At 41.7% G+C, this 119,576-nt stretch overlaps 1 protein-coding gene across 2 annotated transcripts; it reads right to left on the bottom strand.

Annotated features, from left to right (window-relative positions):
• Nucleotides 1-14,885: 14,885 nt before the first annotated feature.
• On the bottom strand, nucleotides 14,886-96,588 carry BEAN1 (brain expressed associated with NEDD4 1). 2 transcript variants are annotated; one of them, XR_008912398.1, is made up of 5 exons: nucleotides 95,701-96,512; nucleotides 77,076-77,210; nucleotides 23,896-24,108; nucleotides 21,288-21,453; nucleotides 15,194-15,332 (listed from the first exon to the last, which is right to left on the bottom strand). XR_008912398.1 is itself a non-coding variant. In XM_056799987.1 (4 exons), the coding sequence occupies exons 1-4, from the start codon at nucleotides 95,858-95,860 to the stop codon at nucleotides 15,187-15,189; spliced, it is 654 nt and encodes a 217-aa protein (XP_056655965.1). In that variant the 5' UTR covers nucleotides 95,861-96,588; the 3' UTR covers nucleotides 14,886-15,186. The 2 variants fall into 2 exon arrangements, 1 of the variants encoding a protein (XP_056655965.1); XM_056799987.1 differs by lacking the exon at nucleotides 21,288-21,453 and having other exon boundaries at nucleotides 14,886-15,332; nucleotides 95,701-96,588.
• Between the last annotated feature and the right edge of the window lie 22,988 nt (nucleotides 96,589-119,576).

Raw genomic sequence — 119,576 nt, 5'->3', positions numbered from 1 at the left:
TTCTCTCACTCTCTACACTCTTCCTACCCTACCTCCCGTCTCCCAGACTGCTTCTTCCTGCTCCCTAGAACCCCATCCATGATCCCCCTCCATCAGGATGTCTTCCTTGATGAAGGGGGAAAAAAGGACTTCTTTGCTTTCCCTTTAATAGATTCTTTGTCAGGATGACAGCCATTGGTAATGATAATTGTGTAGACCAAGTCATGTGATTCAGACTAAAAATCTTTCCTGTGGCTCCCTGTTGCCTTCCACGTTGAGTTCTGACTTTTCTTCCAGCACCAGGGGTTCTCTAGTCATTCGCTGTTCTCTTTGTAACCATTATCATACTCTCCCTCTCCAGGCAGTTTATGACCCAGCTAAAATGGAGAACTCTCTCTCCCTTGCACTCTCCCCATGCTTTTGATAAGACTTTTATGCTGTCAGGAACAATTGTTCTACTTTTTCTTTGACTATGGAATTTATTTTTGTTGTTAGTTGTTTCAGGTGTGTCCAATGCTTTGTTGTCCCATTTGGTTTTTCTGGCAAAGATATAGGAGTGGTTTGCCATTTCCTTCTCCAGCTCATTTGACAGATGAGGAAACTGAGGTCAACAGGGTTAAGTGACCAGTGCAGGGTCAACCAGCTAATAAGTATAACTAACTCAGGCAGATGAGTCTACCTGACTCCCATCCTGGCACTCCATCCACAGCACCATCTATCTGAATTTCTACCCATTCTTTAAATCTCAAATCCTTCCTCCTCCAGGAAGCCTCCCCTCATTCTTCCTCCTCTTCTCCCTTTCCTGGGGCTCCACAGCCCTTTGTTTGTACCTCTTTAAAGTATTTGTCAAGTAAAACTGTGAATTATAGTGGTTTAGGGTTGAAGCTTTTCATCACGGTAAGAGTGTGAGCTGCATGAGGGCAGGGAATGCTCTTTTCCCTAAATGATGCCTCTCCTTCTGAGTTTAGTGCAGTATTCTACAAATGGGGGTTGCTTACTACTGTCTGTTGAATGAATGAACGAATGAATGCCCAAGTCATAAAGCAACTCAATAGCAGTTATTATTCACATTTATGTCCTGATTCCCCAGGCATCTAGGTTTAAATCTGGCTGCAAATCCTAGCTATGTGACCTTGAACAAGTCACTTCACCCTGTTTACCTCCTCATTTCAAAAATGAGATAGAAAAGGAAATGGCAAACCACTGGGGTGTCATTGCAAAGAAAACCCCAAATGGGATCATGAAGAGTCAAACGTGATTGAAAAATGACTGAACAATTGGACTTGATTCCCAAGCTCTAGTACTATGCACTTGTCCCTGAGTGTCAGAGAAGGGGGCAGGAGAAAGATGAGGAATGGTCTGTTGGTCTGAGCAACAGGGAGACTCAACAAGGAGTCACACTGTGGAGATGAGTAAAATGATGCCTAGAGAAAGGTGACTTACTCAAGGTCATACAGTCAGTACATGGAAGAGTTGGGATAAGAGCAGATTTCTCTGTGTGTGTGTGTGAGAGAGAAAAAGAGAGAGAGAGATAGAGATAGATAGATAGATAGATAGATAGATAGATAGATAGAGAGAGAGAGAGAGAGAGAGAGAGAGAGAGAGAGAACTAGGGGGTGGGTTTGTATCTCTAGGAGAGGGTGACCCTCTTTCCCTTGGGAGTCCACTTGCAAAGATTAGGGGCATGGTGACTCCACGATCTACAAAATCCATGTGAAATTCCCTTCATCCCAGAGAAGTTGGGCCCTGGCAGGGTCTTTGATGATTCTTTCCCCAGTAGAGCAAGCCTGGGGCAGATCCAGCTGGGAGGGGAGCACTGTCTCCTATTCCTTTTGTGGGGGAAGGAAGGGAGATGATAACTCTTCCTAGTTATTTATTCATTCATTTATTTATTTTTAATAACTGTTAGTTTCTGTCTTAGAATCAATATTGTGTATTGCTTCCAAGGCAGAAGAGCAGTAAGGGCTAGGCAATGGGGGTCAAGTGACTTTCCCCCTAGGAAGTGCCTGAGTCCAGATTTGAACCCAGGACTTCTTGCCTCTAGGTCTGACTCTCAATCCACTGAGCTACCCAGATGCCCCCTCTTCCTAGTTATTTTAAAAATAAGTCATGTGCCTTCTTTTGGAAAAGGTTGAGTCTCAGTTTCTCTGTTCATAAAATGGAGATCATAATCATCCTTGTAATATGTCTTTACAGGATTGTTGTGAAAATGGTACTTGGGAAATCTTGAAATTTTATATATATGAATTATAAAATAAAACATTTATATTTGTGTATGTATATAAATATATACACACAGACATTTATATACTTGTACCATCGAGGCTATTTTCTTTTGGAGAAACTGAACATTCAGACAATTCATGGGCTTTGATCTAGGTTACGCAACCAGTAAGATGAAAAGTTAGATTCAAAGGATTTCAATGGTCCCTTCCAGTCCAAGTCTTTTGCAAGGCTGGGACTCAGTTTCTTTCCTTTGCTGTTATTGTTTAGGCTTTTCTGCCTCTTCATGATCCAATTTGGGGTTTTCTTGGCAGAGTTACTGGAGTGGTTTGACATTTCCTTCTCCAGCACATTTTACAGATGAGGAAACTGAGGCAAACAGGATGAAGTGACTTGCCCGGGGTCAAACAACTGTAGTCATTTTTCAGTTGTTTCTGATTTTTCATGACCTCAATTGGAGTTCTCTTGGCAGAGATACCAGAGTTGTTTGTCATTTCTTTTTCTAGCTCATTTGACAGATAGGAAAACTAAGGCACATAGGGCTTTCATAACTGGCTCAGGTCATAGCTAGTAACACAGCTAGAAAGTGTCTGGGGCTGGGTCTGAACTCAGGTCCTCCTGAGTCCAGACTTGAATCTCCATCCACTATACCACCTAACTTCCTCTTTCCTTTACATTATACCAAATTTTCTGGATTTGTGGTTAGGCAGATCTGGGTTCAACTATCTATCCCTGTCATTCATTAACTGCATGACCTTAGGTAAGTCACTTTCCTCATAACATCTTAGCTTCTTCATCTGTCAAAAGAAGAACTTGGACACTTCCAAGCTGTGTGACCCTGGGCAAATCACTTAGCCCTATTTACCCAGCTCTCGCTCTTCTGTCCTAGAATTGTCACTAGGACAGAAAGTGTGTATTTTTTTAAAATAAGGAATTGGATTAGATCTATGTTGGTGAAGCACAGGTGCTGGCACATGCCAGAGGGGGCTGCTCCCTTCCCCTTCTCCATGCATACCTTAGGACATTTCTCACATCACCTGCCCTTCTGCCCAACAGCCCAAAGGGAGTGCTGCTTTCCTCCTCTGTCTGGAGTAAGATGGGAAGTTCACATGCCACGTGATGGCAGTTTGGGCACTCAGTCTCTATCAGTCTCTAAAGGGTTCACCATCACTGGATTAGATGAATATCAAAGTCCTTTCTACTCGAGATGCTTGGATGTGGGGACTGTTCCCACAATTCCTCTTATTCTGAGGTGGCTGACTTCTTTTGGAAGCAAAGCATTCAAGGACTAATGGTAAGGACAGGGTTAACATCTTCCTCTGAAGCAGTTCCCTTGGCACCAGGAAAAAGGTGACTGGGGATAACAGGTCTGAGTACCAGGGAAAAACAATCCGGATCTGGCTTTATCCCTTTCTGAGGGATTGAATATAAGTTGGGTTTGTTGCTAAGGAAACCTAAGAGCGAGTAACCTTCAGTCAATCCTGAAGAATGACCTTGAGTGGAGGGGGGAGTTATTGGGCCTGAGACTGAAAGTTGGGACAACTTCTGGCCTTCAAGATCAAGGTCCAGAGCTGAAAACACAGTATGTATCTTTGATGAAAATGTTATTTTTGGCTTCATAAATCATTCAAAAGTCATATTTTCAGAGAGAGTCAGAAAAACAAAACATTGATTGGAAGACTTAGGTTTGGGTCCTGGATCTGACTCTATGACTAGTTGTTTAGCTCTGGGAAAATCCCCCAGCCTCTTGGTTTTCAGTCAAGGGGCTCAACAAGATGATATCTTTTTTTTAAGTCCCTCCTTACCTTCTGTCTGAGTATCAATTGTAAGACAAAAGAGTGACAAGGAACAGGCAATTGGGATTAAATGACTTGTCCAGGGTCACACAGCTAGGAAGTGTCTCAGGCCAGATTGGAACCCAGGTCCTCCAGACTCCAGGCCTGGCACTCTATGCACTGTACCACTTAGCTGTACAATACATGCTTTGTGAATTGAATTTAAATCTAGTTACCATATATACCATCTGCCTCTCTCCATTTGTGCCCCAGAGGAGCCTGGGGAACAAACGATGCTTCAAAAATTCTGCCAATTAAGCCCAAGGAGAACTTGGCATCCTTAAGCGAGAGAGAGGCTGAGGGGCTTGTGTGACATGATGGCTTCGTTAGGACCATCTGCTCTGAGTGTGAGACCTTTGAGCCTTACCAGTTTTCACTGCACATTTCTTCCACCAGTCTTGGCACCATACTCATCAATTACCACCATCGTTCAAGGGGACCACCATATACAGTTTCCTGAGGAATAGCCCAGGATAAATAGGACTCCATTTGCACCCTCATAGAGTTCACAGCTGAATTAATAACCTCCATTTCTGAAATATTTTAAGGGCTAAAAAGTACTTTCTTCCTTTTTATAAAACCTTTATCTTCTGACTTAGAATTGTTGCTAAGCATCAATTCAAAGGCAGAAGAGCAGTGAGGCCTGGGCAACTGAGGTTAAGAGATTTACCTAGGGTCACATAGCTAGGAAATGTCTGAGGTCAGATTTGACCCCAGGATCTTCTGACTCCAGGCTTGGTGCTCTATCTACTGTGCAACTGGATGCCCCACAAAATATTTTCCTCACAACTTCTCTGGCCATTAGGGCAAGGATTACTTCTCCATTTTATTGGTGGAAAAACTGAGGCTCAAAGAGAAGAAAGAAGAATTTCTTTTGGTCTCAGTTTACCTATTTGTAAAGTTAAGGGAATAGACTAGATGATTTTTTTGTTAAAAAAATTTTAAACCCTTACCTCCCATCTTAGAATCAATACTATGTATTGGTTCTAAAACAGAAGAGCAGTAAAGACTAGGCAATGGGAGTTACGTGACTTACCCAGAGTCTCACAGCTGGGAAGCATCTGAGTCCAGATTTGAACCCAGGACCTCCTGTCCCTAACTTGAACACAAGTCCTTTGATTTCTCAGTCCTCTGCTCTTGTGCTTCAACACAGGACATACCCACATGTGCATGAGACCCTGCAGACCAACATTCTACTCAGAACTCCCAGAAACTAGGACTAGAGACAGAGCAGTTGCAGAAAATAGTTGGTGAATCCAGGTAGAGTGAGACTACTTTCCTCTATTGATCAAGAGAGCCCAGGGGTCCTATCTAGTTATTTCTGGGGTGGACCCAGGGAGCCAGTGGTCCCTTTTCCTTTGGGCTTCCTTGTTTCCTGCCTATTCCTGCTACTGGAGCTGGTGCTACTGCTGTGGAGAAGATTTCATCTGAGCTGTTACTGGGAATGCTGCTTGACCCAAAGGAGGGCTCTTGGTTGTGATATTTCTCTGGGCCCTGTTGTCTTCGCCCTTACAAATCCCTCTCTAACTTTAATTACTCTTTTAATTAGTTAGTTTAGGGTAATTTTAGAAAGTTTATGAGTTTAATATCTGTGGTGGGGTTAGAAGTAAGGTAGTCCCTGATTCCCTTCCCTTCCCTTCCCTTCCCTCTTCATTTTAGTTAAATAAACTTTTATTTTCTATATGGAACTTGCTTAACCCTTCCTTTTAACCCTCCCCATAATAATACATACATAGTAGGCACTTTATAGACGCTCCTTCCCTCCCCTCTCCTGATAACTCTATGGACACAGTTATGAGTAAATGCACTGTAGACTAACTAGTATGCAAAGAGCTAGGTGAGGTTCCAGGAGGGGGAGATCATTTCCAAGGTGAGGATCAGGAAAGCTTTCCTGGAATTGAGCCTGGAAGGGATTTGGGATGGAGGGCAGGTTGGGATGTGAGAAGGGTTAATGTTTGGTCTGTGCCCATGGTTAGTGGAAGATTGCAGTCAGTTAGGCAGCCAACTAGCATTTAGATAATGTAGACTACATATTAGGCACTGTGCTAAGAGATGATGATACAAAGAAAGACAAAAAAGAGTCCCTATCCTGGAGGAGCTCACCGGCTAATGAGGGAGGCAACATGCAGACAGGACAAAATGGAGGGAATATCACAAGGAGGCACTAGGTAAGCTTAAAGAGAACAAGGGAAGGCTTCCCATAGAAGGTGGGATTTGAAGGAAGCCAGGGAAATTGGGGGTGGGGGTGCAGAGGTGAGGAGAGCGAGCATTCCAGACATGGCAGACAGTCAATGAAAATGCCTGAAGTTGGGAGATGGAGTGTTTCCAAGGAGACCAGCAATATGAAGTTATAGAAAGCTCATTGGATTTAGCATCAAATATCTGGGTTTGAGATGATGCTTAGTCATTTATTAGCCATGCGAATAAGTCATTCCCCTTCTCTTATCCTCATTTGGATCATCTGTAAAATGGGAATAATAATATTTTCACTAGTTATCTTGCTTTTGAGGCAAGAATATGATAAATACTTAAATGGCATCGGTATCATTATTGCCATCTGTCATGTATTTAGCATCCTGTGGGTGTGTGGGACAGCATTTGGTACCCTAGGAAGGTCGTTCCAAGATGACTCAAAACAAAGACCCTATTGATGGTGGCACTTAGACAACTTGGCTTTTTTATTTTTTAAAAATCCCTTATCTTCTGCCTTAAGGTAGAACAGTGGTAAGGGCTAGGCATTGGGGGTTGAGTGACTTGCCCAGGGTCACACAGATAGGAAGTATCTAAGGTCAGATTTCAACCCAGGACCTCTTGTCTCTGGGCCTGATTCTCAATCCACTGAGCCACCCAGCTGTCCCCTAACTTGGTTTGTTTAGAAAAACTTTTAGCTGTGTTGGTGAATGAATGAATTTTTCTTCTTTCCTTTACTCAGGACCTACTATGTGCAAAGTAGTGGATCAGGCTCTGGAGACACAGAGATTAAAAAAATGGCAGCTTCTGACCTTAAGAGGTAACATTATGGGGGGCATCTGGGGGGGGGGCTCAGTGTATAGAGAGCCAGGCTTTGAGATGGAAGGTCCTGGGTTCAAATTTGACCTCAGACACTTCCCAGCTGTATGACCCTGGGCAAGTCACTAAACCCCCATTGCCTAGCCCTTACTGCTCTTCTGCCTTGGGACCAATCACACTATTGATTCTAAGATGGAAGGTAAGGGTTTTTTTTTTTTTAAGTGACATTCTATTAGAGTGGGCACCATTGGGTAGTAGATAAAGTCCTGGATGTAGAGTCAGAAAGACCTGGGTTTGAATTTTATTTCATATTTGCTAAGTAACTCTGGGCAAGTTACTTAGTTTCCCCAGTTATAAAATAGGAATGGCAATAGCACCTACCTGCCAGGGTTGTTGTGAGGATCAAAATGAGGACATATATGGAAAGTGCTCTCTGACATTCTTGAAATTCTTGTATTGATTTGTATACATTTTGTGTGTATTTATATTTATGTGTATTGCATTTGTGGGTACATTCTTCTCCCTGGTAGAATTTGTAATCTTTCCGAGGATAAGGACAGGACCTGTGATCTCCCTGGCCTATGGCAGGGGTTCTTAAAATATGGTCTGGAGGGGGCAGCTGGGTAGCTCAGTGGATTGAGAGCCAGTCCTAGAGACAGGAGGTTCTAGGTTCAAATCTGGCCTCAGACACTTCCCAGCTGTGTGACCCTGGGCAAGTCACTTGACCCCCATTGCCTACCCTTACCACTCTTCTGCCTTGGAGCCAAAACACAGTATTGACTCCAAGATGGAAGGTAAGGGTTTAAAAAAAATATGGTCTGGAGATAGTGGGGTCTCCCTTTAAGGGGGTCCTAAAGGTCAAGACTATTTTCATAATAATACTAAAATATCTTAAATTACAACACAGTAAATATCAATACACACAACCCATATAAAATAAAGTTTCTTTGGGTCTTTCATTTTCAAGCAAGTAAGAGGGTCCTGAGAACATAAAGGTCCAGAACTTCTAGTTCAGGCAATTAACGAGGCAGGTAGGGAGTGTAGAAGATGGAGGCTAGATCTGGAATTGGGAAGACTTGAATTCAAATCCTGTCTAGCTGTATGACCTGGGGAAAGTCACTTAGCCACAACAAATCTCAAATTCTTCATACATAAAATGAGGGAGTTGGACTTGATGGCTTCTAAGGCCCCTTCCAGCTTTAAATTTATGATTTAGATTTAAATTAAATTGAGGGCAGCTAAATTTGGCACAGTGGATAAGGTGCGGGGCCTTGAGTTAGAAGAGTTCAAATTAGCTTCAGATACTTACTAGCTGTGTGAACTTGGGCAAGTCACTTAACTCTGTTTGCCTTAGTTTCCTCATCTGGAAAAATGAGCTGGAGAAGGAAATGGCAAACCACTTCAATATTTTTACCAAGAAAACCTCGGATGGGGTCAAGAAGTCAGATAGAACTGAAAGTTCTTTTTACAGATGAGGAAATGGAGGCAAACAGGCTTAAGTGACTTGCCCAGGCTAGCTAGTCAGTGTCTGAGGTCAGATTGGAGCTCAGGAATTTGAGTCTATCTGACTCTACGCCTGGCACTCTATTATGCCACCTAATTGCTCCCTGACATATATTAGGTGATCAATAAATATTTGTTGATTGATAAATTGGACTCAGTCTGAGAATTACCTCAGGTCTGTTCAGCCAATAAAGAGATGCATATAGGTAGTCAGAAGCTATTCAATGACCTAGAAAGGGAGAACTTAGTGTTTAAAGGGATTAATTAACCTCCCAAATGAAGGCCAAATCTAAAACCCAACAGTTCTATTTGAGCAGGTTGGCGGAAAACCAGAGTGGTTTCCCCAAGAGGCAGACTCAGGGAGGGGACGTAAGGAATTCAAGACAAGGGCTCTTAGCTCTTCCTGGTGTATGAAAAATACGTCCCCCCCCACCCCCCCGCCCATCCTAAGGTGAAATGAGAACCTATTTCCTAAGAGATTGAGATGGAGAGAAGTTATTGGAACACTTAGCATCTCCATGGCCCTTGGTAAGGCTTTTCCCAGCAGTTTTGTGGTGATTAATCAGTAAAGCCAGCCTGAGACCTAGAAAGATGGCCACATTATCATTGCTATTTTCCCGGGGAGTGAAGAGAGCCACAGAGGTTAAGTGGTTGGCCTCACAGCAATGGTGCTCCAATCTCAGAGCCATAAGCTGCAATTGAAAAGGGCTCTAGTCTCTTTCTCTCCTTTAAGAACAATGTTTTGCATGTAGTGGGTAATTAATAAATGTTGCTTTTCTTCTTTCTTTCCTTCCTTCTTTCTTTTCTCCTTCATTTAAAAAAACTTCCTCTTTCTCTCCTTCCTCTTTCTTTCTTTCTTTCTTTCTTTCTTTCTTTCTTTCTTTCTTTCTTTCTTTCTTTCTTTCTTTCTTTCTTTCTTTCTTTCTTTCTTTCTTTCTTTCTTTCTTTCTTTCTTTCTTTCTTTCTTTCTTTCTTTCTTTCTTTCTTCTTTCTTCTTTCTTTCTTTCTTTCTTTCTTTTCTTCCTTCCTTCCTTCCTTCCTTCCTTCCTTCCTTCCTTCCTTCCTTCCTTCCTTCCTTCCTTCCTTCCTTCCTTCCTTCCTTTCTTTCTTTCTTTCTTTCTTTCTTTCTTTCTTTCTTTCTTTCTTTCTTTCTTTCTTTCTTTCTTTCTTTCTTTCTTTCTTTCTTTCTTTCTTTCTTTCTTTCTTTTCCTTTCTCCTTCAATCCCTCCCTCAACCCCTCCTTTCCTCCCCCCCGCCCCCGTCTCTCCTTATCTTCCTTCCTAAATGTTTGCTAGACTGAATGAAGGGCCAAGATATACCGCCTAGACCAGCTGAGTCTTGAGGATGTTTCCTTGTGGGATATTGTGCTGTTCAAGCAACCTGGGGTGGAAAAAAATTCCCAGAAGGGACTTAGGTAATTTGTATTCTGGTGTTGGCTTTGTCATTAACTAGCTGGAATTCACTTTCCCTTCGTAGGTCTCAGTCACTTCCTCTATAAAACATGGCATTTGATAAAACATGGCATTTGATTAAATAGTTTCCCTAAAGTCCCTCCTGTGTCAAACAGTCTATGTTCTAAGATTTCTTCTTGTTTTAGCAATCTATGTCCTGATGGATGTGGTGGGTCATGTCTACAATTCCTGCTACCGGGAAGACAGGCTACTGGATTGCTTGAGCATGAGGAGTTCTGAGTTGGAGGCTAAGCAGACTGAGTGTTCTTGTTATGTTTGGTACAATATGGGGAATTCCTGGAATGGGGAGGGGGACACCACAGTGTCTGAAGGGTGAACTATGGGAAGTTGTTAATTTGAGAGCATATCAAAGATTCCAAGCTGAACAGCAATGGGACTGGATGAGTGAGTAGCTGTGTACTTCCTGCCAGAGTGAGATAGGGAAACCAAGTTTCAACCTCACCCCTACCAAGAGTCAACCATTCGGGGTAGCTAGGTGGCTCAGTGGATTGAGAGCCAGGCCTGGAGTTGGGAGGTCCTGGGTTCAAATCTGGTCTCAGATATTTCCTAGCTGCATGACTCCGGGCGCTGTATTATTTAACCCTCAATGCCTAACTCTTACAGCTCTTCTGATTTGGAATCAACACACAGTATTGATTCTAAGAAAGAAGGTAAGGGCTTAAAAAAAAGTCATCCATTCTACATACAATATTCTAATATTCTATGTTCTCAAGTTCCCTCCAGTTTTAACATTCATGTTCTAGAGTCCATTCCAGTTTTGGCATTCTTTGTTCTAGAACATTTTTTTGTTAGAACATTTCATATTCTAAGATTCTGACTTTAACATTCTATGATCAGGAGAAAGGAGAAAAAGGAAATTTATGACTTTGTGGTATTGTTGTTGAATGAATGGGACAAGGGAAGGGAAAGGTCTGAATTGTGGGAAGGGTAGAGAGAGAAACTCCTAACAAGGTCCTTAGGGGCACTTGGTGATATGGGGCCTCTTGTCGGGCTCATAGATTACCCACTAGCCTGCGGTTTACAAGTGTCTTAGAGCAGAGGAACCTATCCAAAGGAATGGGACCAGAATATTTCTTGTCTGACTAAGCTTACTAGAAGCTGTGAAGGGCAGAGATACATCAGCTTGTCTCCATTCCCTTCAGACCTGTCATCTTGCAGAATACCTCACATGAAATCAATGTGACAGGCAGTGCGGAGGCTCTCAGATGCATGAGGGAATCATCAGACACTGGGGAGAGGTGCTGGTGACCTCTTCAGGGCTGTCAGGATGCATTGAGCAAATATCACTTTGGGGTGGTACAATCCTGGAGCCCCTCAGGACCCTGATCAAACCAGAGGGCTCTGATGCCCAATTCCTTCTAATCCAGTGTGGAAAGCAATTTCAAAGAGCATCCTAACTTCTCTGGCAAGCAGTTTTAGGAAAATGCACACAAAAGGGATCTAGTCCAGTCCCTGTCCCTGTGTGACCTTGGACAAGTGACCTCCCTTTTTTGGGTCTCAGTATCCTCCTATTGAGAAGGTTTGACTTAATACCTACTGTCTAAAGTCTTCCCTGGCTCTGACATGCTATTCCTCTACTTTCTAATCTCTTAGTATTGAGCTCTTAGGACACTTGGGGTAGGGGGAAGGCAGAAAATAGGAAAGAGAAGTAACAAAATGAAGAGCTCCATAATTCTACCAGTTTTATGGTGGATTTAAGCCCTCATATCCATTACTCCAGGATTCGAATGTTAGAGATCACCCAGGTCCACACTTTCACTTTATAGATAAGAACCCTCAGACACAGGGAAAGCAATTTATTTAAGATCAATCAGTTAAAATTGTAGAGGCTGGAATTCAAACCCAGGCCTCTTGATTCCTAGTTTAGTGTGCTTCCCATGGTACCGCACTACCTCCTGGTCAATGCCTAGGTTGGGAAGGAATACATATTATCTGACACCTTGGGAAAGGTCGGCTAACTTGATTCAATCTCCTGGAGCAGCACCTGTTCCTCCACTTGGAGGCTGTCTAAATGACAAAAAGAGATCACTGGAGCCAGAGAACCTGTGTTCTAGTCCTGCCTCTATCACGTATAACTCAATTTCCTTATCTGTGTGGCTTTGCGGAAGTTGTTTCATCTCCATGGGTCTCATTAGTCTCATCTGTCAAATGAGAGCAGCAATAACACCTACTGTATGGAGTTGTGAGGACTGAATAAGATAATGGATATGAGGCTTTTTGTAAACACATATCCATGTGAGATAGCTAGTCAGAGGGTCATAGAAAGGAAATTTATTACTTTGTGTTTCTGTCATTGAATGAATGGGATAGGGCAGTGATGGTGAACCTATGGTATGAGTGCCAATGATGGCACATAGAGTGCTGTCTATGGGCACGCAGCCACCTGCCTCCTCAGTTCATTACTAGAAAGGCAGAGGGACTCTGACAGAGTTTCTCTCCTCCCTCTCTACCCCTCTCTTCTTCCCAGAAGCCAATGTGAGCACATGGGGGTAAGGTAGGCAGCTTACAGGCAGCAGAGCTGGAGGGGAGCAGAGCAGAGCACTTGGACCACTCTCGTCCCCCTCTCTATACTCGCTGAGGACATTCCTCACTTCCCCTACACCTCTGCCCAGCAGCCCAATAGGAGCACTTTCTTCCTCCCCATGTGGGGTATGGGGGGTGGTTGGGTGTGCCCAGCCTTCAGTGGCAGGGAGGGGCACAGCATAAGGTGGGGGGGAGATGATTGGCAGGGCACTTTATCTCTAAAAGGTTTGCCATCACTGGAATAGAGGAAGGGAAGCTTTAAAAATAGAAGGGACCTTGGAAGTCATCAAGTCTGACCACCTAATTTTATATATGGGGAAACTGAGACACAGCATATAAGTCAAGGAGCATTTATTAAACACTTACTATATGCTAGGATCTCTGCTTAGTGCTTGAGATAAAAAAGAGCCCCCAAAACAGGGGGTCCTGTTCTAATGAGGGAGACACAAACAAACAGCTCAGAAGGAGATAGTCAAGAGAAGGAAGGCACTAACTTTTTTTTAAACCTTTACTTTCTGTCTTAGACTCTATAACTAAGTATTGGTTCCAAGGCAGAAGAGTGGGGTTAGGCAATCAGGGGTAAGTGATTTGCCCAGGGTCACATAACTAGGAAGTATCTGAAGCCAGATTTGAATACAGGATTTCCCCCCTCTCCGGGCTTGGCCATCTATCCACTGAACCACCTACTTGCCTTGGAAAGCACTAACATTAAGGAGGACCTAGAAAACCTTTTTGTGGAGGCGAGATTGAAGCAAGCCAGGAATGCCAGGAGGCAGAGGTGAGGAGGGAGAAAATTCCAGGCATGGGGGACAGACAAGAAAAATGTCTGGAAATGGGAGATGGGAATATCTTGAATGTGGAACAGCAAGAGGCCAATAATGTCAATGGTAAGAATACACCATTTGCTTCTTTACATATTTAAGACATGCTATGACTAGAAAGATAGGGGTGGACTGGGCTATGAAGGACTTTATAAGTCAAACATAAGATTAAAAAATAATTAATTTATTTTAGAATATCTTTCCATGGTTACATGATTTATCAAACATAAGATTTTTGATTTGATTTTAGGGGTAATACGGAGCCATGAGAGTTTAGGGACTGCTATTTTTCAGGCCCCAAAGGAACCAAAACCTGAACCAGGTCTCTTGCCTCTGTGCAGGATGCTGTTTCTCCTAGAAACAGTCCATTCTGAACCAGCCTAATCTTCTTGGGTTGAGAAATCTGCTATAGTCAATTCCTAATTCCCTCTCCTGCTTTTTCCTGTGGCCACAGTTTAGCTTTCAACCATGGGGAGTGTGTTTTCTAGGGTTCAGTCACAGAGGAAACAGAATATACAAAAAGAGAAATGATATACCAGGGAAGGTCATTAGATGTGCAGATAAAAGCAATTTACTCAGTTCCAGACTGAGTGGCACCTAAGCTTTCTAATCTAATCCTTAAATTAAATTCCCCAGGCTTAGTATGGTTTATGCTCTTTCCTAGGCCTGAAACCCTAAGCCAGGACACTGGGCTCCTTCACGACTCCAGATGAGGATGGTGCCTCTCTCCCCTGCTCCCTTTAAACACCCTACCACTGCTCTGAACATTCACCCATCTGGGTTCAATGGACCAAGTTTATTGGCTCATCTTTCCAATCAGAGGCTCAATCTCAGCCAGTTAGGAAATCACCAGATGGTATGAGGGGCTGAGGGGGGTTTACACTTCCCGTTTCCATGGCACCATGTTTCTGACCCATTCTTCCCTCAATCAAGGGGAAAAAATGACAAGCAACTAGTACAGGCAGTAGTCCCGTCTCCTCAGAAAAATCAGAATTATTCAACCCAGTGCTTAGCTCAGAACTGGAACTCTTTCTAGAACAGAGAAACTGTGGTTCAGTGAAAAGGACACTGAACCTGGTGTCACTGAGGCTGAGTTCGAAACCTGACTCTGCCATTTACTAGTGCCATTTACAATTTGACCTTGCATGAGCTGCCTAACCTCTCTGAGTCTAGGCTGCACAATGAGGCTCCTTCCAGGTCTAAATCTATGGTTTTATGAACACCTTCTACTGCTGGAAGGAGAACAATGCTAGTGAATAGAAAACTGGCCCAGGCACTGGAGACTGGGTTCCTAGTCCTAGTCTTTACCTTGCCACTATAAATCAATTCAATATCTTTCTTTCTTTCTTTCTTTCTTTCTTTCTTTCTTTCTTTCTTTCTTTCTTTCTTTCTTTCTTTCTTTCTTTCTTCCTTCCTTCCTTCCTTCCTTCCTTCCTTCTTCCTCCTTCCTTCCTTCCTTCCTTCCTTCCTTCCTTCCTTCCTTCCTTCCTTCCTTTCCTTCCTTCCTTCCTTCCCTCCCTCGGTTTTCTCACCTGTAAAAGGGGCTAACACATTTGTGCTATTTATACCTTATAGTCTTATTATTAGGCTAAATGAGGACGTGGAAATATCTGATAAGTTTATTTATTTCATAAAACTTAAATGGAAAGCTCTGAAAACAGAAGACCTGTGTTTGAATCCTACCATTGCTATTTATTACTGACTTAATGAGCCTTACTTTCCTCATCCATAAAATGAGGGCATTTGGACTAACTTAAAATTCTCTGATGAAATTATCTCTAAATTCAGTGATTCTTTGATTCTAAGATCTTTGAGAATTTCTTACCCTGGAGGTGAGTCTGGATACAACACATTGACTTGGGACAATGTCTCCATGTAGGCACCAAAGTCGAAGGCGGGAGGAAACTCCTCAATGCAGGTGGATCTCAGCTCTCCAACAGAGCCTCCATAGGAGAAGCCATCTGGAGCTAGAAAAGAAAGGTTAAGCACTCATTTCCTGCATCCAGGAAAAGGATTGGTTTGAGGGAGAAGCAACAGCAGACCATGGTGGATATGTCTAATGAGGGCAGTTGTGGGAAGAAAACTAGTCTTGATGCCTGTCATTGACTTATGACTTTAAACCAGCTGTTTCACTATTCTAAATCTCTTTTTTCACCTGTAAAAACAGGAACAATGCCATATGTGCCATTCAACTCATAGAACTCTCATGAGGAAAGTCTGTTATGAGCTTTAAAGCCTATGGAATACAAATAGTTATTATCATTATTATTATTTAGCAAAAATCTGAGCTGAACAGGGTTAGAGTAGCCACATTTTGGGGAAAAATCATAAAAACGAATCAATTTTCTCCTGTAGATTATTTTTTGTGAGCATTATTTGCGACATATATTGGAGTATGTGGACAGATATTTATTTTTCCCTCCATGTGCTTTTTAATTGCTTCTCTCAAGGCTTTAATGGAAACATCTGAATATTTGCCTTGAGAAAAAGAATGGGGAAGGTCAACTAGCATTCCAGAGCTGATCTGAATTGCTTTTTTTGGGGATCAGATCCATTTGAGTGTTATTTGTCTTCTCTATTGCATGAAGAATAGAGAATTTGGCTCTTTTCTTAAAATTTTTCCTGCCCGTCCCTCCTTTGGTCATTCCTACTCCACAATCTAGCTCCTTCTAGGAAGGTACACATGTAAGTTTCCCTGAGGGTTTTTAGGAGATCTTGGAGCATCATGGTCCTAGGGATCTCACATTCACTGCTGCAGGTGATATTTGGCTTCCATTTCTTTATTTGTAAAATAAGGGGAGGAGGGGAAGGAAAGGGAGAAATTGTTAGATTCTTTCTTTGTTTTTTGTTTCTTTTTCTTTCCTTCCTTCCTCTTCCTTCCTCTCTTCCTCTCTTCCTTCCTTCCTTTCTTCCTTCTTCCTTCCTTCCTTCCTTCCTTCCTTCCTTCCTTCCTTCCTTCCTTCCTTCCTTCCTTCCTTTCCTTCCTTTCTTCTTTCTTTCTTTCTTCTTTCTTTCTTTCTTTCTTTCTTTCTTTCTTTCTTCTTCTTTCTTTCTTTCTTTCTTCTTTCTTTCTTTCTCTTCTTTCTTTTCTTTCTTTCTTTCTTTCTTTCTTTCTTTCTTTCTCCCTTATCTTTTGCTCTTAGAATCAATACTAAATATCAGTTTCAAGGCAGAAGAGTGGGAAGCACCAGGTACTTGTGGTTAAGTGACTTGCCCAAGATCACATAGCTAGGAAGTATCTGAATTCAGATTTGAATCCAGGACTTCCTGGCTCTCTATCCACTGAGCCACTTAGCTGCTTCTATTCTAAAGTATTTTCTAGCCTCTGAAATTAAGATCCTTCCACATCTTACCTTGTACATTTGAAGGCTCTTTCTATGTCTAACATTCAATTAAAAATACTATCCTGAGGTTCTTTTTACTACTGATATTTTGTGTTGTCATAGCCTTTTTTTGGCTCTAACCTTCTGTGCTTTACGGTCCCTATTTGTTGTTTTTATTCAGCTGTTTCAGACACCTTTGCAGAGGTACTGGAGTGGTTTGTCATTTTTGTCTCCAGCTTATTTTACATTTGAGGAATTGAGGCAAACAGAGTTAGGTGACTTGCCCAGACTCACACAGCTAGTAAGTGTCTGAGGCCAGATATGAATTCATGAAGCTGAATCTTCCTGATTCCAAGCCTGGCAGTCTATCTCCTGTGCCACCTAGCTGCCCCCTTTGGTCTTTAACATCTCTGATATACTCTGTTCCAAAGTCATTCCAGCTCTAGCAGTCTACAATCTAAGATCTCTCAGCTTTCACTTTCCATGAATACTCTGTGACTGTGTGGCATGGAAGTTGAGTTCCATTCAGTAGAATCATGGTCTCGTGGCCCTTGAATGAGTAACTCCATTATTCTTTCTCGGAATCAGTAACCTCTGGGTGGCACTAAAGTCACCTATCTTGGCTTATTTCATTTTGATTCAGTCAGTTTCTCTGGTAGAAGATCTTGACAAACATCATGTTTGTCATTTTTTTAGAGCACAAGTAGCATGCCGTTACATTCTGGCACCACAATTTGGGTAGCCTTTCTCCAGATGATTGGCACTGATTTTGTTTCTAGTTCTTTGCCACCATTAAAAGTGCTACTATGGGGGCAGCTGGGTGGCTCAGTGGATTGAGAGTCAGGCCTAGAGATGGGAGGTCCTAGGTTCAAATCTGGCCTCAGATACTTCCCAGCTGTGTGACCCTGGGCAAGTCACTTAACCCCCATTGCCTAGCCCTTACCACTCTTCTACCTGTATTGACTCCAAGAAGGAAGGTAAGGGTTTAAAAAAAAAAGTGCTACTATAGGGGCATCTGGGTGGCTTAGTGGATAAAGTGCTAGGCCTGGAGTCCGGAAGACCTGGGTTCAAATTGGGCACTTCCTAGCTGTGTGACCCTGGACAAGTCACTTAACTCCCATTGCCTATCCCTTACCACTCTTCAGCCTTGGAATCACTAGTATCTAGAAACACTAGTATCTAATTCTAATCTAAGTAAACCTAAGTAATACTTAGTATCTAATTCTAAAACAGAAGGTATGGGGCTTAAAAAAAGTCCTGCTATAAAAATGTTGGTGTCTATAGTCTTTCCTTTTGTCGCGATCTCCTTGATATGTATGCCTAGAAGTAGGATCTCTGGGGCAAAAGGCATGGATAATTTAGTGACATTATTTGTATGATTCCAAACTGCTTTGTAGCATGGTTGCACAAGTTCATAGTTCCACCAATTTTACAGGAGTGTGGCCCAATGTTTTGATCCCAACACCACCTCCATCTTTGGAAAGGTTGATCTGAACCCAGTGGGGGAGATGCTGCAGTTGGTTGAGGAAACCAAGCCCATCTTGAAATAAAATTTAAAGTGAAGGAACCTAGCTTAACAGAAACTGCAGAGTCAAGGCCACTAGGATCTAGACTCACAAAATCTTAGAGAGGGACATTTAAAATGATCTATTTCGACTTTTTCAATTTACAGGTGAGAAAACTGAGTTGGCTCAGTGGATAGAGTGAATGTTGGACCTGGAGCCAGGGAGATCTGCATTAAAATTCAGCCTCATACACTTCCTAGTTATGTGCCCCATGGCAATTTACTTAACCTCTGTTTGCCTCAGTTCCCTCGTCTGTAAAATGGGGATAATATTAGCACTGACCTCCCAAGGTAATTTTGAGGATCCAATGAGATACAACTTGTAAAGCACTGGGCATAGTGCCTGGCACATAGTAGGTATTGTAGAAAAGGTAGCTATTATCATTGATGGTTATAGTAAAGCATAGCAAGGTTGAGATTTGAACTGAAGTCTTCTGACTTCCAGCCCAGTATTCTTTCTGCTATGTCACACTGATTCCCAGCACATAGCCACATACTAGGTCTGCCTCCATCCTTTGTGTGTGAGTTCCTCTTGTGCTCAGTGAGTCCAGCATCCTCTTCTACTCACCCCTGTAGAGCACCAGGACTTTTATTGTAGGGGAGGCTGGCCAAAGGATCAAAGACTGATTTACTAGTATGCTGAGGCTGCCGCCCAGAAGGTCAGGCCCTCCAGAGGTGAGGCAGGGAAAGAAGACGGGGCAGGAAATCTGTCTTCCTGAGCTGCGGACTCAGCAAGGATCATGCCACAATGCCTAGAGCCTCCTCCCTCTCCCCTTCTGGCATAAAGAGCCTTCTTTTGCCTTGAGGCATTGCACAGAGTGACTCATATTAATCGTGATAATAATAACTCCCAATTATATAGGACTTCAAAGCAATTTGGGCACATTATCTCATTTAGCTGTGTAACCATGGGCAAGTCCTAGAGAAGGACATGGCAAAAGACTCCAGGATCTATGCCAAGAAAACCCCAAAAGGGGTCATAAAGAGTTAAACATGACTGAAAATGACTAAATAACAACAATGATGACATCAAGTAGAGCATTGGACCTGAAGTCAGGAAGAATTGAATTCAAATTATGCTTCAGACTTTTATTAGTTGTGCGATTCTGGGCAAGTTAGCCTCTTTCAACCTCAATTTTCTTATCTGTAAAATGGGCAGAATAATCATATCTAGCTCCTAGGGTTATTGTGAAGATCAAATGAGATTATATTATATATCTAAGCATATTTAAGCTTTGAAGCAATATAAATGTTGGCTATTTTTAAAATAATCTTTTTGAGTCTGTTTTCCCATATAAAATTATTATAATACTTGTCCTACTTACCTAATAAGCCATGAGAAAAGCCCTTAGTAATACCCCGATAGTAATATAGATATGGTAACTTTTATTATTATTAATCCTTATAGACTGTGAACTTTAGATTACTCCACCCTACTTAGTCTAACAAAATCAGGAATGTCTACACCCATACTTAAGGATTAAGTATCTAGGAGGATGGCCTATGATAGACATGTGCTAGCAAATGACAAATCAGAAACAGTTGAAAGACCCTTGGGCTGTCCTAAGTCAAGCTTAAGCTACCATTGGTACAGGTGAGACACAGGAAAGATATAAAACCATTTATATATTTCGCATCACTTCCTCTCCCTGGGCTCTTTTGCAGCAGAGAGGTGGCTGGAGGCAGCATGTTGAGCCCTTCGGTATCTTGGTGTGGTGGCTGCTATTGTCCAGGTTTAGTGGTGAGTTTTCCATACCATACTGGAGGAAGCCTAGTAATCTAGTTCAGGTGAGGCATCTTCTCTGAACTCTCTTGGAGTTTAGGCTGATTTTTCTTCCTTTACCTCCCAAACACTATTCCCTTAGAAGCCTCAAATCTTCTTCAGAAACCTTGTGGCAGAGGACTTTGAGCTCCCCCTGGCACAGGCCAGGAGGGTGAAATCCTATACCCTTTCCTTCTCTCTTCTCCTTGATCTCTTCCCTCTATATTGATTAAACCACCATAGATTTCCAAACTGACTTGGGTATTTTATTTGGGATATCCCCTGGCGACCAAAAATCAAACTTGGATTAGGTCACGACCCTAAATTATCCTTACAAGACACATAGGGTAGGTGGTATCAACAGCAACTTAATTTTACAGATAGGGAAACTGAGGCTCAGAAAGATTCATAGGATCACAGAATCATAGATTTAGAGGTAGATGGGATCTTAGAGGCCACTGAGTCTAACTCCCTCATTGTTGACAGGGAAACTAATAAATAAGGGTTGAGAATGGTTCATTGATTTTCCAAGGAACCCAAACTAGAAAGTATTTGAGTCAGTTTTGGAACTCATATCTACCTGTCTCCTGGGCAGTTAGTTGGTGCAGTAAATAGAGTTCTGGGTGAGGAGTCAGGAAGACTCATCTTCTTGAGTTCAAATCCAACTTTAGATACTTAATAGTTGTGTGACTCTGGGCAAGCCACTTACCTTGTTTGCCTCAGTTTCCTCATCTATAAAATGAGTTGGAGAATGAAGGGGCAATCCACCAGTGTCTTTGCCAAGAAAACTCCAAGTGGGGTCACAACAAGTTGGACAGATGTTACTAAAAAACAACTAGCAACAGGAAGCGACAACTTCCTGTCTCCACTGATCCACTTAGCTGCCTCCAAGTTAAGTGGCTTGCCCACGGATGCATAACTAGTAAATGACACAAAGACCTGACATCAGGTTCTTCCTCAGGCCTTATTCCCTGGTTGCATCCCTCATCAAAGACAGTGTCAATCCCGCCATGACCACCATAACCTTCTTGGGCTGCTGGGTTGCATGTTATCTGCAGGAACATTTCCTAATCTGTCTCTTTTCGTGTTCCCTCAAGTCTCAGGCTGAGTCGCTTTTTTACAGTCTTTTTTATCTTGTCCATGTCCTGATTTTTTCCGCTTGATCCAAATTGTCTCTGCCAGGGCAGCCAATCTGATATGGCACATGCCAACTTATCTCCCTGACACCGTGGTATCCTGCCTCTTCTCTGCATGTCTAAACCCTTGTACTCACACGATTTAGTGAAGGTGAATGATTACAAATCAGAGCACGTTTTAAAGCGGAGGGAGGTCCAAAGACCATCAAATCCAACGACAGACGAGGCTTAGAGATGGGGCAATGACTTGGCCAAGGTCATTCAATGACTTGGTGGCAGAACTGGGATTCAAGTCCAGGTGTCCTGCCAGAGTTCCAAATGGAAATGAATTGGATTAACTCAAAAGAAATATCTATAAAGTGACTGTACTGGGAAGGGGAGCTGGGGTTGATCTTGGGATGCAAAGATGAAAAATTATAGTTCAAGAGGGGCTAGAGACCACGTAGACACAGAGAGACATCCCTTGAGGGGACCTCAGAGGCTACCTAGTCCAAATCCTTCATTTTATGTAAAATATCAAAGGGAATAAGTCTATAATAATAAGTCTACACAGTCTATAACTTGCTAAGCACTTAAAAAAAAACAAATATTTTCTCATATTATCCTCATAGCAAATCTGGAAACAGATTTTACAGATAGGGAAACTGAGGCTCAGAAAGATCTGTAAAATCTAAGGAAACAGAAGCCTGGAAAAATTCAGTTTGTTGCTCAAGGTCACATAGGTAATAAATGACAAAGGTAGGATTTGAATCCAGGTCCTTTGACTCCAAATCCAAATTTTTCATGTACCATGAAGCCTTCTGTAGATATTTCCAATTTACATTATTCATTATTTTTATTAGACGTAAGGCCTCATAGCTGTGTGATCCTGGGTAAATAATTTAACTCTGACTGCCTAGTTCTTGTTGTTTTTCTGTCTTAGAATTGCTACCAACAGGAAAGGGCAGTTAGGTTGCTCAGTGGATAGAGATCTTGGGTTCAAATCTAGCCCCAGACACTTCCTAGCTGTGTGACTCTGGGCAAGTCACTTAACCTCCATTGCTTAGACCTTATCGCTTTTCTGCCTTGGTTTGAAGATAGAAAGTAAGGGTTTAATGAAAAGAAGTAAGTCATGATGCTTTCATCAGAGGGACTACCACATGGACACATTTGAAAAGCCCAGATTCCTGGGGTTAAAGGGGAAAACTCTGAAGTTAATGTGCAACCTGGGTTACAAAAAAGCTTTAATTTCTAAAGGGACCAATTCTTACTTAAGTAATATACATTATTAAAAGAAGCATAAATAGAAATGCAAGGAATAAATATGATTTATCCTCCCTCATTTTATAGTCAATAAAACTGAGTTAAATGACTTATCCAGGGTCACACAGCTAGTGACGAGCTAAATGTGAACTCAAGTCTTCTTGACTCTAGACTCCAAGGTTCTCTACAATGAGTTAGCTAGTGGTTGCTGAGTGCTAAGGGGTCCTGGGAAAGTACTGTGAGATAGCCAGAGAGGGATAAATCATTTTCCACATGGGAAAATCAAAGAAGGCTTCATGGGAGAAGTGGCCCCTATCTCTTTCAACTGGCACTGGCCTTTTGTCCTCACATTAGATGGCTCAGTGGATATAGTGGTGAGCCTAGAGTCAGAACAGACCTGAATTTAGATTTGGCCTCTGATGCTATTATTATTAATAATAATAATTAATAAAATCAATAAAATTATTAGCTATGTGACCCTGTACAAGCTACTTAACCTTTGTCTGCCTTGGTTTCCCCAATTATAAAATGGGGATACAAATAGCCTCTACCTCCCATGGTTGTTGAAAGGATCCAATGAGATAATATTTGTAAAAGCACTTAGCACAGAGTCTGGCACATAGTAGGTGCTAAACAAATGGTCATTTCTTTCCTGCTTAGCTATCCATAGTTAGAATTGGTCCTAGGGGGATAGTAAAAATCAATGACTCTATGTACTGCGTTTCCATGTTTTTGGTGGGGAAATAGTAAGTCACACTGGAACTTTGAGGAATACCATTTCAGGGTAATCTGGACACAAATAGAAGCCTCTCCCATCAACTGGTCCAGTGACTTAAGACCTGGAGAGGACACTAGGATGCTCAGGGTAGAAAGAACATTGGACTTATGGGTAGAAAACCTAAATTTAAGTCCTAGGTCTACCATTATGTTATAAGAATTTGGGCAAGTCATATTCCCTCTCTAGGTGTCAGTTTCCCTATCTGATGAAGACATTTTTCTAGATCTGCAGTGTCATGGCGGCCAGCAACACTACCCAATGTGGGCACTACTATTCTAGATTACTGAAAAGCCTTCCAATTCTAACATTCAATTCCCACCCCCTATTTAAAAAACAAACAAACAACTTTACCTTTGGTCTCAGAATCTACTTTGAGTGTCAGTTTCAAGGCAGAAGAGTGGTAAGGACTAGGAAATTGGGGTTAAGTGACTTGCCCAGGGTCACACAGCTGGGAAGTATCTAAGGTCAGATTTGAACCCAGGACCTCCCATCTCCAGGCCTAGCTCTTTATCCACTGAGCCAGTTAGTTGCCCTAAACACTAACAATCTAAATTCCATGTTCTAACATTCTAGTTTTAGAAAGTCTCTTCTGACTATAATTTTTGGATTTCACTTATTGGTCACTGGAGTAACCTCTGGCTGCTCTTCCACCAAGCTTTTGAGGCCAAGTGTGGGCATCCAGGGATCCAGACTGGCCTAGAGAGGAGGGGGCATTTCTCTCTCACCATAGGTGGGGTCCCGTCTCAGGTGTGGGTGGTTCCGGAGTCGCCCATCCTTCCTCAGGCTGCCCACAATGATGGTCACACAGGATAGAAATAGCACCAGGCCGATGACCACCCCAGCCACCAGCAGAGGAGACACCAGCAGGCTGGGGTCACCAGTGCTCTCGGTGAAGACTGGGTACTCGTTGATGGGGCCGCTCTGGTTGGAGTGAATTTCTGTTGGCAGGGAAGACGAGGGGGAAAAACAACCAAGATACAATAGATGAGTACAATTTGTAGTAAAGGGAGTCAATTCTACCTTAGTGATGCCTCATGAATCCATCATATTTCCTTTATTCTTATAACCTTAATCCTAGCCCTTATCATCGCTCATCCTAATCCTAAGAGCAGTTCACATTTATTTGTTGCTTCAAAGTTTACAAAGTGGTTTCCCTGCAATAACTACAAAAGAAAGGCAGCACAATTATCTCCATTTCAAAGAATAGAAAACTGAGGATAAGAGGTCAATAACTTGCAGCTAGGTGATGCAGTGTCTGGCCTGGAGTCAGGAAGACCAAGTTTGCCTCAGTTTCCTCATCTATAAAATAAGCTGGAGAAAGAAATGGCAAACCATTCCAGTATCTTTGCCAAGAAATCCCCAGATGGGGGTCACAAAGGGTTGGAAATGACCTAACATGCTTATACAGCTAGTATGTGTAAGAAGAAGAAGATAAGAAATAAATTTGAGATCCATACAGGGAAAAGAGTTTGCCCAAGGTCACCCATATAGTAAGCGGCAGAGTTAGAACTCTAACCCAAGGGTCAGCTAGGTAGCACAGTGGACAGAGTCAGGTGCTTCTCGAGGTGTGATCTGAGGCTAAAGGAAGAGAAATGACTCAGGGTCACAGTGAGCTCACAGCTCAGAGATGGGATAGACTTGAGGGGAACGATGGATTTGGAGGCTATTAAAATATTCCAAGAAAGAGGTTCTTCATGGCTATTCTGCTTTTTTGTCTTCCCCTCTGTCTCTGTCCTTCTCTCTCATCTCTCTCCCTTTCCCTTTGTCTTATCTCTCTCTCCATCTCTCTCTCTCTCCATCTCTCTCTCTCCATCTCTCTCTCTGTCTCTCTGTCTCTGTCTCTGTCTCTCTCTGTCTCTGTCTCTCTCTCTGTCTCTGTCTGTCTCTCTCTCTCTCTCTCTCTCTCTCTCTCTCTCTCTCTCTCTCTCTCTCTCTCTCTCTCTCTCTCTCTCTCTCCCTGCCCCGTCCCTCCCCATTTCTTTCCTTTGTCTCTCCATCATCATGTTTCTCTCTCACGTTTATCTTTCTTCCTTTCCCTTCTCTCCCTCTTCTCCTCCCCTTCCTCTGTCCCTTCTCCCGTCTCTCTGTCTCTGTGAGTTTCTGTCTCTCATATTAAGCACAAAGTAACTCACAGGGTCTTTGCCTTTTGAGGAGAGGAGGTGCAAAGGGAGATGAAGGTCCTGAGACTTCCTTTTCCCCAAGTGGCTCTGTGGGAGAGCATTTCTAGGCTTTCTGAGACAGCTTGGATTCCTCGTTTGCTAACAAGGGCCGCCAAATTGGAAAGCTGCCCTAAGTCACTCTCATGGGCTAGGAAGAGGAGTAATTACCGAAGTTAGCCTGGTAACCTGGTGGTGAGTGGGGATGGAGGAGAGAGGACAGTGGTCCATCCTGGGGCAAAATCTTCCTCTAGCTTCAAACTCTCCTGCCCTCTCTGTGGCTTGGCCAGCCAGAGCAGTCTGGGCACTTCCACCCATTCTCCGAGGCCCACTGGGGAGCTAGGGCAGGAAAAGGTGACCTCATTAACCAGAACCACTTAGCATCTGAAACTCATCCAAGAGTCTAGCCTTGCTTCTCTTGCTAAATTCTGAATCCCTGCAGGCCACAGCACTTCTCACTTCCTGAATGAATCACAGACTAAGACTTTAGAGATGAAAGGAATCTGAGAAGGTTGAGCATTACAGCTGGAAGGAACCCTAGAACAGAGAATGTCAGAACCCAGAATATCTAAGCTGGGAAGGACCTGAGGACACTGAATGTTAGAATTATGAGAATTTGGGTCAGGGATTAGAATTAGTTAGGGTTCTCAGAGATCATCTAGCCCAATCCAATCATCCTACCCAAGAGGAAACTGAGGCAGTGATTTCTCTCTCATATCACCTTGAGAAGCTAAGATTTAGAAAGCATTAGGGGAGCTTCCCAACCTGCTCTGAAGAAGAAATCTGCTTTGGTTCCTCATGAAAAGATGGTTTGCTTGCACAGGGATGCCCCTAAAGGGTTTATTTCTTTCGGGTAGGTTAAAAATGGCCCTTACAAACTTTTGCCTTTGCTCTTATTTGATTAGCAAACTCTTTTGCTGTAGGGAGCAGAAAAGGCAAACTCTGGATCTGAGACACTGGAGGATTCCTGAATCTCACCAGGTTGAGTATAATTGAGCCCAGGGGCTGGGCTCTTCCCCGGGCAACCTTGGCATCTTGTCTGAACTACATGGGGAAGGCTGCTCAATTGAATTTGTACACTGTCAACTTGTGTATCTGCATTCAAATGCCTAATAAGATGATCTTTTAAAAAACTGTTATTATCCAGGCATTATTCTCAGTCAATTTTCTTGGATTGCTGAGACCTGACTCATAGATTAGTGATTATACTGTTCTTTGATTACATGGTTTCTTGACTCAAAAAATCTCCAATGGCTCCCCTTGGGCAACTGAATAAAGTACAGATGGATGCTTCCCTTACTGTTCTCCACAATCTGGCTCCTATTGTTTACCAGTCTGACCTTATTGCAGAAGGTACTTGCTCTTCTGGTTCAAATCTGGCCTCAGGAATTTGCTAGTTGGGTGATCTTGGTCAAGATACCCAAATTTTCTGGGTTTTCATTATCTCTTCAGTAAAAATGGGGGAGTTGAATTTCTAGTTGTTGTTGTTATTGTTGAGTCGTTTCAGTCATGTCTGCCTTTTTTTTTTAATCTTTGCCTTCTGTCTTAGAATCCATATTGTGTATTGGTTCCAAGGTAGAAGAGATACTCGATCCACTGAGCCACCAGCCTGCCCCTCCATGTCTGCCTCCTCATGACCTCATTTGGGGTTTTCTTGGCAAAGACACTGGAGTGATCTGCCATTCCCTTTTCCAGTTCATTTGACAGATGAAGAACCAGAGGCAAACAGGGTGAAAGTGATTTTGCCCAGGGTCACACAGTTAGGAAGTATCCAAGGCTGGATTTGAACTCAGGTCTTTCTGAATCCATGCCTAGCTCTATCTACTACACCACCTTGGATTTAATGGCCTCTAAAATCCATTCCAGCTTAACACTATGATCTGATGATTTCATACTACCAGCTTCATGGATTCTTCTTCTCTGCTCTTGCCTAGCTTTCTCCCTTTTCCTTATCTCTTCTCACAAATCTTTGTCTATTATTGAACTTCCTTCAAGACCTACCTTAGAGGCCACTTCTTCCATGAAGTCACTTTGATCACAATTTCTTCTCCTCTTCCTCCCCACCCCCAGTTACTCTCTCCTTCCCCAAAATTCTCAGAGTTATTTCCCAGAGCTCTCCTTTGCTCACTCCTCCCCTTCATCCAGTTCTTCATCTAAATTCCTGGATAGTAGGGATTGTTTTATTTTTGTCTTTGTATTTCCAGTGCGGGAATCTCAGTAGGTGTTTAATAAATCCTAATTGGTGAACTGGTTGATACTCATTGCCACCATCTTGTGCCTGTTGGACTCTGAGAGCAACACCTCTGTAAGCTCTCCCTTTGTATCTCTGGCACCTAAAGTATGAATGTGCATAGAGTAGATTCTTAAATATATTTATTAGGTATCAAGTGATAATATTTGTACAGCCCAGTGGAATTGCTTTTGGCTCTGAGAGTAGGGATGGAAGAGGAGAGGAAAAGAAAATGAATCATGGAAAAATGGGGAAATATTTAACAATAAATATCTAAAATGAAAACAAGTCTATTATTTATATTTTTGTTTAAATATATTTTTATTTAATTTATTTAAATATATAATGTAATATCTTTTTATCGAAATGAATGAAATTATTTATATTTCTATTATATATTTAAATACATCTATACCAGTATATGTATATATAAATATATTTATTTATATAATGGCAAAGGCTTCGACAGGCCGGCCAAACCTTGTGAGGGTAGCCATCGGGTTGTCGACCCATGGTGAACCAGGGCTTTGCTCACCCAGCATGTGAAGACTGCTTCGGCTGAACAGACGGAAGAAACCAATAAGAAGGTTCAACGGCTGAGAGGGCGACGCAGCAAAGCACTGTGGAGTGCTCAGGGCATGTTGGAGCACAAAGGACAACACGGCCATCCAATGCAGCTGAGGAAGCCTCCAGATGTAACAATTTTTCGTGCCACTGGACCCAGGCTTCCAACACCGAGAGAGTGGGACTGTCTCTGTGCATCGACTTTTCCACTTAAATCTCCTTCATGCACAAGTATCTTTGTGCACACTCATTTATATAAAATATAAAAATATTTATATATAAATATAAATTTATTCATACATACTATAAAATGGATAAATATATTTATTTGTATATAAACATAAAATATATAATATATATTTATAAATTTATATTAGTGGTAGTCTCTCAGTGATCGAGAATGACGATTGTCTTTGTGCAGTTTCATCTACGGTGTACCCTCATGTGGCTTTGAAGTCCAAAGGCTGAGGCGCACAGTTTGTGGCACGTGGGGCATGGGACGCCCGTTATTATGGGAGGGGCGGTTGTGGCCTGGTGTCGGCTCACGCGCAGCAGCAAGACATCGACGTTGCTCATCTTCAAAGGTGGTGGCTGCATGGTTAATGTGGGTTCACCAGCTGCTTCTGTCAGAGGCAGCGAGTTCTAGTTGCTTTGATGTGATGCCAGCCCACTTCAAGTTGGACTTTAGCTGATCCTTGAATCTTTTCTTTGGTCGGCCTTGTTTCCTAGTCCAGCTGACAGTTCACCATAGAATACCTGTCTTGGTATTCGCTGTGGGTCCATGCAGATGACGTGTCCAGACCATCGTAGCTGGGTTTGGAGGACCAGGACTTCGATGCTGGTGGAGTTGGCTCTGCCGAGGACTTCCTGGTTAGTGATTCGGTCCTGCCATCGGATCCTCATGATTGACCGGAGGGAGCGTTGGTGGAATTGCTCCAGCTGTTTCATGTGCTTCCGGTACAGTGTCCATGTCTCACAACCATACAGGAGCAAGCTGAGGACCACTGCGTTGTACACTTTGAGCTTCGTCGCAGTGCTTACACCGCTGTGTTGGAGGACTTTGCAGCACAGCCGCCCGAGTGCCTGGCTGGCCTTTTGGATCCTGGCATTAATCTCGTGGTCTAGGGACCCATCGTTGGCGATGGTGCTGCCCAGGTACTTGAAAGTGTTGACGTTAGAAAGCTGTGTGCCGTCGACTGTAATGCACGGATGGTTCGTTGGCCTCCCTGGTGCAGGTTGGAACAGCACCTCTGTTTGCTGAGGCTGATAGTCAGGCCAAACAGTTTTGTTGTGGTGGAGAACCTGTCCACAATGGTTTGAAGATGATTTTCTTGGTGGGCCATGAGAGCACAGTCATCTGCGAAGAGAGCTTCCAGGATGAGTCTCTCTGTTGTCTTTGTTTTTGCAGTCAGGTGGCAAAGGTCGAATAGTGAGCCATCCAGTCGGTATTTGATGTAGACGCCCAGGTCTAGATCCATCACAGCATGCCGTAATACTTGGGTGAAAAATAGGTTGAATAGTACCGGAGCGAGGACACAGCCTTGTTTCACGCCATTGGACATGTTGAAGCAATGAGAAGTCTCTCCACCAGATAGGACTTCCCCTGTCATGTCGACATGAAAGAGCTGGATCAGTTTGATGAATTTTACTGGGCAACCGAGCTTGCTGAGGATCACCCACAATGCATCCCTGTTCATTGTTAGGTCTATGAAGACAATGTAGAGACTCAGGTTCTGCTCAAGGCATTTTTCCTGCATTTGCCTCACTGTGAAGACCATGTCGATGGTGCTGCGATCTGGTCGGAAGCTGCACTGTGATTCAGGCAGGTTCTGCTCTGAAACAGATGACAGGAGTCTGTTGAGTATAACATGGGCGAGGATCTTTCCAGCAGTGGAGCGTAGTGAGATGCCCCTGTAGTTGTCACAGGCTGCTCGTGAGCCTTTGTTCTTGTACAGGGCTACGGTGGAGGCATCTCTGAGTTCTGGGGGCATGTCTTCCTCTTCCCATATGCTGGTCAGCACTATGTGGAATGCCTGGAGCATCTTTCCATTTAAGGCCTTGTACACCTCGGTTGGGATCCCGTCTTTACTGGGTGCCTTGCCTGCACTAATTTGTTTAATGGGGGTAAATTTATATTATATATTACTAATAATATATAATATACAATAGCTAGAATATATAACATAATATACAATATAATAATATATTAATATATGGTATATAAATATCTACTTATAAAATAAACTTATTTATATGTAAATAATATATTTATATATTCATGTAAATATAAAAGTATAAATATATTTATTTATACATAAATATAAAATATATATTTGTTTATATATAAATATAAAATATGTTTATTTATATGAACTATAATACATACTAACTTGAATTGCATTAATGCCTGGTCCACTTCTGTCAAGAAACAGAGAAATAATTGGAAGTCTTTGCTATCCAAACAATAATAGGAGTTTGGTCTCCTTGGCATTTGGAAGAAAAAGCTGTGTGCTGCTTCCACTCCTATTCCTCTCCCCACATCCTCTGTCCCACACAGAGTGGGTCAGAATGCTGGAGGCGGCCTGGAGGTTTGCTCACATTTGTCTAAGTGACAAGGCCCATGAATCCTTTCAAGCCTTGCAGCTGCCTGAGACTGGGCTTTTCTCTGAAAAATCAATACCCTCTATGGATTTTTCTCCGTCTTTCCTTGGTTTCTCCCCATGCATACCGTCTCTCCTCCCTTTGGTCCCTGGTTATGAAGCAACAACACAGTGAACCTTGCAGCTCAGTGACCTGTATTAAGAGCAGCCAACTGCAAAGCTCCAGCCTTATACTGTGGGGAATCTCTAGCTTTATCTCTTTGTCTACCATTTTAATTGGCTTTGGCCAACTGAAACAAACAAGACGTGTATGAGTCTAACATTGTATGAATCTACAAGGGCCTGAGTTTTCATTTCTCCCCCACTTCCCTAGTTAAGCCACGCTCATTATACTGGCCGGACTTCCACTGGTGTTAGAATGGACTGAAGAACGAAGAATGGTCAGAACCAGACGGGACCAGAGAACCCAGAATATTGGGATATAATGAAAGATGAGTGTGAGGAACTAGTCATGGGTGGTGAGGTGGCACAGTGCTTGGGCTAGAGTCAAGATGACTCATCTTCCCGAGTTCAAATCTGACCTCAGATACTTCCTGGCTCTGTGACCCTGAGCAAGAGACCTAACCCTGTTTGCTTCAATTTTGTCATCTGTAAAATGAGCCGGAGAAGGAAATGGCAAACTACTCCAGTGTCTCTGCCAAGAAAACTCCAAATGGGTCATGAAGAGTTTGAGAGGACTGAAACGATTGAACAACAAAATGAAAGATGAGTATGGTGAGGAAGAAGGAACGAATGAGGGACTCATAGGAGCTGGGTTGGAATTCTAGATACATGAATGTAGGCAAGCCTCTCCAGATCTCAAATCCTCATCTGTAAGTGAAGAGTTTGTCCAGTCTTTGTTTGTTTGTTTGTTTTTGTTTTTTGTTTTACCTTCTGTCTTAGAATTGATACCATGTATTGGTTCCAAGACAGAAGAGTGGTAAGGACTAGTCAATGGGGGTCAAGTGACTTGCTGTCCAGGGTCATGCAGCTAGGAAATATCTGAGGTTGGATTTGAACTCAGAACCTCCCATCTCCAGGCCTGACTCTCTAAGTTGTCCCATACATAGTCTTTAAGGTACTCCCCAGTTCAAAACCCTGTGATTGTATCCCTTTCCACAATTGATCCTCATTTCTGGATGAGCCTCCTCCACTTCTTAGATGGCTCATTTGCCACCTCCAGCAGCAAAGCCTTCCCAGGTATCCCACCTGCTCATGCCTTCTTTTCTCAGCTCCCTCTACATTGGTGTTTCTCTTATATGTATGGAGTTATGGATATATTATCTCTCTTTCTGTTTTAATATTTTATTTTCTCTAATTAAATGCAAAAACAATTTTTAACATTCATTTTTTAAAAAATTTGAGTTCCAAATTATCCACTCTCCCTCCCCTCCTCTCTCATTGAGAAGGCAAGTGGCTTTGTACAGGTTATTTATGGGCAGTCATACAAAACACATTTCCATCAGTACATATATATGATAAGCTCCTTGAAGGCAGGGGTTGTTTCTGCCTTTTCCTTGTATTCCCAGTGCCCCAATGACAGCTCATGTTCAGTCCTTTCTAGGCATATCTGACTCTTCATGAACCCAAAGATACTTAAGTGGTTGGCCATTTCCTTCTCTAGCTCATTTGACAGATGAAGAAACTGAGGCCAGCTGAGTTAAGTGACTTGCCCAGAGTCACACAGCTAAGGTCAAATGTGAACACCTAACTCTGGGCTAGACTCTATCCACTGTGCCACCTAGCTGCGCCAGGGAGAGTGCTTATATTTAATAATTGAATTTAGCAATTGTTTAATGAATACTTATTGATTGATTGAATGCTACAGATGAGGGAGAATTGTTTGAAGATCATCCAGTCCAATCTCATTATGGTACTGATGAGGAAATAGGACCTAGAGATAAAGTGACTTGTCACACATTCCATCCAATTACAAAAATATTATTTTTATAATCTTTATTTTTCATCTTTTTTTAACCCCTTACCTTTCTGTCTTAGATCAATACTGTGTATTGGTTCCAAGGCAGAAGAGCAGTAAAGGCTAGGCAATGGGGTAAGTGACTTGCCCAGGGTCACCTAGCTAGGAAGTGTCTGAGGCCAGATTGGAACCGAGGACCTTCCATCTCTAGGTATGGCTCTCTATCCACTGAGTCACCCAGCTGCCCCTTATTTTCTGTCTTAGAATCAATACTAAATTTTGGTTCTAAGGCAGAAGAGTGGTAAGGGCTAGGCAAGTGACTTGCTCAGGGTCACAGAGCAAATAAATGACTGTTTACTTATCATCTTTGTGCAAGGTGCTATTCTGAGTAGTAAGGCTAGGAAATTCAAAAAGCCCTAAAAGATCTCTGGCCCCCAGGAGCTTACACCCTAATACAAACACAGAGCAGCAAATACAAGTTAATAAATAGGAGAAAAGGAAAACTAATAACTTGGGGGTGGGGATCAAGGAAGGCTTTTGGAGGAGGAGGCAACATCTGAACTGAGCTTAGGAGGCGAAGGATTCTAAGAGGTAAAGGTGAGGAGGGATGGCATTCCAGACAGGGGGCATAGCAAAGGGGTCAAGCAGGAGATGAATGTTGAGTTCAGGGGGTAGCTAATACTCCAGCCTGGCTGGAACCATGCAGGAGTTGTTAAAATAGACTGGAACCAAAATGTGGAGATACTGAGGCAAGAGGTTCCATTGGAAACTTTTTAGCTGGAGAATGACTCTGTGCTTTAGGAAGATACTTGGATCCATTGTGTGGAGGTTGGATTGGGGAGGGATGGGAAGCAAGAACAATTTGGAGGTTAGGATAATGGTTCAGGGCAGCTAGGTGGTGCAATGGATAGAGCACTGGAATCAGGAAGACTCATCTTCATGAGTTCAAATACGACCTCTGATATTTACTAGCTGTGTAACCCTGGACAAACAGTTCACCTTGGTTGTCTCAGTTTACTCATCTGTAAAATGAGCTGGAGAAGGAAATGGCAAACCACTCCAGGATCTCAGCTGTGTGACCCTGGACAAGTCACTTCACCTTGTTTGTCTCAGTTTACTCATCTGTAAAATAGCTGGAGAAGGAAACGGCAAACCACTCCAGTGTCTTTGCTAAGAAAACCCCAAATGGAGTCATGAAGAGTCAGACACAACTGAATTGACTAAACAATAACAACAAAAGCTTAAAATGATACCAAGAGATGATGAAGACCTAAATTAAGGTGCTGGACTATATGAAAAGAGAGAAAAGGATTGATAAAGGGATTTTTTTCCCATTTTGAATGCTTTATTGATACTCTATATGTTACTTCCCAATGATTAATCCAACTTTGCTGTCCCCCCATGACTTCCCTCCTTCCATAGAGACCTCCTTTGTAATAATTAAGGAAAACCAGGCAAACCAGGCAAAGAAATCAATACATCAGCCATGTCTGAAAAATGTTCCCTTATTCCTTGCCTGTAGTTGACCATATCCATGCCTTAAGACAAGAGGTTTTATTGATGTGAGAAGTGCAGAGACAGAACTGACGAGACTTCACTGTCATTTGGATATGGCAGGTTATGGGAGGGGGACAGAGAAGATTCAAGGCTGATTCCAAAGTTATGAATCTGGGGCTCTCCTTGACAGAAATTGGGCAGTGAGGGTGAGGGGCAAATTTATGGATGTAGGGCTCAGTAGAAAGGACATGGGAGGGGAAAGCTGGGTGGCTCAGTGGATGGAGAGCCAGACCTGGAGATGGGAGGTCATGGGTTCATTTATGGATTCAGATACTTCCTAGCAAGTCACTTAACCCCCATTGCATAGCCCTTACTGCTCTTCTGCCTTGGAACCAATACTTAGTATTGATTCTAAGGCAGAATGTAAGGGTTTGATGGTTCCAAACTGCCCTCAGAAACTTCCTATGTGTGTGACCCTGGGCAAGTCACTTCATCCCCTTTGCCTAGCCTTTACCACTCTTCTGTCTTGGAACTGATCTTTAGCATTGATTCTAAGAAGGAAGGTAAGGGTTTGGGGGAAAAAGAAAGAAAGGGCATTGGATTTGGGAGTTTGGAAGACTTGGATTCATGTCCTGTCTCAGATATGAACTGGCTATGTGACCCAGGGCAAGTCGTTTAATCTATCAGGTTCTTTATCTGTAAACGAGGGGTCTCTCAGGTACCCTTCCAACTCTTTCTGATCCTAGGATGAAATGCTTTTTGGTGTGTCGAGTTTGAGATGCCAGTGGGGCATTTTATCGGCAGAATCGGCATTAGAACCAAGACCCACGTCTATGGCGTGCAACCTTGATGATAACCTTGAGGAACCGAAACAAGGCAAAAAGGGGGGGTGGGTCCCCCCGAGATCTCTAACTCTGCCTCTCCTTTATCGTTCCTGCCAGTTATCAGATAATGACTTTTCTCTTCTTGCTCTGACATCCTTATTATAAAGGCAGGATGGATCAGATTGGCTCACCGGCTGCCTGCAAATTGAGAATGTCAGAGGCTCGCATGAGGGCCGAGAGAATAAATCTTTCCAGCTGCTGTGGCTTGAGGGCATTATACTGACGCCACACCAGGCCTGGCAGGGGCTGTTTCAAATTAAGAGGAAAAATCTTCCAATTTTCCAACCCGAGGTCCATTTTATCAACAAGATAAATATGACTGCGGTAAAACAATATAGTGAGAAATCTCCCCCTGCTCCTGCAGTACCATGCCTTCCCCCCACACCGGCAGAGTTCAGATGGACCTTACGTACAGAAGTCTGGTGGCTGTCTCTCTCCCAGGAGATCAAGGGTTGTACATATGGGAAAGGGGCCCCAGGCTGCCATTGGTTTAAAAAAAAATGAAGCATCAATTTGAAGAAAAGGATTGATCACTGAAACAGGGAATTTACCAGAGCCCATTGGAAATTATAATTTAGGTTTAACAATTGTAGATCCTTCTACAATGTAGCTAGAAAAAGACTGCCTTCTTCCCTTGGGTTAATTCATCTTAAAGCGAGAAATCAGAAAGAATTGGGGGAAAGAATCAAAGAACGGTCTCTTTCTTTGTCAGTCCATGTATAAACCAGAAGGTGAAGACTGCCTTACTTGCACAAACTTATTTTTATGTCACTTTCCTTATATTGCTATTTAGGAGTGGGAGAAGAGAGGAAAGAAAGAACAAGGTATTTGGGGATCAGAGGATTTGAATTTGAATTCCAGTTAGAGGGTACAGTGGATAGAGTGCCAGGACTGAAGTTGGGTTGAGTTCAAATCTGGCCTCAGATACTTAATAGCTGTGTGACGCCAGGAGAGTCATTTGGCCTTTATTTGCCTCATCTGTAAAATGGGGATAAGAGCAACTCCCTCCCAGAGTTTGTTGTGATGATCAAATGAGATCATAACTGAAGAGTGCTTAACAATACCTGGCACAAAATGTTTCTCAATTGTGTCTCACTCTTTATGATCCTATTTAGGGTTTTTCTTGGCAAAGATACTGGAGTGGTTTGCTATTTCCTTCTCCAGTTAATTTTACAGATGAGGAAACTGAGGCAAACAGGGTTAGGGGACTTGCCCAGGGTCACATAGCTAGTAAGTGTCTGAGGCTAGATTTTAATTCAGCAAGATGAGTCTTCCTGACTCCAGGCTTGACACTCTATCCATTGAGTTACCTACTGGGCACACAGTAAATCCGATATAAACAGTTTATTATTATTTCTATGACTACTATTTAATACCTTTGGGGTCTTGGGTAGATGATTTCTCCTCCTTGAACTTCACTTTTATTATTTGTCCAATGAAGGGATTGAGGAAGAAATTCCAAGGTCTCTCCCAGCTCTGATATCCTATGTTTTATGTTCTAATTCCTCCTAGCTCTGACACACTAAAGTTTTCTACTCCTTTCAGCTCTATAATCCCATGATCCATTGGCTAAACATGCAGTCTGGGAACCCAGATTAAATCCATTTATGGTCAGATTCTCCCTTCTGTTCCCTTTTCTCTGTCCATGTGGTGACCACTCTCAATAAAGCCTTATCTTTTCTCTCCTGGACCATTGCAATAGCCCCTTGGTCCCCCTTCTTGTTTTTCTTTTCAACAACTCATCTTACCCACAGTAGGTCTGACTGTGTCACTACCTTGCTCTAAAATGCTTAATGGTGATTTTTCCTCTCTAGGATTGTACCTCAGCCTGGAATAACAAGCCATGGATTCCATTTTCTAATCTGCCACCTACCTTTGTGGATTTAGTTCACATTATTTCCCTCCACATATTCCATATTCTGCTCCTGCTGGACTAATATCTATTTCTTTAATACAACATTTTATCTCTTATCTCTGTCCTTTTTGCAGATTGCTCTATGGACCTGGAATGCCCTTCATCCTTCCCCTCTCTCTTAGTATCACTAGTTTCTTCTAAGAGTTCATCTAAGTGCCAATTCCTACCCAAAAAACCTTGACTCTGCAGTGATAATTACTTTTATCCCCCTCAAATTAGTCTCTCTCTCTCTCTCTCTCTCTCTCTCTCTCTCTCTCTCTCTCTCTCTCTCTCTCTGTCTGTCTCTCTCTGTCTGATATCTAGCTATCTGTCTGTCTTATCCATCTGTCTGTCTTGTTTGTTCGTCCATCTATCTATCTATCTATCTATCTATCTATCTATCTATCTATCTATCTATCTATCTGTCTGTCTGTCTGTCTGTCTGTCTGTCTGTCTGTCTGTCTGTCTGCCTGTCTGCCTGTCTGTCTGTCTATCTACCCATTCATTTGTTGATAGCTATCATTTATTTCTCTCTCCATTCATTTATTGGTATCCATCATCGATCTCTCCATCTATTTGTTAGCATCTATCATTTCTTTCTTTCTCTCTGTCCATGTACTGGTATCTAACATCTTTCTCTTTCTCTCTCTTATTTGGTTCTCACAACTTTGGGAGGTAGGTGCTATTATTGTTTCTACTTTATATTTGAGGAAACTGAGGCAGGTAGAGGTTAAGTGATTTGCCCAGGGTGCCTAAAACTGAGTGCTTAATAAATATTCATTGACTTGAACCAGATTCCAAGAGGTCATAAATAATCTAGTCCAACCCTTTCAATGAACATAGGCGGAAACAAGGACATAAAGGGAAGTGACCTGCCCAAGGTAACAGAGAAAAGTATCAAAAGCAGACTAGAATACTCAGGTGTCCTGATTTCTCATCTGGGACTCTTTCCCATACATCATTCACACACCCAACACCAGAAACAAGCACCACAATAATAATGACAATTCTCTCCCCAATAATTAGTAGTAGTAAAAGTTCCTTTTCCTATGGTCCTTAGAAGTTTGTGAAGTGGCTCCTTCACCAGAACCCTGTAAGAGCAGCAGTGCAAATATTCTCCTCATTTTACAGATGAGGAAACTGAGTCTAAGGGAAAGAAAATGACTTACCCATGGTGATACAACTAGTCTGTGAATGAGCCAGGACTGGAATGAAGGTCTCCAGACTCTTTAATCAGAGTCCTTTCCATTACATTGTGTTGCTTTTCTTAACCTTTATTTAGTCCATCAGACCATTAATAATCAATACCGTGTGCCTGTTACATGCTCAGCACAGTATCAAATGAAAGACACCATCTCCTCTCCTGGGAGAAAAGGGGTGGATGTGGGAGCTGCACAGCAATGATTGACAAAGCATTGAGTTCCATGAATATCTGGAGTGTGAGGCCATTGGACCTGGATGGGGCAGGAGCTGGGTAGAGTGGGGATAAGAGAGACCCAGGTTTGAATCTTGGCTCTGACACCAGCTGTGTGACCCTGAATATTTCATATCGCCTCTCTAACTGATTCCATTTTCACCTTTTGCAAAATGGAGAAAATACTTCTATTCAAAAATCATAAAATAGAATGTTAGTGATGGAAGAGATGAGACAGACAGACAGACAGACAGAAAGACAGAGAGAAGAGAGACAGAGACAAAGAAGAAAGGCAGAGAGAGAGAGAGGCAGAGAGACAGAGAGAGAGGATCCAGTCCAACCCCTTCACTTAACAGATGCGATCACTGAAGTCCATAGGTGGAAAGTGACAGGATGATGCTTTCTAACCCTTAAACCACATTATTATTATTATAACTTCTGATATCTGTCATCATAATCTTTTTTGTCATGATTCTCCTTCTCCGTGGGTTCGGTTGGTAGACAACCGAATATACATATATGGTGTTTCTGATTTCTCTTCCAGGGACTTGGGAGGATGGAGATGGATAGCCCACTTCCTCTCTCTCTAGGAGATCCTAGCTGTGCAATAACAGAACCAAAGCCCAAGGCACTGGAATGTATTCACTGAGGCCACTTGTCCAAAGTATTGTCAAGCACATTAGTTCCAGCCTCCTCTCCCCTGATAAATCTGGCAGCCAGCAACTTTTCTCTAACTCTCCTGTGCCCAACCAAGATAATATAACCGGAGGAGGGCAGGGAGTGCCCTGTCTTTGCTATGCCACCACCCCCTCCGCCTACAGTTCTGAAAAAAGCCACCATTACTCACCAGAGACCCAACTTTGGTGAATAGAACAGGTTTTGGAGAATAGGGGCTGAGAGGCGGGCATCCCCCCTAGGGCTGGACCAATTGGGGAGGGACAAAGCTTGGGTTATTAGTGGTCACAGAAGGGAGCAGCCAACTAGACCTGCAGGGGTAATAAAGAGATTCAGAGGGTGTGTGTGTGTGGGCTCTGTGTGACCTTGAGCAAGTCCTATCCTCTGTCCTGGGTGGGTTTCTTCACCTGCAAAATCAGGATATTTTAGAAGAGATTTCTTGTAGAGAGCAATTAGACAGGATGGTACCTTTCTGTCTCAAAATTCTATAATTCTGTTAAGATGAGCTATTCTATAAAGGGCATCCCCAAGTCTCAGGGCCACTTTAAGCTATTAAAGCTTCAACAAATATTTATTTGGTTCCATTATTTAAACTACTTTGAAACCTAAAGGGCTAGTTGGTACAGTAGAGTGCTGGGGCTGGAGTCAAGAAAATCTGAGTTAGGGGGCAGCTGGATTGCTCAGTGGATTAAGTCAGGCCCAGAGATAAGAGGTCTTGGGTTCAAAACTGGCCTCAGACACTTCTTAGCTGTGTGACCCTGGGCAAGTCACTTAACCCCCATTGCCTAGCCCTTACTGCTCTTCTGTGTTGGAACCAATACACAGTATTGATTCTAAGATGGAAGGTAAGAGTTAAAAAAATCTAAATTAAAATCTTGCCTCAGTCATTTAACAGCTGTGTGATGCTGGGCAAGTCACTTCATCCTGTTTGCCTCAGTTTACTCATCTGTAAAATGAGCCAGAGAAGGAAATGTTAACCCCCTCCAGTATCTTTGCCAAAAAAATCCCAAATGGGGTCAGGAAGAGTCAGGCATGACTGAAATGACTGAACAACAACAACGAAAGCTTAAAATGGCACCAAGACTTTGGGACACCATGCATTCTAATGTCTTTTTGTGTTTTAACTTTCTGAATTCTGAGGACTCATTTGAGTTCCAAGTTTCTATAGCCTGACATCCTTTCCCATTTGGACATTCCGGGTTTGGGGGCTCTTTGGTGTTTCTCGGTTTCTTCTAGCACTAACATTCTATAAATGGTGATTCTGGGATTCATGATTCATCATAGGGAATAGCAGAGAAGTCGAAGATATTTACAGAGTTTCTTGTGAGGTTAGTGGTCTATGGCCACCTAATAGAACCATGGCCAAATGAGAGGGAAAGGAGAGCAGAGCATGTTCCCTTAAGAAGTTCCAATCCTCTTCTTTTAATAACTATTGGTATCATTTTATATGTTATCTATTTTATATGTGGGCTGCTAACTGGCTAGGTCTGGTGTTAGGAAGACCTGAGCTCAAATCTAGACTCAGACACTTCCTACCTCTGTGACCTTGGACAAGTCACTTTACCCTATTTACCTCAGTTTCTTCATCTGTAGAAGGAGTGGCAAACCACTTTAGTATCTCTACCAAGATAATCTCAAATGGGGTTACCGAGAGTTAGAAGCAACTGAAAAATAACTGACAAACAATAATAGAGGGGAAGGGACAGATGGGAGAGATGCTTTGGAGTTAGAGTTGACAAGACTTGGCAACTGAATGGATCTAGAAGGCAAGGAAGCAGAAAGAGGCAAGAAGGAATTCGAGGTTGTAAAGCACCAGTGCTTAGAAGGACAGTAACACCATAGTCTGAAATAGGGATGCTAGGAAGAAGGACAGGTATGATTTTTCAGATAAAATCTCTGATGAAACAAAACATTCTGTTATGACTAACATTTTGAGAAATGTACAGCTGGGTCTGTCCATCTTTATCTAACAGATTGTCATCTACTTCTTCCCTAACTCCCCTCCCCGCCAAATTTTATTTTAGTTGATGGCACTGTTACCCTCCCAGCCACCTTAGCTAGAAACCTTAGGGTCGCCTTTGGGCTCCTCCCTCCTTTCCTCTTCATTTCCAGCAGGTACTGAATCTGGTTCCTTCCCCGTATCTCTCAAATTCAGCTTTTTTATAATCTTCTTCTAGCCCAGGTTATCTCTTGCCTGGATTTCAGAAATACTCTCCTACCTCATCTCTTTGCTTCAAGTCCTTCCTTTTCTAACCTATCCTCAACTTGTCAGATCATTTTCCTCAGGCATAGATTGAATTGTTTCTCCTTGGTTCAAAACTCTTCAATAGTATCCCACTGTCTACTAAATAAGGTTCAAATTCAGTCTGGCATTCAAGGCCAATCAGTCAAACACAAACTTATCTTTCTAGCCTTGTTTTGAGCTTTTCCACTTCATGCCAAATTGGATCACTTCATCTTATCCTGTTTTTTTTTTTTTGTCTCCAGACAAAACCCTCCCTCCCTTTCACTAATGTCTAGAAGGGAATTCTCTCTGTACCTGATGAAATTCCCTTCCCCCAAATATAGCTTAGAACTCCTCCATGCAACCCCCTGGCACTCCTTCCCTTCCCTTTTGTATCCCCAAAGTTGAAAGTGATCTCTTGACTCTAATATGTGACCAATTTATATTCTAGTTATCATGTCTTACTTACCTCCCCTACTATACTTTGATCTTCAATAAGATAGGTATTATGGTTTATTTATCTTTGAATTTCATTCAGAATCAAACATATGACTCTGCACACAGCAGGTGCTTAATAATTGTACATTGAATGGACTGGCTTGGACATTACCAATGACAGGAGTTCATTGCTTCATGAAGTATTCTAATATAGCTCTCACTGTTAGGAAATTTTTCCTTTTATGTCACTGGGCTAAAATCTCACCCTTTGCAATAACTTTTGTCTGTTGCTAGGTCTGACTTCTGGAACAAAGTAGAAAAAGTTAAATTTCTCCTGTAGATACTGTTTGGTTATCAAAATTCAAGAAAGGAGGCAACAGAAAAACCCATGGCTTCAGATTTCTTTACACCAATTCTCAAAGATCAGGAAAGAGACATTATGAATAATAATAATAGTAACTTGCATTCATATAATGATTTAAAATTTACAACTTGATTTACAAATATGATCTCATTTGATTTTCATAACAATTACCAGAGGTATTATTATCCTAATTTTATAGATGAGGAAACTGAGGCAGACAGAGGTTATGTGACTGATTCAGGTCTTATTGCTAAGTCATTTTAGTGCTGTCTAACTCTTTGTGACCCCATTTGGAGTCTTCTTGGCAAAGATACTAAAATAGTTTGCTTTTCCTTCCCAAGCTCATTTTACAGCTGAGGAAACTGAGGCTAACATGGTTATATGACTTGCCCAGGGTTGCATAGCGAGTAAGTATCTGAGGCCAGATTTGAACTCAAGAAGGTGAGTCTTTCTGCTTCCAAGACCTGTCCTCTCTCCACTCTGCCACTTGGTTGCCCCTGTCCAGAGTCACTTACCTAGTGAATGGCTGAGGCTGGATCTGAAGTCAAGTCTTCTCGACTCTGGAACTAGCACCTTATTCATTTCGCCACCTACCTGAAATGGTGAACTAGAGGTCCTAATTCTAGGAGGCAAATTTTATGTAAAAAATTTCCTAGTTTACTAAATAATCAACAATAAACTGGAGTGGGGGCTCAGAACTAATTATTTAATGATAAATATTGGGATTTGAGTGATTAAATAGGAAAATCTCCAAAAATCTCCTTTGATTGTCTTAGAACCCAGAATGAATATGAATAAGAAAAATGAACTAGTAGCAGAGAGAGAGATAACTTCATTTAGGTTGTATGGTTTATATATAAAACTTGGGTTACACAACGCTCTCCTGGCTCTTACCCTTCCAAGCACTCCATCTCAATCATCCTATGTCAACATCCCCTAACAGTGGGTGTACCCCCAAGGCAAGGCTCTATCCTGAGTCCTGTGCTTTTCTTTCTCCCAATGACCTCATCAATTCCCATGGGTTCAATTATCCTCTCTATGCTGATGACTCACAGATACATTTTTTTTAGCCCCAATCTCTCTCCCTCTCCCCCCAGCCCTGTATTATCAATGGCTTCTGGGACATTTCAAAGAGGATGTCCTGGAGGCAGCTCAAACTCAATAGCCCAAACTCTCCTTTTTCTAAATCCACTCCCCTTTGGAGCTTTCCTGGTTCTGTTAAAGGCTGTAGTCTCCCAGGTTAGTCATCTTGATTTTATTCTTGACTCCTTATTTTCCCTTCTCTCTCATAGCCTAGCTGTTGCCAAATTTCTTTTGCCATTTCTTTCTCTACAACTTCTCTTGCGTCTGACCCTTTCCCCTCCATTTATATAGCTCCATCTTGGTCCAGACCCTCATTGTCTCTTGCTTAGACTTTTGTACTGGCCTCTTAATTGATTTTCTTGCTTTATCTCCCCCCACTTCAATCCATTTCCCACATAGCTCTTAAAGTGATTTTCCTGAAGTGTTCATCTGCCCATGTTACTCCCCTACTAATCAACTCAAGCAGCTCCCTCTTGCCTCAGTGAGAAAATACAAACTCCTCTGTTTGCCTCTTAAATCCATCACAACCTGACCACAGTCTACCTTTCCAGACTCATTATATGCTACTCCAGTCTTGCATTCTATGATCCAGTCAAATAGTCTGGCTTTTCTCTACTCATCTCAAGTGTTACTCCATTTCCTATTTCTGTGCTTTTGGATTGGTTACTCTTGAGGCAGCTAGGTGGTACAGTGATAGAATACTGGACCTAGAGTCAGGAAGACCTGAGTTCAAATCCATCCTCAGACATTAGCCATGTGACCCTGGGCACTTCACTTCTGTATGCTTTAGTTTTCTCATCGGTAAAATGGGGCCAGTAATAACACCTATCTCCCAAGATTGATGTTGAAGATCAAATGAGACTATACTTACAAAGTGCTTTGTATACCTTAAAGCAATATATATATATTTATCATCTCTGATGCTTGGGATGTAGTCCTTCATCTCCACCTCACAGAATCCTCTACTTCCTTCAAAATGTAGCTTAAGCCCCACTTTCTATATGAAGCCTTTCCTCTCTGTCCTCTCCCAATAACTACTACTCTCTTTCCCAAACTAGTAGCTTCCCCCTTCCCCCCCAAGTTATCTTCTTATCATTAGGCTTAGAATCACTAAGGTAGAAGAGCAATAAGGGCTAGGCAACTAGCATTAAGTGAAGTTAAGTTGCCAAGGATCACACAGCTAGGAAGTATCTGGGGCCAGATTAGAACCCAGGACCCCCCCCCCATTCGTTCCCCTCCCCCCCCAGGCTAGGCACTCTATCCACTGAGCCACTCAGCAGCTCTCCCTTTTGCAATTATTCTACATAACATGGTGTCCCAAAAGTCTTAGTGCAGTTTTTTATACTGTTAAAACTTAAAACCTCACTAAGACTTGGGTTACCCTGTACTCATGTGTTCACATATAGTCTCCCCTGATAAAATGTGGTTTTCTTTCTGTGTTGTGTTTTTTTTTTCCCTTTGTATCTTGGCACCTACCACAATGTTTGACACATAGGAGGGACTTTAATAAATGTTTGTTGGTTGACTGATAGATTGATTTAGATAAAGGTCAATGTACAGAGAAAAGGCAGTGTGTTTGCCATCAAAGCATGCTACCGACCACACCAAAGGAAGAAATATAGGAGGAATCCAGCAAATGGATCACAAACCCGATAGGGAGAAAAGACAAGAGAATAGACTCTCTCTGTCTCTGTCTCCCTGTCTCTGTCTCTCTATTTCTCTCTCTGTCTCTTTCTCTCTCTCTCTGCCTCTCTCAAACTCTCTTTCTCTGTCTCTCTCTCTTTCTTTCTGTCTGTCTGTCTTCCTCTCCCTCTCCCTCTCCCTCTGTATCTTTTTCTTCCTTCCTCCTTTCCTCCCTCCCCCTTTCTCCCTTTCTCTCTCTCTCTGCCTCTCTCAAACTCTCTTTCTGTCTCTCTCTCTCTCTGTCTCTCTCTCTCTGTCTCTCTGTCTCTGTCTCTCTCTGTCTCTGTCTCTCTCTGTCTGTCTCTCTCTCTCTCTGTCTCTGTCTCTCTCTCTGTCTCTGTCTCTCTCTGTCTCTCTGTCTCTCTCACACACACACACATCCATATACATACATCCTTATTAGCCCTAAAGATTGATTCTTTTTTTTAACCCTTATTTTCCATCTTAGAATCAATACAATGTATTGGTTCCAAGGCAGAAGAGCACTAAGGGCTAGGCAATGGGGGTTAAGTGACTTGTCCAGGGTCACACAGTTAGGAAGTGTCTGAGGCCAGACTAGAACCAGGACCTCCTATCTCTGGGCCTGGCACTCTATCCACTGAGCCACCCAGCTGCCCCCTAAAAACTCATTATTCAAACCAAAGTGGGGAAAATTCAAATCTAGATTTGATTGTCACTGACAGGGAGGAACAGATTGTTAAAGTAGGAGTGACAGGAACCTTGGGGAAAAAGTGGATATTCATGTAAGAGTTTAAACGACAAGCAAGAAAAGCCAGAGATAGTCTGATATGCACCCCAGATTTTGGAAGAGCAGATTTCAAAGGATTCAGAGGACAGATAGGTAGAGTCCTATGGATTAAAATCCTACTAGAAGTCAGTCCAGGAGAGATGGGAAACTCAAAGGAATTAAATTGTGAAGACACAAAGGGAAAGAGCTATGAAGGGTAGTCAGGTAGCACAGTGGATACAGCCCCAGGCCTGGAGTCAGGCTTCCAAACACTTCCTAGTTCTATGACTCTAGTAAAGTCCTTACTCTATTCGCCTTCTATCTTGGAGAACATACTAGGGCAGAAAGTAAAGCAGAAAATGTTTTTTTGTTTTGTTTTGTTTTTTAAAGAAAAAAAATGTGAGGAAGAAAAATGGGAGTTGTTTGGAGAGACCAATGTGGATGCACAGGGAACTCTCCAGTCAACTTAGATGTAAAAATTATACATATGGGAAAGAGAAGTAAGAGCAAACCATGACAGTCTTGTAAGAAGACTGTCAGCAGCTCAGAATGAGCTGAGACTGTGGAAGAAACAGACAAAAAAAAACTACATTAGGGAAAAATGGATCAAAACAGGAACTGGACTGCTGCTTGAGGTAGATGAGAAGATGATAAACAACAACAGAGGGAAGATAGAAATTCACGTAATTCCTGTTTTGCCAAAGAGAAAGACTGAACAGATAGGACAAAATGGCGAATAGAGAATGGATACCCAATATAAATGTGAAGTCAGTAAGAGATCACTTCAAAGAGTTCGAGTTACCTTGCTCAGAGGAACTACATCCTTTGGTATCGAAACAACTGGCAAATGGAACTGCTGAGCTGCCATGAGTGATATGTGATTGATGCTAAAGAATGGGAGAAGTAGCATAGAACCAGAGAAAAGCAGATGTCCCAGTTTTCAGAAAAGAGAAGACAATAGTTTGCACATTCTACTCTGGAGAGTTTGACTTCACTTCTCAGAAATGCTATAAAAGAGATTATTAAAGAGATGGAGATGGTTTCATCCAAACAGGTTGTACCAATTTAACTATATCTCTTTATAACAGGATTACCAAATGGGTAAATCAAGGGAAGGTTAAAGATTTGACTTACTTAAGGTATTTTTTAAGCAAGGTGTGATGTTCCATCAGATCTTTTTTTCTTCAGGCTGACTATTCCCAATTTCTTTAATAACCATAAACATGATTTCCAGTCCCTTCTGTAGAAGAAGTCCTGGGACCCTTAGAAGTCTTCCAACCCAACATTTAACAGATGATAAAACTGAGGTCCAGATAAGACAAGTAGTTGACCCAACACAGGGAAGACGTAGCAGGAAAGGACCTGAGGCTCTGCCTCCAAATTGAGTGATACTTCCATTATGACACAAGGTTGGCACCATATAATTAGTGCCAATTAAGAGGTTCTCCCATATTCAACCTGAAAACTAGCTATGGATTTTTTTTTGGGGTGGGGAGAGGAAATCTATTGGTATCTTTCGTTCTTTTATATCAGAGTGCTGTTCTGACATGATCCATTCCTCTACAATGATGAAATGGATTGTGCTGGACCTGTAATCAGGAAGGCCTGAGCAAAATTCAACATCAGATACTTACTAACTGTATGGCTCTGGGCAAGTCATTTACCTCTGACTGCATTGGTTTCCTGGACTATGAAAAGGGGATCATGATAGCACCTATATTGCAAGGTTTTCATGAGAACCAAATGAGATAATATTTGACTTAGCACAGTGATTGTTATATAGTAGGCACGTAATATTACCTCCCTCCCTCCCTCCCTCCCTTCCTTCCTTCCTTCTTTCCTTCCTTCTTTCCTTCCTTCCTTCCTTCCTTCTTTCCTTCCTTCCTATCTTCCTTCCTTCCTTCCTTCCTTCCTTCCTTCCTTCCTTCCTTCCTTCCTTCCTTCCTTCCTTCCTTCCTTCCTTCCTTCCTTCCTTCCTTCCTTCCCTCCCTCTCTTCCTTCCTTCCTTCCTTCCTTCCTTCCTTCCTTCCTTCCTTCCTTCCTTCCTTCCTTCCTTCCTTCCTTCCTTCCTTCCTTCCTTCCTCCCTCCCTCCTCTCCTCTCTGCCTCCCTCCCTTCCTTCTCTTCCTCTCTTCCTCCCTCCTTTCCTTTATTCTTTTCATTATAACAGGGCAGTGAAGTAAAAAAAGCAACAAAAAGACCTTGTCTGACAGTGTATGTATTTCTGCTCCTATAAATCCTCTGGCTTTCTACTCAGAACTCATGGCACTTATTTTCATTGATTTAAAAAAAAAACAATTAAGCCACGTTTTTAAGATGAGTCACAAGAGAAATAAGAAAAACACCAGAACAAATGAAGCTTCCCAATTTGGGGTCCTGGATTTGAAGGTCAGGTGGGTTATAAGAAGATAAACTCTTCTTTTCCTCTCAACAATGGGGCCTGAAGGAGAATCGCCTGAAATTCTGTACAAAGCAGTCAAAATGTAATTTTCTTTCACTTATGAAAAAACTCTTAAATAGAAAAGGTCCTGGCTACGTCTGCCTCTGAAATTGTTTTAGTCTCAAAGAGATCAGAGCACCAGTGAAAATCAAATAAGGAGTCCAAGCTACTTTATTTAATACTCCTAGGATTAAGGGAGCCTATTCAATACTGACTCCATATGTTAGCTTTTGGAAAAAAGAGGGGCTATCTCAGCTAGAGAATTTTTTTACTCAGAACTGTACTCTCAGGTATAAGACTAGTATGTTCTTTCATTCAATTAATGAACATTTATTAAGTGGTTTCTATATGCAAGACATTGTGTTAGGCGTAGGGGATACTTAGATTAAAAAAAGAAACAAACACTTATTAAGTACCTACTGTGTGCTAGGCACTGGGATAAGTGCTTTACCAACATTATTTCACTTGATTTTGATCCTCAAAATCACTCTATTAGATGCCAGTATAACTTCCATTTTATAGTTGAGGAAACTAAGGCAGAAAGACCTATTGGAATCTGGGCTCTGCTGGCATACCCTTCATGATCATCAAGTCACCTCTATACAATGATTACAAGGCATCCAAGGAGGAATTCAGTTAAGGGATTCTCACATACATACTTGTTATCAGCCATCATATTCATGTCTGACTCTGTGACCCCATTTGGGGTTTTCTTGGCAAGATACTAAAGTAGTTTGCCATTTCCATTCTTCAGATCATTTTACAGACGAAGAAACTGAGACAAACAGGGTGAAATGACTTGTTCAGGGTCATATAGATATAAATATCTGAGGCTGGATTTGAACTCGGGTCTTCCTCAAGTCCTGGTGCTCTATCTATTGTACCACCTAGCTGCTTCTAGATAAAATATAAAGCAGCCCCTACCCTAAAGGAGATTATTTTCTACTGAGTGATACGTGTGGTTCAACACTAGAAATGAAGTGAGGAAAGCAGAGAATGGATGGAATACTCTAGGAAGATTTGGGAAGGGAGAAAGCACTTTCAGCTAGAGCATAGGTTGAGAACTTTTTGGCTACCTTTGGCCATGGTTGAACTATAAGAGCACTGCCTCAAAGGGAAGTCCAAAGTTCATGACTAGCAGACAGAATCGGGATGGCTTCGGCATAGAATTCTCAGAAGAGGGGGATGCTCTATAAGGATGCAAGCTAGAACTTGGTATCCATGGTGCCAGTTCCTGGGGCAGGGGTAGAGGGCAGGGCAGAGGGGGTACCATTTTTTACATTGCTGACTAAACTTCCAAGCCAGTTCGGGTCTCTCAAGGAGATGAAGTCTAAGAGAGGTCCAGCTAAGGTTGGGAAAAACTTAAACTTCTATTCTTCTCATTTGTCCCTGACTTTCACCATCCATGGCCAACTCCTGGGAGTCTCCCATTACCTCTTACATTAACTATTATAATAGACTTCATCTAGCTATTTCCTGCTACTATCTGGGAATCCTTGGGCAAGGCACTGGTTTCCCTTCTGAGCCCAATTCTTCATCTATTAAAATGAAATGGTTGGACTGGATGACAACTTTCCACTCCAACATTATGTGTTCTGCCTACTAATGATAGTCTAGAGTCCTTTCCATCCCCACTATCTACATCTTGAGTTTCCTTCTACCTCCTATGTTCTAAAGGAACCACAGGGCTATGGCATTCTATATCCTAAGGATTCGTCTACTTCTGAAACTGACCCTAAGGTCTCTTTGCCTCCAATTGCCTTCTTCTTCAATCCATCCTATACTATATTAATTAACCTAATGCATAGCTCTGATCACATAACTTCCTTGGTCAAAAACCTTCAGCGATTTCCCATTTCCATTGAAGGAAGACCAACAAGATTTGTTGCTGGCTGGAATACAAGACTTCAGGATGAATGCTTTTGTTGTGGGCAGCTCTGTAAAATAAAAGGAAGCAGGGAAAGCAGATAGCCCTGACAGAGTTGAATAGCTTTATTTTTGTTTCTTGCTTTTTTTTTGCCTATAAAAAGGATCTTGAGAGTAGAGGAAGGGAACTTATCACTCCTTTCCCCCTATACTGTTCTTGTGGGATTTTATTCTGGGGGGAAGAGGGAAAGCATAGTCTCTGAGAGATGTAGATTCACTGGCAAGGTTCTAATAGTAGTGAAAGAGAATTTTCTTACCCTAAGTCAGATAGCTATCTGAGACCCAAGTAGGACCTATGTAATTTTTCCTTCATTGTATCATTCAGTGCTGAGTTCAGCTCCTTGCACAGAGCAAACATTTAATAAACAGTTATTAATTCGACAAAGACTACACTAAAATGTTATATAAAGTAGTCCACTCTTCTATAAATATATGCAAGAGACAAACTTTCCCTGATCCTGATTTTAAAAAGATTAACTGAATACATAAAGTACTTCTCCTTTTATTTATGAACAGTTTGAATGCTGAAAGGAGTAGAAAAAACTCACTTGTGGAAGGAAAACTGATCAAATCTACTATTAAAGAAACATAGTCTCTCAGATAAAATGTTAAGGAGAAAGACTGTTCTGAGGACTGCACAAATACCAAAATAGTGTTTCAGCTGCACACTCCCAAGTGAAGAAAGCTGTCTCCCCAACGGTTTGGAACTTTTCCCCTGCCAACTCTGAAGGTTCTCTGGGATTCCTGTGTCTCATGGCCTGTCTGTCAAATCCTTGTAACTCATCTCTACAGGACTAACTGCTCCTCAGATGAATGTACTGTGAGGGCAAGTACTGAGGGATGTACTGAGTGTACCGAAGGCAGAACAATGAGTTTAAAATGGCCTCGGAGCATCGTGGTCCATGAATTTATGACTGTTTTTAGAATTTTAGTGATTATAGCTGACAAAATTATAAATAAAAAATCCCAGTAGTGGAAAGATTTTAAAAGGACTTTTGGTTTCATACCTGATAGAAATGTAGATGTCTTGAGTTTTACCTCAGAATAAAAGATGAATCACTGATAACAAAAAGGCTCTGATTTGAAGCAATAGAAGATGAGAGGAGCCAAAGAAGAAACTTGGAGAAGAAACTATTGAGAAGAGATAGAAAGAAGCTGAATACAAGAGGAATTAGAAGAAACTGGGGACAAAATACTCACAAAACTTCCAGCTAAGACAGATGGACTCTTCAAGTGTTTTGATAAAAGTTTGCTGATTGCAAGAGAGGTACTGTTTTGCAGAAAAGTTGGAATAGCTGCTGGAAACTCATTAGTTAAAATTTTAATACTGTTTCTAAGTGAGGAGTTATTGGAGTTGCCTCTCTATTGCCACTTATGGACTCAGAGATGGAAAACCTTTTGATGTACCCTCAAGGATTGCTGGAACCTCCTTATTAAAAGAAAGCCCAGCCATGGTACTTTCAGTCTCATTATTGGCTCATTCTTCAGCCTCCTCCATCTCTACCTTGACTGCTTGGTGTGGCTACCTTCCTTCTCCTCTCCCCAGCCCTGCTCACAGCTCCAACTTATGCTTTTGTGTTCCCCTAAAAATGTGAACTCCTTGAGAGTAGGAACTGTCTTATTTTCTTATTTTGGTGTCCTTATGTTTAGTATAGTGTCTGGCACATAGCATCTGCTTAATAAAAAGTTCTATCTATCTATCTATCTATCTATCTATCTATCTATCTATCTATCTATCTATCTGTCTGTCTGTCTCTCTGTCTGTCTGTCTATTTGTTCGTCTATCTATTTATTGATCTATCATATATTATTTATGTTTATCTATTATATACTTATCAATTATCTATCATCTATTATTTATCTTTATTTATTGTCCTTTTGTTACTGCTTCATTGATTCAAAAGCGGAAGCTCAAGGGCTTTGGCCATATACTGGGTAAGACATTGAATTTCAAGTCACCTAGGTGCTTTAGTGGACTGAGTGGACCTGAGTTTAAATCTGGCCTCAGAAACTCAATAGCTGTGTGATCCCTGTCAAGTCATTTACTTTCCACCTGTTTCAGTTTCTTTAACTGTAAAATGGGGCAATAATAGCATCTTCCTCTCAGAATCATTGTGAGGATGAAATGAAAATATTTGCAACTTGGCACATAGTAGGCATTTAGTAAATGCTTGTTCCCTCCCCTCCAGAAAGATTTAGATCAAATCCCACTTCAGATAATGTGTGAACCTGGCTACGTCCCATAACCTCTATGTGTCTCTTATTTTCTCATAGGCAAAATGGAGGCATTGGACTCAATGACATTACATGGTTTCCAGCAACAAATTTATGATCTAACACAATCATAAAGCAGAGAAGCAGTTTTGTATGGTACGTCCTGAAGGGATCAAGGCTACTGAGGCTGGAGTTCAGCCAAGAGTTGAATTTCCCTGTACATATGTGTTTTCCTTATTCATGTATCTTTCTCTTTGGTTTCTCCACGTGTGTCTACTCTTCCATAGACATTATATGCCTTGGTGGGAGTATGTGATCCAGATAGATGGCTTATGACACTTTGATTATTCTGCTTTTGTTTTCTTTTGAGTAATATTTTACTATTCTTGCTTTTGCTTTCTATTGAGTAAAAGTAATTGATTATTTCTCTCTTTGCCTTATCCTTTAGTAAATTTTTTCTATTTAAGAGTGCCTAATGCCATGGTGACTGGTTTTGTATGAATGGGAAGCATGCCTCTAGAGCCTCCGGAGCTCCAGTGATGGGCGATAGGAGAATGTTCCTCTTGACCCCAACCAGGGTTATCCCCTAAGAGAGTCTTGAGCTGTCACCAAATGCTGTCCCTCTTTGATCAAACTAGATCTACTCAAGTGAATTCAGATTGTAGTGAATAAGACAGCTCAAAAACCAAGAGGGAGGGTTCAGATCATATCCCAGTTTCATAAGTTAATTTTTTTTTTGTTATTGAAATTTTTTAAACTCTTACCTTCTTTCTTAGAGTCAATACAAAGGGCAACTGGAGGTAAGTGACTTATACATAGCTAGGGAGAGTCTGAAGCCACATTTGAACCCGGGATCTCTTATCTCCAAGTCTGGTTCTCTATCCATTGAGTCATCTAGCTGCCCTGAAAGTACTTTCTAAATATCGCCTCCCATTCAGTGAGTCATCTTTTAAAACAAAGAATAAAAAGGAGAGAAAAAAGTAGTTCAGCTAAACCTATCAATTGATTTTGACAGTGTATACAATATTTTACACCCATAATTCACCATTTCTGCAAAGAAGGGAGGGAGGGTCATTTTCTTACTCCTCCATAGTCAAGCTTCTTGCTCATTATAATTATATACAATTGTTTTGGCTTTTTATTCTTTCCAATTACATTGCCACAGCCTTTGCATATATTGTTTCCCTAGTTCTACTTACTTTGTGTTACACAAGACTCTGATCTTGCAGATATTTTTACAAATGCCAGGGGATTATATGTTGCATCCCTAAGCACTGCTGGGAAAAGGTGCTAGGCATGAAATGTGTTGGCTTCTGAAGGATTCCAGCTACAAGCCCTGGGGAACCATTCCAGTTGTGCTGCTGGCATTGGTCACGGTGATTTGGTGATGAAGGCAGTAAGTAAAAGATGAGCCTCAATTATGTTCTGCCTCTTTGGAACTCCTGAGAAGAGGCAGTCAATGTAACAAGAAAGGAACCATTTCCAAAGGTGAACATAGTTTTAGCTCCTAGATTAAAAAAAAAAAAGGATATCTGCATGTGACCCTTGAATGCACTTTATACTCTACAACCCATGTCTGTCTGTCTATCTTTCTTTCTTTCTTTCTTTCTTTCTTTCTTTCTTTCTTTCTTTCTTTCTTTCTTTCTTTCTTTCTTTCTTTCTTTCTTTCTTTCTTTCTTTTCTTTCTTTCCTCCCTCTCATTCTCTCTTTCTCTCTCTGTCTCTCTCTCTCTCTCTCTCTCTCTCTCTCTCTCTCTCTCTCTCTCTCTCTCTCTCTCTCTCTCTCTCTCCTTCTCCCTTCTGTCATAGTAACATCTCAAAGACAGAAGGGCAAAGCTAGGCAATTGGGATTAAATGACTTGCCCAGCATCACATAGCTAAGAAGGGTCTGAGGCCATATTTGAACTTAGGTTCTCCTGACTTCAGGTCTGGCTTTCTATCCACTGTGCCTGTTGCTGCTCCTATGCTGTTCCTTTCACACAGTCTTCTGACTTCATGATATACCCTCATATGCCTGGAATGTTCCCTCTTCACCTCTATCTTCTGACTTTCTTGGCTTCGTTCAAGAATCACCAAAAATCACACTCCTTCAAGAGGCCTTTCTTTCCTTTGCCCCCATGCCTCCTCTATGAAACAACTCCTAATTTATCCTGAATAATATATCTTATTTGTATGGTGGTTTGCACATTTTCTATCTCATTCGAAAGCCTGAATGCTCCTTGAGGGCAGAAAGCATTTTTGCCTATCTTTGCATCCTCATGCAGGGGTAGGCATACATCAAGCAATTAATAAATGAGTGCTGACTGACTTTTTATTGTTTATAGAGGACAGGCTTTTGGTTTGTTTTTCTTGTGGAGACAACATAGATTGGAGAATAGACCACTAAATCTGGAGCCAGGAAGCCCTGGGATGCAACCCTACCCACCCTTGCTGCTATACCTTGGGTCATTCATTTAATTTCTCTGCACTTCAGGTAACACCTTAAGCCTGGGCTCAGATGGGTTCTGTTCTGGTTTGGTGGAGGGAGTTCCTACACCAAGATTCTCCTACATTGTCAAAATAGCATTCCTTCAAAATAACCTGTGCTCTCTGCCCTCTGGTACCACAAGGGGCTATTGTGAGAAAAGGGCCTTTGTAAGAGGCAAAGCATTACAGTAAGGAGAGCCTTTTATCACTTTCCTTATCCAAAGGAATTACCCAGGCCTCCTTTCTGGAGAGTGAAGAGTGGTTTAATGATGGCTTTGCTTTAAAGGGTGAAGACAAGATAATAATCTAAATGACTTTCAATAAAGGAACACAGATCAAGAGATTCTTATCATCAGTCTCCAAGGGCATAGAGGAAGGCTATTCTCTATCTCTGGAACATATTCCTTCATCATCTCTGCCCCTGGAAATTTTTTATTTCCCACAAATCCTATCTTGTTGCCTCTTCCATGATGCCTTCCCTGAGCCCCCTGTTAAAACAGAAAGGAAAAGGGGAAAAAAACAAAAACAAAAACAGATGGGAAGGGAAGGGAAGAAATATTTATTAAGTGCCTTTTTGCTCAAATCTTGCCTTCTGCAGGAGACCTTTCCCAATCTTCTTCCTCTTCCCCCCACCCTCCACTAGTGGCATTTCTCCTCTGAGATTGCCTTCCATTTACACTACCTTGTATGTACCTAGCTAGCTGCAAGTTGTCTCTCCTGTTAAAAATGTTAGCTCCTGGAGAGCAGGGACTGTATTTGCATGTCTGGGTCTCTATAGTCTTTAGCATTCTAGCTCCCTGCCTGGGACATAGTAAATACTTCAAAAAAACTTGTTGATTGACTGATGACTCTGTCTGGGATGCTAGAGGAGATTCTTCTCCATTTAGGCTTTGGACAAGATGACCTCTGGAGTCTGTGGTTCAAGGTCCTATTTGACCTCTGAAATAATTATTGCTCACATTTATATAGTACTTGTAGGCTGCAAATACTCTCATTGGAACTACATAAGTTAAGAAAGGCAAATAGGATTATTCTGTGTCATGATAAAAAGAAAAGTCAGTTTCACTACTAGGTGATTTAAAGAACAATACTTTGCTCTTAGAATCAAATAGTAGGTATCGTCTAAGGTAGAAGCTGGGTAAGGGCTAGGCAATGGGGGGTAAGAGACTTGTCTAGTGTCATACAGCTAGGAAGTATCTGAGGCCACATTTGAACCTTGGACCTTCCATCTCCAAATCTGGTTCTCTCCCCACTGAGTCACTTAGCTGCCCCTTTACTGCCAGGTGATTAAAAAAGATTTAAATACAATAAGTCACAAAAGATCTGTCTCATAAGGCATGGAGGGGTCCAAACAACACTACTATAGGAAGCAGGCACATTTATGAACTGCTAGTTCCTTGGAGTGAATTATTATCCCCATTTTACAGATGAGAAAACAGTCAGAGAAGAAGTGACTTGCCCAACATCAATAGCTAGCATGTTCTTAACCTGGGATTTGAATCCAAGCCACCTGCTTCTAAGCTTAAAGGTTTGTCCAGAATACCAGCTGGCTTTTCCACTGCAAAGGCAATGAATAAACCCAATAGCTAAGCATCTCCCACAGGGCAACGTTTATGGATGACCATCTGACCAGTGGCCATCTGCAAGGTATAAATTCAACAAGCTTAACTTGGGCTAGGCAAGCTCCCAAAATGGAAGAAAAAAAGTATAAATGTAAATCCATGATGTCAGTTTATTTTGCATAATGAAATGGAAAGAAGTTTGCATATTCGAAACCCAGAGTAGGAGAAATCACTGCCACTCCATCCGATCTACCTTTAAGTGGATCAGATGCTCCCATCTTCACTATTTTTAGAATTTATCTGAGGCTGGTAAGCTAGTTGGTAACCACTAATGAGGCCAAGGCCATAGATGTGGTCCCTCAGCTTCATTCCATTGCCAGAAAATAGCCCCAAACCCAGGTCACAAACTGAACTCAAACCCTTGTCACAGATTAAAGCATAACCCTAGTCACAGACTGAAGTCCACATCTGATGACACAGAGGTTCTTAACTTGGGGGTTGTGAACTTAAATTTTTTTTTTGAAAACTGTATTTTTACCCTAGTTTTTTTTAATTACCTTGCTAAGTATTGATTCCAAGACAGAAGAGCTGTAAGGGCTAGTCAATTGGAATTAAGTGGCTTGTCCAAGATCATATAACTAGAAGTATCCAAGGTCACATTTGAACCCAGGATCTCCCAACTCCAGGCCTGGCTCTCTATTCACTTAGCCACCTACCTGTCCCTGAAATATAGTTTTCCTTTTTTTTTTATTTAAACCCTTTCCTTCTGTCTTAGAATCAATACCATGTACTGATTCCAAGACATAAGAGCAGAAAGAGCTAAGCAGTGGGACTTGTCAATCGTCCAGGGTCGTACAGCTAGGAAGTGTCTGAGGTCACAGTTGAACCCAGGATCTCCCATTTCTAAGCCTGATACTTTCTCCATTGTAGTATCTAGCTGCCCTGAAAATTATATTTCAATATAATTGATTTCCTTCATAACCTAATTATTTAATTTTGTACGTTTAAAGACAAGATTCTAAGAGGAGTCCATAGACTGCCAAAGGGTCCAGGATGATCTCTGTGAAAACCTGAGCTCTGATTCTGTCACAAACAAAGCCCTTTGGTCAGATTTAGCTCTAATATTGATGACATGCTGACCCTGACGCTGACAACAGCCTGACCGACCATAGTTATAGACTGAGTCTGAAATGAAACCAGTGGTCATATAAATGTGGTCCAACAGTGATCAAGAGGATGGGGACAGAGAGTGATGAATGGCCAAATGCCTCCCATCCTCACCAGTGGGAAAACTCACATTGGCTATGACACAATGGATGTCTCTGTAATAATTGGTGGTTCCAAGGTTCCTCATGTATAAATGCTTTGTAGGATCCTTCCTCCACCTATGTGAGGCCAGGGGTACAAGGAGCATTATCTCTATTTCAAATGAAGTTACAGAGAAACAAGGTGGATCATCCCAGGTACACAGCTACTGAGTGTCAAGAAGTGGGAGCTGAAGCCAGGTAGCCAGTCTCCCAGCTCATCCCAATACTCTTTCCTCTGCATGCTTTCTGGCTTTGGGAGCAGCCAGATCCAATATACCAAATCAAGTCTGTGTGATATCTTTGTCTGCTAGTGAACATCCCATTTGATTTATGAGCAGAAAAAATTTTAAGGAGGTGCAATCAAGCAGATGACAGCCAGATTTCATATCCAGGTATAGATGATTTGATTATTCTTTGGTCTACATTTGAAACTCTGGAACTAAAGCAATTAATAGTCAGCCAATCAGAGTTTGTGGAAGCTTGGTGACTTGGACTCAGAATGGAGAAGATCTGATTTGGATATTGATTAACTGTGTGACTCTATACAAGTCACTTAGCCTCTTTCTGTCTCAGTTTCCTCATATGTAAAATTCTGGCAACACAGGTATTCCTTCCACTTCCATCTGTCTGCCTCAGTTTCCTTATCTATAAAATAGGAATAAGATAGGCTATCCTTTCCACTTCCATCTATCTGCTTCAGTTTCCTCATCTGTAATATAGGTCAATACAAGTTATCCCTTCTACTTCCATCTTTCTGCCTCAGTTTCCTCATCAGTAAAATACTGGCAATACAGGCTATCCCTTTCACTTCCATCTGTCTGTTTCAGTTTCCACATCAATAAAATACTGGTAATACAAGTATCCCTTCCACTTCCATCTGTCTGCCTCAGTTTCCTCATATGTAAAGTAGGGGTAAGACAGGTTATCCTTTCCACTTTTATCTATCTGCTTCAATTTCCTTATCTATATTATAGGAGTAATACAAGTTATTCCTTCCATTTCCATCTGTCTGCTTCAGTTTCTTCATCTGTAATATAGGGTCAATACAAGTTATCCCTTCTACTTTCATCTTTCTGCCTCAGTTTCCTCATCAGTAAAATACTGGTAATACAGGGATCCCTTCCACTTCCATCTGTCTACCTCAGTTTCCTCATATGTAAAGTAGGGGTAAGATAGGTTATCCTTTCCACTTCCATCTATCTGCTTCAATTTCCTCATCTATATTATAGGAGTAATACAAGTTATCTGTTCCATTTCCATCTGTCTGCTTCAGTTTCCTCATCTGTAAAATAGGGGTAATACAGGTATCCCTTCCATCCTTCCCCTATTGTGATTTTGGTGTATTGCAGGTTAGTATAAGAAATTAAATGGGAATTTTGGGGGAGTTTTTTGGAAGCTATAGACAACAAGCAAAGGCCAGCAGAGGGCACAGAAAATGGTTAGAAACTAAGAAATGCACAAAATATACGTATAGTATTATATAATGTCAACATATTTTATCCTATAACACCATAACTATCAATTACTTTTTTAAAGTTAAAAGGAGTTAGTTTGTGAAAAGAACACACAAGCCAGTAGATGATACACAAAGGCTAGAAATACAGATATCTTAACGTTGACCTACATCTAACCTCTGACCAAATGCTTAACTCGAATTTTACAATAAACTGCTATAAACACTCTGCGAAAGAAAAAGGAAAAATTCAGACTTCTTTGGTACAAAGGGAGGGTCCAGAATTTTTATGTGGACTTTCTAGATTGCAGGGGTACCATGCCCCTGGCCTCCACAATGTGGAAGGGGTAACTGTTGTCATGAAGATCAAATGAGATAAAAATCATAAGGTACTTAGAAAACCTTAAAGGGCTATATAAATGCCAATTATTGTTTTGATTGCTGTTGTTGTTTGTTCTTTGTTTCCAAGGAAGACCACAAGATGATGATTTGATGGCGATTTGGATTTAAGTAAGGCAGAATTGCAGTCTTCAGCCTCACTCTCTTTTCCAAATCAAGAAAAACAGTCAAGATGATTGGTGATGGCCCAAGATGCAATGGAGGATGTTTGCATCTTTGATGTCTAATCAGGCTCTAAGCTCTTCACAACACTTACTTCAGCCACCTTCCTGGATGTTGGAACAAATTGTTCTTATCCTGCCATTCCACTAGGGAAATCTTCACATACTTGGGGTACATGTCTCTCTAACTCACCAATGGGTTTGTGGCCCATTGGTTACCCTCCATCTGGTTTAGCCCATCTGGTGTTATGGCCACTGTGCACACTATAGCTTCTTGAAGCCACAGGTGAGAGTTGGGTGTCAGGTACCCCAAAGGTGGCTGAGCAGCTCAGGAGAAGGCTCAGCAAGTCCTCACACCAGAGGTACTAGTTCTCCTTGAACAGCCCAATCACCAGAGTCTTTCTATTTTACAAGTGAGGAAACTGAGTTGATGAAGTGACTCTGATACTCAATTAGAAAAGGACGGAGGCAGAATTTGACCCTCGATTTTCAGACTCTGGAATTCTGGACTTTTTTCTCTTAGATAATCTATGCCTTGTCACAGAGTTGTGCTCCAGCCCTGGGAGACAGCCTAAACAAGTAGGAATGGTTAGTAAACCCCATTGGGGAGGAAGGGCATTGGTGCTTGGGTAGAAGACTGGAGCATCCATGAATGCACACATCTTTACCCTCTCTTGGCATTAGCACCAGCTGCTTGGGAATAATATTAATTGATTCCATTATAAAAGTGTCCTACTAATTACAGAAGAAAATAGTTTTCCTTGCAAGTTGTGCTCTGAGGATTGGGCTGACATCTGGCGAGTCCTTTCAGCCATGTACCAATATCTCTCAGTCCTCTTTGATATCTATTATAAATGAAGCAGAGTCTCTTCTAAGGAGATCTCCAATCTTATTGGGGAGTTGAAGCATGGCAAATGTGTGCTCTTATAGCCCACATCTGTCTTAGTCTAGGCATATCCATGGATCTGGGGCCCTTTCCTAATCATAGAGGAGGCTTAGGTTTCAAACAAATTAGATGCTAGGTGATACAGAGACTGGAGTGCAGACTTTTTGGAATTAGGAAGGTCTGAGTTCAAGTTCCAAACTTCCTTGGCTGTGTAACCCTGACCAAGTCACTTAACCTGTGTTTGCCTAGAAATGGTAAACGACTCCAGTTTTTTTTTTTTTTTTTGCCAAGAAAACCCCATGGATCATGAAGAGTCAGAAATAACTAAATAACAATAGGTGGAACAGAGGATAGGGTGCTGGCCTTTGGAATCAGGAAGGTATGGGTTCAAATTCCACATTGGGTGTATGACCCTGGCCATGTCATTTATTTTTTTTTAGCCTCAGTTTCAGGATCTGTAAAGAGGAGATTATAATAGTATCTACTTCATAGGAATGTTTGAGGCTCAAATGAAATAACAATGGAAATTTAGGGAAAAGGGAAAGGAAGAAGGGAAGGGAGAACAAACAATTAAATAAATAAGTTTATTAACAAGGAGAGAATGATGGGGAAGGAAAGGAGATAATGGACCAGCTTACTATTAGCCCCAGATACTAACCCACTATAGTTATTTTCTAAGCTTAGCCTTGTCTAAACTAAACTAAACTAAACTAAAGTTAACTAAGGATAAGTCCAAACAGGAAGCCCAGATTCTCACCCAGAGTTCTTGGTGGGTCAGGCAGCAGAAATCCAGTTGAAGAGTCCTTAGAAGCTCTAGGGAAGGATTTTCCAAAATCACTCTGTGTACCAGAATGAATGAGGAACTTCTCAACCTTGTCTTGATGTTAATTCTAAGGCAGGCAGCTTGAAAGATGGGTTTGTCCAGGGAGAGTCCCAGAGTCACACCTTCAGTCTTAACCTCCAGCTTCAGACTCCCAGTTGAAAAACTGTTCTTTCAACAGCTTAGAATTCTGACCCAGCCAGCTCTCATACAGAATCCAGGCTTGTCAAGCATTCCTTGCTATCCATTTTGCACCCTCCCTTTCTACAATATACTTAATATTTTTAAGTAATTAAAACTTGATATTATTATTTTCTTTTAAACCCTTACCTTCGTCTTAGAATTAAGACTGTATACTGGTTCTAAGGCAGACGAGTGGCAAAGGCTAGGCAATGGGGGTTAAGTGACTTGTCCAGGGTCACATAGTAAAGAAGTATCTGAGGCCAGATTTGATCCCAGGACCTCCTGTCTCTCAATTCCCGGAGCCACCTCATTGCCCCCTATAGCATTCTTAATAGTCATTTCAGTGCAATGGAGAATGTGAAAAAAGGCCAGATCTGGGAGACAAGAAAGTCGCAACTCTGGCAGTTCTTAGCTAGGTGCCTTTGGGTGAGTTGTTCCTCTTTTCTGTCCCTTGTCTCTGAGATGAAGAGCTTGTTCTAACCTTCAAGGCTCTCAGGTTCTGATCTTTTGTGTTTTATGTCTGAAGGTTCCTACCAGCTCTAATATGATCATGCTCTGTTGTAATATGTTATGTTCCGAGGTCCCTTTCAGCTCTGACATTATGTGATAAATGGTGAATGTCAGAGCAAGTGGGACTACTCAAGAGCAAGAATTCCCAGCGCTCATTTAGCTTTTGCCCAATGTGTATCTCCTGTGAACTCTTAGGGTGCCACAAAGATCTCAAACCCAATGAACGTTAAGGGGCTTTAATTTACACCCTAACTTCAGCCGTCTTGTACATGGCTGCTTTTGGCTAAAAGAGGGACAGAGAAATGTAGCCCACTCCCCTCTGCTGGGGGAACAACTGGAATGAAGCACATGGTCTGCTGGCCAGTGATCTGGAGCTCTCTGCTTTTCTTTTGTCATCTACTGCTTTATACGTTTGCATTTGGTGATTAGAAACTTCATTTTGAACATTGCAGCAACTACTATCACTGTCATGGTCAACAAGCATTTATGAAGTATCTACTATGGGTTAGGTACTGTGATAAGAGCTGGGGATGCAAAGAAACTGTCCCTACTGGGGGAGGCTAGGTAGCACAGTGGACCTTGCCAGACATGAGGTTGGGATAACCTGTGTTCAAATCTGATTTCAGATACTTCTTTACTAAGTGACCCTGGATAAGTCATTTAACCCTGATTACCTATTGCTCTTTTGCTTTGGAACTTATATTGATTTTAAGACAGAAGGTAGGAATTTGAGAAGGAGAGACAGGGAGACAGAGACAGAGAAACAGAAACACACAACTCATACACACACACAGAGACAGAAAGAGACAGACAGAGAGAGACAGAGAGAGAGAGACAGAGACAGAGAGAGATACAGACAGACAGAGAGACAGACAGAGAGAGAGAGACAGAGAGAGAGAGATGGATCTATTGGGAGTGAACTGCATAGAAATATATAAATCCATGGGAGTTGACATTGTCACCCTGAATAAGAGGGGAGAGAGAGAATAAAAAAGGGGCCATTGAATGAATCTTGGGCTCCATCCACAGTTACAAGATGGAAAAGGAGCAGTGAGTCATAGAAGGAGAACCCAGGGAGATGAGTGTCATGAAAACCACAGAAGTATACAGGGCAGGAGGAACAGTGTCCATTGCTGCAGAGATTAAGAAGGACAGAGAGTGAGAAAAGGCCATCACATTTGGCAATTAAGAAATCAGTGGTAACTCTAGACAGCAATTTCAGTGGAGTGATGTGGTCATAACCCAGGCTCAAAAAGGTCAAGGCATGAGTGGAAGGAGAGGAGAGGAAGTCAAGGATCTGCTAGTCACAGGCAAGTTGGTAAAATTGAGAGAAGGGAGATCAGGACAATAAGAGGACCAGAAGATTAACTGTTTGTGAAGCACTTAACACAAAACTTGGCACATGGGACATGCTTAATAAATGTTCATTTCCTTCTCTCTCTTCCTTTCTTCTTTCTATTTCATCTACCCTCTCCCTTCCTCCGTCCCTCCCTCCGTCCCTCCCTCCCTCCCTCCCTCCCTCCCTCCCTCCCTCCCTTCCTCCCTCCCTCCCTCCCTTCCTTCCTTCCTTCCTTCCTTCCTTCCTTCCTTCCTTCCTTCCTTCCTTCCTTCCTTCCTTCCTTCCTTCCTTCCTTCCTTCCTATACTGTAATATAAAGTAGAATTGAAGGAATTAGGGAAAGCCTAGAGAAAAAAGATTGAGGGGTGGAAGGGGAGATAGAATCATAGATTTTGAGTTGAAATGGTCCCTATAGGTCATCTAAATAACTTTTTCATTCCATAGATAAGGAAAACAGATCCAAGAGAAGATAAGAATTTTGCCTAAGGTCATACAGGTGGAAAATGTCAAAGGGTCAATAGTTCTCATCAAGTATTAAAAGAGACATCATATGGGGGGCAGCTGGGTAGCACAGTGGATTGAGAACCAGTCCTAGAGACGGGAGGTCCTAGGTTCAAATCTGGCTTCAGCCACTTCCCAGCTGTGTGACCCTGGGCAAGTCACTTGACCCCCATTGCCTAGCCCTTACCACTCTTCTGCCTTGGAGCCAATACACAGTATTGACTCCAAGACGGAAGGTAAGGGTTTAAAAAAAAAAAAAAGAGACATCATATGAAAGTGGAACCAGATTTGTTCCGCTTGGCCCCAGAGGGCAGAACCAGGAGCAGAAGGGGAGGCTCAATACCAAAAACAGCATCTTAACTATTAGAGTTGCCTCAGAGTCTGATGGGCATCTTAAGATGCTACTCCATGAGTTCTGACCAACTCAGGACTCTCTCTGGTATTTTTCCTTCTCTCTACCTCCCTCCAGATACACAGAGACTCCGTGCAACTTTTAGGTATCTCCAAACTTCTGAGAATACACAAATGTTTGGTTAGTATAGGATTCTAGATCATGAATCAATTAACAAGTATTTTATTAAGCACCTACTATGTGCTGAGTACTTTGCTAAACACTGGGGATACAAAGAAAGGTAAACAAACAAATCAATTATTAAAAAAACCCATTCTTATGCTGAAGGAACTCACAGTGGGATGGAGTAGACAACCTGCAACAACAATGTACCAATAGCATAAAGATTGTCATGTCTGGGGAACTCAGTGTCACTGGACTGCAGAGTACATGGTGAGGAGGAAGGTCTAAGAAGACAGGAAAGGCAGAGGAGGACCAAATCAAGAAGGGCTTTCAGTACCAAATAAAGGATTTTATGTTTGATCCTGAAGGAAATATGAATCTCCTGTAATTCATTAATGGGGGGGGTGTGATGTGGTCCGACTTGCTTTTTAGAAAGATCAGCATTAAAGCTGAGTGGAACATGGACAGGAGTGGGGACTTGCGGCAGGGAGATTGCCTAGTGGGAAGGTCACAAAGTTGGGGGATGGTCATTGGATACTCGTGTGGTAGAGAATCTTTGTAGAACGGATTTCACCCAAGCTCATTCACATTCTTTCTCTCTGCAGGTAACTGGTCAGCAAAACCTGCAAGTAGGTAAATATATAATAATCTCAGCAAGATAACCTTGTGGGCATCATAGAAAAGTCCTCGGGGTGAAGGGCCCTGAAGCCGAGAACCCCTCTGGTAGAGCAGGCCTGTATCTTGGTTTAGGAAGATGATTAAAAACCCATGCCATCAGAAGAAATATATTTTCCAAGCCATCTGTTAGTGTCCACTGGGTGTTTTCCATTACTGAATGTCATGTTTCATAGGAAAGACAAGGACGGCAATTTGTCTTTGTGTGGAAAGCAGAGAAACACACAAATAGCTGTTCTTGTCTCTCTTTGCTTCTCTCAAGTCACTGGACCAGAACAGCCAAAGCGGCTAAGAGGGCTCTGCCTTCTTCCTTGGGTGTCTTCCCTCACTAGTAGAAGACAGGCCTCTCAGAAATCAGTTGCCCTCTCAAAAAAGAGCCAACTTAGGAGCCAGTTTTCATTTGGGGTATCATTTTTAGGAAGCCGACTTACTCAATTCAACCCCCAGATTTTTTTTTCTCCAGACCCACAGACAGATAAAGGGGGTATTCTCCCTAGTGGTTAGAGTAACTCACCCAAAGCTCGTGTGTGTGTGTGTGTGTGTGTGTGTGTGTGTGTGTGTGTGTATAGAGAAAGTAAACTAAGGTGGGAAAGGTGCTGGGAAACTTGGGAAACGCTGATACTAGAAGCATGCCTGTGGACAAGTCACCTAGCCACTATTTTCTCTGTAAAATGAAAGTGTTTTTTTTTTTAATTCTCATCTTCCATCTTAGAATCAACACTGTATATTGTTTCCAAGGCAGAAGTGTGGAAAGGATGAGGCAATGGACTTGCCCACGGTCACACATCTAGGAAGTATCTGAGGCCATATTTGAACTCAGTACCTCCCATCTATTAAGACTAGTTAATTTTTAAGCTTTAACATTCTGTGGAACTATAAAATTCTGAAACCCAAATGAGAGATGGATCCCAGATGCTATTTGGTCACAGTTCTCCAGAGCAATAAGTGATCTGACTGTGGAATTAATTACAAAGGATTCCTGGCCTGCAGGAACTTCTCTCAAAAAGACCAAGAAAGCGGATTTATCAGATTATCAACACCAGGAGCCTTTCATGCAGGTAGATAACAATCTCACCTTAATGGTTGCCAGTTAGTTGGAGGTGCTCTGCCCTGCCACATGCCTTTGAGCTCTGCTTCCTGGTATTATGTTGTGGAAATGGTTTGACTGTATATATGTGTGTGTGTGTGTATGTGTGTGTGTGATAGAGAGAGAGAGAGAGAAAGAGAGAGAGGGAGAAAGAGAAAGGGAGAGGGAGAAAAAGAGAGGGAGAGGGAGAGAGAGACAGAGTGAAATGAGAGAAAGAGAAGCAAAGAGAAAAAGAGAAAGGGAGAGAGGAAAAGAGAAAGGGAGAGGGAGAAGGAGAGAAAGAGAGAGGGAAAAGGAGAGAAAGAGAGAGGGAGAGAGAGAAAGGGAGAGAAAGGGAGAGGGAGAAGGAGAGAGGGAGACAGAGAGAAATGAGAGACAGAGAAGCAAAGAGCGAGATTGTTATTTGTCAGGTGCATATACTCTTAGATTCAAGGCAGTTTTTTCACTGACCACTGTGGAATAAAAAGTCATACTTTCAAGGAGTCAAGCCGATTTGATTCGGGGAATCAAAGCTATGCCAGGAATTGTTGACTTGGGTATCCTGGCTATACATTCTGGATGTCTCAAAGAGGAGGCAGGTTCTTTGGATATCTCAGAACAGGAATGCAAATCTCTTCCAGGGTGACCAGAGTTCTAGATATTCACACTCCTATCTGATACCTTAGAAGAGGGCTGAGCTATTCACATATCTGTCAACATGCCTGGCCCAAGCTAGTGGAAGAGAATGAATTTTTATTTTTATTTTTAATTTATTAAAAAAATCCCTTCCCTCTTGTCTTAGAATGGATACTAAGTAAAAGAAAAAAAAAGAATTGATACTAAGTATTGAACTAAGATTCCAAGGCAGGAGAATGGTAAGGGCTAGGCAACTGGAGTTAAGTGACTTGCGCAGGGTCACACAGCCAGGAAGTGTCTGAAGTCCCATTTGAACTCAAGACCTCCTGTTTCCAGGTCTGGCACTCTATCTATTGTGCTACATTGCTGCCCCGAGGAATGATTGTTGATATCGGCAACAACACCCTTTCCAGACTCCACAAAGGAGCCTGGCCACAGTTGGCACAGAGCCCTTGCCTTGAACAGACTAGAACACTCCTTTTTTTTTGGTCACAACTGTGCTGAGACCTAGAGGCCAAAGGGCTGTGGGCTCTTCTACTCTGGGAAACACAGCCGGTGCCTGTCTACCAGGAGTTAGGTTCTGTGCATGATAGATTAGAGAAGCAGTATAATATCCAGTGGAAAGCAAATTGAACATGGAGTCAGAGAATGTTGATTTGAATCATGCCTTTACAACTGAGAAGTCACAAGTTATTGCTCCTCACAGCCTCAGTTTCCAAATTCGTAAATAGAGGGCATGGGTCCAGATGACCTCTAAAGTCCCTTCTAGTTCCAATTTGGGGCATTATTGTTGTCTTCCAATATCTGAAGGGCTATTAAACAGATGACAGAAAACACTTGTTCTGTGTGATCCTAGAAGGCTGAATTAGGCTCAAGGGGTCAAGGTTACAGCGGTATACTTTGGTTCAATTATTCAATTCAATAAAAATTCATTAATTACCTATTGTGTTCAAGACCCTATGCTGGGCCCTGAATATAGAAAGATGAAAAATGACATCAACTTGATCTTCAAAGAATTTATAACCTATTAGGAAGATTAGAACAACTAGATAGCTAAGGTTGGTGGAGCTTTGAATGGATCCAACCATTCTGGAGAGTAATTTGGAATTCTACCCTGAAAGTTATAAAACTGTGCATACCCTTCGGTCACTGCTGGTTCTGTTTGCCAGGAAGGAGATCAGGGAAAAACAAAAAGAACCTGTATGTGCCAAAATACTCTTTGTGTTGGTGAAGAACTGGAAACTAAGAGGATGTCCAAAAATTGGGGAAAGGAGAAACAAATTGTGGTATATGATTGTGATGGAATACTACTACACCACACGAAATGATGAGCAGGCTAATTAAAAAAAGAACTTAGAAATAATTATGTAGAATAACAAATAGTGAAATGAGTAGAATCAAGAGAACAACAACAAAGACAGCAACAGAATTAATACTGGAAGAATAAAGTGTGAATGTTAACTCCAGAGTGAACTGAGAAGTGGAAACAAGAAAAACTTAATTTGTTTGAACATGCCCATGTCCTGCATCGTACCTTCTGTGATACGGGGATGGTGAGGATGTGGATAAACTCTATTAATAAATAAAAAAGATAAATTAAATTTAAAAAGAACATTTAGACAGATAAATGTGATATAGGGTAAAATGAAATGATGGCAAAGGAAGAAGTCATGGGAAATGCTCTAGAAAAATTTGAGATGATAGAGAATTAGGCAAAGGTACAACCATGGCTTTATGGAACAGTCCTGAGCTGGGTCTTGAAAGAGAAGGATTTTAATAGGCAGAAATGATGATTGAGTTTATTATTGGTATGGGAGATGATTTGCATGAATGCAATCAAGTCAACAAACATTTACTAAGTGCTTACTTCTTTTTACTTACTGTATATTATTGGTTAATGCCAGGCATTGTACTAAGTGCCAGGAATAAAAATGCAAGCACAAGAAAGACAATTCCTGGCCTTGGGGCTCTTACATTCTAATAAAGAAAACACGAAAGAGAACTGAAAAACAGAGAGGGTACGTGAGCAGGGGCATGAAGACAAAGGACCAAAAATAAAGATAATATATAAAAGAGGGCTGAAAAGTGGAGAGAGGGTACCTGAGCCGGGATGTGGTGACAAAGTCCAAAGATTGAAGTATGGTGTCTCTCTCCTTCCTCAAAATTGAGACTGGGAGGAATTCACCAATGATAAAGGGGGGCACAAGGCCAAGGTGGGAGTAAAAGGCAGCTAAACAATAAGAAGAGTAGAGAATGGGAGAGGAGGACAGGATAAGATAGGGGAAAAGCCAGTGATCTAGGCTGACTGGCACAGAATATGAAAAAGTGAAAGATATGGAATAAGTCTATAAGGATGGACTGAACTCCGGTTGTGGAATGTCAGGCAAAGAATTTTGAAATTTACCTTAGAGTCAATAGTGAGCCAAAGAAGGTTCTGATCAGTGAGTATCATGATGAAGAATTGATTGTGGGAGAGGAAGGAGACTATAGGCTCCAAGATTTAATGAGGGCTCTGCTCACTGGCTAGAGAAGAAGTGTTAAAGGCTTGATCTAGGTGGGTGGTTATGTGAGTGGAAAAGAGGGAATGGATTAAAGAGCAGAATAAAGAAGGTTTATTGGAGATAGTGGAGGACAGAAGGACCCAATGTGCTATGGTCTGGTATTGCCTAGCATTGATTCTAAGACAGAAGTAAGAGTTAAAATATATTATTGATGTGTAAAGGAGATTAGGAGGCAGGAGAAGAATCTTATTTTTGATATTTGAGTATGAGCTGCTACACTCCCAGAGAATAAGGACTTTTGTCCTTCTGTCTTTGTATTCCCATCACATGACAGAATGCCTTCTATATAGCAGATACTAATAAATTCTTGTAGATAAGAACTGGCCTAGTGGTGTATTTTGGTGGAGCTATATAATAGCAGTCATTCGGAGATGCTGGCCTGGAGTTCAGGGGAGAGAGATTAGCTCTGGATGTAGAGATTGGAGATCTATCAGCTTAGAGGTGATCAATGAACCCATGGGAGTAGAGTCCACCAGGACAAGAGAAACTGGCCCAAAACAGCAAGAGGGAGGGCGTGCGTACTGGGAGTATGGGAAGGAAGATGGAATTTCTAATAATTAGAATTGTTAGAAAATGGAACCATTTGCCTCAAGGAAAGAAAATTCCCTGTCCTGGAAATTTTCTGGCTGAGGATGGAAGATGACTATTAGGGTTTCTATAGAACAAATTTTTGAACTGAATGGGAGACTAAACTAGATAGATGCCTTCCAGTTCTGGGAGTGCACAATTCTATTCCTACTTGGGAACAGAAAGATGACTTTGGACTAAAATTCATTTCCTTTTCATACTCCTATATCCTGGGCTTGCCTTCAGATCCTTCCCTTACCCAAGAGCTCCCTGTGTGACTAATGGAGCTGATGGGGCAGAGATGAAGAATAATTAAATGGAAAGTCCCAGCATTTCTACTCCCTCCTCCCTGTCCTATTCACTTCCAATCCTTATACATATTAAATGGAGAAGGCTCCTTTCTCTTTCTCTCTGTGAAAGCATAAAGCCTGAAGAAGCTGGGGCTAAGACTGAACAATCAAGGAGAGAGATGGGGAAAGGGGCCAGTGTGGATGTGGGGGGAATTGTACCACATGGTAGAGGCAAGACTTCTGCCTAAACATTCCTATGGAAAAGAAACATTTTTAGTGAGCTACAATGTAGTATATGGTGTGGCAGCAAAGTCCAGAGCAAGGTAGATGATATTTTCTGTCCATCTCTCTCCTCCCTCTGTTCCCTCCCCATCCAATCAGCAGTCAAGTCCTGTTTATTCGGCTTCACAACATCTCTTGAATTCTCTCTTTAAAAAAAATTAAAAACCCTTATTTTCTGTTCTAGAAATGACTCTGAGACAGAAGGGCAAAAGGAGTAAAGTGACATGCTCTGGGTCGTACTGATAGGAAGTACTTGAGGTCCTCCTGACTCCAGGCCTGGTGTTCAATCCATTGTGCTAATTAGTTGCCCCAAATCCATTGCTTCTTTTCCTTTTTTGGGGACTACTTTCCTAGGTCAGGCCTTTAGCACCATCCCATCAGCCCTAGGGTCCTGTCTTTCTAAAGTTCTTGCCCCCACATTTTAGGGCAGTTACTGATAAGTGGCATAAATTCAGAGAAGGTTGTAGCAGGGATTTCTGTTCAGATACAGGATTCATGATGAGGTGATCCCTTACGTCCCTCCTTCTCTTGAATCTTTCCTTTGGTGACCAAGCTGGTGAGAGAGGATTAGAGATAATTCCACATAAGGTCAAGCTAAAGGTAATGGGCAAGAAAAGATTTGAGAGGTGTGATGGACGTTTTTAAATAAATGAAGATCTGCCGAAAGGATTTTACTTGTTCTGCTTGGCCCCAGAAGAAAAAAACTAGGAAATATAGATGGGAATGGCAGAGCTGCGGATGCCAGTTTGATGTAAGGAGAAACTTCCAGGCAAGTATAGTGGTCCAAAAGTAGATTAGAGTGGATTAGAGGCTTTCAAGTAGGGGCAAGATGACCATTTGTCAGGGATGTAGTGGAGGAGCCCATCAAGGATGGGGTGTACTAGATTACCTTGGGGGTCTGGTCCAGTTCTTGTATTTTGTTTAACTGATTAGTTAAGGGAATGAACCCAGACTGGTCTTCTCTTTTGATGAATTCCAGCCACCTTCCAGAAAACCAGAGCCCACCCAAATGCAGGCATCTTGTAAACTGCCCTGATGATTCCCCCTCTCCCTTCTTTTCTCCCTGTTCTATCCTCCTCTCTCCTGGGATAGTTAATCTACCCAGCTTTGGCATTGCCTTCAGGTTGGGCTATCCTCATTAGTGAATAAGGAAAACTGACCCAACCTACTCTATCTAGCTGGTCCCAGACCATACTTCATCTCCCATCCAGTCAAGCACCAGGAATCTGGGACTTCCCTGGGAGTTTTGTTTTTAAGAAGTTTGCATTCCTCCCATTTCCAAACCATATTGGGGGGAAAAAAGGTGGAAAAATTCTACAACAAAAAATACAACCAGTGAATTACAAAAAAACAAACAAACAAACAAACAAACAATAATCCAATACCTTCCCTTGCCACACTTGGCTCAAACCACCGCTAGCAGAAAAGATGTGACTATTTACTGCCCTATGGCTTCACTCACAATCCTTGTCATCTCCAGATGAAAATTCTCTTTCCTGGCCCCTACTCTCTACAGACTAGATTTCCTTATTAGAATAAAAGTATCTTGAAGGTAGGGTCTGGAAGAAGTGGGAATGATAGGTAGAAATGACAGTTTCAGCCTGATATCAAGGAAAGCTGTGTGACCCTGGGCAAATCACTTTACCCCACTTGTTTCAGTTTCTTCTTCTGTCAAATGAGCTGGAGAAGGAAATGGCAAACCATCCCGGTATCTGCCAAGAAAACCCTAAACGGGGTCATGAAGAGTCGAGCATGACTGAACAACAACAGAAAACCCTTTAAGATCTGCAGAGTTTGATAGTACTTGGTGCATAATAGGAGCTTGTATATAGACGCCTGCTTATTAATTCATTCTGTCATTAAAGGATATCGCTGAGATCTGACCTATCCTTTTACCCTCTGCTGAGGGCTGTGACTTTCTTTTAAAGCCAAATCAACTTTTCTTTCTTCCTCCTTGAATTCTGCTTCTCTCATGGTTTCTCCATCCCATCCCCCCCCCCCATTTCTCGCCCTTCGCTGTATGTGCTAGGGTGATATAATCTTATTTTAAAGATGACCCTGGAAGTGGAGATTGACCACGTGCTATGAAAACAGGGTCAGAGGCTCCTTCTGGGGAATGGTTGGCCATGACCAATGCTGTCAGAGCCAATCAGACCTGTTTTCATGGAATGGATGCTGACAACCTTGTCCTAGCCAGAGCAGGCTCAGAAATTCTTAATGCTAATTCTGAAATGGTGGCTGAATGATCAGCTCTCTTCTTCCCCATCTCAACTCTCCTTCTCTGAGCAGTTTAACTGCTTATTGACATGGGGATGGCAGTCAAAGCAGGTCTGCAAGGCTGTGGAAATGTCCAGTCAACATGGTAACGACTCATCCAAGAGATCATTGGCCATTTCTGTCCATCTCCTCCTCCGCCTTGGGTTGACTTCCCTCTAGAAAAGGGCCCCTGAGGCATTTCTGAAAGGTTCCTGCCATTTCTGGAAGGTTTTCTCTTTCCTTTTACCTCTTTGTCTGTCAAATGGCCAGAATAATACTTTCCCTATAAGTCTCAAGAGACACAAAAGCTAAAGGAGAACAAAAGGAGTTTTGTTTTTAAGAAGTTTGCCTTCCTCCCATTTCCAAATCATAGTGGGGTGGTGGTGGTGGAAATTTTTTAAAACAAAAAATGCAACCAGTGAATAAAAACATTTATTTTAGAGTTGAAAGGGGACCTCAAAAGCTGTCTAGAAGGAGATTGGTAGTTCGTTGGACTTGGTTTTCTATTCTGGACACTTAGGAATCCATTTAACCTATTTGAGACTCAGTTTTCTCTTCTGTAGAATGGAGCCAATAATAGCTCCTGAGAAGATTGTTGTAAACATCAGATGGACACATGCACATGTATGCATTCAGATGTGTGTGGGGGGACACTATTCCCAACAATATTCCCAAAGTCTTAGTTCACCTAAAACTTTTCTAAATGCTATTTATATATATATACTCATCCATCCATCCAAACATATATGCACATATATCAATACTATATTACAGATTTACATATACCAATATGTATATACATCTACATGTATACATATATGTATATGTAGTACTTTTAAAACCATAAAGCTATGTAAATGAGATTTACTATTAATAGTAACAATTCATAAATTTCAAAAAACACTTTAGAGCAAGGATTCTTAATGGATAAATTTCAGGGGGTCCATGTACTTAAAGCTGGAGGAAAAAATCTTGATTTTCACTAACCTTTCCTTTCCTTTATTCATTGTTGTTCAGTCTTTTTAATTGTGTCTGATTCTTAATGATCCCATTTGGGGTTTTCTTGGCAAAGATACTAGAGTGGCTTGTCATTTCCTTCTCTGGCTCATTTTACAGTTGGGGAAACTGAGGCAAACAGGGTGAAGTGACTTGCCCAGGATCACACAGCTAGTAAGTGTCTGAGGTTGGATTTGAACTTAGGAAGATTAGTCTTCCTGACTCCAGACCTGGCACTCTACCCACTGTGCCACGTAGCTGCCTAGCTATAAACACTATCAGTATGTAAATGAAAGATCTAGAATTTCTGTAGCATGAATAAAGATTGCATTCAATGGGCATAACAATAAGCACCCACCTCACAGGGTTGTTGTGAGGAGTAAATGAAATAACATATCTAAACCTTATAGAGCCATATAAATGTTGTTGTTACCAGACCTCTGTTTACCATTTTGTGGATTGTCCAGTCTTGGGAAAGTGATGGCGAAAATGGTAATAATGCAGATTTAATTGAAAAGTGTATTATAGTTACATTTTTTTCCTGGAAAGCCATTTGCCAGCATATCTCTGCCTTTCCCTAGACTCATGCCCCTGGCTTAAGGTGGAAAGGTACGTCTGATGCTCTGCTAAATCTTACTTGGGTCTTCAGTCCCTCTTTACCCAAGGCTGCCCTGAATGGAGTATGAGACCATATAGGTGGTCCCTAGGATGGATCTATCTTATCTATCTATCTATCTATCTATCTATCTTTCTTTCTTTCTTTCTTTCTTTCTTTCTTTCTTTCTTTCTTTCTTTCTTTCTTTCTTTCTTTCTTTCTTTCTATCTACCCATCCATCTATCTCTCCATCCATCCATCCATCCATCCACCCACTCATACATCTTTCTTTCTTTCTTTCTTTCTTTCTTTCTTTCTTTCTTTCTTTCTTTCTTTCTTTCTTTCTTTCTTTCTTTCTTTCTTTCTTTCCATCTATCTACCCATTCATCCATCTATCTATTCACCCATCCATCTATCTCTCCATCCATCCATCCATCCACCCACTCATACATCTACCTACCTCTCTATCTATCTACCTCTCTACCTCTCTATCTCTCTATCTATCTGTCTGTCTGTCTATCCATCTCTCTATCTCTCCTTCCATCCATCCATCTACCCACCCACCCACATACCCACCAGATTTGAACATTATATTTTCTGACCCACTCAGAACTCTGTGAAGTTAGGTAGTGTAGAAATTACTGACTCCCCTTCATAGAGTAGTCAGTTATGTAGTTAGTCAGCAAACTGACTTAGAAAGCACTTCTTATGTGTAGAGACCTGGAGGAAATAAGGAAAGACCAAAGCATGGTCTCTGCCCTTCAGGAGTGTACGTCCTAACATGGGGGCAATATGTATTTAACTATGTGGTGGTTTTAAGTAAGTCAGTAGGTGGTGTCTGATTCTTTGTGACCCCATTTGGGTTTTCTTTCAGAGATACTAAAGTGATTTGCCATTTTCTCTTCTAGCTCATTTTACAGATGAGGAAACCAAGGCAAACAAGGTGAAATGACTTGCCCAGGGTCACACAGCTAATAAAAGCATCTGCATCTGGATTTGAACTCGGGTCCTTTTGATTTTAGAATTGGTGCTCTAACCACCTTGTGGCCCCCAAATAACTATGTTATGATTATATATGTGTATACATACATAATACATACATATCTATCTATATGAAGAGAGTAGATGAAAGTAATTTTAAAAAAGAGTAACAACATTTAACACTTATATAATGCTTAATACTTGCAAAATTCTTTACAAATACCATCTTATTTTCCCTCACAATAACTCTAAGAGGTAGGTGCTTTTATTATTGCCATCTTACAGATAAAGGTACCGAGACAGACATCATTGGAGTGACTTGCCCAGGACCACCTGCTTAGCAAGTGTCTGAGAACAGATTTACCCTTAGGTCTGTCCTGATGTCAGGCACAGAACTCTCTCCACTCTGTGACCTCTCTGCCTCTACTCAGAACTGTTGCCTTGGTGGGCACAGAGAAAGGCTTCCTACAGAGGTGATATCTGAACTAAATCCTAGAGGATGCTGGGAAATTCAGAGGCTAAGGAGAGGGGTCAGAGGATTCTAGGCATGGGGACCTTTGTGAATACCAAGGCTTGGGGAAGGGAGATAGTGATGATGATGTAATGATGATGATGATGATAGCAACAGCAGTAATAATGATAATACTATGAATAGTAATAATAATGACAAATTAGGAGTAGTCATAACAATAATAATACTATTGATAGTAGTAATAATAATGATAAATTAGGAATATGAATTAGCAATAGTAATAATGAATTAGTAATAGTAATAATAATAGAAATAATACTATTAATAGTAGTAATAATAATGATAAATTAGGATAGTAATAATAACAACAATACTATTAATAATAGTAATAACAATGAATTAGAAATAGTAATAATAATAACAATACTATTAATAGTAGTAATAATAATGATAAATTAGTAATAGTAATAATAGCAACATAACAATGATGATAATACTATGAATAGTAGTAGTAATAATAATAATAATAATAATAATAATAATAAAAGTTAGCATTTATAAAGCACCAATTATATTCCAAGTACTGTACTAAGGGTTTTTAAATTATTTTCTCCTTTGCTGTGTTTTTAGCTGTAGATGGATTTCTAGACTGTATGAAGGGCAGTCTAGTATGAGAAAGGTAGAAAGGAGTCAGAAACGAAGAGTTTTTTAATTAGGAGCCAAATGGAAGTCTTTATGTTTGATCCTAGAGGTAATAGGGAGTCTCTGAGGTTCACTGAGCAAGAAACTGATGTGGTCAGATGTGTGCTTCAGAAAAATGACTTTGGAGGGTCATCTGGGTGGCTCAGTGGATTGAGAGTCAGATGTAGAGACGGGAGGTCCTGGGTTCAAATCTGACCTTGGACACTTCCTAGCTGTGTGACTCTGGGCAAGTCACTTGACCCCATATGCCTCAGTTTCCCCACCTGTAAAATGAGCTGGAGAAGGAAATGGCAAGCTACTCCCATGTCTTTGCCAAGAAAATCCCAAATGGGGGCCATAAAGAGTTGGACACGATTGAAAAGACTGAACAACAATGGCACTTCCAATTCAAGAAATCCAAAGGGCAGTTAGAAATGAGGATTTGGAGCCTCAGAAATTAAGCTGCCTTGTCTGTGGTCCCACCATTTGGTAAGCACCAGAGCTGGGGCCTTTTGGTGCTATGTCTGGAGTTTTCTCCATCACACTACAGAAGTTTCTCCTTTTTTTCCCCTCCTGGCCCTCCCCAGGGCTCTTGCTATCTGATTAATTCAGTTCTTTAGCAAGACACCATGATTTCTTTAATGAAAACCCCAAAGCTCTTCCCTGAGTGTCCAACCAGGACCTGGCTGGAGAGTGAGTGGCCCCCACCTGGTTTTCAGCCCAGATGTTGGCAGGTACGCGGTACCCTGGTGGGGGGTGGGCTTAGGGAGAAGACTTACTGGAGCAGGTGATTTTGATGGACATGTAGTCCCGACTACAGTCCTTCTTGTAGTGACAGCGCAGCCAGTTCAGCAGGCACAGCCCGTTGTCACACTGCAGCTCCTCCTTCTTACAGGGAAGGATGCTCTGCTCGTCTGAAAGACAGAGAGAAAAAACAGCAGCTTTGAATCCCTCTGCTTAGCTGGAAGGAAGCTCACAGACACAGAACATCACAAGGATGGCCACAGAATGTCAGAGCTGGCTGCCAGGGATAGGAGGGACTGTCTAGTCCCAACTCCTCACTTTTCAGATGAAGAAATGGGTGCAGAGTAGTGAAGTCGCTCGCTGACAGCCATGTAGCCACAGCGCAGGCTTAGAAGCCAGGTGTTTTCCAGCTCCCATTCCTTTGTACAGCCCTGGCTCCTTCTGAATCCCAGATCCCTCACCCAGATTAGCCCAGGGTCATGATTCTCCCAGGCTGACAACAAAGGGATCTGCAACTCGAATACATCACTGCATCTTCCCTTCTCTCTGTCTTTGAATTTACTATCCTCCATTGTGAGAATCCCTTACCTCCTAGTTTTTCTGGCTGCTTTTAAGACTCAGCTCATACCTCAGCGCTACAGGAGCCCCTCCTGGTTCTCCCCCAAATGCTTCACTTTGTGAAGGTGACTTTGGTCTAGGCATAGGGATTTTTGCTGAGCAAGGACCGGGCTCCAACAACATGTACTCAGGGGCCAAATTTACCCAGGAGTCCAAGAGAATACGACCTGGTTACTATGTAGAGGTCAAATCAAGTCATGATTGATCCCATGACAATAAGCATCCCCCCCACCCCCCACGAGCTCTTGAAGCCACAGCTAACTTCCATTTAGGACCACTAACATGAAGTCACTAGGTGTTGCAGTCGATAGAGTCCTGGGTCTAGTGTCAGGATGACTTGTCTTCCTGAGTTCAAATCTGACCTCAACCACTTACTATCTGGGTGACCCTGGGAAAGTCACCTTTTGTACCTCAGTTGCCTCATCTATAAAATGAGCTGGAGAAAGAAATGGCAAACCAATCCAGTGTCTTTGCCAAGGAAACCCCAAGTAATGTCAACAAGAGTTGGACATGACCAAAATGGCTGAACAACAACTAAAGAGTCATCCATTAATTATTAATTAATCAATCATTCAATAATAATTAATGAAATGCCTACTATGTGCCAGGCACTATGCAAGGGGTACAAGTCACAGAGGGGCCAGTTGGCTCAATTTAAGTTAGACCTATGTAACAAATGGGCTGCTTAGTGGGTAGAAAGTTTCTGTTGGTCAAGGTGTTCGAGCAGACAGGATTGATCACTTGTAAGGGGTATTTGTTGCTGTTGTTTAATTATTTTCAGGCATGTCTGACTTTTTTTAAACCTTTATCTTGTGTCTTAGAATCAATATTGTGTCTTGGTTCTAAGGCAGAAGAGCAGTAAGGACTAGGCAATGGAGATTAAGTGACTCGTCCAGTGTCCCATAACAAGGAAGCATCTGAGTTTAGATTTGAACTCAGAACCTTCTGTCTTTAGGCTTGGCTCTCCATTTACTGAGCTACCTAGCTGCCCCCTAGTGTCTGACTCTTATTGATCCCATTTAGGGTTTTCTTGGCAAAAATACTCCACCGGGGGCAGCTAGGTGCCTCCTATTTAACCCCCATTGCCTAGTCATTGCTGCTCTTTTGTCTTGGAACCAATACACAGTATTGATTTTAAGATGGAAGTTAAGGGTTTAAAAAAATACTGGAGTGGTTTGCCATTTTCTTCTCTAGCTCATTTTATAGATGAGGAAATGGAGGCAAACAGAGTGAAGTAACTTATCCAGAGTCCCACAGCTAGTGAATGTCTGAGGTCAGATTGAACTCCATCCTTCCTGATCCCAGCCTTGGTGCCCCATCCACTCAGCCTCTACTTTTGGGTATATAGAGGATGGCATTCCTGCTTCAAGAAGCAGTTGGATGAGATGATCTCTAGGTTTCTTTTTAGCCCTGAGATTTTATGATTCTTTGATTTCCAGAATTCAAAGAACAAACTTTCTTTCCTGCTGGTGTGAGAAAGTTAGGATGACTCCTTTATAAAAGCAGAGAAGAGAATTTCAAAACAGTTTAACAATCTGTCCATGTTCTTCTGTACTCCTCCTGTGAAAAGAGCTCCATCGATTTTTTTTTCTCATATGTCCTGGAGCAGTGTGTGAAGATGTAAAATAGAATGCAATTTGGCGACTATTTATTTGGGTGTGCGGTCACTCGTCCACCACCGCCAAGTGAACTGCAGTTGATGGAAATGCTCAACACTGGACTGACTGAATCTGTGCGCTAAGGACTTAATTAACAATCAGTCATGCTCACTGGAGGTAAAAGCTGTCTTGCCAAAGGAGAAAAGACTTCCCTGCTTCAGGGTACATAGATCTCTTTCAGCTGCTAAGGGTAGTGAGTCACAGTGCAAACAATGCCAGTCTCTGGGATTGACTTAGTTCCTTCCTTCCTTCCTTCCTTCCTTCCTTCCTTCCTTCCTTCCTTCCTTCCTTCCTTCCTTCCTTCCTTCCTTCCTTCCTTCCTTCCTTCCTTCCTTCCTTCCTTCCTTCCTTCCTTCCTTCATGCATCATGCAGTAGGAGTTAAAGAAAAAAAAAATATGCTTGAGTCCTTGAAACACCTCAATTGTCCTTAAGGTTGTCCCTGTATAAAGAACCATTACACTAAGGGATAGACTTCATGAAGATCTGAGTCATCAAGAAGAGAAGATTAAATCACATTCACTGTATCTTTTGTTCACAAAGTCACAACGTCCCAGAATGTCAGAGCTCCGAGGGACCTTCAGACATAGGATGGGATTCATGAAATACCTTTAAGCCTGGATGTAAGGAGCCATACTGGGAGGTGAGAGAATGAAAGGGATCTGGGCAGCCTCAGTCATTTCATCTTTCCCCTGTCACAGAGGACCACTGGCCTGTGTGAGTAATTGGGGGCCCTGGGTTTGAGTCTTCCTTCACAGTTGGGTCTACGTTTCTCAAGGCTAGAAACCTGCTGGTGGAAAATAGCCACTCAGAGTTTGCCCATTACTGACTCCATTCACTGAGCCATGAATGAGCTTGTGGACTCGGAGCTCCGTTTTCTTCATTTTGTGGCTGAAGTGCAGGAGGAGAGTACTTCCATCCCTCTCTCTGACTCATCTCTAATTGGATTTCCTAACAAGGGGAATTCAGCCTGCAGTACTTTGAGCATTAAGTGGTTCGGTTATATACACGAAAAGTCTGATTCATTTCCCTTTCATTTCCTTTTTCATCAGTCTTCCACTCAAGGGGACTCTTAGAAATGTGGACCTAAAAGGTACCATTTGAATTAAACCATCAAAGGTTCCCCCTACTCCATTTTTTTAACTGAAGTGAATTGGGGGGTGGGAGAGGGAAAAAGTGATTCAGGGGAATTTCATGACTGACCAGGGCCCCGTTTTCTCACATCATACCTAGGGAATGATCCATAATAGGAATTTCACGGCTGGCAAGGGGGCTCCAATAAACATTGTAGAAGCAGAGGACTTAGAGGATGAAGAGACCCTAGAGATGGTGGTCTAGTCCAATTCTGTCATTTTACAGATGTTGTGTAGTCATTTTTCAGTCAGGGGAAAGTGAGCCCCAGAAAAGGAAGTGACCTGGCTGTAATCATACAGGTAATAAGTAAGAAGGTTAGCATTTGAACCCAGGTCAATTGATGACAGATAGACAGCTAGGTGACAAGTGGATAGAGTGCTCTGCCTGGAGTCAGGAAGACCTGAGTTCAAATCTAGCTTCAGACATTAGCTATGGGACCCTGGGCAAGTCACTTCACCCTTTTGGCCTCAGTTTCCCCATTTGTAAAATGAGCTGGAGAAGGAAATGGAAAACCACTCCAGTATCTTTGCCAAGAAAATCTCAAATGGGGTCATGGAGAGTTGGACAGGACTGAAAAATGACTACACAACATCTGATAATGAGTCCAGTGTTGTTGTTGTTTTTTTTTCTGCCACACTATGTGCTACTTCTCCTTGCCCCAAGATCATCCCAGAGAAGGATTTATCCTGATCAGGATATGCAGACTCGATGGTTCCATTCCAGGTGGACAAAACTGCTGTTGTTCAGTTGTTCAATTGGATCTGACTCATCAATACGCTGTGAACCATAAGAAGCCAATACTGTCCATGAGGTTTTCTTGGCAGCGATATTGGAGTAGTTTGCCATTTTTTTTCCCTCCAGTCTATCTGTATTTTACAGGTGAGGAACTGAAGCAAATGGGGGTTATAAATGACTTAACCAGGGTCACATAGCTAGTGTCTGAGGCTGGATTTGAACTCAGATCTTCCTGACTCCAAGCCAGTATCACTTTGTCTAAAATTCCACCACTAGGAATGTATCTATTGGAACATAGAGGTAGAACTCAGATCCATGGGTAGAAGTTAGAGGGAGGCATATTTCAGAAGAATAACTGTCCAACAATGGGAATGGCCTGCTTGGGAGGGTCTGTCTCTTACAATTTGTAAGAAGAGATAGGAGAATTAGTTGAAGGTAAATGCAGACGGGATAAATGCTTCAGCTAAATAATACACTAGATGTCTTCTGATGTCCCTCACTAGTCTGGGATTCTGAGTTTCCCTGGGCTCCATTTTAAAATAGCACACTTCTGGGAGGAGCAACAAATTAAGCTATTAAAACTGTGATAATTTAATTAAATAAAACTTCCCCCAAAACCCCAAACAAACTGTGATATTACTGAATCTAGTCTAAATGCTAGAGCTAGAAGAGGCATGAAAGTAGATAACATGTATAAAGCACTTTGCAGACCTATTTACTGTCGTTTAGTCATTTCCAACTTTTTTGTGACCTCATGGACCATACTGTCCATTGGGTTTTTCTTGGCAAAGATACTGGAGTATCTTAATCCAGAGGATTAAGGCAAACAGAAGTTAAATGACTTTTCCAGGGTCACCTAGCTAGTAGGCATCTGAGGCTGGTTTGAACTCAGATCTTCTTGACACCACACCCAGTATTCTATCCACTGAGCCATGTAGCTGCCTCCTGGACTTTGTCTCTTACCAAAAGTTACCCACTAGGCACTTGAATTTCTCCCCCATTAAGAGAGCTGGGTTTCTTGCTCATTTAAAGTTTGAGAATAGATTGAGATTGTTTGGACCCCAAGATCTCTAACCATTTGCTTGACCCAATAAAATTGTGTAGTGGTGGGTGCCAGGGGGCACTGGATATAAATACTATCTATTATCATTATTTTTATTTATGTGAGAGCTGGAATCCAACCTTCTGGCTCACAGAACTCTCTGGCCAATGAGCGTCCCAGTTTGTCTTAGTCCCTCAGATGTTGGTAAAGACATCTTGGTACAGATCTGGTCCGCCATTTTGGTTTACACTTATTTACCTCCTGATTCAGACTCTTTCTCTCCATCTCCTAATGGAGTTGTCTTTCCTGCACTTGGATATAGACTGACCCCCAGCATTAGTTGGCCTGCCCTGAGTGAGAAAACCTGTCTTTGTTCTATCTCTGAAGAAATCCCATGGCCTCTTGCTACACTCCCATACCCAGCATTTATGCTTACCTCCCTGCTCCAGGGTGCCAGGTGTTCACAGACTTTAGGTCTTGATGTTAACATCACCTGTGGATGTGAATAGGTTCTAAGCAACACTTAGTAATTCTAAGTAATTCGAGGTGTCATAGTAGAAAGAGTGTGGGAATTGAAAGTAAGAAGACCTGAGTTCAAGTTTGACCTCATACACTGACTTGGCCAAATCACTGGGTTTCTTTTCCCTTTTTTTTTGGTTCCTTTTTTTATTTGTTTGTTTGTTTTCTAGCCTGATTATTATGTATCCTCATGTGATAGAAGACAGGAACCAAACCAATTGCCCTTAACTTGTTTCTAAAAGTTTCTCCACTTCAAAGCCTTTATTGGAGACACATTTCTGGGAAAGTGAGCAGGGTGAAGAAGGTGAGAAGGAAGGAGTCAGAACAGCTTAGCTTAGAATGAATTTCTGCCCAGAAATTATTTGACTTTGGGCAAATCAGTTACCTTCTGTTTGCCTGAGTTTCCTCGCCCTCTGTTAAAAGAAGAAAGGGTATGTGACTTAATTTTAACCATCTAGAAAAAAACATTATCTATTCTGTTTGGCATTATGTTTGGAGATTGGGCAGTGGCACAGTGAGTGGCACACTGAGGTGGCACAGTGGGTAGAGTACTGGGCTTGCAGTCAGGAAGATTTGAGTTCAAATCCAGTCTCGGACACTTACTGGTGATATGACCCTAAAACGACCAGTCACCTCTTTGCCTCAGTTTTCTTATCTGTCAAATGAAGTAGAGAAAGAAATGGCAAACCACTCTAGTATCTTTGCCAAGGAAACCTCAGATGGGGCCACTAAGAGACAGACACAACTGAAACAACTGAATAAGGATCAAAATGGCACCTATCTCCCAGGGACGTTGGGAGATCAGATGAGCTAGGCTGTGTAGAGTGCTTTGCAAACCTTAAATCACTATATACTTCCTTGCTATTCTTTTCATTCTCTCCCTTGCACTTGGGACATCCCTGGCTACTTCACAACTCCTAAGAAATCCAAGTCTAGCCTTCACTTTGGGAAATGAAGCCTCTTGGCAAGAAGAGAGTTTTTAATAGGGGAACATGTGGCCACATTAAACAAATGGAACTCAGTGGGTAAATGGATTACCATCTGAGAGGCCCCAGAGAAGGCACTAAAATTCAGTCTCACTTCACAACATAGAGACAATAAACTTTTCTTTATTATCTCAAAGGGAGAAGATTCATTAGATTTAATGAGGAAAAAAAAAGGAAAAAAATCTATAAAATGCAGCTTGCTCCTGTGAGAAAGACTATTCTCTCAGGGACCACCTCCTTCAGGAAGCCTTCCTTTCTACTTATGGGTTACAGACATTCCTGGGGTTTGCACTATACCTAATAATAAAGGCAGGGCAGAATGGTGGCAAGAACGATGACTTTGGAGAGCACCTGGGCTCATTTCTGCCCCCAATTTCCTGGGTGATCAAGATTTAGGGCTCTCTGAGCCACAAGTTTTCACATCTATAAAGTGATAGGCTTGGACCAGATGCTCTTTCAAGCTCTGGGTCCTGTGACTAAGATAGGACATCACTTGAAAACCCAAAGATGGAAACCAATAAACTGGTAGATAGGACCTTCCTTGGTTCAGAACAAAAATAGTTATAGCTTATGGTTACACAGTGTCCTAGACTGATGAAGCACTTTATGTACATTATCTTTTCTGATATTCACAACAATAATAATAGCATTTATAGAGTTTGTCAAGATTGACAAAAAACTTTACAAATGTTATTCTATCCTTACAACAGCCTGGGGAGGTAAGTGCTACTATTACTATTACAGATAAGGAAACTGAGGCAGACAAAAGTTAAGTGACTTGCACAGGGGTTGGTGTCTGAGGCAAGTTCTGTCTTCTGGTTTTCCAGACTCCAGGCCCAGTGCTCTATCCACTGCTCCATCTAGAGTCTTACATGCCCGTGAAATCATTTTGACTGATAGTATCATTCTCATTTTACCGATAGAGAAACTGAGGCCCACGGGGGAAGGTGATTTGCTTAAGACAACACAGCAGAGATGTACTAGAAAACAAGTCCTCCCATTCAAAGTCTAGTGATACCATAACAAAGCAATGCAGAAAATTAAAAAAATTCTTTTTGAGTTAAAAACCAGCGAGTTAAAAAATAATCGAGTAAATAAAAGTCTCACTCTTTTTAACTTAATGAAAGATTTCTTGAATTAATGTCATTGTTTTCTCCCTCACCATCTGTTGACTCAATAAAGTTGTTTTAAAAATGAGCTTAATTGTCTATGAAGTCACTGGGTTTGAACTCAATACAAAACTTTTAAAAAATGATCTTAGTTGTTACAAAAATCTCAACTCCCTGAACTTGAGCACCATGTGTGTGAAACTAGCCCTTCGTTGGCACGTGTCATGTGTGATGCAAAGATGTATATTACACAGTCCCTGGCATCCAAGAAATTTGAATCCTCAGTTTGAAGGAAGATGAGCCAAAAGGAAAATACCTATAATAGTGACAGCTACTTAAATGAAGATAGTGTTCAATGGTGGAGAACCCTGAATCACCTATAACAGACAACGTTGGTTCTAGATTGTTGAAGCTAAATCATATGTCCTTTCTTCTTTTTTTTAACAATGGGCAAATTATAAACTGTGACTTTGAAATGACTCTTGTGTTGAATGGGCCACATTTGGTTTTTATTAACCTATCTGTGAACATCCTCTCAGTAGACTATAAACTCCCAGAGGGTGAGACCTGCTTTGGTTTTCTTTTTCTTTTCTTTTCTTTTTTAAACACTCACCTTCCGTCTTGGAATCAATTCTGTGTATTGGTTCCAAAGCAGAAGAGCGGTAAGGGCTATGCAATGGGGGGTGGGGAGGTTAAGTGACTTGCCCAGGGTCACACAGCTGGGAAGTGTCTGAGACCAGATTTGAACCTAGGACCTCCCATCTCCAGGCCTGCCTCTCAATCCACTGAGCTACCCAGCTGCCCCCCCTGCTTTGGTTTTCTCTTTGCATACCTAGCGCCATGTTTCTTGTCCCAGTGCTTTACTATAGACAAGGTATGATGAAACATTGGTGGATTAAGTGGAATGATATAGTGGAAAGAGCACTGGCCGGGTAGTCTGGGGGAGCAGGGATCCCAAGGGCGGGGGGATTGGGTTCCATCCTCTAGTATAAATTAGCTGTGTGACTTTGGGAAAGTCCCTTCCCCTCCATGAAGCTCAATAAGATCCACTAGAAGGGGTTGGACCAAATGCGATTCAATGTCCCAACCAGTTGTGAGATCCCATGATTCCAACTCTTGTGTGTCAATTTGTAGATGAGTTAGTTCGTTTTGCATATCTTGTCATAAAGAAGAAACATAACAAAATACATAGGACTAGGACAAATTAATGCAATGGACTAGGTCACATATGACTGATTTGCTTTTCCTTTCTGACCATCTGTGCTCTTGGTTAGAGGCACTGTGGTTGTTGTTCAATCATTTTTTAGACCTGTCAGACTCTGTGAGCCCACTGGGGATTATCTTGGCAGATATATTGGAGTGGTTTGCTGTTTCCTTTTCCAGCTCACGTTACAGATGAGGAAACTGAGGTCAACAGGGTGAAGTGACTTGCCCAGGTTCTCATAGCTAACAAGTGTCTGAGGTCAGATTTAGACTCAGAAGATTTAGTCTTCCTGATTCCAGATCCAGCACTCAATCCACTGTGCCACCTGCCTGCCTAATCTATCCCTTCTCATTTTAAAGATGAGGACACGAATGGTCCCAGAATGGTAAGTGATTTGCCTTAAGGTCACATAGAGCCAAGATTCAAACCCAGGTCCCTTGATACCATATCTAGTGCTTTCCCCTCTGTGTCAGGCTGCCTTCCAGAATGGGAGGGATGGAAAAGAATAAGGAGTCCTGTCTGGTTGGAACACAGAAGGAGAAAAATGCGACATAACGCTGGAGAGGTAGGTTGGAACAAGACTGGCAAGGATCTTCAATGCCATTCAAAAATGTTTATTCAATCTTTATGGCTCATCAAGGGCTCTGAACATCATCAAGGGAAGTGCCTTAGGTGACTATGCCTCTGGGGGCATCAAATTAAATATTTTCATGTGGCAGATGACAATTCAAGTTTCCCCCATTTTCCCTAATGACTTTTGTTTCCAAACACTGTGTCAAACAGTAGGCATAAAACCCTTAATTAGTTCTCAATTAATTAACTCCTTTGAGAAAAAGAGGAATGAGGAATGAAGATTATATAAGACCAAGTGATATGCCAGACTCAGCAAGGGTGGGGAGAAAAAAGACATACATGTAGACACATGCATGAGGTTATCCCTCTCCACCCTCAAATGTCAAGGTTAGGAATGACCTCAATAGGTCTCTAGTCTAACCTGTCCCGGAGCAGGAATGCTTCTTACAACATCCCTTACAACATCCCTCCATTTGAAGAACTCCATTTATGGGTCAAGAAACATTTAGTAAGCACCAACTATGTGTCGGCCACTGGGCTAAGTGATGGGGATGAAAAGTAAGACAGAAATATAGACCCTGCTCTGAAGGAGCTCAAGAACCAATGAGGGAGAAGCACACAAATAATGATGGATAAAAAAGATAATTGGAAATAATCTACAGAAGGAAGATATTAGCATTAAGGGGGTGGGGGTGGGATTGCGAAAAGCTTCTTGGAGAAGGTGAGATTTGAGCTGGGACTTGAAGAAAGCCAGGGAAGTCAGGAATTAGAGATGAAGAGGAAGAGCATTCCAGGCAAGAGGGACAGCCAGTGAAAATGGCCAGAGGCAAGAGCTTCAGTGTCTTGGTAGAGGAATAGAAAGGAGGCTTGTGTCAGTGGATTAAAGAGTACATACAGGGATTAAAGGTGTAAAAAGACTGGAAAGCCAGATGGTAGGGTGGGATGTAAAGTAATGAAGGGCTTTGAATGGCAAATTATGATTTTTATATTTGATCCTAGAGGTGATGGGGAGCCTCTGAACTCTAGGGAAGGGAGGTAAGTAGTTTCCTTGATGGGGCTTTTCCTACTTCCTGAACCAGTGCATTCCATTGTAGAATAGGTATGGTTACTGGCAGGTTTGCCCAGATCTGATTATCTACAACTCCATACTTTGCTCTTCGTTCTTTCCACTGGGACTAAGCAGAATAAATTTAATACCTCTTCCATTTGACTGACCTTTGAATATTTGTAAATTAGTTATCATGTTCCTGCCTACTCTCTTCTCCAGACTTACCTTGTTCATTGAATAAATCTTCATCCTCTCTAATCTCCAGCCTCCTCATCATTCTGGTCACCTTAACCTCCTCAGGACTCTCTGTTTTATCAATATTCTTCCTAAAATATGTGATTGGAATCAAACATAATGCCGTAGATGTGGTCTGGCTTAGGGGGCGGGATAAAATGGGACTGATCTCTCTCTGTCTCTGTCTTTCCATGTCCCCTTTTCTCTGTCTCTTTTTCTTTCTGTCTCTTTCTCTGTTTCTCAGTCTTTCCTCTTCTCTCTCTGTTGTCCCTTCTCTCTTTGTCTCAGTTTCCCTCTTCTCTGTTTCTTTCTGTCTCCCTCTCTGTCTCTTTCTCTCTAGAAACTTGGCCTTGATTAATGCAGCCCTGAACCTGTGACAGAAACCTGGAGTTAGCCTTCTGGCATTTCCTGACTGAATCCAAACTCAGCTATCAAGAATATTCAATGTTAGAACGATTATTGGCTTAATCAAATAGCTGACATTAACAGGATGAAGGACTTGGAGTCAGGAATACCTGAGCTTAAATCTGGCCTCAAACACTTAACAATTGGGGTATCCTGGGCAAGTCGCTTACATGCTTCTTGCCTCAGTTTCCTCATTTGTAAAACAGGTTTAATAATAACTGTCTAGCTATGTGGCCCTGTATAAGTCCCTTAACTCCAATTGCCTAGCCTTTTACCACTCTTCTGCCTTGTAACTGCTACTTAGTATTGATGCTAAGACAGGAGGTAAAAATGACAAAAGTCTGCTAGACTAGAACTAATGTCTCAGGAGAGTTGAACTGGAACTGAATTCAACTTCAAAAGGGGCTAGTGATCTTTTGATTATTTTTTACTTCCTGGTAGAGTTGTGCAGTAAGACTTCTCTAAGGTTCTAGATAAGGGAGAACGGTGGCTGCCACTTGGCTGCCAAATGTCTATAAGCATATATCATTTCTGTTTCTTTTGTGTTTAATTTTTCCTCATTTTAGTCCTGGATTCAAATTTGGCCTCAGGCACTTTTTAGCTGTGTGATCCTGGGCAAGTCACTTAAATTCCCTAGATGGAATTGTCCTGGCAGGAGCCACATGAATTTGGGACAACCTGAGGTTCCATCAGAGACATCCATCCCAAGTTTAGTCAGTGACAGAGAAAGGACCTAGAGCCCTTAAAGGATTGTGGTTTCCTGAATGATCATGAGAAGCATTGGCTAGGGACTGGAGAGCCCAAAGATAAGCTCTAACTAAGAAGAATTCCTTAAGGACAACACTAAGGGAGGAGACATCCTTTTCCCAGGTGTATCCTTTATATGTGTGCCCCAAGACCTCTGTACTTTATTGTGAAACTATTCTCAAAGGGATAATGTTTCTAAAACATTTGCTTTGGTACATAGTAGGTATTTACGCAATCCTTGTTCCCTTCTCGTCCTTCTCTTCAAGAACTTTGTATATACAAGGATTGAATACACCCTCCTTCGGGAAGATTGCTTTGTAACAACTATTTTTGGAATACCTACTTAGCAAACCCCTTTCCTAAAGGCTAATAGAGTTCATCTGGCAGACTGACAATGGGGAACATACTTGTGAGGGCTCAGAAACAACAATACTTGAAATGTAAAGCCTTCAGGTTTACCCTTAAAGCCAGGCGTGAAGGAATAGTCAGTCTCTGCCTGACAATACAAGTGAGAACTGGGGAATTGTCCCATAAGGAAAGACACAAAAGGAAACTGACAATTAGAAGTGCCTAAAAATGGAAGGAACTACCTTGGGAAGTAATAAGTTCCTTGTCATTGGAGGTTTTTGAGTAGAGGATGGCTAATCTTTTGTCAGGGATGTTATAGAGGCAAGCTCTGTTCAGGTATTTGTGGACTAGATTTTTTGTGGCATCCCTTTCAACTTGAGTGAATGACTAGCACAATACCTGTAAGTGTTCACTTTTGTATGGAAAAAAAAAGGTAAGGGGGAAGCTCGATGGTTCAGTTGATTGAGAGCCAGATCTAGAAAGGAGAAGTCCTGGGTTCAATTCTGGCCTCAGACACTTCCTAGCTTTGTGATCTTAGGTAAATCACTTAACCCCGATTGCCTAGCCTTTACCTACCATTCTTCTGCCTTGGAACCATACACAGTATTAATTCTGAGACAGAAGGTAAAGGTTTAAAAAAAAGAAAAAGAAAAAAGTTGAATTGGTTTTGAGTTACTGCAGAAAAAAATCCTTATTTTTTAGCTAACATAAAAATGAATGCAACTTATATATATGCATATGTATATATTAAACCATGTAGGCTACTATTGTAAAAATTAGATGTTCCCAGGGTGTACTGGGAAATGTCTTAACAAGTAGATCTTTGGGGAAAAAAAAGAAAATGTGCCTACTATGCATTTTAAAATTTAATCTGTGTTAACACTCTCTCTGTCACTTTCCTGAATCTAGAGAATCAACAAAATAATAAATCAAGCTCTAGTTTTTAGCATTTGCTGTTTTTGAGACATTGGTTGATTTCCCAGGTATAAATTCTTGCACTGAAAAATTTAACAATTGACTCTTCCCAGAGTTCAAGCTGGCTTCAGCAAAACCATGAAGGCTCCTAATGTCCATGATACCTAATGTCCCTCTCAGCTCTTAATATTCTCTATTCTAAGGTAGCTCCCCCAACTCTAGTTCTAACATTCCAGGATTATATATGAAATCTCCCTTAATTTGATTTACTAAAAAAAAAATTGTGGTCATTCTTATCTCTCAACACACTGTGAGATGGAAAGAATTTTAATAAATCTGGGTTTGAGTTCCAACTTGGTTATTAACTTACTCTGAAACTATTTGCAAATCATAAGTCATTGTTCCTTTCCTGGCTATAATTCCCTCCTTTTTCAAAGGATGAGTCTAAATGAGATGCCTTTTCAGATCTCTCTAGTGTTAGAAGTCTTAGATATTTACAGATTTTCATAATCTCATTAACTCCCCATACTCATCACTTTTTGTGCTCCAAGAATCAGAGACAAATTCCAAAGGAGTGAATGGAATTTGGCTCTCTCTAATTTCCTAGCTTGCCCTTGCTACAGCCAGTTCACTCCTGGCTTTCCTGCTAGTTGCCAGCACCACTGGAATTTCCCAACAGCCTTCAACATCATCTTTCCTTCCCAGGGCTCCAGCTCAGCAAAAGCTTCCAGCCAAGTACTGAGAAGCTATCATTGCCCAAGATGGAAATGTAGCATGGCTCAGTGGAAAGAAACTCTAGATTTAGAGGCAGAAGTTCTGGATTCAAATCCTTTGTCATTTATTTACTCCAAGGAGTCACCTTTTCACCCTGGACCTTGGTTTCCTTAATTGGTCAAGAGGATCCCCAAAGACTCTTCCCATTCTAGATTCTATAATCCTAGGTGCTAAGGGCATAAAAATGGTCCAAAACATATTAGAAATAGAAAAGTGACCCTAAAGGAACCATGAGGGATAAGTAGGGAGTTGTACCCCTTTTAGCACATAGCTTTTTTTTTTCCACCTTTCTTTCAGCAGAAATTAGTTTGCTTCTGCTTTCAGTGGCTCCCTGGCCCACTAGAGCACTCCCAGAAGAATATTCACAGTCATACAGCTGTATGTATTTTACTGTAGGCAAGCCTCTATAGTGGGGAAAAAAGATTACTTATAGACATCAGAATAATTGCTTTTTCCAATATAAATGGAGATTTCAGAGACTCAGGAAAGTATGAAGGAAAAAGCTAAGCATGTATGTAGAGTAGGGATTCATAGTTTCCTAGGATTTAGTCAGAAGGATTCTGAGGAATCATCTCATTCAATTCTTTTACTATATGGAGAAAGGAAAAGAGGGGGCAGCTAGGTAGTACAGTGGATAGAGTGCCACACCTAGAGGCAGGAATACCTGGGTTCAAATCTGGTTTCAGACACTCCCTAGCTGTGTGTACCATGGGCAAGTCCCTAAACTCTGATTGCCTAGTCTTTGCCACATTTCTGCCTTAGAATGGCTACTAAGACAGAAGGTAAGGGTTTAAAAAAATAAAACAAAGAAAGAGAGACCTAGAGTTTGTAATTGACTTGCCCAAGGTACACACGAAGAAGCAGATCCTGCCCTAATAAGTAGTCAAAAGGATATGAACAATTCTCAAAAGAATTGCAAATGATTAACAACTATAAGAAGGCTTGTTTCAGCTTACTAATAATAAGAGGAATACAAATCAAAACAATGCAGAGATTTTTTTTTTTACCTCATGTCTAATAAATTGACAAAGATGACAAAAGATGGGAAGTGCCAATGTGGGAAGGGTTATGGAAAGCTAGACACGCTAATTCACTGCTGGTGCTGCTTGTGGCTTTGTCCTCTCATTCTGGAAAGCATTCTGGGTCTAAGCTAAGAAAGGGTCTCAACTGATCACACTCTTTGACCTGGAGATCCCATTGACAGGGATATATCTCAATCAGTTCAATGATAGAAAGGCCCAATATATTTATTTATTAAAAAAAATTTACCTTCTGTCTTAGAATTGATATAAGTATAGGTTAACAGGCAGAAGAGTGATAAGGGCTAGGGCTAGGAGCTGGGGGATAAGTGACTTGGCCAGGGTCACACAGCTAGGAAGTGTCTGAGGCCAGATCTTAATCAGTTCCACCTGACTCCAGACCTCCACTGATATACCTAGTTGCCCTGTCCAATATATATTTATTTATTTTTTAAACCCTTACCTTTTGCCTGGGAATTAATATGAGTATCAGTTCCAAGGGAGAAGAGTGGTAAGACTAGGCAATTGGAATGAAGTGATTTGGCCAGGGTCACACAGCTAAGAAGTCAAATTTGAACCCAGGACCTCTTATCTCTAGGTCTGGAACTCTATCCACTGAGCCACCTAACTGCTTCCATCCAATATAGTTATAGCAGCTCTTTCAGTTTTAGCAAAGAATTATGAATAAAGCAAATGTCCATCATTTGAGGGAGTTCAATAAATTGGTATATGAACCAAAAAGTCGATTACTCTGCGATTAGAAATGGTGACTATAAATAATACATGGGGGCATGGAAAGACTTAGAAGTACCGATGAGAAGTGATCAGGAAAGAATCAGGAAAACAGCATAGACAGCAACTAGAGCAATGTAACTGCAAAAAACAGTAACAACAACTAAGAGGGCTCCTTGTAATGATCCCAAAGAGATATATGAATGCATCTTCTAGAATGCATCTGTAGAAGTGGGGGACTTTGGAGGTGGAACACAACATATACTGTCAGGCTTGGGGTGTGTGCTGGCTAGTCTCACTAAACTGCTTTTCGTCTCTTTTAAAAAATTCTTTTTTTTTTTTTTTACACAAGGAATGGTCAGGAGGTCTATAAGGAAATGAGAGGGATGCAAAAAGACAAGGTATCTCTCTCTCTCTCTTTTTTTAAAGCAGAACCCAAGATCCAAACTTTTTTTTTTCTGACTGCAAATCTAGTATTCTTTCTAGTATACTGTATAGATTCTTAACAGTGAGAGGAAGGAGGAGACAGAGTGGGGAAGCACACGGCCTAGACAAGGTCCTTAATAACAACCCATTTTTGTTTGGTTGCCAGATGTTAATAAATGACACATGCTATTTCTAAATCCTTCCGCACCCCTCTTTGCCTTCATAATTAGGGTCCTTTCCTGTTATTTCCGTACCAGTCCAAAGTCCTGGTATGTACATCAGTTCAGTTGCTTCTGATTTCTTTGGGGGAGGATACTAGAATCAAAGGCCTATGCAGAAGAGACCAAGGGGTCCTCTAAGAGCTGCTAAGACCTTCTAAGAGCTGAGTGACATTCACCTCTGCCTACCTCGTCTCAAAGGTCTCTCATGTCTACCTTCCCTTCCCAGATCTTCACCACTGACTCTGAAATCTGACTCAGGCAGGACATTAAGGATGTGGAAACAGTGTGAAACAATGGGTACTGAGTGCTTGTCCTGGAGTCAGGAAGACCTGGGTTCAAATCTCACTCAGACACCTACTAGAGGTGTGATTCTGCATAAACCATTTAATTGCTCCTAGCCTTAGTTTCCTCATCTCTAAAAAGGAGTTTGCTTTGTTTTATTTTATTTTATTTTTTCAAAATCTATGATCCAATGATTCCTCAAATACCAACTAGAAACACTGTTAATATGATCTTTTGTTGGAACAAAGGGTCAAGTGAGTCAGAGCAAAAGCCCAGATTAATGTCTGGAGACCACCAAGTTAAATGCCCAGGAACCACTGACTAATCATCAGCTAAATGTTTCTTAAAGAGATTAGGAAAAAGCTGCCTAATTAGACAAAGAAAAGAGTTTTCTGGCCCTTGGGAGTTTGCCACCCACTAACCTACACCAGGAGCAAGCCCTGTTCTCACACATAAAAGTCATCTGGAGAAAATGCAGACTATGCTATGACTTCTTTTTCCACAAGATCTATTAAACACAAAAGAAGCACTTATCTGTCTAGAAAGGAAAGATAATAACAACAAGCACTGATACAGTTTACAAAGAAACTGCTTGTCTCAAAACAAAAGTAGGAAGATTAACACATGCTTTGTTTTCATTTTACAGATGGAGAAACCGAGGTTTAGGAGTAAGTACTCTCTATCCTGGAGACAGGTGAATGATCAGATGAAATAATGAGAATCATAAGGCTGGAAGGGACCTTGGTCACTATCTGGTCCAAGTCCTTCATTTTTCAGATTAGCAAACTGAAACCCAGAATCTTTCTCCAGGTGACCCAGAGGCCACATAGGACAGAGGCAGGGCTTGAACCCTGCCATTCTCCCCCACCCCCAGGGCAACACTCTGCCCATCACTTGGATTCTATAAACTTCACAGTAGGGTGGGGAGAAGGGCCCATGTCGCAGCCACTGATGTTTTCATAAACTTTGCTCCAAATATTTTCATAGACAAACCCTTCTTTACCACTTGTGCTACTTGGATTTGCTCAGTAACAAGGGGCTAACCAGCTCGAGGGCCCTAAATATGAAGACGAGGGTCTGGGAAATCAGAACTTGTTCTCCTCGAAAGTTGTCCCCTAAATAAACTGCCTCTGTAGCCCTGACACCTATGGAGATGTCTGACCTATACAATCTCCCCAAGCCGCAACAGTTCACTCTTTGATCTGGATTGGTTTTGTTCCCCTTTCGGCTCTAAAGTGCTGGTTTGAGGGCGGGGTTGTGGTGAAGAAGGGCTCCAAAAGTTCTCTCCCTATGTCCTGGTTCGTTCCTCGACCTCTTAGAATCTTTCCTTTGATTCCACTACGGAGCTGGATGAGAAGACTGGGGAAGGGGGAGCAGGAAGGGAAGAGGGAGTGGAAGAGCCAGTGGTAGAGTTGAAACTTTTACCAGATCTGAGGCTGAGGGAGAGGGGGTGCGTGGGTTGTCCCCCCTATACCTGGATACACTATGCGTTGGATTAAAAGAGATCTTTAAAGTCTCTTCCGTCTGAGAGCCTCTGATACTAAAATTCAGCCTAACCACCTCATTTCACACAAGAAGAAACTGAACCTGGAAGGGATGATTGATTGGCTCAAGGACTTCCTCCTTTCTCTGTCCTTTGGCAGGGGTTACAATTGCCTGCCATAAATGGGGAGGGGGTCAGTGCTCTCGGCAGCTGGGACCCAGGACTCGGTGGTGTACGCTGGCTGCTAGGCAGACTAGGGTGGGGGAGGGTAGAGAAGGGTGGTGGTGGGGGTGTTGCAGAGATCAGGAAAGGGACTGCGGGGAAGAGAGATGGAGCATTTTCCCTCCCCCCACCTTCCTTCCCTCATCCTTGCCCTCTTCTCGTCCCCCCTGACCCCCGCCCTCTAGTCCCCCATCCTCCCGCAGTTCGCCTAGCGCTGCGCCCCCTTACCCGGGCACACGCAGCCTGCCGCGGTCCTCTCCATGCGCCCTGAGCTCCTGGGCGACACCGCGGGGGGCGGAGAGGGGGCCAGGCGTCTCTCCTTCTCTGCCTTCTCGGCGGGGCTGGGCGGGGCGCAGTGGGACTGGGAGGGGCAGGGCCCGGCCCCCATGGGATCGGGCCCGGGGTCAAGAGGCGGGGAAGGGTAGCCGAGAGCCAGCAGCTAACCTAAAGCCGGGCCGGGGGCTGCCGCTCGCCTCTGCTTAAGAGCGCCCTGGGCGCATCTTGGCCAACCAGCTAGATGCTCGGTCCCCTGGGGCCGGGCCGGGGCTAGACCCGGGCGCGCTCCTATCCTTTGCGGTCCAGCCCATACCCCAGGAACTGGGGACTCCTGGAAGCAGGGGAATCCTGAGCTACCTCCTTCAGGGAGAGCTCCGAGCTGGGCCGCTGGCCGTGGCAAGCCACTGCCGCCCAGATAGCCGGCCGCCGCCCATTGCCCCTTCTCTTCTTTCCCTGGCCAGCTGGGTGTGCGGTGCCTCCGCGCTCCAGCTCCCGCTCGGCTCCGAGGCTCGGGTGCGCTTGGTTGCTCCGCCCTGGCGGCGCCTACTCTGGGGCCGCCAGCTTCACCCCGCGGGATGTGTCACATTTGAAAGAGTTCAGGGGAGAAGAGAGAGGGAGGGACATACACGCGCGCGCGCACACACATACTGTCCACACACGCACGCACACACACTCACAGGTCAGGGGAGACAAGCAGACGCGCGGAGAGTGAGACAAGGGGAGAGTAACACACACACACACATACACACACACACACACACACACACACACACACACACACACACACACACACGGAGAGGAAGGAGAGACTTAGGCAGACAGAGATGACAGGCGGAGAATGCGAGAAAGGAGCCAACCCTCCAACCAGGAGGCGGGGGAGGAGAGACAGGTTGAGAAGAGGGGGGCTGGGAAGAGCTTGAGAGCGGGAAGGGGGCAGGGAGAGGACGGAAAGACGGGGTGGGGGCGGGGGAGGTGCCGCAGGATCTGCAGTAGCTGTGCCCAGGGAGGAGGGAAGGGCAGCTGCCTCCTGAAAACGAACTCAATTGCTGGGCAAAAAAGGATAGGGTGGGGGTGGGGATGGCGCGGGAGAAAGCAACCCGAGTGCCAAGGTTTCTTAATTAGTTAGTTGGGCTCTGGTGGTGGGGTTTTAGGTAGAATCTTCGCAGAATCGCAGACTATCAGAGAGGAAAGATCTTGGAACCTGCAATGTGAAAGCCCGAAGAGATTTTAAGATAGAAGTGTTGGAACATGAAATAATAGAACTGCAAGGGACCTCTGTCAGCATCGACCTTTTTTTTGTGTCATGGACCCTCTTGCCAGTTTGGGGAAGCCTGTAGACCCCTTCTCAGAAGAATGGTTTTCCACCCTTAAAATTAAATACATTGGATTGCAAAGGAAGTAATTATATCCAAACCAAACACTTTAAAAAAAAGTAAGTTCATGGACAATCCTCCCCTCTCCCATTTAATACGACTTCCTGCGAGGAAACACAGATTGAGAAGTTAAGTGATTTGCCCAAGATCACACATAACCTATTCCTATCCCTTTATAAAATCTCAGGGGCAAAATAACATTCTTGCAAATACCGGCCATTCCCTTCCCCACTTCTACATGCTTAGCCAACCCCTGGGTTTATCAAATTACAGAAGAAAAAGTGAAGGCAATGTGAAGGAAACTCTGACCTAGGGTCCAGGAAGTGTGGTTTCTGATCAAGGTTGCTGCCATGAACCTGGCAGTCACTTTCTCCTCTCAAAAATGGGCTCAATAATGTGGTAGAATATAGTGAGCGCTGGGTTTTGAGTCAACAGACTCTAACTTAGCTACTTTCTCTGTGACCTTGGGCAAATCCTTTCTCAATTCTTAGCCATTGTTTCTCATTGGTCAAATGAGATGATTTCCAAAGTCTCTCCAAGTTCTAAATCATAGTATGAATGCTCAGATAACTGTTCTGACACACTGACCTGGTAGGGTAGTTATGTGGCTGAAATGAAGACCTTAAGAATGTTGCATGCTTTCTAAAGGGACTCAGATGAAGGGAGAAGGGGAGAGCTAAACTCTGCTTTGTTTGGTATAGTTCCTCATCTACATAAGATTCCCAGAGGATTTTTGGGAGGTAAAACTGACTAAATTAGATGTTATTACTCCAAGCTAATGTGGAGGACCTTATTGAGAAAGGGGAACTTTTGAGTCAAAAAGGATTTTTGAACAGAAGATAGTTTACCACCTCCTTTCCCATTTCCTACCCAGAGGTGGAAGCTTCCTCTTTCATATCTTGCCTGGAAGTGTGGAGGGTAATAATAACTAGCATTTTTATGTATGTCACTTTAGAAATTTAATTATATTAATAATGGAATGTTCAGGGAGGACCTGCTTCTTCTGTGAGAACTTTGTCAAGCTTTTCAGGGCTGCTTATCTGCCTTTGTTGTCTGTCTGGAACCAAACTCTCACCTGTGGGTCCAAGAAGTATAGAAAATGCTGCAGCTGTTTTCTGAGCTGGACCTTGTGAAATCATTTTGGCAAATGGGGTTGAAGGTTGAAGATTACCAAAATGCCTCAAACTGTTGATGAATTTGGGGATGTCTAATTCAAGCTTGTAAAGCCTTCCCCTGGTGGAATGGGGTGGATGAGAACAATTTGTTCCAATAGTCATGAAGGTGGCTGAAGCAAGTACTCTGGTGAGCCTAAAGCAGTGATGGTGAACCTTTTAGAGATGGAGTGCTGTGTCCCACTCCTTCATCCATCCCTTCCCTCATAGGAGAGGGAGGAAGCACTCCCATTGGGCTTATGGGCAGAAGGGTGGGTGATGAGAGGTGTGTGTATGAGTGACCTGAATGCTCTCCTCCAGTTCTATTTGCCATGCTGTGGGCTATGCTCCCCTCAAACCTAGCTCCTCTCCAACCCCACCATGGGAATCACCTTCATCACAGACTCAACAGGCTGCCATCTGTGCTTGCAACATGTGAGCCAACCCCTCCTCCCTGCACCTTACCTCAGTCAGGGGAGGGAGGAAGTGCTTCTATTGGGTTGCTAGGCAGAGGGGCTGGTGAAATGAGGAATGTTGTCAGGTCCATGGAGAAGGGAGGGGAACAGCTCTTCCTCAGTCCCTCTGACTTTCTAGTAATGAACCCTGGTAGGCAACCCACAGAGAGGGCTCTGCATGCCCTTTTTGGCACATGAGCCATAGGCTTACCATTATAAACCTAGAGCTTGGTAGACATCGAAGATGCCATAGTTGTCTACTGCTTCCAGGGCCATTGCCAAGTGTCCTGACTTCTCTCTTGCCACTGGACTTTAATGATTTTAGAAGAGAGAGTGGGGCAATGACTTTGTGCATTTGCCTTACTAAAATCCAATTTATCAACAAGTCAGACATCACTCTGTGATGTCACTGGTCTTCTTTGAAAACAAAGGCTGAACAATATTAATAACAATAGCTAATATTTACATAACACTTACAATGTGGCAGGAATTGTGCTAAGTGCTCTATAAATATCTAATTTTATCTTCACAACGACCCTAGAAAGTAGTTGCTTTTATTATCTTCATTTTACAGAAGAGGTAAATAAGATAGGCAGGCAAATTGATTTGCCTAAGGTTACACAACTGGTGATTGATGATGGAAAAAAGACTGCAGTTGACTACTGAAGACTGAATCCAGGTTGTCCAAAAGACTGGCCTATCCAACAGAGATGCTGCTTCCTGAGGAGAGCTTAGTACTCAAATAATATGACTGACTTGGTTCAGCTCAGATCAGCTTGCTAGTAGTAATCCCAGTGGCAGAGAACTTGTCTGTTCCCATCTAGCCTTGAGAAAATAACTTATCCTCGCCGAGTCTCAGACTCTTCATTTATAAAATGGGAATAACAACACTTGGATTACCTACTTTACAGAATCATTGTGAAGAAAGCACTTTTTTTTTAAAATTCTGGAAAATTTTATTTAATTAATTTAGAATATTTTCCCGTGGTTACAAGATTTATGTTTTTTCCCCTCCCCTTCCCCCATTCCCCTCCCGTAGCCGATGTGTAATTCCACTGGATTTTACATTTGTCATTGATCCAGACTTAATTTTCATATTATTAGTATTTGCACTAGGGTGATCATTTAGAGTCTACATCCCCAATCATATCCCCCATCCACCCATGTGATCAAGCAATTGTTTTTCTTCTGTATTTCTGCTCCCATAGTTTTTTTTTTTTCCCTCTGGTTGTGGATAACATTCTTTTTCTTAAGTCCCTCAGAATTGTCCTGGATCATTGCATTGCTGCTAGTAGAGAAATCTATTACATTTGATTGTACCACAGTGTATCCGTCTCTGTGTATAATGTTCTCCTGGTTCTGCTCCTTTCACTCTGCATCAATTCCTGGAGGTCGTTCCAGTTTGCATGGAATTCCTCCAGTTCATTATTCCTTTAAGCACAATAGTATTCCATCACCAACATATACCAAAATTTGTTCAGCCATTCCCCAATCAAAGGGCAGCCCCTTGTTTTCCAATTTTTGCCACCACAAAGAGGCGTCTATAAATATTTTTGTACAAGTCTTTGAAGAAAGCACTTTAAAAATATTAGCATCCATCTAGTGAAGAAAGCATTCCCTGAGAGAAGCCACTTTAGCTGAATAGCAGAAGTAACTTGTCTTTCATTGATATCACACCCCAAAGCCAAAGTTGTGATGACCCTGAGATAAACAACAAAACAAAACAAAACATCAAAGTTCAATATTTCAAGTGTTATTAGTTGTTTTAGCTATGCTTTCATTATATGTGTACCTCACTTAATGTTTGTTCCAACTCTTCCTAATATGGACTCTTGTATTTGTATGTGTGTGTGTGTGTGTGTGTGTGTGTGTGTGTGTGTGTGTGTGTGTGTGAGAGAGAGAGAGAGAGAGAGAGAGAGAGAGAGAGAGAGAGAGAGAGAGAGAGAGAGAAGAATTGAAGGAATTTTCCCAGAGTCACAAAGGCATAAAATGACAGGATCACTATACAAACCCAAGGCTTTATGAGGTTCTGGATTTTGTGGTGGTTTTATTAATTTTCAGCATGATTTTTGCACTGTCTTTCCAACCTAACATGACATGGTTACATTTTTTTTTAACTCTTACTTAGCATCAATTCTAATACAGTCTTAATACAGAAGACTGGCAAGGGCTGGGCAATTGCTTAGCTTATTTCAGGTATCATGCTAGGCACTGGGAATAAAATAAAATAGTCGTTGTCATCAAGAAACTTATATTCTATTGAGAGACCACCTGTACATGTATGTCTGTGCACTTACATATACAAATATACGTCCAAACTTCAACTCGATGACTAGGGCTGTCTCTCTTGAGTCCATCCTCACTCTCTTCTATGTTGCCAGAGCTCACAATCTTCAAAGCTGCTTCTAACTGTAATGGACTACCTCTCTGCCTCTTTGGTGAGCTTGTGATTCTGTTTTCTCCTTTATATATCTCAGCTGTGCCTAGAACTTATCTGAGCTGAGAGATTCTCCAACTGCTGAATGGGGTATAACATACTGGGTGAATAGCCCACTGCTTGATGATTGATTGGGTGGGGAGAAGAGAAACTCCCCTTTGCCCTCTTGCTTCCCTTTGGTATAGGTATAGTGTTGTATTTCACCACTGTTTAAAGCTCTTTACCCTGTATATTTGCTCCAAATAAGGTGGTTTTTTTTTTCTATTGGGAATGAGGGCACAGTTAAATGTCCTTAAAGTTGGGACTGACTTTAGGAGTTAAATTCTTTTGGGAATATATTCTCTTCCCCCCCCACCTTTTTTTTTCCTTCTGGGAATGTTGACACTTTTTTTATTCTTCTAATGGCCAAACTCCTTTTAATTTCATCACATATGGGTGCCTTTACTTTGTAAAAGGGAGCACTGAGTGTTAATAACTTGTTTTAGGCATTACTATTTTATTATCTATGATTATATCTGGTGAGTACATCAACTGTGGTTGAGTAAGGGGTTGGAGAAAGAACAGCTCCCCTCTGCCTTATAGATAATATATACAATCCAAGTACAGGATAAGGGGGGGGCATCTGGGTAGCTCAGTGGATTGAGAGCCAGGCCTAGAGATGGGAGGTCCTAGGTTCAAATCTGGCCTCAGACACTTCCCAGCTGTGTGACCCTGGGCAAGTCACTTGACCCCCCCCCCCCCATTGCCTAGCCCTTACCACTCTTCTGCCTTGGAGCCAATACATAGTATTGACTCCAAGATGGAAGCTAAGGGTTTAAAAAAATACAGGTTAAGTTTAAGGTCAGAAAGATATTAGCAGCTTGGAGAGATCATGCAAAGCCACATGAAGGAAATAGCATTGGATATGACTTTTGAAAGGAACCAAGAAGCAAATGTAAGGAGGAAACACAGTTTAAGCCCTGGGGGATAGTGGTGGATAGAGTATTGTATATGAAGAACAGTAAGAAGGCAAGTTTGGATGGATTATAGAGGGCATGAAAGGGTTATTGTTAAGTTATTTCAGTAGGGTCCAACTCTTCATGACCTCATTTGAGGTTTTTTTTTTTTGTCAGAGATATTGGAGTGTTTTGTCATTTCATTCTTTAGTTCATTTTACAGATGAGAAACTGAGGCAAATAGGGTTCAGTGATTTGTCCAGGCTCACACAGCTGGTAAGTGTCTGAGGCTGGATTTGAACTCAAAAAGTGTAGTCTTCCTGACTCCAAGCCCAGTGCTCTATCCACTACACTGCCCAGCTGCATAAAAAGGAGTAATGTTTAGTTGGAAAGGTAGGTTGAAGACAGGGATATGCATGCCAAACACAGAAGTTTGAATTCGATCCTAGAAGTAATAGGGAGCCACTGGAATTGATTGAGTTGGGGAGTGTTATTGTCAGACCTCTGTTTTAGGAATATCTTTGTGGCAGCTATGTGGAAGATGAAGAGAAGAAGGAAGGGGAGTGGATACTTAAGGCAAGAAGACCAATTAGAGGGCTATGTCAGTAGTTCAGGTGAAAGATAATTAGAACCCAAACTTGGGCTATGTAGGGAAGAGAAATGGTAGGTATATGTTGATTATACAATTAATGTTCACTATTTGAACCCTCTGTTGGCTTGAGGACTGAAATGGAATTGAGAAACAGTGAGCAAAAGGCCTCTTTGCATTGGATATTTGCTTCAAATGGGGCATTTTCTTCCATGGGGTTCTTATTCAGAAAAGGATGGAACCAAATAACCTCTGAGGTCTTTTTCCACTTTGGGACTGCAGGATTCTATCGTTGTTTCGGAGACTGGCTCAACATCAAAAGGACACATTTCCATTTGGCTCTTCAAACTCCTTCTTTGCAGTTTTTACATGGTTGGAGGGTTGGTTCCATCATCATTGTTTATTGATATCCCTTGGGAGCCAATGAGAGCTGGTCCCATGCGAGCCTAGAGAATTAAGTATGTTGGAAGGTAATGTAACCAACCCTTTCCCTGAATGTTATGCACCTTGAATTGTTTCTCCAGGATTGGAGATGGGTCTCATGAGCCATTGTAATTTTCTCACCAGGGCTCATAGCAGTGACCCATAGAACCATGTGCAAGATAGCTGGATGACATTAGGATTCACTCTGGGGCCAAGATTACCTTTGCTCTGTACACCACTCAGAGAATAAGCCCTGCCTTGAAGACTGGAACCACAGAAGCAACCTTAGCAATTTTATTGGGATAATGGGAAAGAAGACTGAACAGGGAGGATGAGGCCAGCTTATGGAGAACCTTGAACAACAATCTAAGATAATTGGAAGCCAAAAAGTTCTTGAGTGAAAAATGGGACAAGACTGATCTTAACCTCCCCATAAACTTTTTTTTTTAAAACCCTTCCCTTCCTACTTGGAATCAATACTGTGTCAAGGCAGAAGAGTGGTAAGGGCTAGGCAATGGGGGTCGAGTGACTTGCCCAGGGTCACACAGCTAGGGAGTATCTGAGCCCATAAAATTTTTTGGAAGCTCAAAAGCTATAGTTTTCACAGCAACACTTTGGCCATACTTTCCTGTACGCATTTCAAATTTCAATAGAAAGGAGAGTTTTATTAAGGTCCCTGAAGTCAGGGCTTTGTGGGGGGGGGGGCAATGGTTTTTGGTCTTAACAAGACTGGCTAATTCAATATTGTGAAAAGTGTCATTGATTTGCAGTCAGATGAATTGCAAACATCACCGAGTCTCTCTGGGTCTCAGTTTCCTCATCTGTAAAATAGAGTTGAATTAGTTTCATCTCTATGGTCCCTTCTGGCTCCAGATTCTATCTCCCTCCTGGAAGGGAGAGAATAAATATGGCTTCCATTTATTTATGTATCAGGAACTACATTGTTTCATCTCTATGGTCCCCTCTAGCTCTAAATTCTATCTACTTTCTGGGAGGGAGAGAATAAATATGACTTCCATTTATTTATGTATCAGGAAATACAAATTGCTCTGGACCTGGCTTATAGGAATCCCCACCACCACCCTGCCTCCCCAAATTTTCAGATGTTTGAGGAAATAATTTGAATAACCAAATATAATTGGCATAGAGTGACAGCTGGAGAGGAGTGGGTAGTTCCTTCAGTTCTCTAGGGAAGAAAGTGGAAAGTGGGCTGGTTTTGGAGTCAGAGAACCTGATTTCTAACAGTAACAACAATAATAGGTAGCATATATATATATATATATACATATATATATATTTCTTATGTAGGTTTCCAAAGCACTTTACAAATATTATCTCATTTGACCATCACAACAACCCTTGGAGGTAGGTGCAATTATTATCCCTATTTTACAGATGAGGAAACTGAGGCACATAGTAGTTAAGTGACTTGTCCAGGTCACACAGCTAGTGAGTATCTGAAGCTAGATTTGAACGCAGTTCTTCTAGACTCTTCCCACCAAATTATCTAGCTGTTCAAGTCTTAGCTCTGCCTCTTATTCTCCATGTGATCCTAGGAAAGACACTTTATCTCTTTATCTTTTCTCACCTGAAAAATGGATTATTTGGACTAAATGATCTCGAAGTTTCTTTCCAACTTGAAATCCATGCTGCATGATTTTTGGATCCATCAGAAAGCATTAATGCAAGCAGGATACACATTGTTCGAGCAGTTGGGAGACAGAAGAAGTAAAGAGTTATGAATCACCATGAATTGATGTTGAATTAGAGAGTGATGAGTTTATGAAGTACAAGGAAGGAAAGTCCCTACAACCCCTGGGTGCATGTGTGTGTGTGTGTGTGTGTGTGTGTGTGTGTGTGTGACTTTAGAGACTGTGAGGCTAAAGAAGGTTTAAGAATAATGCAGGTATATTTTTAGGCCAGTTGCAGAGTTGTTCCCTGAAAAAATGAATGAGTGTGATCTGCTGGAGACTGAATTGTGGAGGACATTAAACAGGAAGTAGACTCCTATTCTAGACAATAACATTTTTTAAGCGATTCAAAAGCCATTTAATTGTTGAAATTCAATTTATACTAGATACATTCATCAAGAAAAGTGTCATATACATTGATACTTTTGTTTCTTAAATTATTGGATAATCACAAAGTAAATGTTATTCCTAGGTACTTTTCATGTAGTTTTGAGTCAGCTGTATGTGGGATTTGTTCTCTTTAATTACAATGGAAACATTTAGGTAAAAGTAACATACTTCTGTTTAGCAGAAGTGAAAAAATATTAATTATTTTATTAATGTTTCCTCAATTGTGAGTTTCTGCTTGTTTAAAATCTTATATAGTTTGAATTCACTTGGCATTGGCTCATCCTTTAGGCCAGCCAATCAGTGATTAGCTGCTATCCCTGACATAGTGTTTCGGGTTCCATAGGTAGCACTTCCCATGTGTGGCAGAATCACACCATTCTTCAGTGAGTCAGACTTGAATCCAAGACTTCTTATCTTCAGACTTGGCTCTATCCATGGAGTCACCCAGCTGCCCCTGAAACAAACAAATCGGATCGGTCAGATTTAAACCTAGTTTCTCCCAACTCCAGGCTTGGCACTATGTATAGTGCTATCTAGCTGCCCCCTTTTTAGCTGTTTCTCACATATGGCACTCAACTCCCAACTGAAACAATTTCAATGGCTGTCCTTCATGCCTGGAATGCTCTCCTTTTTCATTTCTACCTTGTGGTTTCTTTGGTTTCCTCCAGGAACCAATCAAAGTCTAACCTTCTGCAAAATATTTTTCATAGTCCTCCTTAATTGTAGTGCTTTCCTCCAAGACTCTCCTTAATTTATCCTGTATATCTTGTTTGTATATAGTTGTTTGCTTATTGTCTCCCCTATTAGATTGTGAGCTCCTTGATGTTAGGGACAATTTTAATTTTTTTATCTTTCTTTGTGTCCTAGTGTATCAGTAGGTGCTTCATAAATATTAGTTGAATAACTGACTGTCTTCTCCCACTTACTACATGCAGGAATTCTTAGTTATAGCTCTTTATGGAAAGGGACTTTAGAACACAGAATATTATAGCTTGTGATTGGTACAATATTTTTAATACAATATTTTATTTTCCCCCATTATAAATAAAAATGATTTCTAACATTCATTTCCTATAATTTTGTTCCTAAATTTGCTCCCTCTTTCCCTCCCTTCTCACCATTCTTTCCTCTTCCCTCCCTGAGAGAGTAAGCAATTTGATCTAAGTTATCCTGGTGCAATCATGAAAAACATTTTCCCACATTTGTCATGCTGTGGAAGAAGACTTGTAACCCCCCCCCCAAAAAAAAAGCCTAGAGTGCAAAATAGTCTGCTTCCATTTGCATTCAGGATCTGTCAGTTCTTTCTCAGGAGGTGGATAGCATTTTTCATCATGAGTTCTTTGGAATTGTCTTGGATCATTGTATTGCTGAGAACAGCTAAGTCATTTACAGTTGATCGTCATACAATACTGCCATTACAGGACAATATTTCTTAAGAAATGTCTTATAGGCTGGGTTAACCTTTCCAAAGACCCCATGCCACCAAAAGCTAGGCTAGTTTTCTTTAAAAGTATTGAAGTCACACTTGAGATTTAATTAGCTTAGGGGACTAAGGCTTGTACCCCTGAAGTAGCTTCTTGGTAGCCTAAGGCTAAAAATTCATTGCTATAGCTGTTGGGTATACCCCATCAAGTTTCTGACCAGTGGGACCAGCATGGCCAACACTGAGACAGGGGAACTCCATCCAAGTAAAGCAATGCTCTATCTCTGTTGAAAAATGTTTCCCAACATGGCCAAGAAAACTTCCTTTTGTTAACTATTTGATGCTCCACAAACCATTCATTTTGTCTGTGTTTGAAGGCAAGTGCTCACATGGAGGCTGATACAAAGACCGTCTCAAGGTCTCTCTGAAGAAATATGGTATCAGTTATGAGACCTGGGAGATGCTGGCACGGGACCAGTCAGCTTAATGGGCTCCCATCAAAGAAGGTGCGGTGCTCCATGAGAAAATCAGAATTGCAGTAGCTCAAAAGAAATGTGAGGTATGCAGATTTAGACATATCTCCATCCCAAATGTTCATATGGGCCATTTGTTCCTGACCTGTGATAGAACCTTCTGAGCTTAGATTGATCTGATCAGTCACTATGGGATACATTGTACTTTGGTCCCAAGATATGAGCATGAAGGACAACAACCAACCAATCTGAAGCACTAGGTGAACCCGAATCAGTTCCAGCTTACAACAGAGTCAGAAGAGACTTTAGATCAGTGATGGTGAACCTTTTAGAGGGGAAAGTGATGTACTTAGGCACAGGGAGAGGGGAAGGGGAACAGGCTAGCCCCGCATCCCTCTGACTTTCTAGTAACAAACTCTGGTGAATTCTGTGCAGATTCTGTGCAGAGAGGGCTCTGAGTACACCCGCTGGCATGCATGCCATAGGTTCTCCACTATGACCTTAGATTATGGGATGTTAGAACATAGATTGGTCTTTCTAGGAGAAATTTTCTAGAAGAAAATGTTCTCACAGAACATTGAATGCCAGAACTGGAAAGGGCTTTAGAACAAAAGGTGTGAGAACTGAAAGGGACTCTAGGATTGGGAGGAAACCTACAACAAAGAATGTGAGAAATATCTCTTCAAACTCTTTTGTTTGGGAGATGAGGAAAATGAAGTGGGTCTCATTTTAAAAAAATGAAAATAATGTGTGAAATGACTTTTATTAGAGCCACAAAGAATTCTGAACTCTAACATTGCATCCAGTAATTCTTTCCATGAAATCATGTTGCCTTTCTCATTATAAGAATCCAATTCCTTACAACAGACACTTATGAAGTGCCTACTGTGTACAATATCCTAAATGTAAATACCTGAGATTGCTAATATTTGAAGAGCTTTAATTAAACATGAATATAAACCCTTGAAAAATGTCAACCTGACAGTTGAAGTTGTTTTGATTACTGAAATCTATTTTCATCTGGAAAGATTTCTTGGTACTTGTGCCTGGGAAAACACAAAGCAAATGCATTAGCTAAAAATCATATTAAAATGTGATTTATTTTACCCTTCTCTGACATAAAAATAAACCTATGCTGCACAGTATGATCCAGACTTATTTATTCTTGAAGTATCTTCATATTCTCATCCCCAAAAAAACAGAATTTAGTTTCAATGATCATTAAAGCCCTACTGCTCAGTCCCTATGAGACCTTGGTCAGGAAATAGAGATTGGGCCCATAGTTCTAAAACCAGGAAATCCTCCTAGATTATGTCAGGAACAAAGTACTATACCAATGTTTTGCCTAACATCCATAGAAGATAATAGAAGGAAGAACAGAAAGGACCACAGATGTACAGGGAAGTTTTGAAAGTAACATATGGTGGGGGTGGGCAGTTAGGTGGCTCAGTGTATTGAGAGCTAGGTTCCTGGGTTCGAATCTGGCCTCAGATACTTAACTCCCATTACTTAGCCCTTACTGCTCTTCTCCCTTGGAGCCAATCCACAGTATTGATCCTTAGACAGAATGTAAAGATTAAAAAAAAGAAAATGACACATTGAATTTTTAACATATTTAAAAAAAAAAGCAATCCACCTCTAGGAGCAATTAGAGGTTTCATATACAATCCTTATTCTTTTTCTATTAAACTGTATGAAAATATTCATTTTAACTGATGCCCGTTAAGTTCTGAACTTTATATTTGTGACTTTGGGGGAGTCTTAGTTTCCCATTTTTTAATCTAAGGGACAGAGGCTTTAAAACTCTCTATTCCTTGTAGTTAGACTAGGTTCTATCTTAGGGAATTTTTCTCGAATATTATTGGTTGTTTGTTTTCATCCCTACCCATCAATCTTTTTATTTTTCTCTCTGCACATCTGTCTCAGATTCATTTCTACCTTTTTTCCTAAATAATATTCAGTTCACTCGTCAACAATCAATCATAAATACTTGGGCACAAAGCATATTTATTGCAGAGTGTATAAGAAGAGATTCTTCTAATTCTTCTAATAAGGACTTTTCTTATGGCTCAGGGTGGTGCTGAAGAAGAAGTTCTTTAATCTGTACTGGGTGAATGGCCTCTGTTTCCAGGACTTCTGAACAGGCTCAGAGAGATACGAAGGCACTTTCCCATGGGGGAGAGCTTGGGGCGTCTGCTTCTGGTAAAGTTGTGATGACATATAATAGGAGTGCCTTGGAGAGACTTTGGAGTACGCCAACACGTCTGTGCCTGGTTCTGCTCTGATACTGTAGAGTAAAAAGGAATCCTTTTGATGGGCTGGGAAGGCATTCAATGGGCACCAAGTCTCTCCCATATTCCAACTATCAACTTCATTCATTCATTCATCAACCGAAACTGCTCTCTCCGAAGTTACCAGCAATCTCTTCTTTGCCAAATAGAATGGCTTTTGCTGAATCCTACTAGACCTCACTGTAGGCTTTGACACAGTCATGACCCTCTTCCTTCTCTAGAGGTAGTTAAGTGGTGCAGTCATTGAAACCTTACTTCAATTTCCATCTTAGATCCTTAACCAGCTGTGTGACCCAAGGTGAGTCATTTAACTTCTGTCTGACTCAGTTTCCTCACCTGTAAATTGGGGATAATGCCTACTTCCCAGGATTGTTGTAAGGATCAAATGAGATATTTGTAAAGTACTAAGCACATAGAAGGCATTTAATAAATGCTTCCCTCCTCCTCTTTTTCTTCCCTAAATGCCTGCAATGGCACTTTATCTTGGATCTGCTCATACCTGTCTTCTTTAATGGCTCTTCATCCAGCTCATACCTGCTTAAGGTAGATGTCTCTCCCCCTCCCATCCCCCCCGCCCCAGGCTCATCCTGGGTCCTTTTCTTTTATCTCTATTTCTCTTCTCTTTATACTGTTTCATGTGGTGAGTCCAACAGTTCTCATGGATTAAATTATCGCCTTTATTCTGATGATTCCCAGATCTACTTATTGAATCCTAACCTCTCTGCTGAGTTCCAGTCTCGCATTTCCAACTGCCTATTGGACAACTTGAATTGTATGGCAAATCCAATGTTTAAGAAAGCTTAAATTTAATGTGTCCAAAATTGAGCTCATTATCTCTCAATACCTTCAAACCTTCCATTATTCACAACTTCCTTATTACTCTTTTTTTTGGAAACATTTTTATTTGGTCAATTTCAAACATTATTCATTGAATACAAAAATCATTTTCTTTTCCTCCCCTCCTCACACCACCCCTCCCATAGCCGACACGCTATTCCACTGGGTATTACATGTGTCCTTGATCTGAACCCATTTCCATGTTGTTGGTATTTGTGCTAGGATGTTCCTTTAGAGTCTACATCCCCAATCATATCCCCTCAGCCACGGTAGTCAAGCAGTTGCCTTTTTTCAGTGTTTTTGTTCCCACCGTTTGTCCTCTGCTTGTGGATAGTGTTTTTTTCTCATAGATCCCTGCAGGTTGTTCAGGGATATTGCATTGACAATAATGGAGAATTCCATTACATTCGATTGTACCACAGTGTGTCCGTCTCTGTGTACAATGTTCTCCTGGTTCTGCTCCTCTCGCTCTGCATCACTTCCTGGAGGTTGTTCCAGTCTCCATGGAATTCCTCCACTTTATTATTATTCCTTTTAGCACAATAGTATTCCATCACCAACATATACCACAGTTTGTTCATCCATTCCCCAATTGAAGGGCATCCCCTCATTTTCCATTTTTTGCCACCACAAAGAGCGCAGCTATGAATATTCTTGTACAAGTCTTTTTCTTTATTATCTCTTTGGGGTACAAACCCAGAAGTGCTATGGCTGGGTCAAAAGGTAGGCAGTCTTTTAGCACCCTTCTTCCTTATTACTTTTGAGGGCACTACCATGTTGACAACCTAGGTACCATTTTTGGCTCCTTACTCTCTGTCACTCCCATATGCTATCTGTTGTCAGGTCCTGTTGATTTGTCTTCTTAGCATTCCTCATATAATCTATCTTCTCTCTTTGATGCTGGTACCACCCTGGTGTAGGCTTTTTGTCATGTCTAGCTAGGGCTATTGCAATAATTTTCTGATTGTTTTCCTTGCCTCATTCTAGTCCTTCCTTCACTCAGCTATCAAATTAATCTTCCTAAAGCATAGCTATGACCATATAATCCCCCTAGTCAATAAAATCTGATGGTTCCCTAACACCTCCAGGATAAAATATAAAATACTCTGGTATTCAAAGCTCTTCTTCTTCTGCCCCCTTCTACCTTTCCAGACTTTTACCTCCCCTCCACAGACTCTTTGATCCAGTAACACTGGTTTCTGTGGTATTGTTCCTTGCACAATACACTTCAGTAATCAACAATAAACAATAATATTCCCACTCCAGAAATTTTCACTGGCTGCCTCCATATCTGGAACACTCTCCTTCCTCATCTCAGCTTTCTGACTTCCTTTACATTCCAGCTAAAATCCCACCTTCTTTGAGAAGCTTTCCTGATTCTTGTTAATAATGGTGTCCCCCTCTTGTTATCTCCATCTCCAATTTATCCTATTATCTGCCTACCTACCTACCTACCTACCTACCTACCTACCTACCTACCTACCTACCTACCTACCTATCCATCCATCCATCCATCCATCCATCCATCCATCCATCCATCCATCTATCTATCTATCTATCTATCTATCTATCTATCTATCTATCTATCTGTTGGTCTGTTCATCTGCCTGCTGCCTGTCCATCCATCTGCCTGACCGCCCATCCATCCATCTGTCTGTCTACCTGTTTGTCTGTCTATTTATCTGTCCATTTATCCATTTTATCTGTCTTTACATAGACATTTCTCTCTCATAATTTCTCTAATAATATTGGTGTTGATCATGTTTACCTCTACTCTGAACATCTGTCTCAGATTGATTTCTAACTTTCTTCTAAATAGTATTCAGTTCACTTGTCAACAATCAACAATAAATACTAGGACATAAAGCATATTTATTGCAGAGTGTGTGTAAGAAGAGTCTCTCCCAATAAAGCCTTTTTATGGAGAAAGGTAATACTCTCTGTTCCTCCCCAGCCCTCCCTCCCTCCCAGGCTTTCTCTCTCTCTCTCTCTCTCTCTCTCTCTCTCTCTCTCTCTCTCTCTCTCTCTCTCTCTCTCTCTCTCTCTCTCTCTCTCTCTCTCTCTCTCTCTCTCTCTCTCCCTCTCCCTCTCCCTCTCCCCCCCTTTCTCTCTCCCTCCCTCCTCTCTCTCTGTCTCTGTCTCTCTGTCTCTGTCTCTCTCTGTCTCTCCCATTTGTAGATAGTAGTTTGCCTGTTGCCTTCCTCATGACACCACGAACTCCTTGAGATCAGGGCCTGTCTTTAATTTTTCTTTTATATCCTCAGTGCTCAGCACAATGTTTGGCCCATAATACACATTTAAAATGCTTTTTGCCTGTGTGCACCCTCACTTCAGCTACCACTGAGCCCCAGGGTCCCTTGTTTATTACTTTGATGCTGGACGGGCTGGCCACAGCACCCGACATGACTTCTACTCCTGGACCTCCTGGTGGTTTGCTTTCCTTTGGAAGCTCATAAGATCGGTCCTCTGCGACCTACTTCACCTAAAACAAGAATGCATGGATGAACTGCTAAAGACTGGAGGCTCCTATCCATGGGCCACTTGTGAGCCTTTGTAGGGCAGTAGAGGAAGCCTGAAGCCTCTCTCCTTCCATCAGAGTTGCTCACCTGAACAACAGCTAAGCTGGCAAGCTTTAGCAAAGGCTCATTTTTGAATGCATCCCAGTCCTGACTATGTGCTGATCAACAGGCCACTTCTTCATTACATGATTAGAAGTCGGTTATATAATATCATCATATGCTCCAACTGGGGGGAACAAGGTACTTTCATCACTTATAATCACAACTTTCTGGAAGCAGGCTGCCCACCATGAGCCCAGAATGCTAATACCTGCTCGCCAACCCTCTGTTACACTATAATAACTGAATTCCGTCATCATTGACGGAGGAATCACCACATCTGGACCCTAACCCCTCAGTTCTTCAGAAAAATGACAAATAATATCCATAAAAAGGCATACAAGAGGATATCAGTTACTGCTTACCAATATGCTATTTCTCACCTTCATAAAATTTTTATGAGAATTATCTAAATTAATATGAAAAGTACCCTTGATGAAAACATAAAAAGGGACTTTCACGAATGAATCTTTATGCATAAGGGATTCTTTACAATAAAGCCACATCTTTATAGTCATACCATTGATTGTAAGGTGCTGAGAATAAATGACTCTACTGTCTTTATTGTATACTGCTATTATAGCTAGATGATCTTGGACAAGTCACTTAACCTCTGTCGCAATTCCCTCAGCTGTAAAAATGGAATTCATAAGAACAGACAGAGAGTACTACCTTTCTTCATAAGAAAAAGCTTTATTGGGAGAGTCTCTTCTTATACACACTCTGCAATAAATATGCTTTATATCCAAGTATTTATTGTTGATTATTGACAAGTGAACTGAAAATTATTTAGAAGAAAGTAAGAAATCAATATTGTGAGGATCAAATGAGATATCTGTAAAAAAAATTGAAAAAAAAAAGCTTCGTACAGTGCCTAGCCCCATAGTAGGAGCAATAGAAATACTTACTGCATTCCCTTACCCATTCTTATGGATGTTTTTTTTAAAAAAGAATTTGACCTGAAAGAGCAAACACGTCCTTAAAATTTCTCTTCCAAAGTGGAGTCACTTGTATACATACTAAGATTATAGAATATTCCCTGAAAAATTATTTCATAGGGATAATTCCATTGGCTGATTCTGTAATTATTAAAGTCAATCCATTCTTAAAATAGAGAGGTATGTGCTTAGCAGACTTTGCCACCATCAAGGAGGTAATCTTTTACAAGATCCAAATGGAAGAATGATTTCCTGAAGATTGTGAGATTCTTCAAGTGCTCCTATTTGTAGGTTTCATAGTACCAGCCCATTCCATCAAGTCATGGAATGTTAAAGATATTCTTAGTATTTGTGATTATGAGCAGAGAATACCCTAATAATCCACACAGGAAAAATTAGATAGATCAAAAAGGACTATTAACTTGTCCACAATATGCAATTGGATGACCAATCCATTGAATGGGTATATTATTGTATAGATTTGGGGCAGGTGCTGCAGATGGACAATGAATTGGACCCAGAACGGAATAGGAGGGAGAGAGAAGGCTAGATTGTAGGTGGGAAATTAATTGCTTTAAAAAAAAATTCCAAGTCTTTCATCTTCTTAATACAAATATTTCCTTAGCTATGTCATATTGATGTGAATCTTGGGAAGCCACAGTCTCTGAGGAATCAAAACTGTGGTTGACCCAAAGTGCACACAAGCAGGCTACAAGTCAAGGAGTTTATAAATCCTTGCCTTCTGCCATCTAATCAATACTGTGCATTGGTTCCAAAGCAGAAGAGTGGTAAGGGCTAGGCAATGAGGGTTAAGTGACTTGCCCAGGGTCACACAGCTAGAAAGTGTCTGAGGCCAGAGTTGAACCCAGGACCTCCTGACTTTAGGCTTGGCTCTCAATCCACTGAGTCATTTAGCTGCCTCTTGTCAGCTAGCATTTATTAAGCACTTGGTGTATGCCAGGCACTTTGTTAAGTGCTGGTAATACAAAGAAAGGCAAAAAATATCATCCCTGGTCTGTGGGAGGTCATCGTCTAATGGAGGAGTCAACATGAAAACAACTAGATACAAACAAGATGCAGACCAGATAAATTAGAACTGACAGAGGGAAGGCTCTAGAATTAAGGGGATCAGGAAAGACTTCAGTGATTTCAGGGTCCTGGCTGTGCTTATTATAGTTGAAGTGGACAGAAGTCTCACTACCAGTAAAGTAGCGAATTAGAGAATTAAAAAAAAAAAAAGAGATTTTATTGCTGTTTTTTATTTTGATATAATTGTAATTCCTGAATGTATTCCTGGTACTGCCCCGCCCCCCCACTTCCATTGTAGAATCAAGTTAAAATAACTGCTGTCTAATAACCATGACTGACAACATTTGTAACATTCTAGCTCTCCTGGTCCTTTGCATCTTTGCTAATGAGACTAAGTATGTTTTATTAGCTGTTCTCTGAGACTATTACTGATTTTTCCAATTACTCAGTTTGACATGCTTTTGGTGGTCTTTTCATCTATATTATTATATAATAGTCATTGTGTATATTGTTCTTATGGTGCAGTTTATTTCACTTGTTCTTATTTCATATAAATATCCTCATATTTCTCTGAACCTCTCATATTTCTAAGATACAATAATATTCCTTTTCATTCAGATCCCACAATTTGGTTAGCCATTCTCGTACCTACCTCTCAAGGTTGTTATGAAGAAAAATGAGATAATATATGTAAAGCACTTTGCAAACATTAAGGTACTATATAAATGTTATCTACAACAATAATATCATTTCCTTCTATTTTCTTCCCTCATTCTCCTTGCCCTACTTAAAGAAGATGGCTGGAAAAAGACAGCATCATGGAGAAATAGCTGACTTTCTTGACCTTTCTTCACTTTCCATCTGACTAAGTTTCTCTAATTAAATTTATAGTCAATTATGCAATTTATTGTGCACACTGACCTCTGGATGACTTGTCTGTGGAGGCAGAATCCTTTTTTTCCTTCTCTTTTGGAAAATTTTTCCTCTCTCCCTCCATTTCTCTCTTTCCTTCCTGCTCCCTCTATCTTCCCTTCTTCTTTCCCATTCCTCTTTGGTAGCAGAATGAGACCGATCAACTATGGAAATTCCCAATACAGGAATGGCACTATGGTCTTATTTGGACAAGTGTCCTTAGTGACTATTCTCTGCATTGAAACTTGAGTCAACATCCAGGGCTTGGCCAGGTCAGCTACAGTCATAATCAGGCTCCAGTTCAGGATGAGTGTGTTGTTCAAAGATTAGGATTTGAAATTCACAGGGTTAAGCAAAATCTGAGAAGGAATTATGGTCTGAACTCTAAAGACAGGTACTCAGAGATGAGATTCTTAAAATAGGTTCTAAATCAAGAGTTTAGTCCCTTGGGGGAAAGGATAGGATAGGTGGAATGGAAGTACCATTGTTAGAGGGTCCAATTTAGTCACTCTTCTGGTCAAAAAGTTCCAGTGGTACTCTGTTGCCTCTAGGATAAAATATAAATTCTCTTTCTCTCTCTCTCTCTCTCTCTCTCTCTCTCTCTCTCTCTCTCTCTCTCTCTCTCTCTCTCTGTCTCTCTCTGTCTCTCTCTCTCTCTCTCTCTCTCTCTCTCTCTCTCTCTCTCTTCTATTCTCTCTGTCTCTGTCTCTGTCATTCTCTCTCTGTCTGCCTATCTGTTTTTCTTTCTGTCTCTCTCTCCCTCTCTCTCTGCCCAGCCCTCAGTATTCCCATATAGTCTCTCATCTAAATACTAACCAGACCTGACCCTGTCTGGCTTCTGAGATCAGCTGAGATGGAGCATGTTCCTGGTGGTACAACTCTAGACTTCTTTCTCTTTTGAATCATTCAAAGCCCTTCACCATCTGGTTTCAGTCTGTCTTTTTAGGCTTATCACATATCATTCTCCTTTATGCACTCTAAATTCCATCCAGACTAGCCTACTTGCCTTTCTTAGTCCCTGCCTTTCCATCTTCCATCTTATCCTTCCATCAGGCTATGTCCCATGCCTGGAATTCACACTTCCTCCAAGAGACCATTCTCCAGATTCACACCAATTCAACAAGTGCTTTTTTTGGGGTAGCTATACCATCGCACCATGTACACATCATGTTATCTCCATTAATCTCCGATGGGGCCATCTTTATTGGGAGATTGAACTCTGGGATCTATAGTAGTATATAGTGGTAGTCTCTCGTTAACTGAGGATGACAATTGTCTTTGTGCGTTTTCATCTATGGTGTATAGATGAGTGTGCACAAAGACACTTGTGCGTGAAGGAGATTTAAGTGGAAAAGCCGATGCACAGAGACAGTCCCCCTCTCTCGGCGTTGGAAGCCTGGGTCCAGTGGCAAGAAAAATTGTTACACCTGGAGACTTCCTCAGCTGCATTGGATGGCCGTGTTGTCTTTTGTGCTCCAACACGCCCTAAGCACTCCACAGTGCTTTGCTGCTTCGCCATCTCAGCCGTTGAACCTTCTTGTTGGTTTCTTCCGCCTGTTTCGCTGAAGCAGTCTTCACATGCTGGGTGAGAAAAGCCCTGGTTCACCAGGGGTCGACAACCCGATGGCTACCCTCACCAGGTTTAGCCGGCCTGTCGAAGCCATTGTCCGGGGTGTGGCCGCTGCCGCATGCTAGCAGCTACTGGGAGCCACAAGTGAGAGCTATGGGATCTATGATACAACATAAAGGAGCACTCCTTCCTCTCATTTTTATAGTTCTTTTTTTTATGAATTCTCTTCCCCCATTAGAATGTAAGCCTCTTGAAGGTAAGGACTGTATTGTTTCCCTTAATTTGTATTCCCAACATCAGTGATCTGAGCATCTAGTAAGTATGCAATAAATGTTCTTTTTACCTAATCATTGAAATAGTTGTTGATCTATCTAATTTTACTATTGTCTTGCTCACATCTTTCCATCTTGTTCACAAGGAGAGTCTGAGTGATTTTTTCAAATGTTTCTCTAAAATGGGTGTTAAGGAAATCATCTAATAATAGAGAACCATCTAGGATCAGGTCATTTTACTAAGATTTCCAGAAAGAGAAACTAGGAGGCTGAAATGTAGAATACTCCCCCCAAAGACTGAATTTCATACTGAGGTTTTTATACACCCACAGAGACCTAAAAGTGGTCATTATAAGCAACTTACAATTTGCAAAGGAGTCAAATACCAGAGCAGGAGATCTTCAAAGGAAAGGAATATGAAAGGATGTGTAGCCACCCTTTCTTCCTGGGACTATTCTACATGTTTCTTATCAGGAAGCTCTTACACAGTTAAGAGAAAGAGGCTTTTATGCTTAAAGGAATATTCTGGGATACTGAGGACAGTTGTTGCTTCCTTGAGGTAGAGTTTACTGCTCAACTAAGAAGCAATGCTTTAAGTAACTTTGAGAAGATTCAAGTTTGAGTTTTGGATTTGAGACTAGATAACTGGATTGTGGCTCTGTGGATCTCAGTATTCTCATCTGTAAAATAGGATGATTCTTCTCTTGCCCACCTCAGAGTTGCTCAACCCCCTTTGGTGTCCACCTTTCACTCAACTCTCACTTGTGACACCAAGAGCATGCACAGAATCTACACTCCAGGAAAACTATCTCAGCAAATGGGCTAAACTAGGTTTAGACTCAAACCCATCAGTGTCTAAAGCATGTGAAGACTTCTTTAATGGAACAGGTTGATGAGGACAATTTGTTCTAATGACCCTGAAGGTGGCTGAAGCAGGAGTGCTTAGAGCAAGGTCAGACAGCAAAGATGCCAAGGTCATCCACTGGGCTGTCCCCGTCCCGAGTGATCCTGACTTTTGCCTTGTTACTGAATTTTGATGACTCTGGAAGAGTGTGAGGCTGATGAATTTGTGCAATTCTGCCTTACTGAAATTCAGTTTAATTGTGAGTCAAAAGACATCACTCATACTATTTTACTATTTCATTATTTTACTATTCAACTATTTTATAATTTTATAATTTATAAATATATTTATAATTATAATTTATATATATAAATTATATATATAAATTATAATTATAAATATAAATGTATAATTTTATAATAAAATATAATTTTATAATTTGACCTACCTTGAAGTCCTGTAGTGATAGGCTAGAGATGAAGCAGCAGGTGTAGATACACTGGGAGTTGTGATCACCACTTCGGACACAGACAGCCAGGGGCATAGGACCACCTTCTCACTGGACCAAAAAAGCAGTGGGACTCAGCAGCCTTTTAACTAACCACACTGTTTACCTTCTGACTTGAGAAAGGGGCTAGAAAAGGTGTCCTAAAATTGTCCGCTTTGCCTAACCCTGGCCTGCTTAGAGTGGCAGATAGTGTCCCACACTGCTATAGAAATATACAAAAAGTACAAAAATATTTGTGAGGCAATTCTAATCACTATTGGTACATGGAATGTGCACATGATTATGGACAATGTGACATCGGTAGACCTGAAAGATGCTTGTTGAGAAAGGACTCACCAGGTATGGCATCCAAATAGCAACGCTGAGTAAAAGAAGGCTGGCAAATGAAATGTCAGTTTACCAAAGTCAGAACTGGATACGTGTTTTTCTGGAGTAGTTGCCGTGACAAAAGAACCATGACGATGGTGTAGATTTCATAATCCAATCCAATCTAGTCAACAAGAATGCATGCCTCCCAAAAGGAGAGAACAATAGACTCATGACAATTAGATTTCCACTTTAAGAAAGTGCCACATCACCATCATTGATGAGTATTGCTCATTATGATCAGCCCTGATGAGGTCAAAGAAAATTTATAAAGCCCTGGAGACCCTCATTATCAATGTGCTG

Source organism: Monodelphis domestica, chromosome 1 (genome assembly GCF_027887165.1).
Source record: "Monodelphis domestica isolate mMonDom1 chromosome 1, mMonDom1.pri, whole genome shotgun sequence".
Lineage (NCBI taxonomy): Eukaryota > Metazoa > Chordata > Mammalia > Didelphimorphia > Didelphidae > Monodelphis > Monodelphis domestica.
Note: the sequence above shows the minus strand (reverse complement) of the source record. Positions and strands in the feature narration are given on the sequence as shown.

What these genes read in the sequence shown, in the direction of transcription:
- BEAN1 (XM_056799987.1), bottom strand. Translation starts at nt 95,860, where the DNA reads ATGGGGGCCGGGCCCTGCCCCTCCCAGTCCCACTGCGCCCCGCCCAGC. An exon ending in CATCAAAATCACCTGCTCCA is followed by an intron (nt 24,109 to 77,075) that starts GTAAGTCTTCTC and finishes CCCTGCCAACAG; the next exon opens with AAATTCACTCCAACCAGAGC. An exon ending in GAGACGGGACCCCACCTATG is followed by an intron (nt 15,333 to 23,895) that starts GTGAGAGAGAAA and finishes TTTCTTTTCTAG; the next exon opens with CTCCAGATGGCTTCTCCTAT.